The sequence below is a fragment of the Cuculus canorus genome, chromosome 1 (assembly GCF_017976375.1).
Source record: "Cuculus canorus isolate bCucCan1 chromosome 1, bCucCan1.pri, whole genome shotgun sequence".
Lineage (NCBI taxonomy): Eukaryota > Metazoa > Chordata > Aves > Cuculiformes > Cuculidae > Cuculus > Cuculus canorus.
Genome location: NC_071401.1, coordinates 89,364,600 through 89,508,778, shown reverse-complemented (window position 1 = coordinate 89,508,778; position 144,179 = coordinate 89,364,600). Strand labels below are relative to the sequence as shown.

The window sequence follows — 144,179 nt, the reverse complement described above, 5'->3', positions numbered from 1 at the left end:
GACCTTTTACAATCCTTCAACACACATTGCTAAAACATTGATCAAGTCTCCATACTCTTGCTTATGTCCTCTTTCTATCTTTTCTGGGCCGTCTGTGATGCTTCCATGCTAGAGAAGGGAAGCAGCTCATTTTATGGCTTCGGCCTCGCGGTATTGCAGCTTAACATGTTTAATCGGCTCCCGGTGCTGACTGTTAGTCCTCTCAGTTGCCAGAGGTGCCAGAAATGGCAGGATAATTGTAAATGATTGTGGTTGTGTGGCAAAAAAATGAGGTTCCTGGAGTCTTTCTTCCATGCACTTTTGAGAATCCCTGCATGGTTTTCTGACTAGCTACCTGCATGTTGGGGTACTTCCTTACAAGGACAGAGCACAAGTGAATTGTGGAGAAGAGCTACCAGGGTTAAAGAGTACATATGGTAAAATAAAGTATCACAGATCCCAAGAAGTGGAGGCTAAGGAGGAGTGTACAGGAGACACTGAAAATTGTCCCAAAGAGGGTTCAGCTGCATTTGAGTCTTTCTACTTGGGATGTTCTACTTTCACAGTATATAACAGATAAGCGGGAAGGGAGGTTACAGTGAATATCATTAAAGAAAGCTTGCAAGTTCAGCTTGTGTTCATCTCTAAACGAGGGAAGGCAGTAGTTTTTTTGATAGCTGGGGTCAACTGTCTCACACATCTCTATCTCACCCCTCCTCCCACTCCTGTGGGAGGTTGCAGCCGTGTACATCCAGAGGAAGCTGGGAAAGGAGAAATGTTGATCACTAGGCTTTCTAGATCCCTTATTCTGAGGCCCTCAAGAATCTGCCCTGACATTCCCCCCTGAGTGGCCTTTCTCCAAGATGACATAGGAAAGCTTTAGATATGGATGGCAAATGACTATGGGCATGCATATGAACACACCAGCTGATGCCTACCCTGCAAGCTGAGCTAAAGGATCCTTCAGGTTGAAAATTCAGATGTTGGAAATAGGAGAATCAGGGTTACCCTTTGTGATACGAGCCTGGAAAAGGATCATCAGTTTTGTATATACCCTCCCTGAGAGACTCAGTTCTTTGTGGCAAGTCCAGTGTGTACTTGTGTGCTGCTCCTTGTAGCTCTGAGCAAGTTCCTTGTACACATCAAAGACTTCTGAGTCTGTCAAGTTTGTGAATGGGCTTTCTTATAGAAAGCAAAAGATATTTTTGTCGAGAACTGATTCTCAAGGTTTTGGGGTTTTTTTAAATGTTTAAGCAAGATAAATTTAAAGAGGGAAATGGTTAATATTAGCTAGACTGCCTGTGTTTCAATATTTTGAAAAGACTGAGCTGTTTGTGGGTTTTTTGTTTGGTTGTGGGTTGGGGTTTTTTGCCTTGAAAATGGACCTATGCTTTTAATCTGATGTAAAAACTGAAAAATGCTTACCCAAGTCACAGGCAACTGAAAGTTAGTTAGGTTATAATGGATAGTTTTAGGCAATCATAATATAAATGTTTATACTAGTTGTCATGTATCTACAAATATATTTATTGAAATCATAAGCTAAATGAATCAAAGTGCCTACTGGAGAAAATCTTGTAAACATGCAAGTAGCCCATGAGATTTGCAGCAAGCTAGACCAGTGGAAAACCAGAAGGTTTTCTTAAACTTCTTGGCAATTGGCCCAGAAATAAGAAGCTACAATCAATAGATTTTAACAGTTTACACACCACAATAGAAAAATAAACAAAGCTTTGCAAGGCTATGTGCTCAATTTCCTTGTTTACTGCAAGGCTGTATCTTGAACAGTCACACTTCAGCTCTATTTTTAGGCAACATTTATGGGGAGGAACCGCAATACCCAGAGCTCTTGTGAGCTCTGTGTTTCCCAGGGAGAATTCAGGGAGCAGCTGGTGGCTTGTTTGCTCTTCTAAAGAGGGCAGCTCCAAGCCCCTGCTTTCATGCCATGTCCTTCTGAGACAGGCAAGAGAGGGAGTTTCTTCCTTGTACCCCTTGCGATGTGGCAGGGGCATCCTCATGGATAAGCAGGGATGCCAGCACAGACTCTGCACAACACAACCCCATAAACAAGCTGCTGAGAGTTGCTGGATGAAGCGGAAATTGTGTTTTGCCAAATAAGCCTGAAGTTTAATCATTCTGGAGTTAATGTTCATAAGAAAGAAATGAAACTCTGCTCTAGGAGAGTAAAATGCTTGCTTATCATCTGAGGAACTAAATACTGTGAAAAGTAAAACAGGATCTATATATTTGTTACACATATCAGAGGGTAAACTTGCCTTTCACTAACTACGGATATAGTGATAGAAACCATTCCTTGGTGCAAGACTTGAAATTAAAATAAAAGAGTTGATATGATTATAGCATAAAATTCAGTCATACTGAAAATGAAAGCAAAACCCATAAATCCTTCAAGTGACATTAACCTCATGAAAAATCCACTGCGGTATTGTCCGCAAGTGTTTCACGAGAGGGAAGATTCAGTGCTGAAGAAGCAAACAGCTTATTTAAACTTCCGCTCTAGCAGCTGTCAGTGGGTTTGAAACTTCCCTGCATCCCCTCAGGGGCTCCTGGGTGAAGGAGATGATGATGATTATTATCATCACTATTTACTGTTAAGATTATATTATAATTTTAATACATTCAATAAAATATGTAATAATACTATAGAGTATAATCAATATAGTTATAAAATATAATTTAGTATCATTATTATCAATATCTGAAAATGGAGCTGGAATAATTTCTAGTATGCTCATCAGCAGAGAACCTATGTTTCAATGCTGAATCTCTACAGTGAAGATAAATTGCTTTTAGATACAGTCATAGTTGCTTCAGCTTGGTCAAGGCTATTTGTTTGGTTCTATGTTTGAAATAGTAACCATTTCTGGGTTTACTTCTTACCTAGATACTGAATAAATGTAATACAGATGTCCATGAAATCTCAGGAATTACATAATAGTCAAAATTCAGTGTACAGCGTTGCAGCTCTTAAATTCTTTCCCCATTGTATTTAATCATTTAATGTGAATTCGTGGTCATCCTGAAATCTTTGACAGCTTTTTAGTGGCGTCAATGGGGCTAGGACATCAGCATGGATACATCCCAGATAGATGAAGCAAATCACCCCACAGTAAAATAAAACAATTACTTTGCAAGTATAAAAAATGCTATCAACTACAATTAGACTTAGTATGCTATACCTAATTTCTGCAAAAAAAAAAAAACAGGCAACCTGTAGGTATTTTTATACCTATTTGGTAATAGCAACATTTTATAACTGGTATAGAGGTACAGCCACAGTTTCCCTTTCTTGGTGGTGATGTAGCTCAAAAGCTCTCCAGTTTTGCTCCTGACAAGCCAAAGGCACATACATTCTAATATTGTCCAAAAAGAAGATTGTACCTGTTTACCTAAGTCTTTCTTAAATTGAAGTAGTTAAATTGGGGTGTGTGTGTGAGCGTATGTGTGTGTGCACACGCACGTGCAGCTGATGGTCTTCTGTTTCAATTAATGTCTCTGGCATTTGCAGCACATCCTGCCTACTGACCAGTCCTTGTGTGGGCTTGGGAGAAGTTCAAAGACTGTTACTAGAAAAGGACTGGGCTGCAAGCAAGATAAAGCAGAACTAAAACTAAAATCCCAATGTGCTTTGCTTATTGCTCAGATGTCCTTTGCAGTATGATGTCTCACCGTGTCCCAAGTTAGGAGGGTTGCCAACAGAGACTGTTTGAAGCCTGTTTGACAGACTTTTTTTTAAATACATTGCCCTTTCTAGAGCTGCAGTGCAGAAATAATTAACATTTGCCAAATTCTAGCAACGATTTGTCTTTATAGGACTCAAGATTAATAACTACCTTTAAACTTCTGCTGACAGTCAATCTCACCTTTCTCCTTAGGATTCAAATTTACCAACATTTAAGCAGAAATATGCTGCCACTCCCATCACACTAAGTGGTTCTGCTCCCCCACAGCGTCTTGTCCCTGTCCCTGGGCTCCCTGTTTTTTTCGTGCCATTGTAAATATTTGTGCAGTTGCTCAAAGAATTGATATAGCTGGGGAGGGGGAAAAGAAAAAAAAGGAAAGGAAAAAAGAGTTGCTTTCAACCATATCTGTCTCCTGATGCTATTTTGCCATGTGGATTTAGGACCAATTTTACCAGCACTTGGGAGAAGGTAGCATGGCTGAGTGTGACGGTTGGAGGCAAGGGGAGAGCTGGACAATATTTTTAAGTGGCTGTACTGACTTGGAGTATTTGTCAAACAATACACCAGTTTAACTTTTTATTTCACGTGATGCCTCCTCCTAAGTAATTGTTCACAATCACTGATATTTGTCATGTTAACTAAGTGCCTCTAGCAGCAACTCACGCAGGAGCTGAGTATGTCCGGCGCTGACTCTCACCGCCTGGGATATCGTGTAGGATTCCTGGTCGCTGGGGCTCAGCCCACAGTTGGCATCAAATATTCAGTGAAAACAAATGGGGACAAAGACTTTGCCGTGGCTTATCTGAAAGATGGGAGTAAACCAAAAGCTTATTTGTGCTTACGTGTTCCTGTAATTAAACCAATAACACACTGAAATCTTAATCCAATAGAAAGGTTTTTGATTACAGCATTTTAAAATGTGTCTTCATTATGAACTCAGTAGGCCCACTTAATTTGTAATTATAAACATTAACAAGTGGTATAGGAAAATCCTCAGCCTGGAGGATTTGAAGATGGTAACTGCTCCTGAGAAGGATACAGATGTTTCACCCAGGAGTGGAGTTGATCAGAAGCTGCTACCAGGCAACGTGGGACCTGAGGGGAACCTCCTGGGATGAGGGGCAGGATCTACCTCATCTCATCTTCTTCCAGAGGGAGAAGAGGCTGTGAGGGCCTTCCCACTACCATCTACTTTGAGCGCTGACAGAGCCCCATGGGAATTAGAGGTGGCCACATGCTCTTTTCCTCAGAGCTGCCAGAGAGCCAAGTGCTGGCAAATGACTTGCACAGTAAATTTGGGTAAAACTCTTTTGGACTGGTTTTATCACATGCATAGATAGAATAGGAATTGGATAATCTCATTTAACAAAAAAAAAGTACCCAGCCCTTGGCTTTGTGTTGGTGCTCTTTGGGTCAGGGCAGAGAAGTCGTGATGGTCACAAAAATGACTGTGATAACAGAAGCCTCTCTGATTCTGCATGGTCTTTGTTCCCATACCTGCCTGTGTGATGAAGCCTTATTTGAGGTCCCTGGGAAAGGACTTAGCCTTGACTGGACTAAAGTCTAGCTCTTGCATGTAGTTTTTGCAACAGCTAATTTGCTGGTCCTTTATTGGTTCCAGATACCAAAGTAACAGGATGGGAATAGGGACCACATACTGGCAACTATTTCAAATTACACAAAGTAATCAAACTAATCTCCTTTTTATAATGACAAGAATGAAAAAAATGGTGATAATGCAACAATTACTTGAAAAGATTATGGATTAATAATAAACTAATATTACAGGCACTCAGAAAACCACAACCTATTTTGGTAGAAGAAAGGGCTAGTGATCACTGCTGTTCCATGGCTCACTCGCTAGCTCTGCTAAACTGCCATTTTGAAGGCAGGTGGAATTTGAGAGAACAGCCTAGGCAGGGTTAGTAGGCACCCGTCTCCTGTCACTGCAAGCTCTAATGTAGAAAAGGCAGCAGAGAAGTATGTATAGTCTCATGGTTTTGAACTCGACCTGCTGTTTCTGTCTTAGAGAAGAAGGCTTCCTGTGCTTAGTGGGAGCACATCTAGCACATGAAAGGGCAGCATCGGCCTCCTTCAGAGGAAATGATCTAATGTTTTAGGAGGCTGGGAAGCAGAAGTTCAAGGTAAGCAATAAAGTTACTGTGGCTGAGCATGTTACTTCCTATCACCTGAAGTAGGGTAAATGTTCTGAGCATGCTTCAATTGAAATCTATTGTGCCTTGGTAGAAAATAACTCCCTGCAGGTTCATCGAGGGCAGTCCCTGCGCTTTCCCATCCCTTTGACCTCATCTGTGTCTCCCTGCCCTCCCCAGGGTGAGCCAGACCAGGGAGCCAAATGGCAGAAAGCAAATTTCTTCTGCCGAAGGGTGGGTTTCAGCTGACTCCCAGTAGTACTGGAAGAGCCCCAGTGCCAGTGAGTAACACAAGGAAGGGAGCTGGACACAGCAGAGGGGAAGCAGGACTACCTTTTCAGCTGCATCGAGTTGCTAGACAGGTTTCACTGTAATGTCAAACCACACCTTGAGTTACACCATGTCACCGTTAAATCTGTGGCTATGCGAGTGTGTGCGATCGGTTCCCAGCAGCTCCCTGACGGGCAGTAGCACAGCTCTCTGCCTTTGCTCCATTTTATTATCATACTGTTAATGCAACTGCCTTCTCATTCATGCTTTACTTGCAGCCCTAAAGGGCGTGTTCTCATTACGGAGTGAGTCCCAGTAGCTGCAGGCATAGACCTGAAAGAGCGTAGACCTCTGTGTGCAGGCCAGCCTGCAGCTGGGTTCTCGTCAAACGCAGAGTTGGGGTGCTAGACTACAATTACAGAAATATGAAGCAGACACTAAGCATGCATGCCTGTGCAACGGTGTTACTGAAGAGGTTAGAAGGACATTTTGGGACAACACTGCTCTGTTCTAATTTTAGACCCCTACAGCGTAGACAGCTCTGCTCATGTAGCTGACAGGGCTCCCTTTGGAGTCAACTGGAGAGAAACAAGCCCTTTTAGGACACAGTTCATCCCATCGTGGTGTAGATGCATACATCTAAAGGTGACACATATTGCACTGAAATTTTAAAGGGGATAAATTCTCCATAGGCAGCTATTTTAAAATGAGAATCATGACATACGAGGGCCTGTTTCTTTCCAGTGGACGATGCAGAGAGCCTTCAGTGGCCTGCTGGAGTACACACTTGGCCAGAGGAATCCCACTATTTCTCTCCCAGGACCTGAAGGATGAGGAAATGCAAGTAACGTATTTCTCTGTGTTTGCAGAATCATAAACACATTCTCATCACAAAGCAATCACTAAAAATTGCATCAGACTCGGAGGGAAAGGTAGCAATGAAAGAAGGAACTGCATTCCATTCTCCAAAGGACACAGAACAAAAAGCTTTTGAAAGAAGAAGAAAAATGCCACAAATTCAGCTTTGTTCTGGACTGACACAGATATTTCTGTGCACTGTGATGCTGACCACACAGCTGCTTCTTTACAGCTAAGCCTTGACACCTGTAATGAAGTTTGGTTTGGTTTGTTTTGCCATTAGCATCTTACAATCTATTTCTTGTTTAGAATAGTATCATTTGGCTCCCTTTAAAGAAAAAGGTAGATGCTACTTGATTTTTATTCTAAGCAGTAATCTACATTTAGAGCTGTATAAACAACCAGAACTATAATAGCTCAGAAAGAGCACTGTGCTGTTCACTGCAGAAGCCCAGGCCTCAGTCAGGGTGTTTTGCCAGCTATAAGAAATTGCCAACACACCTACATATAGCATTCTTTGCAGCCAGAAGCAACCCCTTGTGTAGACACGGTTACGCTACACTAGCGACATTATATTGACAGCACTGGTCTCCTCCAAAGGGTGGTGGTCCTGCTATAGCAGTGAGAAACGAAGGTTTGTCGATATAGCAGCATTCACAGAAGGGTTGTTTTGTCAACAGAGTGCACGGGCTAGACTTTTGTACAGCTGCGGTGCATAGTGCGCTTGACCTTGATGTCTGTACATTTTCTTTCTTTCAACAATGGCTTCGACTGCTGATTTCAACTCCCTCATTCTGAAGCTGCTGGTGATGGGCTACTTAGCATATTAATGGCAACAAACACTCGTCAGAGAGTTTTTTAAATGGTCACACTTCATCACAGATTGCTAAATTTCCCTTGCATTATTTTATGAAAGAGTATGCAGTCTATTCAAATTACATTTACTCTGAACATGTCTGAGATGATTACATAATTTTTAAATATATGTTTAAGAACAAGTTCTTCTCCCTCCTTAAATTTGGATTGCTGTTTAGTTTAAATGAGGGGGCACAACTGGCCATGGCATAATGACATTTATCTCATTTTATAAAAAAAGCCATGCACTCCTATAGCGTTTTTGAAAGAAGGTAGGCATACACACTGACAGATGCTTTCCCCTTGAGTACTTATCCCGTTGCCTCTACTTCTGCTTTGGATGAGAAAACACGTAAAACAACGCTGTCATTTAAGCTAGGCTGCTCATATTTGATCCTTCAAGGGTTAAATAGTGTCACTGCACAGTTTCACTTCCTCTCCGTCAGAGATGGAACTACACTGTATGAAATAATTTGTTTATATTCCTTTCCTATTCCAGACAGGCTTACAAGGCACTTTAATGACCACTGCACCAAACACTCTTGCATTTCTTTAGCACAGAGCAATTGAAAATTAATTTTTTCAGAGGGTTTTGGTTTGGTTTTTTTTTTGACCTCTTCTCTAAATGGAGGTGATCTTCAGAAAATTTTGCACTCCACAAGTAATTGGCCTGGATGTGAGCCTTTGCACTGTAGCAGCTTTTTCAAGCATTTGGAGTGATAAACTGTGTCTCTAGAAACCAGTAATCCAGCAGATCACCATGATTCTGTCTGTGGCAGGTGTGATAGATGCGGAAGTTCAGTTAGGCATTTCAGGTGAGGAAATTTAGTCTACTATTAAAAAATTGCTTTGGATAATGTAAAGAAAGACTTTTAAAGAAGTGGTTTTATGGAGTGTATATACATGCTGGATGATAAATAAATGACTGCTAGAAGAAGAGCTCATTGACAGCTCTCAGCAGCACTGTGTGTGAGCATGCTGTAGACATGTTCAGTTTGAAGCACCTGAATGGAGACAGAGTCAGGATAAGAGGGGAGATCAAGGATGGAAAAGGCTAATTCCAGACTGTGCTGCAAGATGCTCAGCGCTGATACTCAGGCTGTACTCTCTCCTCAGTGGCACAGGAAACAGTGACAAGATTGGTGACAAACTACAAGAAATTCTTTGAAGTTACAATAAGGAATGAAAACAGGACAGAAGAGTCAGGGGAAAGGTATGGGAAGGGAAAAGAGGTGCTGCGGGAAAGGAGGAGCAGATAGAAGGGTTTCTTCTACTAGACAAACTGTCCTCTCCTCTGTAGTCTTCTTTGGGCAGCCTGGTCTTGCTCTATAGACAGCTGTATAAGCTGTAATTTGAGGCAGGTCCTTTGCCTGACCCTCTTGTATTCCCTGCTACCTTATTTCCTCTAGCCAAAAAAAGGAGGAAACACACCTGCAAGGAATATATACATGTTTAAATGGTGCAGATGATGATCCTGTGGAGAGAACGGTCTTGCTTCTTGACTACTCTGCTCTACTCTGCCATGGTAGATTATTTCCATTTACCATTTCAATGCTGGTCCTCTCCCATACTGTGAATCGTCTTCCCTCTGCCTGCCTTGAAATGAAGTCAGGCACCATCCCAGCCCAGGATGGCAGGCTGCCACCCGGGTTTGGCAGCGGTGATTTAAAAGGAAGGTGGGTAATTCATTGTGTGGCAGAACTGGAAAAGGCTCTTCAGCTAGAACAGAGACACTGCAGTGGAAATTTCTTGCAATGAATAAATATTTGTATGTTTTTAATTTCAAGGAAACTGCTGGTAGCTTTTGTGGGGTGTTTGCCAAGGATTTATTCTGCATGTGTATTCAAATAAAGGCCGTGATATTTGCTTAGCAGCAGGAGAGCAGTAGTGTCTGACAATGCTCTCTTGCATCCATTCCTTAGTATCTGGCCAAAGCAACCTTTCCATGCAGTGTTTGAAAAAAGTCCCTTGAGCTAACTTCTCTTGAAGATGGCAACTCAAAACTTTCTTCTGACCTTCCACTGATGCTGTTACTTATCTTCATACTATTTTTCTCAACCAATTGGGCTACAATCTGCCTTTCACGAGCATCATCTCAGCCTCTGAGTGGTGCAGTGTTTAAAGATGCATAGAAATGGAGACACCATCATGTGGCATTTGCTCCATTCCTCCACCCCAGGCACATGCCTCCAATTCAAGCCATGCTCAATAGGCACAGAATAAAACTAAGGAAGGAAGGAAAAGTTTGCTTAATGCTGCATGAGGACTGAATAATAAAGTCCATACTGCATTATGATTCAGTGGATGAGAGAAACCCCGAGAGCTTATAGAGACCCCGTAGAGGAAAAAACAGAGACATGAAAGACTGATGATTGACACCTAGTATTTGAAAGATATATAAACAAATCCTAGTTAAGTCTCTCTTCTAGGTGAATCACTGCCACCAGTATTAAAATGTCAAAAGATACTAATATTCAAAATGATTGCTGAGATAGCAATTCTTTTCTAAATCCCTGTTATCGGTTGCTCCATATCTTACATTTGGAAGTGAAATTTCTCCATTAGCCTCGACTTGGAAATGAAAAATTGGGGCCTTTCAGAACTCAATTTTAAACAATGCTGCCTATCATAAAATAGACTCTGTTGTTCTGAAAAATGTGTGGCTGCCTGACATTTTCTAGCAAAGCTGCTGGCTTTATAATTTTCAGTCTTACGACTTTGACAGGCTGGAAAGAAGTGTAAAAGGAGACATAGATATTAGGGCTTAGTAAAAAATTGCTCTGTATTTGGAAAAAAGTTAAATTTCTTTTCTGTATATTCAGAAAAAAAAGGAATTACTGACGCTCTTAAAAAAGAGTTTTGAAACCATTCTTTCAGCTACAAATAATTATCCAATTCTAGTAAAAGGGTTATTTGGAAGCATCATACAGATCCTGTGTAGGCATGATAATAAAGGACATAGTCTGAGTGAGCGCTGCAAAGCCCAAAGCCCACCTTCCCTGCCAGCTGGTGACCTGCAGCTGGGTTTGTAGCACCAAAGCCAGTGGGAAAGCAAACACTTCGAGTGTCACGGAGACAGAACCACAGTCTGAGCAGAATTAATTGCAGGCATGGTGGTAATCAGGGCTTCAAAGAACATGCTCACCATGGCCTGCATGGAATGACTCCAAATGAATTTAAAAATATAAGTATTTTTAAGCTGTCTGAATGTTTGGATGGCGGAAAGGAAGCACGCTGTTTAGAAATGATGAGTCCATGAACTGACATTTCTGCCTTGAAATGTAGTTATAGACCAGCAGATGAACTGTTATTAACAGAAAAGCAGAACTTTCATTACAAAGCAGGTACCCCACTACTGGTTTTCTATCCATGACCCGCAGAGTCACTGACTCTGTAAGATCAGCCCTTGCTCTGCTGAACCTGATTAAAGTGTTTTCAATTTACGCCTTGAGGGGGCTGCAAAGTCTGTAGAGGCTGACAAAGGTCTGCTTTCTACAAGTTTTTATGCATGACTGCTCCCACAGCAGAGATAGTCTTTTAATTATGTTTTAAATTAATCGATTTTATAAATGGTTAAGGACATGCCATTGAGCAGCTGACTGGTTCTTCCCCTAGGCAGTAGCCTCTTGCTGGCATCGATTCATTTGGTTTCAGCTTAGTACTTAAGTATGTGCTTAACTTTAACCACCTGAACTGTCCTGCTGCAGCCACAGAGATGACTCATGAACTAAAGTTAGGTTCCTGCTTGCATATCTTGCTGACTGTGGGCTTCTGCAGCATCTACTGCCAGATGTTTGGGAGAGGAAATGAAAGAAACTCTGTAGTGGACAGTTAAGAGAACAATTTACTAACAGAGGAAACTTTGTATTTCTTCCAAATATCTGAAATGTGATCTAAAGTAGCTGTAGATATTTTGGTTGTCCAGATATAGGTTTAAACCATTTTTAGTCCAACTCAGGTCTTGATCTTTTTCGTTTGTTCTCCTGGTTTCTTCTTTAATGCTCCAGACTGTCTACATTGGGCTCTATCAACTTTGAGGTTTTGTCCTAATTTATGTATGCATTAATATTCTTCCTGCACTTACCATTAAGTACAAAATTGCTGGGTAAGAATGTATAATAGAAGAAAGAAAAATGCTGTAATGCACAGTGGATGTAACCCTGCATTGTAAAATGGCTACAGTAGTAGATGATGGGGCTTCTAGTAGACCTCTACTTTTGCAATGCAAATGTTGGTTTTCTTTTCTTTTTGTTTTTCCTTTCCAGCACGCTCATCGTTCATTCGGATTGTCTTCTGATAGCTCCTGAAAGGACCATGACACCAGCTATGCACAAATCCCATAATGTAGGGATAGTGATAACAGGAGACTTCAGCCTGAAAATCTCACAACGATTTTCTGTGCCATAAGCAGCACCCACTACAATGAGGTCTTTCATTCAGATTACACAACCCCGCACAATGCCCCACACTGGTCAGCTCATACAGTCAGAGCCCAGTTTTAAACACAACCCTTCACACAAATCAACACATAGGCAGGCGTTGATACCTCTGATGCACCCCGTACAGGATGAACGAGACAACTGTCACTTGGTAGGACCTTGTGAATTTTGTAGAAGTGCTCGTTGTTTGTCTAGCTCCAGGTTAGGTGGAGTTTTACACAAAAGCACTGCAGGCTTGTGGCAGGCTGACACAATCAAGAGAGAGCAAGTGAAAGTTTTATTAGGGATACCTCCTTCTGCTTGAACACAGCTTTCTCTGAGGGCTGACACTTCATTATTTCCTGGTGCCACCTCCAAGAGCTTTAATTCCCCACATGACAGGAACCGAATAAAACTCTCCATCTCCTGTCTTCATCACCGCCGTGGACTTAAACTAGTGCTTCTTGGACTGTTCATACAAGGGTAACCATCTCAGGGTTGCAGAGGTAACCTGGCCAAATGGTCCAGGTTGCTGTTCCATTTGCTGGCAATTCCTGCGGAGAGGTCAAGTACTGCCTGGATCTAACGTTTACTTTAAAAGCAGGCTGGTCCAGCACAGGCCTGAGACAGGCTAGAAAGGGACTCTGTAGGAAACCTTGTCTTGCTAATGCATGGCTGGGGGATTTTCCATGGGGAAATGTAGGCATGGTGCTGTTGGGCTGATGGTTGGCCTTGATGATCTTAGAGGTCTTTTCCAACCTTCATGATTCTATGATTCTATGATTCTATGAAATGAAGGCCTACAAGATATCCCTTTCTGTAAGAACCAGCTTCATTTTGAAAAGCACTGGAGAAATAGTACACAAGAGGCCACACTCAAAATGTAAATGACTACTTTAAATTCCTTCTGTATGAGTTCTGCCTTTCCTTAACGTCTGCAGGAACTCTGCCAGGAACTGCCCTTGCGCCACAGTTTCTCCCTTTACATTAGTGTCCAGCAAAGCCTGATCTCCACGTTAAGTCAAAAGACAGCATGGCACTTATTTCTAGTCTGAAACAGCAAACAAAGTTATTGTGAATATGTACCTTATTCTTGACCTCACTTCCACGCTCTATGACAGGTACCTTTAGTTACGTCATATCCTATATGGCAGACCTCTCTACCTTGCTAGCACTACACGGGGAAAAAAGGGCTTGTTGCTTCTCTGAAGTACTAGATTTACTCTTAGTTTCCAGCCAGAAAAGCCCTTCCCACGATTTATTCTGTCAAGAGAAAGATCATACACAGCGGTGGATGAAACATTGACTGGTATCTTAGAAAGTTCCTCCACTGCTGTTGGAGCAGAGGAGCCAGGAATAATAATAATAAATAGTTTCTGCTCTTCAGGCCAATGAGGTAGCCCTAATTGCCTAAAAAGTCCATAGACTGTACCTTTTTTTTAATTGTTACTCAGCTTGCAGTCTACTTACATGCCTATAAATATGCACAGCCACCGTCAGTGTGGCTTTGTATTGTGTCTAGATTATAACTCAGTACAAAAATGAAATACTCAGCTGTGCAAAGGTATTCAAAAAGTTCATATACTGTTTTCGTCTGGTGAGGAAGGAGGGTTTCTGTGGTAGGTGGTTCCTCTCTTTCATGGCTCTTTAGCAGGGTTTGAGCAGGGGGCCCTCCCTCTGGGGGATTCTTGCCTCACTCTGGGCAGCTGCCATCAGGGTTGGCAGCTCTTGCACAGCAGTTTCTCAGTATGGGCAAGTGGGGTGGGCACTGATTGCACTATGCTATCTATTTGCTCAGAGCTTTGCAACCTGGGCTCATGCTCCTAGGCAGGTGGGTCAATAACACCAGGAACTTAATGATAAAATAGACCTAGGCTTATATATACACTAGACACAAGGAGGAATTTCTTCATGATGAGAGTGGTGGGGCTCTGGCATAAGTGGCCCAGGAAAGTTGTGGCTGCCCTATTCCTGGAGGTGTTCAAGGCCAGGTTGGATGGGGCCTTGGGCAGCCTGATCTAGTGCGATGTCCCTGTCCATGGCAGGGGGGTTGGAACTCGGTGATCTTTAAAGTCTCTCCCAATCCAAACTATTCTATGATTCTATGATATATATCCACCAATATAAAATTGTTTCAGGGCACATGACCTGTTGAAATGTGTTAGCTTGCATTGAGGCTGCCTTAGCTTCCAATCCACTGAAATGCCGGCATAATGTGCACAGATACCATTTCTGTTGCTTTTACTGTGTTGGCAACCTCTCACCCTGCTATAAATGAGCAAGAAGGAAAGGGAAAGGACACAAAACCCTCTTGGCTCCTTCTGCAAAGACCAGCTGCGGTCTGACTCCTGACACTCAGGACTAGGTCTGTGAGCCTCCCCTGATGGAGCTCCTGTCCATCAGGGTTTGCTGTGTATTGCTGCAGGAGACCTCTTACTCTGACCTGTCTCACTGCTTGGTAAGAAGGAAGAACGCCTTCACATGGAAAATCTGCAGCTTTCTAAATAATGTTACAGCTCCTGTTCTGAGCTGCTCCCTAAACCTTGTTGGAGGATGGGGCAAGGAATCTATTCTCCTATACAGGGTCCTGATGCCACCTGGGTCCTTGGCAATGAGGTCTTGAGGGACTCCTCATCCCTGGGAAGTCCTATGCCAGGGGAGCAGATGGTATCATATCAGAGACTCTTCCCCTTGAACTCTGCTCAGCTGATGTGAAAAAAACACATTTGTCCGTCGAAGTAGTTTAACATTTGCCTACTGTGGTTTGACTGACAAACTGAAATGTTTCAAGTAGACCCTCACCTGTAAAGAGGGCTGGAAGAGTGACGCATAGCATCTGGGCTGCAGTCTGCTCCTTCAGCCCTGTTCAATGACTGCGGTACGTTTCTTTTAAAATAAAAGGTTATTCCGGATTTGGATGGCAAATACTTGATTTGCTGATAGGCTTAACCACAATAGCTCCCTAACTCCAGGTTCTTTCCTGTAGGCATATTGGATATGTGAATCTGCTACTCTTTTCAGGCTCACTCTGGGTTCTTGTTTTTTTTTAAATACTACCCGTGTACATTTGCGGGTGAATTATTTTATATATATTTCTGAGAAGAAAATTCATTTTTATAAATGCATAGATGCATATAACAAATCAAACTGGTACATTAAAAATAGCAACCTCAAAAGAGCTCTTATGCAAGTAAAGAGACTATGCTACAAAATGGCTTTATTGAAAAAGTGTCTCGTAATGCTTATTTCAGTCTTGTAAAAACAATGCGCCTTTTTAAACATGGGCTGCAAAAATTAGACACAATACTATGGTTCAGGAATCTGCTGGCTGATTTTCTGAATCACTGTTTTTAATATAGAGAGTGTGGGTGTCTAAAAAGGGTTCTATATATAATTCTGAAAAGCTACCTCATTCAGTTGCTGCAACTTACTTTACAGTTTCTCCTGATTAGTTTTTTTTTCTGAATGCTGAGCATTTTAAGAATACAGACTGAGCAAAAATGCTCTATACAGATCATTATGGTTTGCAGCTCCGTGACTTCCCAAGAGGCTATTATATCTCAAGCAGTGAGAAACAACTCTCACCGAGTAAGAAATTATTCCATTGTGCAGTATTATTCAAGCAATTAGAAATCATACTGTGTACGAAATACCAGATCTCTAGGTAGAAATTTCTGGTGCTGTATCATGCCTACTTAAGTGTGTAGCTGCAGCAAAAGAAGTACTATGTTAACAATATGACCATTTTTAAATGGATAGACTACAGATCAAGAAAAACAACAATATACTGTAATTGCAATGCACCTTTCCATTGGCTTTAGTCATCCCAGTTCCCCATTCCAGAATCCCATGTATTCTGAATTTCTCTGCCATTCATAAACTCTCCATCCAGTCAAGGAGAGTGGTGTATACTTCTTTGAAATCCATCACAACAATATTTTATAGCATGGAGAAGATATCCATGGGAAACAACAGGTAACAGGCACTTTCTTTCCACACTCCTGAATTTAACTGCTCTAAAGTGCCCAAAACCTGGTTTTGCATTTTTCTTGGGTAGTACAACAGATCACCATAAAATGAAGCAGAGCATTTCTAAATATTTCCTTTGGAAGGTCTGTAGCCAGCCTTTTTCTTTAGAAAATTAGGTTCTATCAGCATATTAACTTGAAGCATCATATTAAACCCAGCTTTGCAAATCATATGGGCAGGGGATAGAAACACCAAAGCTTAACAATTACACAGGTCTTAGGGTGGATCTCATTTATAGGCAGAAGCAGAAATAGACTAACTTACTTTTAAAGTCAGTTAGGATGCTTTTATTGGTATCAGCTTCATTCGGTAAGCTCCCCGGTACTTTAGAGTGATACTAATGAAAAAAAGTCTCACAATATGCCAGTGAGGTATGCAGGTATGAAACCATGATTAATTCCTATCTGAAATTCACACAGTCAGTGCCAGATATGAACACACAAAGAAGAGTTCCCATCTCGAATGATTTTGGAATAGGGCTTCTTAACTAGAAAGTGTTTTCTCTAAGGAAGTGGGAGATACATGGTATGTGTCCAGAGTTTGAAAACCACACTCAGCTGTGTGGAGGTGGGCACATCCATGCTCTGAACCATTTTAAGGCCCAGAGAGTGGTGTTACACCAGTGTTTCTTCACAGTATACCAGTGAGGACTTGACGCCTGTACCCATCCCTTCATGACTGCTCCACTCATCTGGTGGAGAGCTCATCACCAAAAGTCTGAGGTCAGTGCATCCTGCCCCATGGCTGCCATGTCTCACATCCCTGGGGAGGCAAGAATCATAGAATCACCAGGTTGGAAAAGACTTTTGAGATCATTGAGTCCAACCATTCCCATCTGCCACTAAACCATATCCTTAAGCACCTCATCTACTCATCTTTTAAACACCTCTAGGGATGGTGATTCAACCACCTCCCTGGACAACTTGTGCCAGTGCCTGATGACCCTTTTGGTGAAAAATTTTTTCCTAATGTCCAATGTGAACCTCCCCTGGCGCAGCTTGAGGCCATTAACTCTATGAGTTAAGTCTTGGTGGTCCTTCTCCACAGCTATGCCCTTCAAATATCACCGAGGGATTTCTTACCATACACTGAAATCACCAGGCACCCCTGAGGGGCTCAGGAGCACCTGGGATGGGCAGAGGGCTGGAGGACTCAGAGCTGCAGGGTGCAGTCCAGGGGGCACTGGACCCGTTTGGCTGGGAATACCACAGTTTTGGGAATTAGTACAAGTCACAACTTTGACACTGGGCTTCCTAACTGTAAAAGTATCCATAAAAGCCCCAGTGCAGGGCAGAAAGAAAGAATGAGTGTGAGAGAGGCAGGAAAGCAGAAACACTTCTGTATGTTATGTCTACATTTCATAAGGCTTTCTGTAACCATGGCGATGAGCATGGTATAAATACCCAGACAGATCTCCCTCGTGGCAGTGTGTTCTGCGGCTCCGATGCTGCAGGGCCAGCCTGTGTGCAGACATTTTGATGGGCTTTTTCAAACCTTCTCTGGTAAAACTCTCAATGATTTTGTTCAATATCAAGCCAATATTCTAGGAGGCAAAAGTGCTTCATCCACCACAACTTGCTTCCTGTCTCCTCCAAATAAATAATTTATTTTTTTTTTACATAAAGATGGAGGATTACACCCTTAATTATTTGTATTCAGGCTAAATAACCAATAGGAAGAGATACGTTCTGATTGCTTGTGTTATATTTGAAGTCAGACTCAGCACAAGCATTTCCAATGACAACTCAGTGTGATCAAAACTGCTAATGCTGCTGAATTCTGAGTTGTAAAGGAGTTTTAACAGATTGAGGTTAGGCAGTCACAGAGCAGTGTAGCCTTAAGCTAAGTGCAATAGTTTTTAAAAAGTGCCTATGTTTCATAACACAGAAATCCTTCAATTGATTTTTCCAGGACATGCGCAATTTTGCATGAGAGGCAGACAGAAATAGGTGGATTTTGTTTGAAAATATCAAGCACAATCCTATGTTTATAATCTAAACATTTTATTTTAAAAGCCTCACTGCCTCCTATGCCACATATGGTAATGGCAGGAACCAGATTTGCCAAGATGTCTCTTTTCCATTCAACCCCTGCTTTTTGAGTGTACAATTGAAATGAAGAAAATGAAACAGCAGAAAGAGATACATGTTTCCTTATACTACATCTGTGCAGAAAGATAAATTACATATTGTGTAATTTGGGAAAAATTGTGTCTTCATTTAGAAATGAGGTTTGCTTTTACACTAAGGTAGATAATTCAAACTTAAATCCAAGATAGTACAACGTAGTTGATATTTGCCACATAAATTAGCTGTGAATTATGTACAGGAATCCCACACAGGTTAGCACAACCTGTGGCGTGGAAAACACAATAAAAATGTCAAGCTGCCTGATTTTATCTTATGATATTTAACAGAACATCAAGACAAAATGGGAATGAGAAATGTGCCTTGAAATAAATCCATACTAGGATGAATGTGTTCTCATACTCTTCCAGTCCCTGGTAACAAGCATGTAATATGGAAATAGATGGGGCTGGGAGCAGGAAGGGAGTCATGGAAAAGCCAGGTAATGGGATGAAAGGGTACTTTCTTGGTACCAACACTGTGTCACTTCTGACAAGGTTACATTTTCCAGAGCAGCATTTATTCTCCCTTTAACTTCTGAATGATAGAATCATAGAATGAATCATAGAATGGTTTGGCTTAGAAAGGACCTTAAAGATCATGTAGTTCCAACCCCCTGCCATGGACAGGGACATGTCCCACTAGATCAGGCTGTTCAAAGTCTCATCCAACCTGGCCTTGAACAACTCCAGGAATGGGGCGTCCATGACTTCTCTGAGCAACTTGTGCCAGTGCCTCACCACCCTCACAGTAAAATATTTCTTCCTAGTATCTAATCTAAATCTCCCCTCTTTCACCTTGAAACTGTTATCTCTCATCCTTTCACTGCTCTCCCTGATAAAGTCCTTCTCCCCACCTTTCCTGTAGCCCCCTTTAAGTACTCGAGGCTGCTCTATGGTCTCCACAGAGCCTTCTCTTCTCCTGGCAGAACAAGCCAAACTCACTCAGCCTGTCCTCACAGGGGAGGTGCTTCAGCCCTCTGATCATCTTCGTGACCCTACTCTGGACTCACTCTAACAGATCCATGTCCTTCCTGTGCTGAGGACTCCAGGTCCTCATGATGCAGGGAAGAAGTCAGTACTGCCCAAATGTGAGGGAGAAGAAAAAAAAGCAAATGCCCTTCCTAGCCTAATTGAGGTGGGTGTGCAGCTGATATCATGAAGAGTAATATTTCAGTAATTCATAGAATCACAGAATCATAGCATCATAGAATCATAGAATAGTTTGGGTTGGAAGGGACCATAAGGATCATCTAGTTCCAACCCCCCTGCCGTGGGCAGGGACACCTCCAGACCAGGCTGCCCAAGGCCACATCCAACCTGGCCTTGAACACCTCCAGGAATGGGGCATCCACAACCTCCCTGGGCAACCTGTGCCAGTGCCTCACCACTCTTATGGTGAAGAAATTCTTCCTAATGTCTAGTCTAAATCTGTCCCTCTTCAGTTTATACCCATTCCCCCTGGTGCTGTCCCCACAAGCCTTTATGAATAGTCCCTCTCCAGCTTTCCTGTAGCCCCTTCAGGTACCGGAAAGTCGCTATGAGATCTCCTCTGAGCCTTCTCTTCTCCAGGCTGAACAAGCCCAACTCTTTCAGCCTGTCCTCGTAGGGACGGTGCTCCAGCCCTCCGATCATCTTTGTAGCCCTCCTCTGGACCTGTTCCAACAGCTCCATATCCTTCTTACGTTGAGGATTCCAGAACTGGACAAAGTATTCCAAATGAAGTCTCACAAGAGAGGAACAGAGGGGCAGAATCACTTCCCTTGACCTGCTGGCCATGCTTCTTTTGATGCAGCCCAGGATACGGTTGGACTTCTGGGCTGCGAGTGCACATTGGCGGCTCATGTAAAGCTTCTCATGGACCAGCACCCCCAAGTCCTTCTCTGCAGGGCTGCTCTCAAGCACATCATCCCCCATCGTGTACTGAAAATGGGGATTGCCCTGACCGAGGTGCAGGACCTTACACTTGGCCTTGTTGAACCTCATGAGGTTCTCACAGCCACACTTCTCCAGCCTGTCCAGGTCCCTCTGGATGACATCCCATCCTTCCGGTGTGGCAACTACACCACTCTGCTTGGTGTCATCTGCAAAAAACTTGCTGAGGGTGCACTCAATCTCGCTGTCAATATCACTGATAAAGATAGTAAACAGCATCGGTCCCAATATGGACCCCTGAGGGACACCACTCGTCACAGATCTCCATCTGGACTTTGAGCCATTGACCACTACTCTTCGAATACAACCATACAACCAGTTTCTTATCCACCATACCGTCCACCCATCAAATCCATATCTCTCCAATTTAGAGAGAAGGGTGTTGTTGGGGACTGAGTCAAAAGCTTTACAGAAGTCTAGATAAATCACATCCATCAATTTACCTATGGCCACTGCTGCGGTTACCCCATCACAGAAAGCCACTAAGTTGGTCAGACAGAACTTGCCCCTGGTGAAGCCATGCTGGCTGCCATTAATCACCTCCTTGTCCTCCACGTGCTTTAGCATAGCTTCTAGGAAGATCTGTTCCATGCTCTTCCCAGGCACAGAGGTGAGGCTGAGAGGTGGGTAGTTCTCAGGGTCGTCTTTTCTACCCTTTTTAAAAATGAGCACAATGTTACCCTTCTTCCAGTCACCAGGGACTTCTCCTGACTGCCATGACTTTTCAAATATCATGGAGAAATTCCAGTTTCTTGGCCCTCTTAAAATGAGCCTGAACTCCTTCCTCCAGCAAAAATTTTGTTTCCTTACTCTTCATTTCTAAGGCAAACAATTAAAAGTAGCAAGGCAGAGCAAGAGAGAACAACAAATGACTTTGGAAGAGGAAAACCTGAGTTGACGGCGAGTGAGAGCTACTCAAGATGTATGTTTATCACACTAAGTGTATTGAGTTCTACTAGAATTGTATTGTAGTCATACGCTGAAACTGAATAACAGCTTGTACACCTCTTCACACTAAATAATGTCCTGATCCTAGAATACTTTTAAATTGAACAATCATCAAAGAACTGAGAAACTAAATTGTCTTCTCCTTGGACATATATGAGGTGATTTATATAGTCACTGGAGACGGAAGGGGACATTGCATAAGTCACTTCTGTTTGTTACATGACAAGCACCTTTTCCTAATTGGTTGCTTGACCAACTTTCATCTGCATCTCCCACCCTCTGACCATGATAGATTACGTAATCCACAGTATGTGGCTTATACTTGCTTCTTAACAGTGAAATAGATTATGAAGGCTATTCAGCAGAGGTATAGAACTTGTAAAAAGAACAGAAAATACTTGCTTGTGCTGGCAAAACATTCCTTAGCTGTTGGCTTGACTATGATCTGAGACCTATCATCTTAGCTGAAGCCAATGGAGATGCAAAAATACATGAAGAAACAGTTTCCTGATCACCTGGTTCTTTCAGGCATTAAGCAGTTCTAATAACGAATATCCCAGTGAGTTACATCTTTAGCCTATCTAGCCCAACACCCCTTTCTCCAATAACAGCCAGACCTGGATGCCTAGATAAAGACAGCAAGCATATTCCCAGCATTTCCCTGTCTCTAGCAGCCTATAGTTCAAAAATTTGCCCGTTATTCTATTCCTGGGACCGATTTCCTTTACCATAAGGATATTCTTTTTACAGGGACAAATACCTGTCTGCAAACTACAAGGACTATGATTGCTCATTGCTTTTTCCCTGTACATACTGCACATGCTTGCCTGAAAATCAGAGACAGATTTGGCCAAAGAAGGTGAATGCTGCTCTGTAATTAGAAACGTTCAAGGAGTTCTCTCCTAAGAGACTTGCCTTGCACATGAACTTTTCCCTAGCCGTTTATTTAAGGAAGGAGAAAGAGCTGTCACCAAGTGCTTAGACTGCTGGTTTCATGAAGGAAGTACATACATGCAGACATACTGATGGTGACTTCATCATCCTATTAAATTTGGGCAGAGACCACCAGAACGAAAAAAGTTTGCAAATTGGGAAATACTAACCGGAGATGTGAGAGAAAAAAAAAACTTTAAAAACAATCTAAAAATCACACAACACTTAGGCAATTATTAAAATTTTAAAGTGTACATTTGGTGAATGATAAATAAAAAATACTAGGACTGAGTTAGAGGGTTTTTTTTTAATATTTCCCTTCCATGCAAGCAGAATGTTAATTGTGTCCCTGACATGCTAGTATCAGTTATACACCGAGAGAACTTTTCTAAGAAGCATTAAAGTCAGAACACATCCACCAAGGTGAACATGCTGTTGAGGTAGGAACATCCTCACTTCCCTAAGGGTGACAGTGCCACTGCTGCCTATCCATGACACACTCTGTAAAAAGACACATTCTTCCACAAAATTTCCCTGTAACTCTGGAAAGCTGTGGGTGGGATATCCTCTGATGTCACACAGTCTGATGTGTCAAATGTCAAGGGCATAAAAAACAGGATATCCCAGCTACAGCCTTGCGTTAGCTTGGAAGCTGGACAAAGTCACACTTTGCAGGCTTCTGCACATCTATCAGAGATGGAACATGGGGCCCTGGAATGCGCTGGAGATGGTTTCATAAATAGCAAGAAGGGGAATGAAATGCAAGACTTTCCTCCATTCGGTTTTGGGACTGTGGGTGAGTTGGGCACGCCTTGCCACAGTCTTACAGTGAGTAAGTGCATTTTTGCCTCTGCTGTTAACACCAAGAGGTGATATTCTTATGACTGCTCTGTATTCAGATGGCACCTTTGACAGCCTTGCCTGCACTCTCTCCACCAGCACTTGGAAGTGGCCTGTAACCTCATATGAAAGCGCCTGTGCGTGCTGCTGCCCGACAACTAGCTGCTCCACAGAGTCTTGCCCACAGGAAAGTTGTGGTAGCCCGGGAGAGTACTCTTACATGTAGACAAGCACATTCAGAGTAACAGTTTGTGACAATGTGGGGAAAAGCCAGGACAGCCAGCAGAGAATTTGCAGCGGACTGGGACTATACCTGTGGGGATTAGTAAGGGAAACCTTTTGCCTAATGTCAGAGGAGATTACAAAATGGACAGAGAAAGGAGAAGAAATATTCCTTGCAAGGTACAGGAAACAAGAACAATCATTCTGCAACAGGATTTATAAAAGTATTTTCAGTAGTCAGGGTAAATTTGGTATGGTACTCTCCGTACTGTGCTATTATATTCCTTGATATTATATACAAAGGCAGCACTATACGTGTCCGCATACGGGTGAACATCACAGCACTTAGGAGGATGAGCTTCTTTCTTCCTGACTGCCTTTTAATGAATGAAAAATGAAAATTCAAAACCTTGCTGTGTGACACTGATCTCCACATTTGGCATCTGGGATGGATTCTGCAGGCTTGCTGTGCAAGGATCTCCCTTGACATCTCTGTCAGAGCTGCAGGCACAGGAGTGCAGCATTCCGCCCCAGGTGCTGTTGTGTTCCTGCTTCCTGGGGATATTGGCTCTTGATAGCCATGAGGAAAAACAAAACAAAACAAAAAATTCAGCCAGGAAGCTGAGGAATTGGCTTATACAGTTAAAATTTGAAATAGATGACAACAATGCCTGACTACCAAACTATTGCATTTGCTAAATATTTAAGCAGGCAATGCAGATAATTGCAAATAAACCAAATTCTTTATGAGAAAAGAATACAGTGCAACAGGACGGGATACTGCTCGGCTTATGTTAGGCATATTAAATGAATCTTCGCTGGTGTTGATAAGTCTGTCAATCCACAAGAGGGGAAAAAATGCCTTAAAGGAAATAAGCATAGCAGGAAAAAGAAAATCTGTATTCAGGATGGTGCTCTGGGTACCGGATTGCAGCACTGACAGAGAAAGGGGAGGTGAAAGGGAGAAGCAATACTACTCCATATTGCTGTCCTCATTATCAGGCAAGGTGGCTGAGGCAGTATGAATTATTTAACTTCAAATAGGTGTGTAAGTAGCATGTTATCTCTGAGCCTTTTAAGCTTTTTTAATTGCTTTTTTTTTTTAGATTAGAATGCAGAAACTGACAAAGCAGCTTACAATTATATACCTGGAAAAGAGTGCAATGCGGTTGCCTCTGTTGTTTCTCATGGATGCTGTGACACAGTGACATGAAGATAATCCTTATCTAGAGAGGTGGAGAGTACTGGCGGGGTGGTGTTCTAACTCCACTTCTGTTGTTCTAGTTGAATAAGGTAGCATTTTTAAAAGCATGCAAGTGAAGTTCTGGTTGAGAAGTCACACGTCTGAGTTAGCTCTGTGTAGTGCCAGACTTCATAACCCCTGCTGAGAGGCAGTCCCACATTTACATGACTGTCCAGGCTCTGGACTGGAGCTGGATAGTGGGTCTTATTTTCAGAGTTACTATCTGCCATAATAAATATTTAGACATCTACACGTGCAAATGCACACTTGATAGATTTACAAAAGTGATTACATCACTAGGCACCTGCTCTTAAATTGATGTGAACCTCAAGTAATTGAATCCTCCTAGAAATCCCATTCAACATGGTGTTCGGTCTGCCCCCTAAATACTCTATAAGATCTGGCCCTCTGTCAGTGTGACCTCAGGTTCTTGTATGGCCCAGTCATCTCTGGAAATAGGATGCAGGGTTCTGTGTCATGTAGATAATTTTATTATTTCTATTGTTTTCAGACACCCGAAGAAGTAATCAAATTGAAGATAACACACTTACTCTCTAACAGACCCACATTTTTACTGCTGCCCATACCACCCTATGGCCAAGATTCACTTCCTCTTCCATTGTTTCAAGACACTGCGCCATGAGCATTAACAGAAGATGACCAAGGCCAGGAAAGATACAGAAAGGTGGTGGCACATCCAGGGCAGCAGGGACCACAGCTCCTGCAGCAGTACCAGCCAACAGTCCATGGTTTCAAGCTCAAAACCAGCTGGTAGGGCTGGCCATGCTGTTGCACAGCCCTTTTGGTTACCCTAGCACAGAGCAAGTCCCTGCGGTGTGTAAATCATAGAATGGTTTGGGTTGGAAGAGACCTTAAAGGTCATCCAGTTCCAACATCCCTGACATGGGAAGGGACATCCCACTAGATCAGGCTGCACAAGGCCCCATCCAACCTGGCCTTGAACACCTTCAGGGATGGGGCACCCACAGCTTCCGTGGGCAACCTGTGCCAGTGCCTCCCCACTCTCATGGTGAAGAAATTCCTCCTTATGTCTAGTCTAAACAATGTTGAGCAATTGGGTCCTGCAGGCAGCAGTATTTTCTGCAGGAGTGCAGGGTGATGTCCTTTAACCTGGCAGTGACGTTCACAAGGCATTCATTCTCGAGGCATCGGATTCACTTTTGTGAGGTTTCTGGTGCAACCAAATTAGGTAATCTTGGACTTAAACACACATCTGCAACAAACTCTAGACTCCACCTCTGGACTGGCTGTCAATAACAGTTAGATGACAATCTGGCCTATTTTATGTTAACAGCACCTCTCAGATGAATAAAGGGTTAATTAAGAGCAATCACTGTAGAGCAATCTGTAGAGACTGTTCTGTCTGTGAGTGATAGGCAGACCATGCCCCTTTCTTACCATCTGAGGGATTTGCCGTTGAGCAGAGTTATGTGTACTTATGATTTCTAGGTTTTATTATTGTTATTGCCTACTCCTGCAAAAAAATTGCTAAGTTTAAGGTAAAAATCGATCCAGAATATCACATCTTCTCAAAGGCGCAGCCTGCAACAACAATACTTCATGCTTTATATCCTGTTCTCTACTGCTACCCTGAATACTGCAAAAAAAATTGACAAATTCTGTTTTGCTTTCCAGAGCTTTGCAGGGGATTGGATAATCTACCTCAGGGCTGGCGGCAGCATGTCATTTGGACCTCCCACAACAGCCCCAGGGGACAACTGTAAAGACTGAGTTGTGTCAAGGCAACAACTGGATTTTTAGATGTGATCAGGAACAAGCTGCACTTGTTTTGGAGGAAATCTCCAGACTTCTTTAGCTCTAGCCCTATTAGTTACCATTTGAGAGGGATACGGAGACTCCCACAAAGAGTGCTATAGAGCCACATACTTAGAAAAGGCGAGAGGAAATCGTCTGCATGCAAAATGCACACATATGGATGTGCATCTCCAAGCATTCTTGAAAAAGATGCTCCATCTACCAGCAATAATACAAGCTTATCCTCTGGAAATATCATACTAGGATTTGAACTACCCTGGAAAAAAAAAAAAAAAAGAAAAAGAGAGGACTGCTGCTATGTCATGATTATGAAGTATTTACTGCAAACGCCACTGATAATTAAACTACTTTTTTTGCCCCCCTACATTTATCCATTTAATAATGTAAATGTCCTTCTGCAAGCAGTTGAATTCCAGCTGTATATGCCCCATCCTGAAGGGCAAAGCTGCTCGCGTGCATGGCTCTGCAACACAGTGCAACGGGCTCATTTCATCTCTGGACCCAGACGTAGGAAATCTTGAGAGAGCATTGCATCCCTTCTGAACTGCGGAGTTCGACCCATGCTCTCCTACAGAAAACATCTTAGGATTTGGTGGCATGGCAAAGGGACAGTGCCTCAGCTATTTGCTTAACATAATAGCCAGTGTCTTCTATGGAGAAGAGGTTATAACTGAGAGGATCCAACCGATATCCGATATCAACTCTGAAATTACACTTCCAACCCTGTTCTTGCAAGAGGGAAGTTTCTCCTGCATTGCATTATCCCAAAGCGAGCAATTCAGTTGCACAGGCCTCTGAGGGTCCATTGGTGATTTTAAAAGGCTCCACGAAAGGTAACTACGAAAAGAGTCACTGTATGGGGAGAAACCCTTAGGGATCTGCAAACCAAAAAAAAAAAAAAAAGGCTGAAAATCACAGGTATAGGCTGCTGTCCTCTTCTTCCTTCCTTGAAGCCTCTACTGGCAAGGTATAGAAATGCTATAATTTATCTCCAAAAAGGACAGAAGATGAAGGGACTCCACACCTTGCACAATCACATACTTCATGTCCTTATCCTCCTTGGGGCTCTGCCACTGACAGCAAATGAACTGAGAGTTCCTGCTGCTTCCACCAGCCTGGTTCTCCACGTCATCCACCTACACACACTCACACACTCATTCTCTCCCTCATAATTTATTCATTCAATTTATTTATTTATGTAGGTAATTTTCAGTAGTAGTTTTACAAATAATGGCAGTAGTGAAAAGAACAAGAGAGAAATAAAGTTAGGATAGAGCTGGTGGCACACAGGAGAAACTCTGCTGGAAACAAAGCGTATGCTGGAAGATCATTCCTGATTTTCTCCTCAGGCAGAGCCTGAGTAAACTCAAAGCTTCACCAACCTTTGCTCGACACTGACTTCACACAGCCAACTTACCTGGGCTCATGCTCTGCTCTCTGGACTTAGATGGTCTTTCTGCTTGTACATGAGGCCTTTTAGAGCTCTTGGAAGGCTACTGTTGCATTTAAAGACCATTGTTTTTGTTTCCCTGGCATTTAGTCATTAACTGTGTTTTAAAGCTTTAATCCACAGGTGTTTTTGCAGTAAAGAACAGGCATATTTACCTTGCCTAACGTATGCATTGAAATCGGATCACTTCCCTTTATTTCCTTTTTAATCACCCTCTAAAGAAACTCCCTTGTCTACATTAACTCCATAGGCACTCTAGTCCCTTGTCGACATTAACTCCACAGGACTCTGATCACATTCCTAAAGATATGATCAGACAAGGTAAGATTAGTGGATCTTAAGGCTTTCTGTCATTGAAAGAAGCAGTCTTGTTCCTTAACCTTGTATGCCTTTTCCTGTCTTTTTCCTCCTCCCCTAATTCCACCTCTATGTCACCCACACACGCTTCTTCACAGCACTTTGGACACTCACTTTGACCCCTTGCTGAGCAGATTCAGCTCACTGAACTGGCAGAAAATAAATTCAGAGAAGTAAAAAAGGGACATTTTGGACGATGGGTTAATGAGCTGGATCAGCTCAGTGAATATGAAAGTCAGCCTAAGGATGAGTCAGGATCATGTAGGAGGGAGTGTGAAGACCAAGGAGGATTGACCCTTTTCACAGCAGAAAGGGATCAAAAGAGCTCAGTTTGTCTCCACTAATGGTACCCCTAGTTGGGAATATACTATAGATGCCTGGAAATAGAGGGAATTTATTTTCACTGTTCTAGCTATGCAGTAATGAAATTGTAGTTCAATTTCTTTCTCTTCTTTGCTCAGCTGGCATGTTCTACCACAATTCATAGCGCGAGAGTGTTATAGAGACCCCCTTCAAGTACAGCACACTATTCCTAATCTGTCTCTTGGGATGTTATAGCAAATATATGAAACACTGAAAACCATAAGTATGAACTATGACCTGTGCTGTTATGGAGTCTAAAGGTGGAGCACGTAAGCAGAGCTAAGAGCAGCATGGCTGTCAAACTAGGAAAGTGATTCCTCTCTGAAATGAAACCTTGGGTGCTCCATCTTCTGATATCTTCTGACCAAGACTGGACACCCCTTCAAGATTTGCAATATCAAAGACAGGGTAAACATGACTGAACATGTTATGCTCAGTAACAGGGTTGGCTCAGTGCAACAGAAGGGTCTTGTGATATATAGGAGGGTCAAAGGAGATAATCTTATACTCCATAAATCTGTAAAGTACAGATTACATAAACGGAAAAGAAAAGCGACTAAAGCGAGACTTTTGGGGTAATTAGCACAAACAATTCCACTGTTCTTCCAAAACAAAGAGGACTTAACCCTATGCCCTTCATCTTGGATCAGTAGTTTGTCCCTTCCGATACCACCATCCTCCCTTACCTAATAAGTGGAGATTTCTTTTGATCTGTGGACACAAACACCAGCAATGACAGAAATTGCAGGTCCTCTCTCTGTTTGGAAGAGTAGTTTTTTAATGTACATGTGTACATGTATTAATGTACATGTGGCAGCTCAGCAATCTCCTAACCATGAATGGGCATTTGTCATTTTCTGCTTTTCCCAGGAGAGCTTTGCCCCAGCCCTTCTTGCTCAGGCTGTGACAGAAGCACGTGCAGAATGCACACTCCAAAGGGTGCAAAAATTACATAGTAAGTGGAGATCTTTGAATCCCTCAAAATGTAATCTCTGTTCCGATTACAAAAATGTGGAAGATGATAGATACTTTATTTCAGCAAGGCACTCAGACTCTTTTCATGGGCTAAGCAGAACTATATTCACTTTGTATCTTCATTATAACTTTTCACATTCAGAACGTATGCAGAAAAATATAGTCTGAACTACAGACATTTAAGCAATAGCTACCTGCCCTAGCAATCAGTTCAATAAAAAGCACGTTTTTTCTAAGACTCCTTAAACCAGAGTCCTCCAGTGGCCTAATCAGTATCCTAGTTAGCTCTCATTCCCATCAACCATGACAAGTTATGGATCACATTTCTCTTGCCTAACTTAAAAGCAATCCGGCTTCCTCTGGCTTCCTACAATTTCTTCATTTCTCTAACTTTCTCTCTTTTTCCTATGACTAATGCATTTTTTTCTGAGTCAAAGTTTGTCACGAGTTTCTACCCATGGTCCAGCACTACTGTAAATAGTGAATTTGGTTCTGTAGCAAGTTGGTTTCCTGTTGCAGCATCACACATCTTAATGCAAACCACATCTGTTCATAGATGGACCCAGTTTAAGAACAGTTATTTGTGGGTTGTAGAAGATTACCATGTGTTGAGAGAACAAGTCAGACAACTCTTTGAAAAATTAGACGACTAGGGAAGGCCTTCTGACATGCTGAGGTGCTGGAGTCAAATGGGAGAAATACCATTTGCAGGTTCCTCTGCTTAGGGGAGTTAATCACTACAAGATAGTTTGAATGTTTTGTGTTTGAAAATGAAACAGTGCTCTGAAGGAAAGGACTAAACAGACCACTAAAGGAAATTGTTCTGGGCTAGAAGATAGGTTTTCCTACTTAGGCAGAGAGGGGGGAGGATGACAGTCCCAATCTTCAGTGCTCTTTCCTACTTCTCCTGCACTTTCTGAATATTGTGATTTATGACTTATCATAGTGAGGATGATGGCCCTGGTCATGTTCTGCCCTCCCTGCTGCTACCTACTGTATACACAGACACACAGCTCTACTACCTGTGCATGTGCACAGGAGCTCTATTCACATCAGCTCCTTTGGGCATCAAGGTTAGGTGCAGTTCACAGCATGCGAAGGGTCCAAGTTCTCCCATACTCAGGCACTCACGTAAAATACTTAGAATTGATAAACACTTGCCACATCATTCACTCATCTTTTTGCCTCCCTCTCCAGGAGGCTGGTATACAATTTACCAGCACAGTGAAGTCCTAGAAACAATTTCCTCATGTAATGTGACAAACAAAGCAGTGATATAATACAAACACAAATTGTGAATCTCTTACACAGACAAACTTTGGAGTGAACTGAAGGGTAAGTTCCAGATGAGGGCTTAGAGGCAGCACTCTCTGGGCAAGTTTTCATTGTTTCCTTTTCACATTTTAGTCTGATAAATACTTCTTGGGCACACAGATTTGTTGCTCTTTTCTGACTAGATTAACTTTAGCTAAGCTAGAACTTCTTCACATAGAGAAATTGGTCTGATAAGTATTCTGCAGCAGATATTCTACATTAAAGGACCATGTGGTCTCTCCTCTTTCAACTTTTAGAAATAGATTAAGCTAAACTACAAAAGGACACTCTTCGTATGGAATGAAAAGATCTACACATGGAAAGTTGCAGAATCACCATGTTCTAAATACCTGTGTTCACTGATTTCCCAGCAGCTTTGCCACATACACAAACCCGTTCCTAGAAATGTTAGTTTTCTTTTTATCTACATTCTAGCCAGCTGAAGAAAGAAGAATTGGTTTTGGTTTGCATTCCTTGTTTCCCTCCAGAACATGTTCAGTGTCCCTTGTTCTAACTTCTTACCTCTTGTTGCACTGGTACATGTACTATACCTCTGACCAGCGCTCTGTGAGATGCTGGAGGGGTTTTTGTGTACGTCTCTGTAAGATAGCACATTATACATTTAGGAAAAAAAAATTAATCAAAAAGACCTCTGTGAGTTTCTCTGTGTTCCAGCACAGCCTTAACACAATCTACTTGATAAGTTTAATCTGTATGCTGGTACAGAGAACAGGTTTCCAAAGGCCTGTTCCAGAGTCCTGATTAGATATTCCATAACAAAGAGAAACCGTGGCTTAGAGGACTTTGTTTTCATTTGCAGCCCAAAGCTAACTTAAGCCTTCTGGCTGGGAGATACTGCACCAAGATAAAACCAGGCACAGACAAAATAGGACTGTTTACACTTGATACAGCCATACCTTGAGTTCCCACATGATCAGAAATAATAAAACACCAAAGGAAGAGGCACTGTCTTCAAAAGCCTCAAACCCTATCCATTCAAATTGCTATGATCCAGTACTTGCAGGGGTACTTGCTCTACAAAACTGGTCAAGGACACAGCCTTCTGGCAAAGAACCCCAAGTCTATGAAAGCGACTTTACCCTCCTACAGTTTCAGATTAAAAGACATTCAACTAAATCGAAATCTCATCATATAGCAGAGAATCAGACAGAGGCAAGCAGGCAAGGCACGCCTTCACCAGTTCGCCCCTATATTGTGACAAATGGCCCACTCTTTAGCCAAGTTAAAAAGGCCACATTAGGGAGAGGAGGAAGAAGAGCCCATATGTTTAATTCCCTTTAATTCTAAATTAATTTAGCTAAATCACTATTAACTTCTGTGTGTGAGCAAAGCTTATTGTCAGAAAGTGAATTGTAAATTAAAAATGAAAAATAGAGCAGTGTCATCCATGTTGTGGTTTAACCCAGCAGTTAGCTAAATCAACCACACAGCTGTTCACTCGCTCCCAGCTTCCACAGTGGGATGGGGGAGAGAATCAGAATAAAAAAAGTAAAACTCATGTTTTGTGATAAAAACAGTGCAATAGGACAGAAAAGGAAGAGAATAATAATGATGATAAAAGAATATGCAAAACAAGTGATGCACAGCACCATTGCTTACCACCCGCTGACCAATGCCCAACTCTGTTCCGATGCCACGGTTCCCCTGGCCAGCTTTCCTCGAGTTTATATACCGAGTATGACATCATATGGTATGGAATATCTCTTTGGCCAGTTGGGGTCAGCTGTCCTGGCTCTGCTCCCCTCCAACTTCTTGTGCTTCTCCTTGGCAGACCAGTACGAGATGGTGAAAAGTCCTTGACTCCTTAGCAACAATGAAAATATCAGTGTACTATCAACATTATTCTCATTCTTAATCCAAAACGCAGCACTATACCAGCTAGTAGGAAGAAAATTAACTCTGTCCCAGCTGAAACCAGGCCAATCGATTACAAAGGAAATATGGGCTGAAAGTACTGCTGAATTGCATGATGGCTTCTAAAAATACCAGAATGCAAGGATTAAGTACAAGTAAGTTAATAAGGTGTTATATTGCATTCTGAAGGCTGCTTAAAATTAGCTGTGAATGTGCTTTTGCTTGTCCTAAATACATTGCAGAAAGACGTCTTTTTTTTTTCATCTCTTTCAGTTTTACTTCGAGCTGTCACACTCTGAAAAGTCTGACTCTGTCGGCACTAGAGGAAGAGAGACAGCTTTTCTATCACTCTTCTTTCTAATCATGCTCTCAGGCCTGAAGTAACCAGTTTTAATAAGTGACGTATAGAGGTGAAGCTCAGTCATTTCGCCATGTGATTTATTCAGTGTGCATTAAGGCATCATCACACAGGGCCGTATTTTCTGTTGAGAAGGCACTTTCACAAGAAGTGCCCAGTTTCAGGATCAGATCGTTTCTTAAAAAAAACAACAAACAAAAGACAGAAGGAGCTACAGCTTTCCCAAATAAACCTCGACTGAAAATAAAATGTTACTAGGATTTACTGAGTTTCTACTGTGCCATCTGCAACCTTTGCAATCAGTGGGGCTGGGAACCTTCTTCTTTAAGCTATAATGTAAGTTGAATGAATTGTGAGCTATATGCAGTTCTCAGGATCAAGCCTGTGACCCAGAAAAGTCTCTAAACAACTGCTCAGTCAGGTACTGCCTGGCCCCACACAAGGTCCTGCACATCCCTCTGGCACAACAGCCAATATTTAGTTACGTATAAGAAGTTTGTGCTTCCAAGGGAACTAGGATCCTCACACAGAGTTGATTCCACTCTCAACCTGCATTGTCTGATCTTTCAAAACTAGCACTGACTGAAAACACTGCCCATGCACAGGCCCCTATGGCATCTGAGAGCAATCTGCTCCTCTTATTCGTGAGCAAAACATCCTATAATCCACTACAGAATCCATATTCTTGCATTGCTATGGATATGATATTCTGCCTTTTCACTGTACTTTTCTTTCAATTTTAATAGACAGCGAGGGGTTGCTGAAGTTCACTAACGGTCAAACAAGTTTGCAGTTTCACAACTAAACATGCAAGCAGCTCCTCAGTCCCTGAAGCCAAACTCATTTCAGTGTCCCCTTCTGCCAAAGCTGACACCTCAGAGCTTTGTGACACAGATGAAGTTGAGGTAAGTTTCTCCTAACTGCAAAAAAAATTGCTGGTTTATCCTTTCTGAAAAATAAAAGCTCGTTCTAGAAGCTGTGCAAGAAGGAAACTTCTTGGATAGCATCTTAACTGAGAAACTCAAGACAATTCCCCTCACATCCAAAGTCTGGGTGGATAATGGCAGCTCAGTTATAACTCTGTGCGTCTCTACTTCTGAAAGTAAGGGTCAGCATTTCATAGAATCATAGAATAGTTTGGGTTGGAAGACACCTTAAAGATCATCTAGTCCCAATCCCACTGCTATGAGCAGGGACACTTCCCACTAGATCAGGCTGTCTAAGGCCCCATCCAACCTGGCCCTGAACACTTCCAGGAAGGGGGCATCCACAACTTCCCTGGGCAACCTGTTCCATTTAAAGCATTTAAATGCTATCTGACCACAGCTGCCAATCTACAAAGCATTTGCAATTAAGCATGTTCTGGTAGCCACCCTTGTCTTTAGAAGAGCGTGAGTTTGCACTGCCTGAATGTATTAGCCAGCAGCAGTTAAATACAATCGAGCTGTCTACTTCTAAGTTTAGGGCAGAATATTTGACAGCTGCAGTCCTTCTCCCAGTGGGTATGACTAATCAGATCTACTCCCTGATATTCTTTCCACCTCTTTAGGTGTTTGCACAGATAAATCCTTTTGGCCAAAAGTCCTTTTCAGTTGAGTAAGTGCTCATTTCGTATTTTTCCAGCATACGTATATTTTTTCAAATTCTGTGAGTAACACCCAGGGACTGTTAGACAGGGAGAATCACAAGTTATGGATGGTATCGTCGAGTTGTTCGAGTCAATGATTGAACAGTGCAATTCATCACTTCACTGCCATGCACTAGATCAGGGGTTCTATCCCCTTTGTTAGCTTTTCAAAGATGTAGGGTCCAGAAGGAACGTTACTGCTTTGCTCCTATTTCAGAATTACTTGTGAACGAAGCTTTTTTCACCCACAGAAAAAATGCAGCTTGTATGGTTGAAATAGTAAACTGAGTTGCAATTAACTTGATTGTAATAATGAAAATAAACTCCTTTAAGAATAGCAAGGCCTTGAGCTAGCTTTAGTTCCAGTCTGACAGAGACAAATTGATTTAAAATTTACAGTGGCTATCAACATTGTTAGTAAATAGGCCTCCAAAGAAGCTCAGACTGATAGGGCTATGTCCAGCATTTAAAAAATAATCCATTTTCCATTATTATAAGACAGGAGACTTTTGTAAATTCAAATAAAATCAAGGATTCTATTAGAGAATGTTTCTTTTCTTAAGTTGTTCACAACGTATAATTAGAACCGTAGTGTACTTTACCACACGCTGCACAAGAGATCCTCTGTCTCATGGTAGCACACTGTCTCATAAACCATGAGTGACTCACTAAGGACTCTCAATCTGTTGCTATATGTTTTCTATGCTTCCAAAAAATAGTTGCCAAACTTAATCCTATGAACAAAGTAGAACAAAGAGATGCAACTTCTTTTAAAAAATTCCAGGTTTTTTAGTTTTTAACTAGTTGCGTTTGTAACCCTTTTAATAAACAGAAAAAAGCAGAGCACTTGCGCAGTAACTAGCTATAAACCCCTTCTCTCTAACACACACACACTTTTGCAAAGAAAGCTCTACTGTAGCTACAACAGCCCTGTACAATTCACAAACTGGTGATTTGTGTCACAAAGTACTGCACTGTCAACAAATAATGTAATCACATTACATGTAGGCCATAAAATAATTTGCTGTGAAAAGGTCATTGGTACTTTTCAACTGGACTTTCATCAACACATCATAGATAAAGTCTTATGTTCATGCAAGTGCTACAATGGAAAAGTCTAAATATTTTTTGTCTGTTGGTATGTGTTTGATGTACAGTGATGCACAATATCACATTAGAATTTAAATACATACCTTAACTTTTATTGAATACAAGGTTGAAACTTTGCAAGTTCACAATATGCAGCTCTGAACTAACTGATATTATGTGTGGGAACTCTCCCACACTATATCTGATTCTCTGATGTCTTCTGAAAAGGATGAAAGATATCAAACTCTTATTACTCATAATTCATATAGCTATTTGGATATAACATTGCTAAATGTCACAATACTTTACAAATTAAGTGATTAACAAGAAATCTTTGCATTATATTTGTGTACTATTGTTTTTTTATTATTAAAAAATATTTAAATATGAAGTCCAGGAGGTGCCTGTGTGATTAAATAGTTTTCTGATTAAAAAAACTGACAGAGAAACACAATGACCAAGCTCTAAAACACACAAACAGAGGACAGCTAGGAGGCTGTCTTGTAGAGTATGTCTACCTCCTTCCCACTGAACATCTGTCCCACAGCTCCAAAGAACAGCAAATGTTTAATTTCTCTGCAAATAAAAAGTCATCTGCCGTCGTTCCCATTAGCTTTACGACACTGCTCACACCACAGATAAATATCAACGAGTTTTGATTGACCAACAAATCCCTGTCTGAAGTTAGGCTTCTAGGCTCCCCATTACGGTAATAAAGAGGAGACAATTTAAAATATTTGGCTGCACGCTGGATAAATATTCGTGTACAGAGGCTGCAATCACTACTGCGGCTATTTCACAAGTGGGAAAGTTTAACCGTGGAGAAGAAATGGCTTGCTTTGAGTCACAAAGCATATTAATAACAACATTGGAAGAAGAAGCTGATGTTCTGATTTCTCAGCACTATCTGCACTGGAAAGATCTGGCAGTACTCCTGGGCTGGGAATGCCCAAGCCTTTCTTGAGCACAAATGTCCTTTCAGGCAGGCTAAGCAGTGCATTACAACAACAGTACAGTCCTAACGTAGCAGACTATCATGCTGCTCGTGCGACCTGCCAGATATCCATTACTCAGCAGAGGACACAATGCACCTAGCAGGAGCTGGCCAGGCTGACATTTGGAGACAGCTTATAGAGCTGGGACATCACTCCGATTCCCCTATGTGCTTACCAGATCCTCCTGCCAGGCACGCCCTGGGTTCTCCTGCAGCTTTAAGATCTTGCCCATGTTCTATGATGAGATGAAGCAGGTAGAGGCAGTCACCAAGCTAAACATATGTGCCAGCCATTCCTCATATACCAGGTCACTCAGCTGGACAGGCATCCAGATGCTGCACAGCATGAATGTGTGAGGTAGTGCCTGTCTGCAAGAAAGCCTGAAGTGAGAGCCAGCTCTATGCATGAGACTTCCCAGGCCTGTTCTCTTCCCATTACTACTAGGAAATGTCATTGGCTTAAAATGGCAGAAGATCAAAAACTGCTGAGTTGAGAGAATGAACACAAATGAAAATACAGTAGAAATCTGTATTTCAGTAGCCTGAAAAACCCACACAAACACAGCCATCCTTCTCTGCCCCACAAATGGGCACTGCTGACCTCTTGGCAAAGAGCCAACAGGAAAGCACAACAGTAATCTCAAGACTGTTAAAATGTCACTGCTTTTAAAAAGTGCTCAACAGCAGATTCAGAAGTTTTAATAAAATATCATAATCCCAGTAACCAGACAGTATAGAAACAGATCAACTACGGTTGATCAGCTATTAACCAAAAATATACCACACCTATCAAATAAAATCAGGTTTTATTTTATGCTGAATTATCCTTTTACCCTTGCAAACTGCAAAATTCTGTAACTCACAATGAATCTTCTGGGGTCTGTAATTTAGTAACACACACTGCTGAACAAAACACTATAATTTGGATTATGTTTCAGATGAGTCATTACTTCTGCTTCACTATTCTCCTGAAATGCACTGTTGTACCGTACCTGGAGTCCGGTTTTCCACTTGAAGAATTGCATTTAGAGAGCACTACTTACCTTGAAGAATTAATTTAGTTATCTATGTGCAACAAATTTGCCTATAAAATGACTGCAGGCCTGATATGCAGTCCACAATCAGATATATCACTTTTCATCCATGCACTTAAATGTTAAGAAATTGAGGATCTATAGGACTGGAGGAACCAAAAGCCCGAATCAGAACTGAAGCATCACCCTTTTTTATAGCCTGAAAAATCAAACTCTGTTCACCATCCTTAGGGAGAATGATACGTTATACAGGGGCTATCTCTAGTCTACTCAACAACTGTGCAATTAATCAGGTCCATGTGAAAGCACTGTGCAGGGAGCCTGCTCTCCCCCAGAAGCCCTCTTACTCTTTTCAGCAACCCCATTGCCCCAGTTTTCTCCCTTCAGTAGTTTTGCCTTTGCCATCCCAGTAAACTTCTGAAACCTATTTCCAACTCCTGCAAGCTGGGGTTTTGAATTTAGACACGATGCTCATACTTCTTAGAAGCGCTTGTATCAGAGTGGTAGTGCTGCCAGCCTCAGAAAGGTAACAAGAAGCAGCAAAGGTGTACATTACTTTCTACAGTCACATGATTTTTTAACTCCTAATACTCCCCTCCTGCTTAGTGCTGAAACAAGTGACCTTGCCAAGTCTCCCAGGAGCATGATTGTTGTGTCCACAGATGCGCAAGCCCTGAGCTTTTCGGATTTCTGTGTCTGCTCCTCCTTCCTTTGAAACCATCCAGAGCTTCTAAACTATGCAGCCATGTGAGAGGAGAGCTCAGCAGGATACCTGCCACAGCTCTCATTAATCTCTCCTCTCCAAGAAAAGTGGAGAAAGGCAACGGAGCTGAGGATATCCTCCCCCTCCCCAGCCAATGCTGACAAATTCACCAAGACCAGAGCTTCTCCAAGCAAGAACAGCTCTAAGAGGGCCAAAGTCAAAGTGTATCACAACAATTTCCCACCTGCCTTTTCATCAATAAAGCCTGAGTCTGTGCTGTTGAAATCAACTGGAATTTTATTATGGATTAAATGGGAAGAAGGGAAAAGAACAATAAAAAAGCCTGTACTTCCAAGTTAGAGCACTCATAGATAGCCTAATCACATTATAGCACATGTAAGTTGGTATTTTCTTCAACAGTGGAACTAGATGGCCATAAAGTGGGCAGATTGCATTTATTCATGCATATAAGGGAAATAAATTATTTTCATAAATTTGGAAAAATGCATCTTTGCCATGGGGAGGCAAGAACTTAAAATACACTAAGCGAATTAATAACTTGCTGGTGGCAAAACATGATCCAGAGAGTATTTGCTGTTCCATCCTCTATAGATTTAATTTTTTAAACTGTGCAAAGCAGTTTCCTTCACCTTCAGTGAAAAAAAAATTCATTAACCTAAAAAAAAAAGCCAAATAAACCCAAAAACAACTGCAAAACTTAAATCTCAATATGTTCTTGTGAATTTAGGAGTAAAAAATTCCCAGAGCACTATCAGCACCCATCCCTTCTCCAAGGCTCACAAGTTTGTCTCTCTGACACTGAAGCAGCTCACAAAGCTCTGGGTTGGCACAGCTCACAATTGTAGCAACCCAGCCCCTTCCCACCCAGAGGGGTGAGAGACAGCACTCGACTGCAGATGCCTTCTCTCCTTGGAACAGAGCCATCAGCTGGCATCCCGTACAGCGACGCAGGAGGTGGTGTGCCAGCATGGCCTGAACCGGCCATCTTGCTCAATAAACTGGTTTATGTTTCTCAGAACTTATGGGAGTTTCCCTGCCAGTGAAACTGCTGTCAGTTAGCAACCAGCTCTTAACCTGGAGCAAGAAACATGCTCCTTGTGGGAACATCACTGACTTTCCTTGTTGGTGGCATAGATACCTACTTTCTTCATTTTTTTTTTTTAATCAAACCATTATAATGCATTTCTCATGTTGAGAATAAAATGTTTCCTTTTCTTGCTTACTTTCCCCTTGGAAAGTGACAAGTAAGAGAAGTGGGTTTTAAGTCTACATTTAATACAAAACACGTTGGACTTTTTTTATTACACTTAAAGAAGTTTGGATATTTATTGCCTACAAAATGGGTATTTTGGGGATTTCTTTGTAAACATAAGGCAAGAATTTATGATTTAACACTTGAGTGAATCATGATGCAAAACACTTGAGATATATACCGTTCCTTTCCTTACACATTCCACTTTGGTAACTTGTACACAAAAAAAAATCCACGTTCAATCATTTACTGACCTTCCCTCTCCTCTCAGAAGTGCAGGTTCATCTGGTAGATGTAACAGTTCCCATAGCTTTATGTTTATTACAAGACCCCACTGACAATTCTGCTGCTCGCTGCCTCTTTCCCAAGCTTTAAGAGCAACTTTAAAGGAGAATGCATAGCCAGCTACCTCTAGTCTCCATTACCCAGCATCGCTTTGCACCCTGCACAGATGCTTCACATTTCCTAAGTCATTAGAAAGGGATTAGCCAACCCAGCGCCTAACACTGACTGTTGTTTCCTTGACAGCCTGAAGAACTGCATCAAAGGCTCTTTCAGATGCTAAGTCTGTAATCTGGTTCTCCTTCACCTCATGTTTCATTAACATGGGCAGATACAATGGGAGACCCATCCCTATTTTTCCCCTCCATTATCTTGTGCAGATGTTTCAAACTTGGCGCTGCTGGGAAGCACTTCAGGAATGGCAGCTGGCTCCATCCCCCTCTCCACGAGAATCACAGAATCACAGCATTGTTAAGGTTGGAAAAGACCTCTAAGATCATCCAGTCCAACCATCAGCCCAACAGCACCGTATCTGCTAAACCATGTCCCAAAGCACTGCATCATCACGCTTTTTCATAGAACCACAGAATAGTTTGGGCTGGGAGGGACCTTAAAGATGACTCAGTTCCAACCCACTGCCACAGGCAGGGATACCTCCCACTAGATCAGGCTGCCCAAGGCCCCATCCAACCTGGCCTTGAACACCTCTAGGGATGGGGCATCCACAACTTCCCTGGGCAACCTGTTCCAGTGCCTCACCACCCTCATTGTGAAGAAATTCCTCCTTATGTCTAGTCTAAGTCTGCCCCTCTCCAGTTTATACCAATTAACCCTTGTCCTTTGAGAACAATCCCTCTCCAGCTTTCCTGTAGCTCCTTCAGGTACTGGAAGACTGCTACATTATCTCCTCTGAGCCTTCTCTTCTCCAGGCTGAACAAGGCCAACTCCCTCAGCCTGTCCTCGTAGGGAGGGTGCTCCAGCCCTCCTATGATCTTTGTAGCCCCCCTCTGGACCTGTTCCAACAGCTCCATATCCTTCTTATGTTGAGGATTCCAGAACTGGACACAATACTCCACTTGGGGTCTCACAAGAGCAGCACAGAGGGGCAGAATCACCTCCCTCCACCTGCTGGCTATGCATCTTTTGATCCAACCTCCAGGGATTGCAACTCCACCACTTCCCTGGGCAGCCCATTCCAACGCTTCACCACTCTTTCGCTAAACAATTTTCTTAATATTCAACCTAAACCTCTCCTAGCACAACTTGAGGCCATCTCCTCTCATCCAGTCACTTGTTACTCGGGAGAAGAGACCAGCGCCCACCTCGCTACCACCTCCTTTCAGGTAGTTGTAAAGAGCGACAAGGTCTTCCCTCAACATCTTTTCTCCAACTTAAACATTCCCAGTCCCCTCCCGCCCTCCAGACCCCTCAGCAGCCTCGCCGCTCGCCCCTGGCTCCCTTCCCGCCCGGGCCCTCAGAGGGGCCAGCCCGCGGCCGCCGCTCTCGCTTCCCGCTTCCGGCTTCCGCCCGCGCGCGGCCCCTCACGCGGCGCCGGCTCCCGCGCAACTGCCGCCCGGCGCCGGCCCCGCCCACTCTGGCGAAACCACGCCCACTCGAGCGCGGCCCCGCCCTGCCCCCATCTCCTCCCCTCCTCCAACGGTCGCTCCGCTGCGCGCTCCCGCCGCCTGCCGGCCCCGCCCACTCGAGCATCGACCACGCCCGCTAGAGCGCGTGTTCCGGCCTCCCCGCTTCCCCTTTCAGGCGCAGACCTAGACCCGCCCACTCGGGCTTTGACCACGCCCCGCTGAGCTCGGCCACGCCCCCTCAGCAGCAATAGCGACCGCTCAGCATGACCACGCCTCCCGGGCTTCGACCACGCCCCTCGCGCGCCCCACAGCTTGCCAGCCCCGCCTACTCGGCCACGGCCACGCCCACTCGTGCGCAGTCCCGGCCCCCCCAGCTTTCGCCTTGGAACGCAGCCCTAGTCCCGCCCACTCGGTTAGCGGTCATGCCCACTCCGCATGGACACGCCCCTGCCGTGTGCCCCTATCACCTCCGCCCACTCGCGCGCGGCCCGGCTCCCTCGCTTCCTGCCGGCTCCCTCGCTTCCTGCCCCCTCCCCCGCCGAGGTCTTGCCCTCCCGGAAAGGTTCTCTTTCCGGTCCGCCGCAGCTGTTCGCTTCCGGTTTCGTGCCCCCATCATGGCGGCGGCCCCTGTGCCTAGCGGGCTCTGAGCGCCGCGGAGCCCCCCTCAGTGCCGCTCCCGCCGCCCGCCCCAGCGCTGGGGCCCGCGCCCGCCCCCGGCATCCCCGCCCTCTCCGCGCGGGGAGAGCCGGGCTCGGGCGCTGGTGCTGCCGGGCGCCTCGGGCTGCCGAGCGGTCCCCGCGCGGGGCTGAGGCGCCGCCGCCGCCATGGCGCCGGTGCAGCTGGAGAGCAACCAGCTGGTGCCGGCCGGCGGGGGCCCCGCGTCAGCTCCCGCCCCACCGGCCCCTGGCGCCGTGACGGCCGCCGCCAGCCCCGGGTACCGCCTCAGCACCCTCATCGACTTTCTCCTGCACCGGACCTACGCCGAGCTCACCGTGCTGGCCGACCTGTGAGTGCCCTCGGTCCCCCGTGGACCGCTCCCGTGCCTCTCCCGAGACCGGGCTGGTGATGCCGCCCCCCAGCATCCCCGGGGGGTGAGAAAGCGTGGCCAGGGATCTGCCCTGAACTGGTAGTGCCACCTCCCAGCATCCTGAGAGGATGAAGAAGCCTTGCCAAAGATCTGCCCCGGGCTGGCAATGCCACCTCCCACCATCCTTGGAGGATGAGGAAGCCTTGCTAGGGATCTGCTCCGAGCTAGTGATTCTATGTCCCAGCATCCCGGGAGCATGAAGAAGCTTTACCAGGGATCTCTCCCTGGGGAGGCTAGAGCAGGGGAAGGTGGTTGCTCCTTCCCCTTCCTTTAGCCCGGGGAAACGACCTCTTCCTGTGGGTTTGTCTTTACAAAGGGCTGTTTTGGGGAGCCTGGGGAAAACTGCTGAGCAGTCTGTCAGAAAGAGGATGTGATTGCAAGGAATGGCAGAGCAGCTGGATACACGTTGTCTGGTTGATTCGTAGAACCGTGGAGTGGTTTGGATTGGAAGGGACTTTTAAAGATCATCCAGTTCCAGCCCCGCTTCCATGGGCAGGCACACCTCCCACTGGATCAGGTTATTCAGGGCCTCATCCAACCTGGCCTTGAACACCTCTAGGGCAACCTTCCCTGGGCAACCTGTGTCAATACCTCACTACCCTCACACAGATTTCTTCCTAATATCTCATCTAAATCTCCCCTCTTTCAGCTTAAAACCATTACTCTTTGTCCTGTCATTGCACTCCCCTGATAAAGAGCCCCCCCCAACTTTGCTTTAAGTACTGGAAGGTTGCTGTAAGTCTGCTAAATATTTAAGTTTGTCCCCAAGTTACTGTCAAAAAGACCAATTGTAATGTTTGTGCTGACACCAAATTACATCAAACTGAAACATGTGAAACTGAGAGATAATCAGGTGCTGCAACTCCTTGAGTTACCTGGGTACTTTTAAAAATACCATTTGATTAAATAATAAGTTATTTTTAAATTTAAATAATAAGTAAGCTATTACGATTTACTTCATGAACTGCTGTACCAATGTTATGTTCTAAGTGGTAAAACAAAGGCATGGTTTTGGGCCATGAAAGCTTCCCTGAATGCATTCAAACTCTGAATAAACCAGTTTCCCCTTGACTTTGTTTAACTTTAGAAGTTTTTGTGGGGAAACTGTATATTTTAAGAAGTGACGTACAGACCAAAAGGGAAAATGTAGGTTTAGTTCTTTATAAAATACTATATCTGGTAAGTATGCAAACAGTTTTGCTTGAGTTGGGGTTAAGAGTGTTCAAAACTCTGGAAAGGACGAGGAGTTTTAGAATTCTGGTTTGCCTTGGGAGGACTTCCAAAATATCAGTCAAGGAGTCTTTCCTGTATCTTTATAGTGTGTGTAGACAGTAATTGATACTGTGAGCGTTCTTGTAGGAGCATGTGCCTGTGATGTCTCTTATTCTTGTTTTAAGGGGTAGGACAGGTCCATTTGCCTTAAGAACATAGTTAAGGTATGAAATAAAATGAGTGGTGGGAACAACACCTCTCTCTTGAATGAATGTTCTTGCTTTGATTCACCAAGTAGTTTATAAGCTATGTGATGTCTCCTCCAAAACCAGAGTGAGATAGATTTTTTTTTTTCCTGCTCTATTTCCCCATAAATTATGGTTTTGGCTCTTTAGAAAGCCCAGCTGGAAGGTATTCTCCTCCTTACCTCCAACAATATGATTTCTCGTTCTTCTACCAGCACCAGCCTAGTCCTAGAATTAAAAAAACACAGCTTTTTAAATACAATGCCTGTGATACCTATAGAACATGACAGAAATGCAGTCCCTTCTCTGCAGTGGTATATGTCACACAGGTTGTTGATGACATTCTAGAATATAGCCTTTCTTCACTTTCAAGCTGATGAAAAAGGGAAGAGAATCTCAGTTGGGGAAAGTTGGGAAACAACCAATTTAATGCCTGCAGATGTTCTAAGACTGCTGCTATGAATTAACTCTAGTCATCGATGCTTAGTGGGAGTTTTCAATTACAAAGCATAGGGAGTGGTACTATGTAGCTGACTAGATTAGCAGAAATCTTGGGATTTCACTGCTCTTCATCAAGCTTTTAAATTAACTTGGCTAGCTCCAGCTTACCTGGTTCAGAGTAGTGGCAGGTGGCCTGTGTTGCTGTTATATGCCTGACTTTATGTACTTTTCCCCCCTTAATTAGGCTGCTCTCTAGAGCTGTCAAGCTACTTCCTTTATCAAACATTATTTCATTGTATTTAGGAAACATTTACAACCGTAGAAATTTTGAAATGCTCTTTAGAGGTATGTAGAAGTTCTTGTACTTAGTTGAAGGTTACTAACAAAATTTCTAGGAGTCTGAAATGTAATATAGCGATATATAATGCAGTTTTTTTTTCCTTTTTGATATAGATTACCAAGAAAGACTGATATGGAAAGGTGAGTTGCAATAAGACAACCTGTAATGAATGTTAAAATATAGAACTTTGTTTAGGATGTTAAGAATAATGTAGAACTCGTTAAATAAAAGATTTCTCTCCTAATTTTAGATTTAATTTTAGGATTAATCCTAATTTTAGATTTTATGCTAGAAAACAAACCTTGTCTGTCTTGCTGTCCCTACATAGTTTCAAGATCTTTCTTAGCATCAATGGCCATATTAGTTTTTGTTGGGCTTTCGTTTTGTTGCTTGGGCTTTTTTTTTGGTTGCACTGCTCAGTAACCTACCATTGCTCATAGTAGGTGAACTCGGCTAAGGGCATTTTACTCGTCGTGGATCTTGAAGCAATGAAGTGACAGTAAAGCTGAAGTGGAAGAAAACTGAAGAACCTAAATAGATTCTAGTTAGTGTGATAAAGAAACCTTTCCTTCAGGAGAAGCAGTTAAACAGTGGAAACAATGTAAAAACTTTTCTGCTTTTTTTTTTCCGGTGTTACCTGATCTTTCTGATCATGAGCATTGTTTTCTGCTTCTGTTCTACGTGGTTTTGAACCACGGTAGAGAACAAACGTAAGAGACCAGAACAGGCCTTTCCTCCCCTACCCTGTTGAAAGCACTTGATTTACTTTTTTGTCTCCTTAAATAAATTTTTTGTCAGAAAATTGTTTCCTTTATTTGTGTTGACATGTTAATTGACCTATTTTTCTTTGGAGACATATAGTAGGTACGATATTCCTAAGAATGTTAGTAAATAATTCTGTGTACCAGGATGATCATTAATTCAGTTGTCTCAAATCTTCCGAAACTCTCATAACATGTTGTGGAATTAATCCCATTTTCAGGAAATTATGAGCTGGGATGATTACTTGTGCCCTTTTTCCTTATGCATAATATTTTATGAAGGGAAACGATCTGATTTTTTATTGTTTGGTTTGTGATTTGTTCTGTGGGTTTTTTTAATTATCACTCTATTTGCTAAGGAAATTACATTCAGTTTAGGTCTAGAGCTCTCCCATACTGAAATGGGGGTCTTCTCCCATCTAGATGTTTTGCATTTCTTGGTAAAGCTGGAATCTCCTTTATGGGGCACACAGGTCTGGAGCAACAACTTGTGTCCTAACTGATTACAGATAAAAGAAAATAATACGGCCTTCAGTGGTTAGAAAGAATGTCCTGCAATTGAAATTGTCTTGAAATCAAATGTTCTCATCTTTGTTAGCTTTGACTTACAACTCTTCCTGGCAAAATGGCTTTCCAGTTCTTGGAGGAAATCTGAGGAATGTAGTTTAATTATTTTCCACATTATTCTATTTTTTCTAACTTGGGGAGCTGTAATGGCAGCAGTAGCTGGGCTGCAAGGTCTTTTTCTTGAAGCTAGCCTGGTGACATGATATAGACACATTGGTGAAGATGTGATGGTATTCTCTAATAAAGTTCACATAAAATCTAAGTTCATTACTGCAATGCCCAGCTAAAAGATACTGCGATAAGAACAACTGACAGGAAATTACGCATTGTACTATAATGTGGCCTTTCTTTGTAAAGGGTCATTTATTGGTTATCAATGATAGGAATAAGTAAGTTTTGCAACAAGAAAGAAGTGGCTGAATTTAAAAAAAAAAAACACACCAAAAAATATTAGTGCTGTGCTGTAAAATTAATAACACTGAGCTCTGGGGAAAATCCAGGGGCTTGCTTCTTCATAATGGAGACTTTTTTTTGCTGAATATTGTTTCCCTTTTTATATTCCAATAAAGTGTAATGTGTCACAAAATCTTATATAAACATAGTAATGCCTGTACAAATTTAACTGGAACTTGGATTATAATGACTTTGCACAGCCCTGTCTTCTGTTGTAAGGAAATGGAAGGTAAAATCTTACACCTGCATTCCTGAATGAACATTCTTGCTGAGAAGTATTCAAAAGAGAATTATGGTTAAAATACTTCCAAGAACTATATAATCATACTGTTTTCCTAAAAACAGGCACTTTTCCTAGTGATTTTGCAGTAGTTAGTGAAGAAGACATAGTTTTCAAATTTGCAACAACGGCTCTATCATCTACATAAAGTTAAAAAGAAGGCATTAAGATCTGTTGTAAAAACAGAATGTTATTTATGACTTCAAGCACACTGCAATTACACACCTAATTTTTGTGAACCATTGAGTTCCATTATTTTCTAATGACAAAGTGAGTGTTATTTCACTCCTTTCATAGACATGGATGATAACTTTGGTTGAAAATGGTGCTTTGGAGATACCTAGTCCAACGCTCTGCTTGGAGTAAAACACAGTTTCAAAGTTGATTTCGGTTGCCCAGGATCATAGCCAGTTGAGTTTTAAATATCTTCAAAGATGGAAATGCTGCAACCTTTCTGGACAAGCTACTTCAATCTTTGACTGTCCCACTGTGTATTTCTTTGTTTTCTTGATGTCTAACTTATGTTTTGTGGCTGTTGCCCCTCAGCCTTTTAGACTTTTGAGAAGAGTCTGGTTCCACCTTCTCTGTAATGCCCCTTTAGATACTTGAAGATGGCAGTTGGATCTCACCATACCCTTCTCTTAAGCAGAAGCAAACACAGCTTCCTTAGCCCCTCTTTGTGTTCCAGCCTCTAACCCACTTCTGCGCAGCAGTATCTTTCTTAGCTTGGGAGTGTAAAACTGTATATTGTTTGTGCTTCAGATGCAGTCTCACGACTGCTGACTCAAGATTAATACCACCTTCCTTGACCTAGGCTGCACTGCTGCTAATACAGCTATGGCACATTGCTGATGCCTGTTCACCTGTCCACCAGGATCCCCAGGTCCACATCTGCAGAGCTGCTGCCCAGCTGTTGCTTTGTATCCAGCCTGTACTGTTACATGAGATTTGTTCTAGATGCAGGCCTTTGCCTGTGGTTTTTGCTAAACTTCATGAGGCTCCCATCAATCAGTTCCTTCAGTCAGCTGAGGTCCCTCTGTTTGTTCCCACATGTTTGGCATCGCCTGCAAACTTCCACAGAGTGCATTGCTTCACATCATGCAGGTTGTTGATGAATGTGCTAACTTGTATTGATCCTTAAGGAGCACCACTAGTAACCAGCATTAAAGAAATCCAGGTGGTAGCTGCTCACAGCCTTTTATTCCTGGCAGTCCAGCCAGTTGTTCACTGTCTTGTAGTCCACTTAGTAATTTCGTATCTTACCAGTTTGCCTACAAGGATACTATGGGAGAGCTTGTCAAAAGCTGTGCAAAAGTCAACATAAATCCATCTTCAGTTCTTCTGTTGATCACAGAGCTGTCCATCCTGAAGGCAATCACATTGGTCAGGGATGGTTTGCCATCCCCGTGCTGGCTACTTTTATGTTCATTATCATGTCATCTGGACATGGCTTCTGAAAAGATTTGTTCCATTCATTTTCTTCTTAAACGAGTTTAGATTGACTACCCTGTAGTTCCCTGTCTCTTTCTTGGCCTTCATAAAGAAAGAAGGCCTTTTTCCGGTCATCAAGACTTCTGATCAATATGGCCTTTTGAAAATGAGAGAGAGCAACTTTACAGTGGCACGGGTCACCTCCCTGACCACCCTTTGATGCATCCCGTGTACTCTGATGGACTTGCAAATGTCAAGCTTGCTTACGTGGTCCTTGACTTGATATTCTACTGTAGCTAATGCTTTACTCTCCTGGACTCAGCCACTAGGCTAAAGGGTCTAAACACACAAGTCAGAACTTGCCAGTAATGACTGAGGTAAAGAATGTGCTGAGTACTGTGGTCATTAGAAAGCTTTTTCATGTACTTTGCTTTGCTTTTATAGGCCTTGTAAATGTACTTTTCCTTAAAATTTCATCTTCCTCAAATATTTTTTTTATGCTGCCCAGCATGAGGTCCTAGAGCTAAAACGAAGGACAAAGGAACACAGCAAAACTGAAAAAAATTGGGTTCGTAGTAGAGAAGTAGTTGGATATGAATTCCCATCGCAGTTGTCATTCAAGAATGGTTCTGAAAGCAGGATTATGCGAAGTAGAAGTAACAAGTCTTCTGTACCTTCATATATGTGATATTGTTAGAACAGTTACTGGAATTATCAATCAGTTTTATAAAAAAATTTATTATATTGCTGTGCTTTTTTTCCTGGGTTTGGGGGTTATTTTGTTTTTATCTACCATTGATTTCTGGCCACAGAATATTAATTTGAACTTTTCTTGCTGTGGTGCCATTTTCATCACAGAAGTTTAATTGATATAACTACTTGTAGATTTTAGCAGCTTTTTTATGGAGTTTGAGAGATTACTGGCTTTCTGAAGTCTTTCAAATCCCATACAGTTTTTCTGAATCTTTCAAAATGCTCAACATCTTGTTTTCATAGTGTAGTTAATATTAGAGCAATATGTGTAATACATGTAGTGGCTTGTCCATCGCTTGAAATTTTAGTATCAGGCTGAATGTCATTCTAAAACATATGCTCTAGAAGGCAGAGAAGTTATTGGCTTGATGCCTAAGTCCTTGGATGAGGGTTGTAGCATGTAATGCAAGAAACTGGACCAGATGGTATTGTGCTTCTGGCCTAGATGTTCATCTGCTACAAGGAGATTAAGCTTTATGTATTGCACAAAAGAGTTAACCTCATTACACCAACACTTTCAGCAGAAACAGGCTCTGTCTATTTTCTGAGTATGTGTTTTACAGATCAGAATCAGAAGGAGGTACAACTTCTGTTTGGTAGAGGCCACTATCTGTTGCACATATTTGTGGTATTTTTTTGTCCAAATGCTTTTTTTTAATTCAGAAAACCATATCAGGAAAACATCTTGGGTTTGGTGTTTTTTCAAAATAAATAGAAAATAATGATGAAAATAGTGGATTGAAGATGCAGAAAGAGAGGAAATCATAAACAGTAAGTGAAACGATTTTTCAGACTGTTTGGTATTACAGATCTACATTGTTGATCTGCGCCTTGTCTAACATATCTACAATGTAGATCTGTAATGAAAGGGGAAAGTCTGGATGTGTCTCTATTGCATTCTCTTAAGACATGCAAACATACACTGCTTCATTTTGACTATTTCATACAAAGCACAGTGGGAGGAATATTGGCTCTCAGTTATTTTTCCTTATCTCAGTTTCTTTGCAAGGCAGAAATGGATAGAAATGTAAAAGGGTGGTGAATTTTTGTGGTCTTCCCCACTACCACACTGTTTCTTGGCAAAATGGTAGCACATTGTAACATGCTGTGTAAAGATGTCTTAAAATTACTAGAGTAATATTGTATTTATTATCTGATTTATTTGTTTTAGTGAATATCAGTCAGTGTTACTGCCAGGTCCAGAAACAGTGTTACTGCCAGGTGTATTGCCTTGTCTGCTTTAAACTTAATCATAAGTCCTGGGGAAATGCTGTAAAATGTATAAAAATAATTCAATTGAGTTCACTATGGAATGGTTTCTTGTAAAACTGCTGATTAATTCACGTGAATTTGGGTTTTTGTTTCCCCAGACAGTCTTGGTTGATTAGAATCCATGTACGTTGTTAACATTTCAGTATTAAAAACAGTGAGCTGTTTTGTTTTTCGATGGTTTAATCAAACAAGCCATATATTAGTGACAATTAACAAATTAGAAGTTATCATTCCAGCTTTTTAATTGGCAGAGAGTTGAATCGCAGTTTTGTTATATATCTGAGCATTGGCCTAATGTATATTTGTTTTTTTTCCAGAAAAATAGAAATAGTGCAGTTTGCAAGTCGCACTCGTCAATTGTTTGTTCGTTTATTAGCCTTAGTGAAATGGGCTAATAATGCTGGAAAGGTGGAAAAATGTGCGGTAAGTTGGCAACAGAGTTTGGTATGAAATAATCTCTAAGGTACATCTTTACTTCTCTTTTTTTTAAAAAAAAAGCTTATTTTGTACACAAATGACTATTAAATTGTAACCAATTTCTTTCTATTTAGGAACAGCATAATCTTCATCAGCAGCAAAAAGCAAATTATAGTTTCAAGAGTGCTTGAGGACTAGGTGATAGAACAGGGAAGATGGTGATCTCAGTGTGTTAGTTCTTATTATCACTTCCATCCTGCTATTGGTTCAATAGGAAGAAAGTCCAGAATGTTGCAAAAAAACAAGCCATGAGTGATTACAAACAAGTATGATTGCATTCCAGTAGCAATCATCAGATAAAGACCTGTGAGGCTTTACAGATCCTCCACAGTATCAGAAATGACACACAGATTTAAAGTATCCTTGCGTACGAATGTAAGAAATAGCCAGAACAAGTGTTCTTTCTTTGTTTTATAGGTGTGATTACTTGAATAGAAAGTGGCAGGTAAAATCATCTTGGTCGTGTGAAACAGATTAACTGAATATAAAGGGGCATTGATTTGTGCATTTGTTGGACACACATCGTTGTGTATTTTTTTTCTCCTTCTTATCCTCTACAGATGATATCAAGTTTTTTAGATCAGCAAGCTATTCTGTTTGTGGACACTGCTGATCGTCTGGCATCGCTAGCTAGAGATGCTTTAGTTCACGCTCGTCTACCTAGTTTTGCTATCCCATATGCTATTGATGTCCTGACAACTGGATCATACCCGCGTCTGCCTACCTGCATCAGGGTAAATCATGTTACCTTATGTTGAGCAGGAGAAGGGGGGAGGTGGGACAGGAAGAATCCCCACTACAGTATCAGATGCATGTTAGTGAAACTAATTGTGCAAATGGAACTATAGTAGGCCTAGTGCCAAGTCTCTGTAGTGTCAGTTTCTCATGCAGAGCAGTTTCTGTTAGAACAAGTTACACTTTTCCAGTAAAACATTCTCTCCATGTAAGCTAGTTCTGCTCTAGGATGTGTAGTGGCAACTCTTTTTCCTTTGTTCTTTTAAGTATTTGCACGTGTTAAGCCACCATCCGAGAAAAATGAAGTGTGGAAAGGAGATTCTGACATGTGTTGTTCTCAGAGATTTAGCCTGTGTTTGGAAATGTACTGAAATACTTGCAGCTCTCTTTTATACTGCTGCCTCTTCTTAGTGATAAAATGCAGAATAATGGGATTTGGTGAAGTAACAAACAGTAGTACCTGTGAGTTAGATCTGTAGCTACAGATAAGGATTGGCTTTCAAATTAAATGAGTTTAGGCTCATGTAAGGCCCTGAATTTATTTAATTGAACCAAGTTGAGCAATTTTATTCAGTGCTCAATCTCGGTTAAAATGTAATCAGCTAGAAAACAAAAGTGAATGTAAGGTATAAAACTTCGCTCATGTGTAATGAATAGCCTTTATTATTTATATTTTCAGAGTTCTAATCTGGTTAGTTTTCACCATTACTGCTGTCAGTGTGTTATATATGTTTGAGATATGTTGATTTTTTTGTGTTTATTTTAACAGGATAAAATAATCCCTCCTGACCCAATAACAAAGAGTGAGAAGCAAACCACGCTTCATCAGCTAAACCAGATTCTTCGACATCGACTAGTGACTACAGATCTTCCTCCACAGCTGGCAAATCTTACAGTTGGTAAGTAAGAACAGGAATTACTTTTTAAAGGATACGTCATTGCAGGCTGATTTAAAATTGTTGCTTTAGTGCCAAAGCAAAGCTAATAGATAGCTTAAGTGAGACTCTTAGGCATGCTTAATCTATTAAGACTAGGGTCCTGTATGGCATCAAAATATATCTTTTCCCCTTTTGTAAAATGACAGCACTGATAATATTGCTGAAAATGCAATATTGCTCTACTCTGCTCTTGTCAGACCCCACCTTGAGTATTGTGTCCAGTTCTGGAATCACCCAACATAAGAAGGATATGGAACTGCTGGAACGGGTCCAGAGGAGGACCATGAAGATGATCGGAGGGCTGGAGCACCCTCCCTACGAGGACAGGCTGAGAGAGTTGGGGTTGTTAAGCCTGGAGAAGAGAGGCTCTGAGGAGACCTTAAAGTGACCTTCCAATACCTGAAGGGGCTGCAAGAAAGCTGGGGAGGGACTGTTTACAAGGGCATGTAGCAATAGGACGTGTGGGGGAATGGCTTTAAATTGGAGAGGGGCAGATTTAGACTGGATATTAAGAAGAAATTCTTCACAATGAGGGTGGTGAGGCAATGGAACAAGTTACCCCGGGAAGTTGTGGCTGCCTCATCCCTGGAGGAATTCAAGGCCAGGTTGGATGGGGCCTTGGGCAGCCTGATTTAGTGGGAGGTGTCCCTGCCCATGGCAGGGGGGTTGGAACTGGATGATATTTAAGGTCCTTTCCAATCCAAACCATTCTATGATTCTATCAAATACTACTTTACAATTTCTATAGGTATATTTTTATATGTCTATAATTGTAGAGGTATATGGCATATTTTGTTAAGTGATTGAGAAGGTATACTTGCAGTTTATAGTAAGGACTTGTACTAAATTGCTCTGGCACTCATCCTCTTTTTGGTTTTGCTTATGTAGCTTAGGCAGTGTTCATAAAGGTCTGAGGATATATAAATCAATTAGATACTGTACGTAATCTTTGCTTGTGTGCATATATATGAATTATGCTAAAAGTTATCTTCCTCACATGAAAATGGAGTTATAGTATTTTAATGTTAAATAAATGTTTTGCAGTAAGATGAGTTTCTAGGACTAGGTTTCAGCCCGAGCTGAGAGTGCATTCTGAACCTCTTCTGAGGATTGGTTAAAGTATTCATCGTTGATATAGCAAAGAATTGGAAAAATTAAGATAGGTGTTTTGTTTGTGTAACTTGTCAGGCTGGTGGTCAGCTCTGTATTGTAGTAGCATAGGTGTTAACAAATTACTTTGTTAACTGTCCTGCTATTCAGGACAGTTTGGGACATCTGTCCATGCTGCTTATTGACACTGGTTCCATTGCAGAAGCAGCTGTGAAGTCTTCAGAGTTCCACAGAAACTTGTGCAGCAGAGCAGAAACTGTAGGGAAATAATCCATTGTGAGTGCCAGGAGCTACCACACTGATGCTTTGAGGCCTTTTAGGAGGCTGAGTGAAATAAACCACTTTTTTCTTCCTTAGCCAACGGCCGTGTGAAGTTCCGAGTTGAGGGTGAGTTTGAAGCCACCTTGACAGTAATGGGTGATGACCCTGACATCCCCTGGCGCCTTCTCAAACTGGAAATTTTAGTTGAAGACAAGGAAACTGGTGGTAAAAAAAATCAAACCTTTACACTTTCTTTTTAACATGATGTTCATCTTTGTTGCTGTATGGGTCGTGCTTATACATGGTCTTTTGCATATCATAGCTTAAGATAATGCTGCTGTATATACTTGTGCTGTTTTCTCCTTGCTCTGTATGCTTTTCGTTCCTTAACAGTGGTAGACTATGTAGTAAACTGCCTGAAATTTCTAGAATAAACCAAGAATGTTGTTACCTGGTTAGAAATTCTGGTGTGGATACTGCTTAGTACAGTTGTGTGGTTTTTCTTTTTGATTTATTATTTTATTTAATTATTTTAAATACCTGTTTTCCTGATGTCTAATGTGAATTATTTTTAATTCACAAAAGATGGTCGAGCCTTGGTTCACAGCATGCAGATCAGCTTCATCCATCAGTTGGTCCAGTCACGACTGTTTGCTGATGAAAAGCCGCTTCAGGACATGTACAACTGTCTACGTATCCTTCTGAAAGTTGCTTCTGAATAAGCTGCGTGACATAGCCTTGCTCTTTTCCTAATAGCTGGAGGTCAAGAAAGATGGATTTTGTGTTAAGCCACAGGGAAATATTAGGATGTGGAGTAAAAACAATGGCCGTGGAAACACTTTTTCTCCTGTGCCAGCATGTAAAGTTTTATTTTACACACTTAATTGGCAAAAGTAAAGGAGAGGTACCCGGGTGAGCAAGTTGTGTGGTTAGTCAGAACAGGAGCAGCTGGCTTCATGCGCTAATTTTGGAGACACAATACGGTGCTGACTTGGAAGTTATGAGAGCTGGCAGTTCTTACTACCGAGAACTGCAGCGAGGTGATGATGATGTATTAACTGTATTGCACCTATACAAATAATAAAATGGGATATAGCACTTGCAGGAAGTAATGCAGCGACATTCTATGTGCAAAGGACAAATGGCTTGACAATGTGAAACAATTTTCAGTTGAGTTATTTCTGCAGAGAAAAATACAGTCATGTTGTTTTAGGGTGACCATGGAAGATGCGGTTAGTGGAAACTATATGGTGAATTGGATTTCTTTGTTAGTAAACTTATTTTCCCTAAAAGGTGATCAGAGTTAAAAACCTACAAAACAAAGCTATCATGACACTCTTGCCTAACAGTCTGCCCTAAACAAGAGTTTTTAGAAAAACAGAAAAAAAGTATTTGAGAAATATTTGATGCTGTTTATGTCTTTATCTCTGGATTAGTACGTTAGTATGTTTACAGACAACATTTTATCTAACTTCTGTGATAAATGGATTTATGTAGTATACAGACTCTTTGGAGTTCTTATGTTTTCTTAACTCCATTTGTTAGACTCCTTCTGTTTAGCACTTCAGTTGGAAGTCTTGCATTCACAAACACTAATGCTGATTCGAGAGCGTTGGGGTGACCTTGTGCAAGTGGAGCGATATCACGCAGGGAAATGTCTCTCACTCTCTGTTTGGAAGTAAGTTAATTTTAAAAGGGCTATTAACAGGCAATAAATGAAATAATAGAAGAGTTTTCTCTTTTACTAAGCTTGATCCAGAATTTTCAGAATTGTACTTTCTTTTTGATCTGAGACTCCTAAATTCTTTTATTTATGTACCTAAACATGTTGCTTGACTTGCAAAGAAGTGAGGGATGTACATCAGTGTACAGGACAACAATGAATATATTAAAAAATCAGCACATATTTATGTGGATAGCTAACTCAAGAAATGAAATAGACAATTCTTTGTAGTCTTTCACTGTATTTATCGCTTAATTTGTACTAGACAAAATTTGCAAAAGCATTCCAAATGCTTTTCTGATTATGTTGAACTTTCAGCCATCTAAATTTTATGTAGTTAGAGTTTACCATCAGTTCTGTATTGTAGTATAAACTAAAACAAATGCTTTTTTTTCACTTCAGCAGACAATCCTATTTTTATGCCGAACTCTCAGAAGCAAGGATTAGCTACTGACAAGCATATTTTATGCTATTCCACTTACATGGTTTAATTATTCTTTTTATTTTAAGTCAACAGGTGCTTGGCAGAAAAACGGGGACAGCATCTGTTCATAAGGTCACCATTAAGATTGATGAGACTGATGTCTCAAAACCCTTACAAATATCTCATGAGCCTCCACTGCCAGCCTGTGATTCCAAACTGATGGAAAGAGCCATGAAGGTAAAGGTTTGCTTGGCAAGAGGCATCGAGTTTTATAAATCAAAAAATTAAAAATGCTTTGCATTGTCAGTTTATTTCACTTGGATTCTATTTAAGGAGACATTTCTAGGATATCTAGTCAGCAGTTACTTTAGGTTGTGTTTATGTTGGGACTTAAAACTGTTGTTACAAGTTACTGGCCTTGACTTGGTCTTAAAAATTACAGCTACTTGACAGTGCATTTTATACCCCTTATGAGATAGAATGCTGAGGCTCGGGGGGGAAACAGCAGCAAAGTTTCAGTTTTGTTTAATGTTTGGCTTGAAATTCTTTTTACACAGCTAGTTCTTCCCTTTCGTGTCTTGGAGATGCTGTGTAAACTTCCTCTGAATATAAGCTTCCCCAAATCGCTCGAGTTTGCTACCTGGCACTGCTATTCACTTTAGAAAATCTTACATTATGATTTGGAAGTCTTGTGCAAAAGAGCTAATGTGGTTTACCTGTTACCAGTGCTAGGTGAAGCTTGTTTATACATTATCGCTAATCATGTGCCCTATCTGAATGTGCCTTTGTATTGTTCACATTGCCATATGTTAAGGGTGGCATTGTTGAAATCATCCAAAATGAGTAGCTGCAGTAAACTTCCTACTTGTTTAAGGTTTCACTGGTGATAATTTTACATCTTGATTAATGATATCTAAGAGAAACTGCCTTCTTATTGTAAGTCTTCTAAGTTCCTCAGCAAGTCTGGCTGTGATATATCAGAATGTGTATTTGTCATTATTTCTTACAGTGTTTGGATTTCTTAAGAGTTATTTAACTGGAGGGAATGGAGTGGTTTTCAAACTTTGAGTACAGTTTTTCCACCTGGAAAAAACTCTCCAGTTTGAATTCTTCGGCTGTCTTACAGAACTTTTGACTGACAATAGCTTTCGCCTACTGCATATACTTTGTATTTGACCCTCTTGCCTGCATCTCATTCACCATGTCTGACAGACAGGTCTCTATATGGTGAATGTCAAGAACTTTTTATGTTTGGGCAACAGAGGAATGTGCAAAACTCAGTGGAACATAGTGGCCTTCTGCTGTGTTTCTAGAGTAGAATTTCTACTATATAATGAATATATTAATTTAACAGCCCAAATTAGCATATTTAGGCTGCTAAATATACAGTTAATTTAGTGATGATGCTGTATTTATGCGTAAGCACAGGAAAATGTGCTTTATGTAGAACATCTGCTGAAGTTCCACAGGAGCTGACACAATCTAAGCTCATTGAACCAGGTGTGCAGACTGCAGATTAAGATATGAGGCTGCTATAAATTTGAGATTTAGCAAAGTTAATGACAATTCCCTTTCTAACTACTTGCTCTGAGCTTAAAAAAATCATCAGCTATGGTATATACACTGCTGTTGTAATGTTTGAATAATGATCTCAGCTGTACTGACGTAGATAGGACACTGAGCTTCTGTTTATTTAAGATACTATATAAAACAGTGGCACGAACAAATATGTTTGTCTGAGCATGTTATTATACATTAACCTACTGGATGTAGTCACAGAACTTGTCGTTTGTGAGGAAGATTTAACTCGTAGCAGCTGCTGAGTTGAAATGCTCTTGTGGATGGATAAACATTTGATTTTTAAGGCATTGTCTTGGAAACCCAGTCTTTAGGGAAAGGTCATCTGGTATATATGAAGGCAGGTACTGAAATTCTGTGTAACTTTGTTCTGGTATTAAACTATTCTGCTTTTATCCCTTATGCTAGAATAAAACTTGAGTTTACTTCACCTTGAACAGTTTTTAAAGCAGTGTGAGGTTAACTAGAAATAAGTTTGGCAGGAATCTGTAGCTTTGCCTATGCAAAATATGTAATAATATGACTGTAATGTGAATGGATATAAATGCAAATGCTTTAATTTAGGTTTCACAAGTAAACTGCAGTTAATATAAGCGGTGGCATAAGCTTCAGCACTGGCAGCACAACAGGCCTTTAGATACTTCTGGGTTCAGTAAGGTTGCTCATATTCACTGCATCTTCACTGCCTGCACTGTTACCCCATTAGCTGGACTCAAACTAGTGTGTACACTAGTTCATGGTACAGCTATATATATGTTTGTGTGGAGGCAACCATGTTCTAATGTTGGGTATTTTATTCTGGGGGGTTGTGGGGAGTGATGTTGTAGTTTGATTTGGGGTTTTTTTTTGCTGAGCTTAAGATAGTCATAAATGGGTGCATGCTAAGCTGGAAAGTACTCCGGCCTTTATCCAGAACAAGCAGGTCTGCACAGGGAGTGGTAACAGATTAGTTTGTGAAACTTCTTTTCTTTTACATTTTCTTATCATCTCTAAAAAACCCTCCCACTGTGTGATTCGCAGACAGAATCTTATGTTAATTTCCTGTATTTTGTAGTGATCCAAATACTGAAGTTAATAGTTCATTTGATTCACTACAGTTCTGAGCAAATCTTTCTTAGGTAGTTGTTTTATTAAGTTAAGTAGCTTTGTTTGAGGGTGCTAATGCATGAAGTCTACCTATGAAATTTGAACTTGCTTAAGTACATTCTTTTTTTACAGATTGACCATCTATCGATAGAAAAACTCCTAATAGATAGTGTCCATGCAAGATCTCATCAAAAACTCCAAGAGCTGAAAGCCATTCTTAAGAGCTACAATGCTAATGACAATTGTAGGTGTTGTCTTCAGAAGTTTGTTTCAAGTTAATTTCCGTTTGTGCCAGGAATGATTTATTTTTTTCTTAATGTTTCTTGTGTTTTCATTAATTTAAATAAAAAATGTGAAAAAATAAATGGAGATGTGTTCAGAATTAACAAGACAACTTTACACTATTCTGCATTGATGACTGTAAAACACTCATAACTCTAAATGTAGTATAATGGATGAAGCTGGTAGAACGTTATAGACGGAGTTGATGGCTTAAAAATTGTCTGTTGTTAAACTTGTATGTTTTGAGAAATGAAAGCAAATCCTTTACTTTTTTGAGCTAGCTTTGGCTGAGACTTTGGTTAAACTTGAAACTATTTAGATTCAAATTGAGCCTGTAATTGTGAAGCAGTTGAGTTAAAAGATGTTCAAGGATTAATAATCTTCCAGTTTGGTCTGACTTTTCTCATTGGTTTGTTACTAGAGCTATTTACACAGAGACATTCTTGTATTCAATTCCCTAGTTTTGTTAACTGTATAATAATGTACAAGTGCTTTTCTATAAAAACAAACAAGTTTTGTGATTATAATGGGCTAAGTTTTAGTATGATTAACTTGATTTTTGTGTGAGATTATTAACATCAATTTTTGTTTTAGCGTTCATTGAGACGGCTCTTCCAACACTTGTAATTCCAATTTTGGAGCCATGTGGTCGATCAGAGTGCCTACATGTATTTGTTGATCTTCACTCTGGGATGTTTCAACTAATGCTGTATGGTGTCGGTAAGTAGGTGCAAAACCAGGCTGTATTTAATATCTTGCAAGAATACTGCATTTTGAGGTGATTTTGTACGGATAATTTTGTCAAATCTGCAAAGTTCTGTAAGTAAATGAACACTGCATTTGTGTCATCATCCAGGTATCTGAGTTTGAGGAACAGAGAAGTAGATCTTTGTGCTTAAGAGCACAGTTCAGCTAGGTATATTTTTAGAGGACAACAGATTAAATATTGTTAGACTTCATTGCAATACATGTTCATTATGACTCATGATTGCTGGGTAGTTGTGTTAATGGATGCAGTCAATTTATATGAACCTGATTGAGAAGTGTATTATGTGACCATATGCATCTTGAGTTACTGTTCAAGACTTAGCTTCAAGTTTCAGATCACTTAAGAAATGAAGTGAGTTCTTTCAGTTTATTTGCCTACAAACATATTGCTGTGGCTTTAGAAGCATTATGGATCGTCTGTTGTGTATCTTAATCTTAATCTCTCTTTTCAAAATGAGCCGCATGGAGAAGACGAGGGGCAACAATTACAAGTTTTACCAGGAGAGTTTTCATTTCAATATAAAAAAAAAATGTACAGTGAAAGCAGTCAATGGAACAACCTCCCTAGCAATGCTGTACAGTTCTCATCACCGGAGATTTTCAAGATCCAGTTGGCCAGAGTGTTAGATAATATCATCTAGGCTCCCTTTCGCATAAAAAGTTGGACCAGACGATCTTTTGAGGTCCCTTCCAACCCGGGCTGTTATATGGTTCTGTGATTGTTTGTTAAAATCTATAAGACTCTTTCTTAAATGGTTAACGTTTTGTTTGAAGAGCCGGTCTCAAGACCATTCACTCACTTCTTGTTCTTGTAGATCAACTGACACTCGATGACATAGAGAAGTCTGTTAATGATGATATGAAGCGTATCATTCCTTGGCTCCAACAACTCAAGTAAGACACTAGAATGATTCACTTAGTTTGCATAGAATAAATGACCATATTTGTATTTTGGATGATCACGCTTGCATGGCTGTGTGTCTTATTACAGAGGGGAATATACTTTCCTCCTGTTTGTCATGGTTTTAACTCCAGCTGACAACTAAGAACACACAGTCACTCTCTCTCTCTCCTCTTCCCTGGTGGGATGGAGGGAATTGAGAAGAAAGGAGAACTTGTGGATTGAGATGAAGACAGTTTAATAGGACAACAAAGGAAGCAATAATAATAATAATATAGAATATACGAAAGAAGTGATGCGCAATGAATTGCTGACCAACCGATTGCTGATACCCAGCCTATCCCCAGGCAGTGAACCTCAGATGACTTTCTGTTTATATATTTGAGCATCACCTCATGTACTATCAAACAGCAATTTGGCCAGCTTGGGTCAGCTGTCTGCCTGTGATCCCTCTCAGCTTCGTGTACATCTGCTCACTAGCAGAGCATGGGAAACTGAAAAAGTCCTTGATTTCTTAGCAGCAACTAAAAACATCGGTGTATTATCAACAGTCTTCTCTGTTGAAGAAAATTAGCTCTGTCGCAGCTGAGTATAAGCATTACCTGGCAACAACTAAAACCCAAAACACGCAGCAGCTACTGGGCAGAAAATTAACTCTATCCCAGCCGAAACCAGGGCACTGTTTTAAGCTATTTTGAGTATTTGCCGTGTTCTGTAAATGGGTGGAGGAAATTCTGCATTTGCTTGGAGTTGATTCCATAGTCCTCCTTCAGTCTACCTCCTCACGCATAGCCTCATGCATTGCTGTGCACATGCTCTGCATGAAGTTTTTTCACTTTAAGTCAGTAGCAGATCACATGCTTCCAGAAGATCTCTGTTTGTGTTCATGTTCATTTTCTACCTCCTTTTTTCCACTCTGTTTGTACAGCTGAACTCTGCTTGTTCCTCATCAAGAATGATCTCCCTGTTCACAATAGAGGGAAAAGCATGAAGTGGCTTAAAATGATTTAAATAATATCTGTGTATCGTCTAATAGTTCAGTGCCTGCTGGTTTAAACCTGTAATCTTTGTTCCATAAAGCCTTGAGATTTAGGCTCCCTTAAGAGTTTGTAGCAAATAATACAAATAAGAGTTTGCATTTGCATGAACACCAAGTTCCACTGGCTCTATTGCTTTGGAAATTCCCAGTGCTCTGAGCTAATTGCAGGGTGAAACCTCTGTTTAAGAAGTGTTGCTTCTAAAAGAAGCATGATGACACATCAAGCACTGGCACCCTGGAGAAACTAATCAACCTCCCTTTGTTATATAAATGCTGTACTCAAGATAATGGCTTGGGCAGTGCTGCAGTTTTTGAGGAAGCTAGGCATTTCCATGAAACATCTTTTAGGACAGCTATGTCAAATGTGTATCTATAAGAATAAATGTGGTGTGTTGTGGTGGAGAGATGCTGAGCACCCACATCTTCCACTGCTGTTTTCAGTGGAAGTTTGGCTGAAAAAAACAAGCCATGCATTTCTGAGCCACTTTCAAGCATAGCTAGACTTTCTGGCCTTGCCACTATAGCCAAAGTGGGTTGGAACGGAACAAGTTTAATTTTGAACGTGAAATTAAATTTGGTGTCTTGCATGTGGTTCTTCATGTCCAAACCTATTCAGGGGAATTATTTTGTTTATGACATAATCCAAAGTGACATTAATCCAACTTTGGTGGCTTTTTTTTTTTACTGTATTGCTTACCAGCATATGGAAGCAAAGATTTTCTGTTCTATACCAAAAAGTAATCAAAGATTACATAGTGCAAAATAACTGTAATCTGCCTGTTTTTTAATTTGTCCCTTCTTTTTTATATTGTAATTATGTGTTGTGATGTATAAAAATAGATTTATGTATTCCTTCAGCTGATAATTTTAGGGCTTTTCTTCTTAATTTAACACCTGTCTGTTACTCCAGCTTAAGACAATGTGTAAAGATAACAATAAGAAAATGTAAAATTATTAATTTTTTCGTGTGATTTTCTGTGTATAACTTGTGCAGCAATGATAGATGTTGACTTAGAATATGACTGACTCTTCATTTGACACTAACACTCTAAACAGCAGTATACTGTAATAATTTAAAACAGTCTCAGGGCACTAATACCTTTATTTTAATGCAAGGTTCTGGCTTGGACAGCAGCGTTGCAAGCAGTCTATAAAGCATCTGCCTACAGTGAGCAGTGAAACTCTTCAACTAGCTAATTATGCTAGCCATCCAGTGGGAAACCTTTCAAAACATAAATTGTTTATCAAACTCACTCGCCTTCCACAGTACTACATTGTAAGTAACTGAATGCTTCTGTCTTTTGCTCCCAGGCATGGATATTCCAGTCAGCTTGTACTGTTAACTATAAGGTTAGGAACAAAGTTGATGTAATCCTCAACTCTCCTCTTCCTCCCTTCTCTCAGTCAGTGCATTTGTTAAGCATAGAGAGGAGGAGACCTAAAAGTTTATTACTCGTCAGCCTTTCACTTCTCTTTGTTTCCTGGAAGTTCCTAGTCTTCCTTCCCTTCTTGGATCCCTTTCCTAGCCACAGTATTAATATCTTAAAAAATATTAATGCCTTTTCTTTTGGGGGCAGAGGGAGAGATAGGAACTGATATTCTTAGCTTGAGGGTTTTCTCAATTGTTGTTTTGTTTAAATATAGGTTGTAGAGATGTTTGATGTTCCTGGCAACCCCACAGAACTAGAGTATAAGTACCATTTTCTCTCTGTGAGTTACGCTGAAGGAGATGACAGCCCTGCTACTGCACTTTTACTACAGCAGTTCAAACCAAACATTGAAGAATTGGTTCTAGACACAAAAAGTGGGAAACAAATGAAAAGTGGTGTCAAGCGTAAGGTATGTGCTTCAGAAGCCATTGGGCTAGTTATAGGGTGTGAAATCTAACACTTGTTTTGCACAGCAATACCAGCTTTAGTACAATTGTTTCAAAAGTTTGTTTAGCTGACCTTTTACTGCTGTTGCAGCTTGGTTCTCTGGACTGCTTCCCTAGGGAGATGTTGGCAAACTATTTTGTAACAGTTATCTTTTAATTTATGGCAGGCCTTCTCAGCTGTTCTAAAGAGCACTGTGCTGAGACAGCTAGAGTGGATTGTATACGCGGAGCAGTGGTATCTGTGTGATATTCTTTGTGCTGTGTTAGGTGTAGTCTTTGAAAGACTTGCAGGGACTGATAGAGTTACTTCTCAGGGTCAGGCTGACATGGCTTAGTGATATGTAATGCCGTTTTAGAGATGAAAATGAGTATAAAACTGAATTGCTTCAGTGCTGAAGTGGACCAGATCGTTTTGGAGGTCTGTACTCGGGGTTAGATTAATTTAAAATGTGAATAAGTTAGATTATTCTCCAACATCTTTTCAAAATGTTTGTTTGAAATACGTAAGTAAATTTGCCTTTATTTTAATTCTAGTTATCTGATGATCCATGTTCTGTGGAACCTAAGAAACCAAAACGGTCAGGAGAAATGTGTGCCTTCAACAAAGTGCTAGCTCATGTTGTAGCCATGTGTGATACGAATATGCCATTTATAGGGCTTCGTATGGAGGTATGTATTAAGAAATAGTTTGTTTTCTTCTTCTGTACTACTCCTAATTCTCTTGTCCAGATGCGACTGTGCAGCAAACTTGTGGTTATGTGTTCACTGTCCTTCCTCTGCCAGCTGAGGAATGAGTGACGGATGTTCTACCCTGGGTTGCTTTTGTCTTGTAGCTGGTTCTCTGACACTAAGCACTGCAAAAGCTTTAAAAGTTGAGGGAAAAGGGAAAATGAGAGCATGAAAGACACACTTGTGGGAGAGGGTGGGAAACAACTTTATACGAGATTTGCATAGACGGTTTTTTGGCTTTGCAGTGCTTGATGATGTGAAACATCTGTCACCCTAGGGGAAAAAAAAATAATTGAAAAAGTTACAGTTATTTTGCCTGACTTTTTGCTTGGGATAACATTTTTCTTTTTCATTCCTAGTTATCCAATATGGACATTCCTCACCAAGGAGTACAAGTAGAAGGAGATGGCTTCAGCCATGCAATACGTTTATTAAAGTAAGAGGATATACTCTTGTGCTTCAGTTTATTACTGTACATACATTTAAGAGGAAAAAAAGGATTGTTTGGAAAGTAACACTAAATATATCGTAATGGAGAGGATTTTGGGGTTTGGGTTTTTTGATTGTGGGTTTTTTTTTTTAGTTCTGGATCTTTTTAGTTTTCTGCATCTTGCACTCTCATGTGAGGCAGTGCTGGAAAAGGAGGACAATGAAAGTAGACAGAGCCAACTATAATATGTTTCGTTCATTAGCCTGAAGTGGGAAGCTCGGAAACAATTTGACAGTCCTCAGTCCTAAAATCCAGGCAGTGCTAAGGAAGATGTGGTAATGATTCATGAGCTTATAATCACAATTTTAGATCAGATCAGAGGCCTACGTACTCCATATGGTATTTGACTATTACCAGTATGTGATACTGCAGAGGAAGATGCAAGGAGTCAAGAAAAGACAATGGCATGATAGAAAAATTTGTAGAAGAAGCATACGAGAATCATACAATAGTTTAAGAGTGGAGGTCATCTGGTCCAACCTTTCTCTCAAAGCATGGCTGATCTACTGTGTTCTCCAATCTCTAGGACTTTTTGTGCCTGCCCTGGGCACAGCGATCTCAAAAGCTGACTAGCAGTCGCTTGATTGCCTGGCTAATAGAACCCAGGGTCAACATCTGTCATTGCTGCAAAGGCACGCTGCTGACTCCTTTTCAGTCTATCTGCTGGGCCCCCAAGTTCAGTCAGTCCCCACCTTGTGCTGTTGCTTGAGATTATTTAGGTCGAAGTGCAGAACTTTGCATTTGTTTTCTTTGAACTTCATGAGGTTCCTGTTAACTCATTGCTCCAGCTAGCTGAAGTATGTCTGAACCTTGAGGAATGCCACAATTATCCAGCCTCTAACTGGACATGGAACTGTTGACCACAGTACTTTCTACCTGGCAATCCATCCAGTTTTTCACACTTCTTGGACCTTCTTCAAGCCTCACCAGTTAAACTTTGAATTGTGTTACGAAGTAAAACATCTTCTACCAGTTTAAGAGATTTTAAACAAACCCAAACCCAGGACACCTTCTAGAGTAAAACCTTCTTAACTTCTTCTATGCTGCAGAAATATGCAGTGATAAAAGGCATCAGTCTCTAAATGCTTCAGGACCTACATGTTTAACGTTGCTAATGAGCAGAGAAGTACTGAGAACTTATGACCTGAAAGGTGGTACATGAAATGTCTGGATAGACTGTCAAGGGATTTGAAAAAGTTTGGCATGTTTTTACTTAAGCTTGATTTAGCCTGTCCCCTGAGCTCAATTCTCACATTGGGATATGAATAAATTAGTGCATACTGAGGTAACTGCCAGGTTGTTCATTGCATTTAGAGTGAGCTTGTTCTAGAAGGCAAGCTGATTTAGGAATTCAGGTTGCCACAGAACTTACTGGTTTTACCTTTTTTGGCTTGTTTCACTGTATAAAAGCTTTAGATCAGTGTGCTTTTATTTTCACCAGGAGATTAGGGCATTCAACAGATCCCTGAAAGGTTTTTGATTTGCAAGTGTTGAATCCATATAAAAATTGGTCTGAACTCTTGATAACACACTTATTACAGTCCTTGAAGAGGAACAGGATGTATCACTGTGCAGTCCAGCTGTCTTTGCTGCTGATTTGTTCATTCCTTCATGTCCAGAGTGGGCAGTCCTTCAAGAAATGTTAAAAGGTAGTACTTTTAGTCTTAGTACTGTACTGTGTATAATTGAGATCCTTTTTTCTTCATGAATAGAATTCCTCCCTGTAAAGGTGTAAACGAGGAAACACAGAAGGCTCTGGACCGATCTCTTCTTGATTGCACTTTCCGATTACAAGGTAGAAATAATCGCACGTGGGTGGCTGAGCTGGTGTTTGCAAACTGTCCACTTAATAGCACTTCATCTAGGGAGCAAGGTGAGTTTTATTTAGGAAGACTGATAAATTTTGTTTCTTTGTGTTTTACATTGTCTGTTCCAGTAGTTCTAATGTTTTGGTGCTACTGGACAACTCTTAAGATTGCTAATAAACCACAGTGCACATGAATCAAATTTTTGACTGTTGACTTGATGCAATTTTATTATTTAAATATGCTTCCTGGTCACTTGCCATGGTTCACTCAGTCTGTAAACCGCAGTTTAAGAAACACTAGTTTAATCAGTATTTACCACGTCCTAACACTGCAGGACCAACCCGTCATGTTTACCTGACATATGAAAACCAGTTATCTGAACCAGTTGGAGGTCGCAAAGTTGTTGAGATGTTCCTTAATGACTGGAGCAGTATTGCTCGGCTGTATGAATGTGTCCTGGAGTTTGCACGAACCTTACCAGGTACAGAAATAATCTCGTTTTCATTAAAATGATGAATTTACAGATGAGTATGGTTTTCTCACTCTCTTTTACTTCCTCTCTTCAAAGACATACCCAATCACTTAAACGTTTTTTCAGAAGTTCGTATCTACAATTACCGAAAACTTATCCTTTGCTATGGAACTACCAAGGGAAGCTCAGTAAGTAATTCCTTAGCACACTTAAAATGTATGTTTGAAAACAGAATGGGTAGACTTAAAGTTCTCAGAATTTTGCTACAAAATATTTGCTTGTATTGCATTATTGTGGTGTTAATATTGATGAGTGTAGAAAAGACAGAGATAGAGGATGTCAGATTACTAATTTACTAAGCTACTAGATGTTCAGAATTTGTGTAAGATGCTTCAAATTATGGGAAGGATAGTTTAGTGTTTCTGCTTGATGAAAGCTGGTATGGCAGCCTTTTGGTAAGTGTTGCTACTGGTCGCTGTTGTATACTGGGATATACGCATATCCGTAAGCAGTGTGCTTAATGCTGCCTTAGAAGAAAGAACTCTAACAAAGATTTAAGTGTAGTACCAGGCCTTTAAATGAGGTAATGCTGAATTATTTTGTAGCAGTGCTGTTCCCTCGTTCAGAACTCTAGCTTACTCTTTAGTATTTGAATTTACAGCTTATTAATTACTTTGGTAACTGTGTACTTGTTCACACCCTTGCATTTAATGCAAGGTAGAAGAGGAAGTAAGTGCACATTTATTACAGAGTAAGGATGCATTTTTCTGTGCAACCTGTGCAAAGCAGCTGATGCACTTGAAATTTCCTTCTGGAAGGTTTTTGTGTTCATGTTCTATGCTGAATTTTTAAAGAGTATTTCTGTCTGCATTTTAGTGGGACAAGCAATAAGTAGCAGGATTAGCAGTGTGGATTTTGGATGTCACTTCCTTTCATATTAGCATGTCCGGTTCTCAGTTTTGCGTGATGTGACTGAGAAAACCAGTCCACCTCCAGTAACTCATTAATCAGTTCTCTGTAGCTTGAATGCCCAAAGCTTAGTTTTTTCTAGCTCACCTTTGGCAGAAGTGGCTTTTGTTCTTTCTGATTGACTTGCTAAAGTAATACCCCAGTTTTGCGGTTGCCAGCAATCCCACTAGCTAAATGGATTGCTAAAGCTAAGAGCACGCAACAACTTTTGAGGGAGGTGAGTTAGGAATCTATTTAGGTTTGATGAAAAATGGCAGCAGACCAGCTTTCTTGTTATAACCTTATAGTTGCTCTAGTTTTCAAGATCATTTTATGTTCTTGACATTGCAGATCAGCATTCAATGGAACTCCTTACTCCAGAAGTTCCACATTTCACTGGGAACTGTTGGCCCAAACTCCGGTTGCAGTAATTGTCACAACACAATTCTGCATCAGCTCCAGGAGATGTTTAATAAAACACCAAATGTGGTGCAGTTGTTACAGGTAATGTTTTAAAATCTCTCAAGAAAAGTGCAGGCTAATTAAAAGCTGAATTCTGATTAAACTGTTCTCTTCAAAATTACATGGGTATGTTGTGATTGTTTATGGATCTCATTGGCAGAAGGTGGCTTGGGGAAGATTGTACCCACCCTGTGCCCAATTTTCCCTGACCTTTAGTTAAAGGTAGGCCACTTCATCTCTCAGTATCTGTTCTCTTTCAGGTTTTGTTTGATACTCAGGCTCCATTAAATGCCATCAACAAACTTCCAACTGTGCCCATGCTGGGTCTGACTCAACGCACCAACACTGCCTATCAGTGCTTCTCAATTCTACCGCAGTCACCCACGCATATCAGGCTGGCTTTTAGGAATATGTACTGCATTGACATCTACTGCCGGAGTCGTGGTGTTGTAGCCATACGTGATGGAGCGTACAGTCTCTTTGACAACAGCAAAATAGTTGAAGGTTTTTACCCTGCGCCTGGATTAAAGGTGACCATTTCTGTGTTTTCTGGCATGTTGTAAATAAGGGAGCTTCTAACTTTAAGCATGGGTCTGATGTGAAGAGTTTTGTGAAACTTTGTGAAAAGCTACAATCCTTCCAAAATTCTGAGCACAGAAGGAATTTTTTAAGTACATTTGTTAATTATTTTGAATTAAAACACTTCCTTTAAGAAAAGTAGTATCAGGTGTTGGGGGAGGGTTCTTGTCTATGCAATAAAGTAACATAAAGGCTACTTCAGGTATCCATTTGTTAAAACTTGGTGAAGCTTTGTGGCCAGGCTAGTTGTTATTCTCTTGGATTAACAGCAACTGCTCCTCACAAACTGTGTTGTGTGGCCGGACAGCGCTCATACATTGCAGGTGAGGAAATGCTCTACATCAGATGATTGTAGAGAGAAAGTTGTCTTTTAAAACAGTTTCCATCAGTGTGTGGCAAGAGCCTTCTGAATAGGGTGCTGAAAAAAAATCTGCTCATAATCTGACAGAATACCTTAGCTGGGGGCAGCTTGTACCAGTGCTGGTTATACTTAGCTATTGGAAAGAGGCCCCCATTGTGAAACAACAGTTTGCTAATTTTGTCTTCTGACAGTTGCAACTGAACACTGATTGTCTAGCACTGCATTTAGCTGATCCTAAATATGTACCACTTTACAAATTCGAAATGAAAAGCTAATGGGAAGAGATAGGGAACTGTACATACAAGTGGAAAAGTATAAGAGAATGAAGTTGTGAAGGTAGAGAAGGAACTAATTCAAGAGGGTTGGCAGATTCCTCTGGGTACAAAGAAATACTATGGAGGAGGTGATCTGGGCAGTTGTAGTTGTGATACAATGGCCCAGTAGGTTCTGTATACTGATGACTTGTTCTGAAACAGGTATTTCCAGGTGTAGGCTTTTCCTTATTTTTAAGGAAAAAAAAAATATGGTATTTTAATTAACTAGAGATAGTTCATGTTAATGAAGAAAGTTTCCTGCTTGTGATGATGCAAGACCCCTTTTTTTAGAATAAAAAGGAGATTAAGCTCAGTTTATGAATTGATGCATTTTGCAAACTATTCATAGTGTGTGTAATGAATGTCACTAGTAGTTAGGTCTAAAGATCTGCCTGTTTCTTACGTGCTGTAGCCAATAGAGATAGTATTAGAAATGAATTAGAATTAGAATGAGCACAGCAAATACTGTGCTCATTCATGTAATAACATCTAAATGAGGAAACTGCTAACGAAACTGATTTTTCCACAGACGTTCCTGAACATGTTTGTTGACAGCAATCAGGATGCACGAAGACGATCTGTAAATGAAGATGATAACCCACCTTCTCCTATTGGAGGAGACATGATGGATTCTTTAATATCACAGCTTCAACCCCAGCAGCCACCACAGCAACCACAACAACAGGTACCCTCCAGGCAAAATAAGAAATGTTTATTGTCTTCCGTGTCTGTAGGTTTTTAAAAACTTAGGTTCTAAAATGTTCAGCAGTAAAAAATAGAAAGGGAGACTCTAAGACTGTTCTGTTGTGGAATTCCCCATGGGGAAAAACGTATTAATTTATTTTGCCATTTCTCATTCCAGTGTAAATAGCCCATAGCATACAAACAGCAGCTTTGGAAGGTCACGTGAGACTGGCTGCCTTAGAAGCAAAGGGCTGAGAGAGGAAAAGCACCTGTTTAAGATAAAAGATGGGAGGGGGAGCTCAGGAGGTCAGGAGGCAGATAAAAAGGAGTGAGGTGCAGAGGTATTATGTCTTGAGGAAAAAACATAAAAAGTCTCTGAAAAAAGACAGTGGTAACTCACTGAACAGGGTATTACAAGGAATCAAATAACTATGTTGATAGACCTATCAGACTTCATAGGTGGGAACTAAACTCATTAGTGTTCTCCTGCACATAGTTATGTTTTTTCACAAAATGATCAAAGGTTTTTATTGTCCCTTGTTCACAATTTCAGCCATTTGCAAAACAGACAGGAGCATCGGGAGCGTATCCTCTTACTTCACCACCCACCTCCTATCACAATACAGTCACGCCATCTCCGTCTATGATGCACACGCAGTCACCAGGTAAGATGGCTGAGTTTGTGTGCTAATCATGTGCTGGAAATAGGCACACAGCTCTTCTTGTGTGTGCATGCTTTTTGAGCTGTGTTTCGCTCCAAGGTAACCAAGAGAGTGCACCTTATACTGTGGAAAAGTAGCAAAGCAAAGTCCTACCACACGTGCTTTGGAAAGTACATTTTTAAGATAAAAAAAAAAAGCATTTGATGAAACTGTCATCTTTAGCTGTGTAGTATTTGGGACCATTTCATTTTTATGGCTTACAACTTGCTCAGATCAAAACCTGTTAATTTTAAATACCTGCTTTTTCAGAAAAGCTTTTCATCACCAAAGCTCTGCTTCCTTCCAGCTATTACAGTGCAATAGCTGAAAATACTTAAATTGGGGAAGGCCTGGGTGGAGAGAAATGCCATTGTTCAAGTCAAATATCTTCGAAAGTTTCTTTTGTGCGGTGAATCAATCTGGAAAACATAATGCTCAAAGGTACAAAATGCAGCTCTTTGAGTGCAAAAACAAACTCTCATTAATCTTGTTTGCTGTGTCCCTAAAGAGGAGATAGAGCTGTAGAAATTGATAGAAAAAAATAACAGGAAAATGGGAACTGTGTATGTTGAGTCATATGATGTCTTTGATTAGGAGCTTTACATGCTGCAAGCTCACCTAGCGGAGCTTTAAGGGCGCCATCACCAGCATCCTTTGGTCCAACTCCTTCACCTTCCTCTCTTGGAATCACAATGGGACAAACAGCTAACTTTGCCAGCCCACATGGTGAGTTCTTTACCGGCAGGCGTGTGTATGTAGTGATAGGGAGAGTGCATTTGCTTCTTAAAATTAAGTCTTCTGGAGCTTCTTCAGCTACTTAAGCCAATTACAAAACATGAATTTTTCTCAATTAACTGTTTTCATACACATGGTGTAACTTTTAACAGTTGTCAAAAGTAGCTGCATGGCACATTGAGGTGTTCCTAACATTTTAAAAATGGACTATCAATCACTCTTTCCTGTTTACTAATGTGGGGAAATTCCATGTGGTCTTGTAGCAGAACAATGGCTGCAGCTTTTAATGAGCATTGTCTCTTGTTAGATTGGTTAATGTGTTTCCACTGCTTACGTTTCCTGGAAAAATACCTGGAGCGGGTTAGGAATTCAAATATTTGCAATTTGAAAACATTGTCAGAATCTTGCTGGTTTGACATATATATATACACACAAGCAACATGCCTTTTGGTTGTTTCCTTTAGTAAATTTTTTCCTTTATTAAGTTTTTTCTTTGGAAAGCTGCCAAAACAATAGTATTTTTGTAATTGCAGGGCATTGGAAACTGTTCCGTAGATCACAATAAACAGTTCAGATTATCATTTTAGCACACCAATTTAACTGTCAAGATGAACAAAGTGAGGTAGATATACAACAGGCTGTTTAAGAAGCTTGTTCTGATCAGTCTTTGTAGCAGAGTACAAAAAAAAAAGATACTTTGCAGAGGTGACTGCAAGTGCTGAATAGATAAGGAATGGTCTAACTGAGGCTTTCATTTGCTAAGGAGCAGTAGAAGTGCAAGTCTGTAGGCAACAGCTCTCTTTAGTTTTGATGCTGTTATGTGTTAAACGTGCTGATTTGTTTTCACTTTTGTTTTTATTTTACTTTTTAAAAAATACAACCAGAAAACTCTCAAATCTGTGTCTCGATTTCCCCCTGCCTTATGTTTTTATATGGTAGTAAAATATAGTCTAAAAGCTTGCAGACCCTGTCATGCTTTACAGATTTTTATAAGCCTTTTTTAGATCTCTAGATTAGAAAACCTCGCACTTTTAAAAAAAAATAACAACCATCTTGTAACATCTGTAGGTACTGTAGACCCAAGCTCACCATACACCATGATGTCACCCAGTCAGCGTGCAGGGAACTGGCCAGGATCTCCCCAGGTCTCTGGTCCATCACCAGCAGCACGAATGCCTGGAATGTCACCAGCCAACCCTTCCCTTCACTCACCTATCCCAGATGCCTCTCATTCCCCACGAGCTGGAACAAGTAGGTTTCTTTATCAGTGTTATGACTGTGAAACACTCATTTTTAACATTTCTAGTTCTGTTCTTTTTGGGAGTTTGGTGTGTCAGCCTACCAGTCCTCACTGTGCTTGTGCAATAAAGGATCTCAGAAAATGAAGACTTTATTCTGTCTTTATTCAAGTCTTCTGTAACAAATTGCAAAACAAGTTAAATCAGACAGCGTAAACTTCAGCAGGCCAGATCCCTCTTATTGCACTACAGGTATTAGTCTTAAACTGTAGAACTCTGTGGCTGAGAGAAAATTCTTCAAGTGAAGGCAATGATAGGCATATTTGCCTACCCAAATACTAACTTTTCACATCATGGGGTTGTAATGCTGCTCTTGCATGGCTGATTTAACCATCTTTACATTTCATTGAGTTTGTTGTACAAACCTGATATCTGCTGGCATGCTGCAGAAAGAGGAAAAAGGAGTAGGATTTTAGTGCTACTGAGACACTTTGCATGGGTGGAGGGTGAATATTCTAATTATTTTTTGTTGTCTATCACTACGCAGCCAAATTTTTAAATAAGAACAGTTAAGCTTTGGTCAAGAGAACTTGTTGCTTGTGTAGCAACAACAAATAAAGTGAACACATATGTTTCAGTTTAGATCCTTCCTTACTGCAAGTACTTTTTCCATATCAATAGGTTCCCAAGCAATGCCGACTAGCATGCCTCCACCTCGTAAACTACCTCAGCGGTCTTGGGCTGCATCTATACCTACAATCCTTACCCACAGTGCCTTGAATATTTTGCTGTTGCCCTCTCCTACCCCTGGGCTTGTGCCGGGACTCGCTGGCAGCTATCTGTGCTCCCCACTTGAGCGATTCCTTGGATCGGTTATTATGAGGAGGCATCTTCAGAGGATTATACAGCAGGAGACGGTATGGTTTAGGTTGTTTTAATATTGACCTGCAAGTATGACTTTACAACTTTTCTTTTTCATGCTTCTGTACTTCATGTCTTTCAAATCAGGCACAAACTGAAATGCTTTAAATGTAATAAGTGTTTGCTGTTGGACTCGTGATACACTTCTGAACGTTGCCATCTGAAATGTCAAAATTTTGAGAAAATTTAGAGAAAGTGTATAATTCCCCTTTGTTTTGCACACAAATTATGAATGGAAAAACAGTTTGATCAGGTAGAATATAATAACTGATCTGATAGCAAGACTATGACCAAATTTTCTGATGCCATGACTTCTGTGAGTTTAGCATGTTTGTTGGGAGTTTACTGGAACAGCCACAGAGTCCCTGTGGATGCCACTGCTTGGCAGGGGTGACCAAGAAATTAGTTACCAGTTCACAATAACTGAACTATTCAGTCATTAATGTTGCTTTAAGGTTTGGGACAGACAGTGTCCACCTCTTCACTTTTTTGGCATTGATTCAGTGACAGAGAAAGAAGACAAATCTTGCATAAGCTTAATTCTCAAGGCAATGTTACCTGTATGTAAGTGTCACTGTGTTTCTTTCTGGAAAGAGGTCAGATTGATCACTAGAGTCTTGGGAGTGAATGCATGTGTGCTCATGCTATTTAATGAATAACTGATTGAATGTGATACTTCTTTTTATGCAGCTACAGTTAATAAACTCCAATGAACCAGGTGTAATTATGTTTAAGACGGAGGCACTGAAGTGCAGAGTTGCTCTCAATCCCAAAACCAACCAGACCTTGCAACTGAAAGTAACACCTGAAAATACAGGACAGTGGAAATCGGAGGAGTTACAAGTTTTGGAGAAGTTCTTTGAAACAAGAGTATGTACTCGAATCATTAATGTTTAAATTTATATGCATTGCTTTTAATCTCTGTTGGTGTTTTAAGTTGTTGCACTGACTTTGCTTGGCACACGTAAGGGCTACAAAACATAAGAAGCTGTCCGTGTTGGGATACTTTATTAAATGATATAGCTGTTTTGTAAATTGGCAGCACTAAATAGTGTCTGTCTTTAGGTTGCAGGACCACCTTTTAAAGCGAACACCCTAATAGCCTTCACAAAATTACTAGGGGCTCCGACGCACATCCTCAGGGACTGCGTACACATCATGAAACTTGAGTTGGTAAGTAAACCATTCTGTTGAGTTCACCCAACTTCAGTTACAATTTTTTTTTTTTAAATGTGTGTCACTAACATGAGACGTTTGCTGTTTTTTCTCTGTGATGCTCTTTCTAAACAGTTCCCTGATCAGGCAAGTCAGCTGAAATGGAATGTGCAGTTTTGTTTAACAATTCCTCCTAGTGCACCACCAATTGCACCTCCAGGAACACCTGCTGTTGTGCTGAAATCCAAAATGTTGTTTTTTGTAAGTAAAGCTATCTGTTTTAAAATGTTGTGGGCTGCATGTCTTTGAAATCATCACCAGTTAGTAGCAAAACATAAGCATGCTGTATCTGGCAGCCATAATAACTAAAAATGTTCTGCCATTTGGAAGCCTAGATTTGCATGCATCTCTTCTGTAGTAGACTCAGATAGTATTCGTGTTCTCACTCCTGTAAAAATATATTTGTGTTCTGTGTCCTTGGAGACATGTAGACAATGTATCCTAAAGCTCAGTTCCCTCTGAGCTGTGTGTATCCTCAAATGCTCAGCTTCTGGGGCCTTTGTTCTTCTTTGAGGCACTAACCACCTAGATTAAGCGATACACACATTAGTGGTGCTGGGAGAGGATAGCAGGAATGAGATGTTTAGGACAAATCTGTATTGGTCTTGTCTCTGAAGCAATGCTCACTGTAGGGTGCTTTTGACAATAAAATCGTCTACACCTGACAGATAACTTCTGCTTTACAGAATTGATGTCTGAAAACTGATGGGGTGGGAGTGCATGCTGTCTGTAGGTCTAGAATGTTTAACAGTATTGAAAGTTGCACTGAAGGTAGATGGTCATTCAGTTTAACACACTTTTTTGTTCTTCCTGCAGCTTCAGCTAACACAGAAAACGACAGTCCCACAGGAAGCTGTTAGTATTATTGTTCCAATTATTTATGATATGGCTTCGGGTACAACGCAACAGGCTGACATTCCCAGGCAGCAGAACTCTTCTGTTGCTGCTCCAATGATGGTTAGCAATATTCTAAAGAGGTTTGCTGAACTGAATTCACCACGACCAGGTACTGTACATGTCCAATAGATATATTCTCTTCACCCAGACTTCTGTGACAAATCTCCAGTGTAAAACTAAATATCTCTTAATTCTGGTTTCTGTCATACTTCTCTAGTGATTATAAACTCCTGGTGCGACTGCCAGTGCATAAATTAATAGCAAGTACTGGCAGCACAGCAGACATTTACGCCAGAAAGTTACACTGATGATTCAGGCTGGATTTTGCTCTTCTTCCAGAGTGATAGAACACACCTCTTGTTGGCCCAACTGTTGCTGCACAAAACCAAAGTAGGAGTCATACTTTTTCAGAAATGGGCCCAGAATGAGTCACAAAAAATAAGCTATGGTCAAGTGTCAGTTTACATGGATATTTATGAAGTTATGGAGATTAACGGTAGAACATAAAGGGATGTTAAAATAGTTATCAGAACTTGTCCATGTGCTGTGAATGTTTAAGAAGTAATTGGAGTGATTGTATGCTCCTTTGTCAGTGTGCATACTAACAAAGGTGCATACGATTCTGCCTACCAAACGTGCTGTGAAGTGCTTGAGCTAGATAGGTTGTTCTGAATGTTCATCGACCTGTAGGTAGTGCACTGTGAGCAACGTCGTGCTTTGCTTTCTCTCTTGTTTGTCATGCTTTTTATTTATTTTTTTTAATATCTGAAACATGGAACAACAGTCGCAGGTTCTTTGGGCAGCATGTTGTCTGTAAGCAGTGGTTTGGGGTTCTAGTGACACAGATGGCTCATAAGGACAATAACTTTTAGTTCTGCTGTAGTTATTACATACTGAAGAACAAAGCCTTTTTGCAGTAACCCAGTGAATAGATTGAAGTTGTGAATCCAGAGATTGAATTCTACTTCTCTAATGTATAATTATTCATCTCGTTGTGATACGGTAATTTGAACTGTGCTCAATGGTTTATTTTGATTGCTAGAACATGAGCAATGTTTATTTAAATTGATGTGGGTATGCGTACATTTCTGAAAATTGTGATGAGATTAAATTAACATGCACATTCTGTTTAACATATAGTAATAGTGTAGGTAAATAGGAGAGAGGATAGCCTTGAGGTCATGTGGGATTACCTCTTAAGAGTTCTGTATGAGGAACAGAACTGTTGTTTGTAGAGCACTTTTTATTTAAGATACGTTAACTTAACTTCAGATGTTTCTTTCGGAAGGTGCTTCCGCACTGAGTTCCCCTAGTGTGGGGAAGGGGAGATACTTGTTTTGCTGTTTGTTACTGTGCTAAATTGTGTTTTCAAGTAAACCCTCCACAAAATACCGCCACATAGGGAGTAATTGTCAAAGCTGCTCTTGAGTATCCGAGGTGAGAAGTCTGATGATCATTAGATAAATCAGGATAGACAATTTTTGTTCATCACACAAGTTTTGAAGTAGTTTGGGAGAAAGGTACAGGAAGCAGAGTATAAACAGGGAAAAAAACACATATAATAAGAGCTGGTGACCCTAAGCAGGACCTTATCCAGGCAAAGAAGAATGCAGCTAACTGAGCAGAGGACATTTCTAATAGTCCTTCCTCTGACTTCTGAAAGAAAGAATGAGACTGTATGGATTTAGGTAGATTTCCACCACCACCCAGCCAAAGTCAAATCTTCCCTGAGTACACTTAAAACTGTGATTTCCTGTGTTCTTATTGTCAAAACTTTTTATATCTGATAAAAGAGAACAAGATACCTTCATTTCTTTGCTATTGAAAGGTGATATGAGAGCCAACAGATCAAAGTAGACTAGTAGTTGGGAGACTTCTTTTAGTATGGCAGTACATGGGAGATCCCAGATGCGTATCCTTTTTCTTATGGTGCTATTGTGCTGTTCCTAGGGTTTTCCTACCTTACTGACTCTTCTCCTGCACTAGTTGCAATTTGCTTGGTTAAGTGAATTTTTCACTGTTTCAGTCAGAACCAGGGCTTCCCTTCATGCACGTTTGATACTACTGGCACTTTCATTGTAACCCGTAATCAGTGTTGCCTCATTTTGGCTGTATCTTTTTTACCTTTCTCTCCTTGTGAGAAAGTATTTTGTATTCAGCTTAATTTTCCTCTTAATAAAATGTTAGTGCCTGAAAAGTAAGTTCTTTTGGAAGAGTTTTCTTTTCAGATCTGGGGGCAAACACATCCTGTTGTGTTTAACAGTAAAACATTGACTCATTGTGAGAACACTGGCTTTCTGAGGTCACTTTACCTATGCCTCCATGGGAAAAAAAAAGATTTCATTTTTGGGAAGTAATTACATGAACTGAGGTGGAATCAATGCCCTGGAATAATAGGGTTGAACTTGAGCTGTAAGTCTAAAACCTGCATTATGTAGAGGACATCAGTCTGCTAAGGAAAAAAAAGTCCCTACAGATGCTAGAGGTGACCCTTAGAGGGGGAGCTCAAGGGACTCGTGATACTTCTTAAAGAACTTCACGACTGAGCATTCAAAAAATGTCTTGTTTTCAGTGGTGCAGGGGATGATATTCAGCCCAGATTTGGAGCTTTGATATGATAATGCCCAGTGGTGCAGGGGATGATATTCAGCCCAGATTTGGAGCTTTGATATGATAATGCCTTACCCAAAATAATCTTGGGAATCCTTAGTTTGGCAGTTAGGATTAATGCAACCAAACAGGCTCTGCTCTTATCTCTCTGCTCATGCTATTGCTCCTTCAGCAACAAAATTCGATGTCTTCTAATTGATGTTTCTCGAAATATGCAGGAAAAATTCAGCCTGCAGTGATTGGGGTACAATAGTGGCTGATAATTATATTCTCTTATCAGGAAACAGTAGATGAAAGTCACAGCTGCCTAATATTTCACCTTTTCTTGTTCTAATTACACTGTCTTGGTTGTATTTGTTTTAGCTTTCTTAAGCTGTTTCAGAATGTGTGTGTATATTTTGTCAAAAAATGCCAGTATTCAAAACTTGAGACAGCTGTGGCTGATTTTTCCTCTCTATCTTAGATCTCAACTGTTTGAAACAGAAGTCCATTTGCTCTGTATTTTATTTTGCAGTTGGGATATCAAGGGTGAAGCCAGAGCAATTCAGTTGAAAGAAACAGATTTCTGACTTTTGCCCAGTCAAAAATAAAAATTTCCAAATTTTGGAAACAATTAAAAATGTTTCCAAAACTGGGCTTATGACAAAAAACATATCCTGGCTGTTTCAGACTTGAATCTTTTAAAATGTTTCATTTCTGCTCTTAATCAATACAAATAGAACTTGACAAATGTTTTTTCTTTTGTAAGATGTAGTGCTTTTAATTAATAACATACAGAAAAATTCCTATTGCCATGCCGCTTATGTTAAATTCTAGTATAGATTCAATCTGACGTTGAAAAGCAATTAAAAGTTAAGAGCTTCTTGCAATTTCATGCCCAACAAGAGTGGTCCTGCTGGGAAAGCCGGAGCTATTTCAGTTAAAATCATTACAAATCCTGACGTTCTTGGAGGTCACTGGGATTTGTGAGTCGTGCTCACGTGTATCATCAGCCCCGTACAGAGCAGTAGCTATGCCAGCGTGGTGGGAGTTGGCATAGCGCGCTGCCTCGCGAGGTTGTTAGATGAAGGCCTGTCTGTGGCGTGATGCTAACCTGTCTCTTTTCCCTGTTCCAGGTGAATGCACAATATTTGCAGCCGTTCGTGATTTGATGGTTAATCTTACGCTGCCCCCTGGTGGGCGTCCGTAGACACTTTTAAAAGAAGGCTGAAAGTGAGACAAAACAGCAAAAAAAAAAGATATATATATATAAAATAAAGCCTTCGGTTAAAAGAGGACATTTTAATTTTACCCTTTTTTAAGAGCTAACTATAATAAACTGGCAAACTTTCAGGGATGCACTTTCATCAAATGAGTATCACCACGACTTTTGTATAGTGCTGTTGTATAGTGTGTTTTAATGGGAGACACTTCAGACTAGGTAATAGATTGAAGTATCAGCTTGCTGGTAATAGATTTAATATTCTGTTTTATACTATAAAGATTATGAAAATGCCAAACTTGTTTGTTTTTCTGTTTTTCTTATGTTTTGGTGTAATAGTCTTTTTTTAAGGCAGGTCTGTCATTTTTGAATACTGTAAAACTGTGACAAACTTTATATTGAAGCTGTATTTTAATATGACTGCTTTGAATCCTTAAACAATTTATTTGGGCTTGTTGTAAACATGTCCCCAAAAAGCAATATTTAATAAACTGGATTAAAAAATCTTAAACTCTATGTTGTATAATCTTAAACTTTATTCCTCTCCACTAGAGCCACTGGCCGGATCACAGAATAGTTTAGGTTGGAAAAGACCTTTAATATCATCAAGCCCAACTGCAAACCTAACACAGCCAAGCCCACCATTACACCATGTCCTAAGCACCACATCTACAGGTCTTTTAAACACCTCCAGGGATGGTGACTCAACTACTTCGTTGGGCAGCCTGTTCCAACGTTTGTCCTTGTGTATTTACACTTACTTGGCTACTTCTGTATGTGGGTTTGTTTACAAACACACGCTGCTAACTTTAGAAAAAAACCAAAGCCTTATTTATTTATTCTGTGGGTTTGATTTGTCCTTAGTCATAGGAAAACAAAGTTTGTTTATTTTCTTGGCTGTATAAATAACCCGTAATTGCTTAAAACAATGCTTCATTTCTTATAGTCATGAAGAACTACATGAAGAACTACATCTTTCCTGTCCCAAAAGCAAAGTTCAGTGGGAGAAAGGACCTTTTTTTTCATCTTTCACATAGTTTGTAGTTACAGGTACCTCTGTAGTTAATAGACTCGTCTTCATCTTCTTGCAAAGGCAGGTGAGGAAGAAGCTTGAACTGTGTACCATGACACTGGAGAGGCTGATCCAAAAAAGCTGATTCAGAACAGAAGCAGCCTCACATTTCTTGAATTAGATGGATATAGATAACTTTGTCAGTGATGAGTGAAGGTTCTTGTAATTGAATAAAATTTCCATCCTTAGGAATTACTCTGCCATTTAACCATTTGTCCTCATGGATAAGTAGTCTCAATTTTTTTATTGAGCTCAAGTTGGTGTCCTGACTTCCTACAAGAGCAGCTTTGTGCTGCTCTGCCTTGCTGCCTTTGCAGAGCTCTGTTACTTTATGTGGTAATACTTTGTTCCATCAGAATATTTTTGTCTATTTGTGCTATTCCAGTGCTTCCAGGAGATGCAGATTATAAAGAACTTTTTGAAGGACAAAGTGCAGAGGCTACAATGCTTGGAAAAATAGAAATGTGATAAACCCCATGTTTTAACAGACTGGGGAGGAAGAGTTTAAGGAATTAAAAAATGATGCTAAGAATGTAAGTGTACTTGTTTTCTAGCTAAGGTTATGTCGCATGTTACAGGGAAATTCATAAAGGAATTTGGCAGGTGATAGGATTTAAGGACTTCTGCTTTCTAGACTTGTTTTTGTTCTCTGCCAAGTAGTTAATTTAGGCTATAGTAACCAATGACTCTTACACAGTGCTGGAATTGATAGCAGCTGGGACTTGTTTTACCACTGCCAACAATCTTAACAGTTCAGCAGCTGTGGAATTTGCTAAGAATCAGGTCTGTAGTGTGGATATGGCCAAACATGGGGATGGAAGGAAGAAATTAAGGTGATTCCTGTGTGGATGATCTAGGAACCTCTGGGATTAAGAGAAAAAAAAAAAAAGGAGGGGAAAAAAAGCGAGAGCAGAGTAGGAACTAAAATGCAGAATGGTTGGTTGTGATGTTTAAGTCTAGGCTGTTCATTCAGACAAGGAAGTCGGTCTCATGATAATGATCACGACTCCTTTGCAACATGTCAGAAGCTGCTTTCCCAAGCAAGGTTTCTAGGATAGAGCGGTTTGCTTGACAGCTCCTTGCTAGGAGCACAGGAGGCTCTGGCTCTGCACTGATATGGCAGGGAAGAGTCTTTGAGGGAGTGCTGCCCAGAAACAAATTCTAAAGTTTTGCACTTTCCGCAGCTGTTTGGCCAAGTTGCTTCTTGGAAGAGTGGTGGGGAAGTATGAGGAAGCAGCAGTGGGCTGGGCTGCCTGTGCCCAGCAGCGTGGAACCCTGCAAGGGCCACAGGCAGTCTGTGTCCCTGCGTTCCCCGAAAGCCAGGAAAGAAGATGGAGGGGGCTGGTGACCACAGGCTTGGCACGTGTCCTGCAGTGTCAGCAGCTGCCTGCAGGAGATAGAATTTCTTTTAGTTTTGTGCATGACTCCTTCTGTATTTGCTTTAGTACTGACTCTCCCATTCCCCTGGATAAAAACGAGTAGTTCGGGGACAGAGGCAAAATTCAAGTGGCCTCTGTGCTGCAGGTTGCCACTGAGGCCGTTATGCTTTGATGCTACTATTTGTGTCCCAGTATGTTTATTTTTCTGATTCACTTGTGCTTTTTTTTTGGTATATTTATTTTGTTTATCTCCAAAAGTAACACACATCAAAGCCACTTTCTGGTCATCAGCATCACCTTTGGGATGTTAGTGGTACAGGCACAATTTTCCTGCAGGTGTTTTTACAGGACATCTTTTTAGGTGGATTTATTCCTTATAAATCCTCATCTTTGCAAAATATTGAGCATTTTTTTTAAAAAAAAAATCTCCTTTAAAGGATGGAAAGAATGTAAAAATATTTCTACTGTTTAATACAAGTAATGTTTTTAGTAGGGAAGGAAACGTCTTCCAACAATGTTTTATTTGTAAAGACCAATATATCTGTGTCTGCATGTGTGCACACGTGTGCTCATGCACAAAAGAGCTCATGACCAATTCATATGTGGAGAGTGCTTATCTTAGTTTTTGCTTTTCCAGTTACACCTTCTCACCCCATCCATTCCTCTGCATGACTGACAGTTGATTGCCCTTCCTTTTTCTAGCACAACCTTTCAGGGTACCCAGAACTACTCTGACTTATTTCCCTTGGAAATGAGACCACATTCAGGCGTGAAACAGAGCCTCGCTGCTCCCGAATAGAGGCTCCAGCCTCTCTGCTGCAGCACCTCCCATATGAGGACAGGCTGAGAGAGTTGGGGTTGTTCAGACTGGAGAAGAGAAGGCTCCAAGGAGATTTTACAAGAAAGCTGGGGAGGGACTGTGCATAAAGGCTTGTGGTGATAGGATGAGGAATAATGGGCATAAACAGGAGAGGGGCAGATTTAGACTAGGCATAAGGAGGAATTTCTTCACGATGAGAGCAGTGAGGCACTGGCACAGGTTGCCCAGGGAAGCTGTGGATGCCCCATCCCTGGAGGTGTTCAAGGCCAGGTTGGATGGGACCTGATCTAGTGGGAGATGTCCCTGCCTATGGCAGGGGAGTTGAAACTGGATGATCGTTAAGGTCTCTTCCAACCCAAATCATTCTATGAATGTATGTGTATAACTACTTAATGATTTCCAGAGAGCAGAGCTGCACGTTCATCACTGTGGCTTAGGTTCTACTAACTCACCCATTTGCAGAGCTGCTGACTTTCAGGGGGTTGGCTGCTCCGGTCAGAAGTGCTCCAGCAGCTGTGGAGGTGGCAGCTCAGCTATGGTGAGCACTGGCAGTGGAGTCTCGCTGCCTCCTCTTGGCTCTATCAGCTAGCTGAAACATTTGAGGTAGGTCAATTGAAACTAATTGGTTCCACTAGTTTTATGTTGGGGTGGTTTTTCCCCCTCTTTTCTTGCTGCAGCAGAGACTAAGAGTGACAGAAATAGATTCTTAGGAGTTCAGAGCTGTCTGATCACTTAAACATCTTTTTCTTTCTGAGCTGATGCTGTACATTAGTCAAGACTTTGATTGATGACCTACTGTAGGATGTAGTTAGAGCTCCCGTTTAGCTCTGCTGTGTTCCAAATGCTGTAATTGATTACAGGGGCATTGCGACAGACTTCCTTGGGCCATGGCATTTTAAGGAAGTACATAAAATAAGGGGGCTGAGCAGGTCCGTAGGTAGGCAGCACTGAAGTCTTTCAAGTTAGTGACCTTTCAGTGCTGGCATAAGATACAACCTAAATTACTTAGAATTTATCCTAGCCACACTGCTTCTATCGCCGTTGCCTAATGAAAAGCATATGCTCACTGGATTAAGGGCATGTAAATTAGTCATCATAAATTCATGCACTGGAGCATAATTAAAGTGGAATCTGACTGCCTTTATAAAAACATTTAGTGCAATCATGAATTTTGTTTCCCTTATGAAGCATTCTACATGTTTTATGATGTGTATTCACGCCAAGAACTTAGCTATTTATTTTTGATGATATTGGGTGACATCAATGGCATTAGTAGAATTGATTGCCAGTCCTTTAATATGAAGCTGTTCTTCAGCAACAGAAGAATCTCTTTAATCTCTGACAGCACACTGGCAAAGTAAGTCCCTAGTTAAGGATGGGATTTATATTCTAAAACCTGTCCTCAACCACTCTTGCGTACAGACAGTTTAACATGCCTTTTCGACCTATTGTAGAAAAGAACTCCTGATAATTTTCTTGTAGACATCTATCAGAATCTCTGCAGTTTCAGGGCACTTCCTGGTGTTAGACAGCCTTTCAGCAGCCCCATCTCCTGCCTGTCATAAACACCATCTGTAGGAGTTGATTTTCCAGCAGTTCAGGCAGGAGAGTGCACTGGAGCAGGCTGTTTGGATGCATGGCTTCATGCCATCCATCAGTTTCTGCTCTGTTTATTTGAAAAGAATGTGTTCACCTGGGCTTTCTGTACCCTGTACCTCATCATTGGTCAGGCAGGACACACGTAACACAAGCCTGAGTAGAAAGAACAGCAGTGATTTCACAGCAGCTGCATTGTGCCAGGGCACAAGTCTCTGAGAAGTATGGAAATGTTTTATCTGCTAGTGCTCCAGTGACTACAGGAGATGTGTCCTTCCCAAAAAAAGAACTCAAGTTGAGTGACCCGAATTTGTCACTAGACCAAGAGCTTGCAGTCATTTACACTAAGACCAAAGACTTGTCTGGGAGTGGTCCCAGCTCAGAGACCTGCGGTGGTCGCCAGCAGCTGGAGAGGGTTTAGGAGCAGTGGTGGTGCTGGTGTCTGTACTAACCCTATAGGAAAGGAGTTGTTGGGAGTCTTTGCTCTCTGATCCAGTGACACACCACATACCAGCCCTGCTCCTCCAGGAATAACAGCTTCTCTGTACACCGGCTAACTTTCACTCATTTCTCTTCCATCCATCGCATTGGCAGCTGCAGAAGCCTTTTGTGTTAGGTTGGTGCAAAAATAATTGCTGGTTTTGTCATTGTAAACTACATTTATTATTTTTTTTTTATTAAATCTTTATTTAACTGTGTTCATGTTGTGTATACCATTTTAAAGCCCAAAATTCGCTCTACTTATTTACACTAGTGGTTTTCTCACTTTTCATTCTTTTTTATATTCTGCTGTCAAATTAAAGATGGGGAAAAAGCAAATTGAAGCAATTTTGTTGTATGAATTCAAAAGGGGACATAAAGCAGTAAAACTGCTAGCAATATCAACACAGCATTTGGCCAGGGCTGGTAAATGAACATACAGCTTGGCATTGGCTCCAAAAACTGAATACAGAAATGACAGCGTTGAAGGGTCACGGACGTCCTTCTGCATTAGATGACAACCAGTTGAAGGCCATCATTGAAGCAGTCCCACACAAAACAACTCAAGAGGCTGCAGAAGAACTAAATGTTGACCACTCAACAGTTGTCTGATGTTTGCACCAAACTGGAAAAAGGTTGACAAACAGGGTCTGCATGAGCTGAATGAAAATAAAAACCAGTTGTCATTATGAAGTCTGTTCTGCACTTTCTTGTGCAACAAAACCAGTCCATTTCTTGATTGCTTTGTGACATGGGATGGAAAATGGATTCTATATGACAACCAACGGTGTTCTCCACAGTGGCTGGGCTGAGGTGAAGCACCAAAACAATTCCCTGAACCCAAGCTGCATCAAAGAAGGTTATGGTCACTGGTGGCCAGCAAGTGGAATTATCCACTACAACTTCCTGAATCCTGGTGAAACTGTCACAGCAGAGAAGTATTGCCAGGAAAGCAACAAAATGAACCAAGAACTGCAATGTTTACATCCAATGTTGGTCAATCAGAAAGGACCAGTTCTTCTCTCTGACAGTGCCTGGCTGCATGTCTCACAAATGACTTTGCAGAAGCTGCATGAACTGGGCTATGAAGCTCCACCTCCCCCAGCTTCCTCCCCAGACTTCTCTCTCACCAATTACCACATTTTCAAGCATCTCAACAACTTTCTTCAAGAGGTTTTCCACAACCAACCAGCAGCTCAAAATGCCTTTGAAGAATTAATCAGTTCCAGGACTCCAGAATTATGTGCTACTAGAATAAATAGACTTGTTTCTTGTTGGCAAAAATACATAGATTCAAATGGTTGTTGTTTTGATTAATAAGTTTCATTCTAAGCCGAGATATACCACTTTAAACTTGACAGTCGAAAAGGGCAATAAATTTTGCAAGAGCCTAGTATTTTTCTTTAGAGAACATTTGTGAATTTTAGCTCAAAGCTAAAACTCACTTCATCATATCAAAAAAAAAAAAAAACAACAGCGATAGTAATACGATTCCAAAGGTCATTGCAATTGTGGGGGAGTTTGAGACATATGCTTATCACCTTACACTAAAGTCAAGCAGTGTTCTTGCTCCCTCCATTAAGGCTGATCTGTAAATCTCAGCAATCACTTGCAAGGTTACTCCACATTTGCATTTAAACACAATTCCTGTGTGATCTGGACAGGCTGGAGAAGCAGGGCTGTGAGAACCTCATGAGGTTCAACAAGGCCAAGTGTAAGGTCCTACACCTCAGTCAGGGCAATCCCCGTTTTCAGTACACGATGGGGGATGATGTGCTTGAGAGCAGCCCTGCAGAGAAGGACTTGGAGATGCTGGTCAATGAGAAGCTCAACATGAGCCGCCAATGTGCGTTCGCAGCCCAGAAGGCCAACCGTATCCTGGGCTGCATCAAAAGCAGCATGGCCAGCAGGTCAAGGGAAGTGATTCTGCCCCTCTATTCCTCTCTTGTGAGACCCCACCTGGAGTACTGTGTGCAGTTCTGGAATCCTCAACGTAAGAAGGATATGGAGCTGCTGGAACAGGTCCGGAGGAGGGCTACAAAGATGATTGGAGCACGTTCCCTATGAGAGTTGGGATTGTTCACCCTGGGGAAGAGAAGGCTCCAAGGAGATTTTAGAAGACAGCTGAGGGACTGTTCATAAAGGAAAACATGTGGTGATAGGACGAGGGGGAACAGGTACAAACTGAAGAGAGGCAGATTTAGACTGGACATTAGGAAGAATTTCTTCACAATGAGAGTGGTGAGGCACTGGCACCGGTTGCCCAGGGAAGCAGTGGATGCCCCATCCCTGGAGATGTTCCAGGCCAGGTTGGATGGGGCCTTGGGCAGCCTGATCTAGTGGGAGGTGTCCCTGCCCATGGCAGGGGGGTTGGAACTGGATGAGCTTTAAAGTCCCTTCCACTCTAAACCACTCTTATGATTCTATCACGTGCAACACATTTTATACCTTTTCTATTGGTGTTTTGTCAAACCTCCTTCAAAGGCCTGCCGAAACACTCTTTACAACACTGCAATTTGATTTACTTATTGCTGATAAAAGCAGGTGAGAGATTGAATTTTCTGTTACAACAGTGCCTGGCCTATCAGAATCACAACGTAGGATATTTTGACCCCAGAGATACTGATCTTCTGTATGTGAGAACCTCTCGGAGAGGTTCTTCAGAAAAGGTCTGTCACAGTAATGCTCACCATTTACTTTAAATGAATTACAGCAGCTTCACCCTTGTGGTAGAACCAAGCTCCTCATTTCTAACATTGTTAAGGTGACCCTACGTACATTCCGTGATCACTGTACCTTAACTTTTCACTGCAAACTGACAGTAACCTGACGGTGGTCATTCTTCCTGTCATAGAGGTAGGTATTTTACAGCATAGTTTGGTTGGAAAAGTTCTAGTATTAATATACTACTCCCTTTTTTACCCTAGACTGTGCTCTTTGAAGTTCTGGGGTATTGTCTTCCATATTAAGTGATCTCAAAACAGTCAAAGAAATGTAGAACAACAACTAGACTATCACATAATAGTCTACTTAAAACATTAGGGTTCATGCCCATCAAACAGGATGACAGAGCTGTGTTTTAATTGTTTTCATAATAAAGTTGGAGAGCTTCATCAGGTTTGATTCTCATCAAAACACTGTGTTAGAGTGCTCAACAATTAGACTACACATTCTTCTAAAAAAGCAGGCAGTGCAACTCTTCCTTTCTATCTATTAATCTTAATCACACAGATTAAGTTGTAATGTCATTAAAAGTAATTTCAAATGATGGTAAAATATAAACTTTGTGTATATTTTGTGCAAAGCTGCAGCACATTACTCAATTCAACACAAGACATTGTCCAGGGTCTCCAAAACAGGAAAACTTCAACCTCTTCAATCTGACATTGCCAGTAAATAAGACAAGAATTCAACACACTGTTTTTTTCTGGAAGTGGAACAAATCTCTCCTAACAACAGGGAACACTAGGAACACAACAAGATGAAAAGAGTATTTCCATCCACATTGCTGTAGTCTGGAAGAATTCCTTTTACCACAAGAGCAAACTGGTTTCCAAAAACTAGGTAGTTTATATTAAAAAGTTTTTTATAAAAAAAGATTCAAGCCAGATATTAACCTCGTTTTAACTATTCGCTATTTGGTTTAGGAAAATTAATCCATACGAGGTGATCTTCCAACATTTGCTCTTGAAAGACAGTTAAAACTAAACTGCTATAGACTTAGGCCCACTGCCACATACAGGAGGCTGCCAGCACGGACTCTCTTCTGCTGAGCTAATACTAAATAGAAGTAGCCACACCTATGAAGCCACAAAGAATATACGCATTCCAGAACAACTTTTCTTTGTTTTATTGCATGATTGAAGCAGGACTATAAACCAGGTATATTTAAATCAAGTGTTGGTCCACTCTTAGAATCAAAAAGAACTGATTTAGGCGTTTGTATAACAACATCAACACAATGGAAGGAATATATGAAGCATAGTAGGAACTTTCAACTGCAGGTGACCTTAGACCATGATCAGACTGGTGCTACTTCAGTATTTATAGTCTCTCCATGGTACAGACCAGCCACACTTGTGTTATTACCTCCAAATCACTGAAGTTGTAGGTAAAGAATCCTTCTGCCTACAGTTTCCATCTGAGCCATCAATGTGAGACCAAAATGCCATTTGTGCCACTAGAATCATAGTCTTTTAGAAATGTTTCTATATTTAGTATTTGAGTGAAGAAGAAGAATTACTATCCTCTCAGAAGATACATACAGGCATTATAAATATTTACATCAAACATTTACAACTGGTTCATAATACACAACACAACAATTTAGTTATAATTTCTAATCTTCCGGTGTAAAAGTTTCAAACAACATGTTTCTATCATAATTTCAATTGATCTGTTTTGCACACAGTCACAAGCAGCACAGGGCATTTCAAAAACTCATGTTACATGACAAAAAAGATGGAATGATGTTACTTTAATAACAAGTAGGTTGGGGATTGTTGGTTGGGGTTTTTTTTTTTTCAAACAAGCAGATTTAAATTTCTAAATCCCATCTGTTGCTACTACTAACATTTAACATAAGCCTGAAAGGGGAAAAAACCCTTAGAAATAAATACACCTTTAAAAAAATTTCCACAATTAACCATGTCAGAATACTTGTTTTCCACACAGTTTAAATAAGACCTTACTCTTCATCAACTCCTTGCGCTGAAATACAATGTAGTTCAATCCATTCTTATCTTCTGATTCGTCATCCTATAAATAATGCTATCGTACCCAGGATCCATGTTCCACAGGTTGTAGGAGATAACTATCACAGCCAAAGCAAGACCTATCATCATCCACAGAATAATGTTGAAGATCACAGAGTAATCGTAGTTATACGGATAGGCAAGGTTATACGGAGTTTCTGTTTCACTCTGTAGTAAAGAAAATAGGTGAATTATTTTCAAGTCAGCTTGCATGCAAAATGCATTCCAACTACACTGAAAATTTGAACTATCTGAACAGGAGAATGCATTTTTGTCCAGAGAATTTTGATGCTAGGGCACAAAATGCAAAAGCGATTATGTGACTGACATCAAAGAAATCCAAAGGAACAGGCTGACAGGAGCCTCACTGAATTCAAAGAGGGCAACCACGAAGCCCTGCACTTGGGACAGAACAACCCCAGGAGACAGCAAGCGCTGGGGACTGACCAGCAGGGCAGCAGCTCTGCAGAGGGGGCCTGGAGGTCCTGGTAGAGAAGGTGAACAGGAGTCAGCAGTGCCCCTGCAGTGACAAAGGGCAACTGCACCCTGAGCTGCATCAGGAGCGTAGGCAGCAAGTCAAGGAAAACAACTTTTTTCCTCACAGTGAGGCAGGACTTGCACGCACTACTGTACTGGGTAGAAATGGCAGAAATGCAAATTCTAACAAGACATAAGGGAAAAGGTTTTCACAGTGAAAGTGATTAAGGCACTGAAACAAGCTGTTCAGAGAGGCTCTGGGATCTCCAGCAGTACACTTACCAGGAACTTGGCTGGACAAGGACTGACCAGCCTCATCTAGCTCTTAAATTAATCATGCTGTGATCAGTAGGTTGGAGTAGATGACCTCCAGAAGCCCTCTTCAATCTAAATTGCTATACAAGTGAAGATCAAGACAGATAACCCGACCTCTTCACACTCGTGCCTAAATCAGTCAGCATTCTAGTCCTTAAAAAAGTTATGCTCAAGTGAGGGAGTAATGCAGTTTGGATCTATATTGCTTCTAATAGTGAAATATAGAAAAATGCACATCTACTACCTGTGAAGACTGGAGAATGGAGCGAGACTTCCTTGTGAGGGGAGAATTAAAGGCTTTTACAGCCACCACTTCTACTACCGCATTCCCTCCATACAGATTAAACATTTCATCTGCAAACTGGAAAAGCAAAAGTGACATGAATTAAAAGCTACACTGTAGTCAGGAATCAAGGAGAGTTTTGTTAGCAAAATGTACTAAACCATAAGATGTCAGCTCCAGCAATAAGAAGCTTACAGAAGTTGTAAACATTTATAGTATTTTAGAATTCCACTAAGAAAGTGCCAACTTTCACCTGGTGTGCAACATCTCTTTAAAATCCCTCAATCACTGTTCGTCAGATGCTGTAGCCTATGACTGCCTTCTGGGCAGAAACTGGTTCTTTCATTCCTTTTGTGAAAGGCCCATCACCATACAGTTTCCCAATTATACGTCTGTTTCAACAAAATACTTAGGTTCTCAGCTTTCCACTGGGGAAATGATGAACTTGAATATTTCAATCTGATCTAAAGACTAGTATGTCTAGTACTTCAATACATTTGCTTAACTACAAAGAGGCCAAAGAGTAATGTTGAGAGGAAACAGTTATGTGGCTTAGAAAATTCATGCTTCTACACTTGTCCACCATGCTTTTGAAGCTCTCAAAAGTCACTGGTCTTAATACAGATCTTATCCAATGATTATATAAAACCTGCTAAAGAATTACTTTCTTAAGCACACCAATAGATGAAAAGCAGTCATTTCAGCGGCCTGGAAATTTAGATTTACAAGGCTTTGTTGGCAAGGAGGAACAAACCTCTGTACCTTGGGATGAATCTATATTTCTGAGAGCCAGTTTTTGTGAGGCATACTGGTGGTTTTAAATGCAAGATATTTGTTGAACAAAAAACAAATTTATTGAGTCACGTTGATATATGGTTTCAATATACTCCTACTCCTTTAGGCAAAATATCTTACACATTGTAGAATCACATCAACACTCCACAGAGTAACGAAGTGGAACATTGGATTTTATAACAGAACAACTGCATTTTAAAAACTCAATAACAAAAACAAGCATCACTCAAGCCATCACTAACAAAGTGACTATTTTAAGTGCAAGATGATAGTCAAGAAACTACCTCCCTTGCAGTTTACAAAAAAAAATTTCCTTAGTATTCCTGTTCATTAGGTAGAAACTATACCTTTTGCAAAGAGTCTACAAGAATTTGAGAAGCATCCTTGAACTGCTGAGAGTCTTCCCCATATCGTTTTCCAATCTCTTCCAAACCAGCCAGTTCCAGAGAATACAGGTCTGGAGAGCGATCCTTGGCTAAATGCTTGTGTCGAGACAGCTTGAGCACGTCATTGAGGGCAGAAAGAAGTTAAATTCATACACATATTACTTTAAAAACGCATTTCACAAAATCAGTTTGCTGGGACTAATCTAGCCTTGTTTTCCAGTCATATTCCGTATTGATTAGGAAGTTGAATTTCTTGCCAACTTAACTAGATGATGTTCACAATTCTTCCTTTTCTAATTCTACAGAAGAAAGCAGATGATCATCATGTAACACCTACTCCTAACATGAGGTTATGTACATGTAACATAGAGCTCTACTAAAAAGAAATATACTTATTCACATCAGAATCCTTGTCCTGCAATTGCTGTAAAAATAGACCTTGGAGAAAAAAAAAAAGCTATGTAACTACAATAGTTGGACACTACTCTTCCCTTTGCCGAAGCTGGCCCTTGCAGCACTGAGTAGGCTACAACTTACATGCTGCTGTTGCCTACGTACAAAAGTAATTTACCTAAGGAATACCATCCCATTGTCATAAAATCCAATCAATATAATCCAAATTATCTCATAGGAGAGTAGTGCTATTCTTGCACTGTGTGAAGCTGCAGCACTGACATTGGCCTGCACAACAGAACAGTCTCCAAAAGCAATTAATTTAATCTGTTCCTAATCTCCCTTCCACTTTAACTACAGCACTGCCAGTCTACAAGACAAAAACAAGTTGTTCTACCTCATTTTCTCAAGAGCCCCATTTCTCTCCAGCAGCCTTTCACCTAATGTGAACTTTTAAGTTTTTCATGACTCTTTCGCCTCAAGTAGCCGATGGCTGCAGCTTAAAGGGGAAAAAAAAAAAACCAAAAAAAACCAATCCCCACCCAGGAACCCCTTCCAAAAGAAACCCTAAACCTCAGCAACAAGGAAGTAGCTTTATCGTCACCATAGTCTTTTCAGATAGAATGTTACTGTGATATTTTGAAGTTAAATGGTGGACAGGGCAAAGAACGCATCCTTAACTACCATTATACTTCTCAAGTAAGAAAAGAAGGAAAGCACTGACAGTGTCTTCATTGAGTACTTCCTGTGTCTTTGGGTATGGAGGAACAGCAGCTCAGAATTCCCCGTTCTCACCAAATACAATGCAAAATAAACTACAGGTGATTAAGATTTTCTTTTTCTTCTGCCAGTGACAGGGCTGATAAAAATAGCTTGAGAATGCATTATTTAAACTTATGGAAGCAACTGACGATATACTCGAATAGATACCACCGGTTTCAAGTATCCTGGCTACAGCTTCTCCACCTTTAAATGAGATCTGAAGTTTGTGACATAAGATGGGGAAAGTGTTTCAAAATATCTTACCAGACTTGCGATATCATGTAGGACTTGTAGTTCTGACAGAAAAAGCAAGTCAGCCTGGGGGAAGAGGGAGAGAGACAGGCATTTCCTTTGATGAAACCAAAGTTAGAGAAGTCTCATTTTGTTGCAAGTTTCAGTATTTTATAACAGGTTTTATTGGTTACAGCATCAGAATGTAGGATAGATAGAAGGAAATTACTCTTTCAATAAAGTTACTTACAAAAGAAATTAAAACTTAGTTCTTCGAATTCAACTACAAAAAGATAGTGGGCTCTGCTAGATAAAGCAAGGAGAAAAAAAAAAAGAGAAAAAAAAAGGAAAAGCACAACCTAACTAAGAATATTAGAAAAAAATTTTTAAAAAATCATAGGATTTCACACTAATTACATTTTTTTACCTCACTGTTTCTGCTGAGGGAGTTGAGAGGAAGGGAGCTGAGAATGGAGTTGTCCTGGAATAAGCGGTTTCGCAGTTGGCGCAGTGTGACAGAAAGATCTTCAAATACGGAGTTTGCCTTGCCCACCATGTATACTCTCTGTAGGAACAGCCGTCGTTTAATAACAACCAAGCTTATATTTATTTTTTCCAGTCACATATTAATAATCAATCATACTTGCAATTTCTCTCCAATGCAAAGTTTTTCGTATAAGCAATTGGTTCTGCTCAAGCCACACAAGTGGAAAGAGGTTTACCGTTTAGAACATCTGGAACCCAAAGTGAAGCAATACTCACTTCCTCACTGGGGGCCAGCTGCAAGACCACAGGAGTTTCCTCAGAGAACAAAGTATGAATAGCATTTGCAACACTGTCGAGACTGAAAGGAACAGCCTGGAAGACAAAGTTCATGTTGGGTCAAAACAGAGCCTAACGATATAAAAGGAGATCATTTGCTTAACTACAGAAGTCTGGAAAAATTAAGACAACATCTTTTTAAGCAAAGAGTATGAATATTTCCAAAGTGACAATAACAAATAATAGGAGCCAATGTGCAAAACAAAACATCGACTGTGTATCTATGAACAATTTATTTCTATATATGACAAAGACAATATGTTGTAAGAACACCAAAGGGCCAGGACTGTGTAATGAAGAGGTTTACTTAAGCTAAGAGCACAGCCTTGTTTATCACTAAAACAAGACCAACAAATATAGAAGCAATACAAAATGGGAAACCAATCTTAGTACAAACAAAGTTACAAACCACAGAAAACTGATGAATGAAAATATACCAGCAGAAAGACCAACTGCTGAAACACCAAAGAAAAGAGCCATATAAAAATTACTGACAATAAAAGAAACGCTAGAACAGTACAGTGCCATTACTGCCAAGCTAACAAAACTGTTAGTTTTTCTAAAAACTCACTTCTGGGTTTCATCTAAAAATACCAGCAGAATGGTACATTTCCATTCAATAGTTAAAAAGCATAAAAATTAGTTTTCCTAATACATTTTAGTATGTCTGTAAGCTAGCATAATTTGTACCCAGCAGTCCTGAACACAGAACTCTGTGACAATCATTTGAAACTATTCTTGAACATCAGAGAACCAATACTTTGACAGTACACATTTGGGACAGCTCATCTGAAGCCATGGTAGCAGTTAACTGAAACAATTAAAGCTCAGGAATATTAATTGCTATTAATGGGAAATCAAGAAAATATGCATTATGTACACACGTGAACTTTGATAAAGTCAAAAGGACAAATATGACTGCAGACTTTAAGCATATCTACAGTTTCTGCAAGTTAATAACGTCTACGCAATTAGGTACAAGGCAATCCTAACTCAGTTTTGGTCCAGATACCATTTCAGCAATACCAATATACAATTGTAGCTGAATAAATGAGCTGTGCTTGAAAGCTGATGTCAAAATAGATCTGTGCCAAACTGAATTTGACCAGAGTTCAATGTAAAGCCACATAACATCCCAATTAATTGCCAATTTTTTTAAATAGATTAAAAGACTGCTTGATATAAAATTAATTTCCAAGGCAAATCATTATCGCATCTTGAAGTGTGCAATAAGGTGTTGATAGCAAACAAAACCGTATTCACCATTGCCACATCTTGAGGTGTGCGATAAGGTGCTGATAGAAATCAAAACCCTATTCACCATTGCCACTGATCAGTCTGCAGTTTGATGAAATAATAAAACGATAAATGATTCTTTACAAGAGTGCAACAGTCACAGAGCGAAAATGCATGGTAAACTGGAGCAAAACGCTTTTTCAAGACAGGCAGAAGCATGATTAACTAACTAGAAATAACCTGAAAAACAACTTAATTGAAAAAGGTCCACAGGTTCACACTGGACCAACAACAGCTCAACCTGAAAAAAACTGTTTAACATTGCAGCAAAACCGATTAAAGCAGACGATGTATTTATTAAGGAGAACAGAGCAGACACTGTACTGTTACCAATATTTTCTAAGTTACTGTGTTCCTGTTAAGATGTGTGTGGACAAAAATCACATAGAATCGTAGAATTGTTAGGGTTGGAAGGGACCATAAAGATCATCTAGTTCCAACCCCCCTGCCATGGGCAGGGACATGTCCCACTAGACCAGGCTGCCCAAGGCCCCATCCAGCCTGGCCTTGAACACCTCCAGGAATGGGGCATCCACAACCTCCCTGGGCAACCTGTGCCAGTGCCTCACCACTCTCACGATGAAGAAATTCTTCCTAATGCCCAGTCTAAATCTGTCACTCTCCAGTTTACACCCGTTCTCTCTCGTCCTATCACCACAAGCCTTTATGAATAGCCCCACTCCAGCCTTCATGTAGGTCCCCCTTCAGGTACTGGAAGGTCACTAGAAGATCTCCTCTGAGCCTTCTCTTCTCCAGGCTGAACAAGCCCAACTCTCTCAGCCTTTCCTCATAGGGAAGGTGCTCCAGCCCTCCAATCATCTTCGTAGCCCTCCTCTGGACCCATTCCAAACTCTTCATATCCTTCTTACGTTGAGGATTCCAGAACTGGACATAGTATTCCAGATGAAGTCTCACAAGAGAGGAGCAGAGGGGCAAAATCACCTCCCTCAACCTGCTGGCCGCACTTCTTTTCATGCAGCCCAGGATACAGTTGGCCTTCCGGGCTGCGAGCACACACTGCCAGCTCATGTCTAGCTTTTCATCAGCACCCCCAAGTTCTCCTCTGCACGGCTGCTCTCAATCACATCACCCCCACATCGTGTACTGAAAATGGGGATTGCTCCGATCCAGGTGCAGGACCTTACACGTGGCCTTGTTGAACCTCATGAGGTTCTCACAGCCACGCTTCTCTAGCCTGTCCAGGTCCCTCTGGATGACATCCCATCTTTCTGGTGTGGCAACTACACCACTCAACTTGGTATCATCCGCAAACTTGCTGAGGGTGCACTCAATCTTGCTGTCAATATCACTGATAAAGATAGTAAACAGCACCAGTCCCAGTACGGACCCCTGAGGGACACCACTCATCACGGATCTCCATCTGGACTTTGAGCCATTGACCACTACTCTTTGAATACGACCATACAACCAGTTTCTAATCCACTGTACCATCCACCCATCAAATCCGTATCTCTCCAATGTAGAGAGAAGGGTGTTGCAGGGGGACTGAGTCAAAGGCTTCACAGAAGTCTAGGTAGATCACATCCGTCGGTTTACCCGTGTCCACTGCTGCGGTTACCCCATCATAGAAAGCCACTAGGTTGGTCAGACAGGACTTGCCCCTTGTGAAGCCGTGCTGGCTGCCAATAATCACCTCCCTGTCCTCCATGTGCTTTAGCATAGCTTCTAGTAGGATCTGTTCCATGCCCTTCCCAGGCACAGAGGTGAGGCTGACAGGTCGGTACTTCTCAGGGTCATCTTTTCTGCTCTTTTTAAAAATGGGCACAATGTTACCCTTCTTCCAATCATCAGGGATGACTTCTGACTGCCAGGACTTTTCAAATATCACACAACCACAGAAGAGGCAACGGACATAAATTTAAAAACAGGAAATTCTATCTGAACATAAAAACCCATTTTTTTTACTGTAAGGGTGGTCAAATACCAGCATAACTTGCCCAGAGAGGTTGTGGGGTCTGTGGAGATATTAAAAATCCAACTGGACACAGCTCTTGACAACCTGCTCTAGCTATCCCTACTCGATCACAGGGTTGGACAAGATTTTAAAAGGATCCTTCCAATCTAAACAGTTCTGTGATGCTGTGACAAGTGTGACAAAGAGTCTCAGCAAAGACGTACAATGACAGGTAAACGTGATGCTGTCTATCGTTTTCTTTTTGATACAGTATAATCAAATTTTGTCTCAAAGTGCAATATTTTAGTCAAGTAGATGATCTTTAAGGTCCCTTCCAACCCAAACCATTCTATGATTCTAAGGATGGGGCCTTAAGCAGCCTGGTCTAGTGGGACACGGTGAGGGAGTGTGAACTGGATGATCTCTTAAGGTCCCTTCCAATCCAAACCATTCTATGATTCTATTCTATGATTCCAAGTACTTGAGGAAAACTCAGACTGCTTAGAGGGCGATACAGGACATGCAGGAATCAACATAATATAAAACACTATTGCTAACACTCAGCTGAAGCAAAAAAAAGTATAAGTTAACATTGGAAGCATTGGATTCTCTGCCTCTTGGTGCAAATACATTAAAACTACATGCCTTTCAAGGAGAACATGCTTTGGTCAAATAAGTTACTCGACTCAACACAGGAGGCCCTAGGTGATCTTAAAGGCCTCTCACCTTGTACAGGATTCACACTGAATTATTATCTTCAAGTGAAGTAAGAAACCAGTAAACATCAAGAACTACACGAGAGAGTCATGTGCTGCTCGTTAGATCACAAGACTCAGAAATTACACAACAGTTCCAAAGGTGGATACTCACATTCTCAATTGGGTAAGAAATCCCTTTAGCAGGTAACGCCAGCTTGTCTACACCTTTCACCGTTACCAGCACAGTAGCTCGTGGTCGGTGAAACAGATCACCCACTCCAAGCCCAGGCCAGGGAAGGTCCTATTATAAAAACAGTAAAAGACTTGTATTTCACAGGGAGAAAGAAAAGAGCCCTCATCCATCATTACAGCAAAATAACATACTACCTTGCTAATATCTCTGTGCAGGACAGCCTACTGGAAATTTCATGGAGAAAGTTAATACTAGAATTCTTTCATCTTAAACAATTCTGTCTGAAGTTAACCATGAGGAAACAGTTTAAAAGCTGCCAGCAACTTCATAGCAAAGTCTACACTGAGAAAGCACTATACATCCTGGATATATCAAGATATAATTAAATAAATCATAGTCTGTATTTAGTAAGTGAAGGTTGAATTAAAATAAAAAACACACCCAAAATCCAAACACAAACTCTTCTACAAAACACCATAAAACCAGGCTTAGTCACATTAACACACTAACATCTTGATATTTTCAGTACCAGAAAGAAAAAGTGGGGTGAGGGTGCGGAGAATGGCATCAATCATACCAACAGTCTACTCACCCAAAACTTACAAGTTTGCATCAAAACACAAAAAGCTCCTTTAGTAGCTTACTACAGTTACATAATGTATCGGTAAGAGCACCGGCAAGACTACCTGGCTGGTTCATTCAGGCACAAAATACAAATGCATTTATTTACAATGAATTCAAAACGGGTTTCTCCATTTGTGCAAAAGATATAACTACTTGTTTAAGTTGCATTAAACTTATTTACTTGGATTTGAGAATTAAATGCCATTTATGTTAAATTTATATCACCTTAAAGAAACAAACAAAAAAAACTTTTAATGTATCACAAATTACAAAAAAAGGGGTTTAGTTTTATCTTGCCTTAACAGGGAAGGAACACTGAATGACTGTTTCTGAGAATCCCCAGCATAAAGTATTAAGAATTCTAAATTCTCTACAGTGCACCTTATTGCACTGTCAGTTTATGTTCCTAGACTACAGCCTTGATGGAAACCTCAAATGAGTGTCTGGGCCCTGCAGTATTCTCTATATCAGGATTGGAAGCTGCCTACACTGCAGACCTGCCTTAGTGACAATGGTGGTAACTTTCAGTTTCAGGGCTTAACTGAATAGAGAAATCATGTCCTTCTCTGCCTGCTTCTAGGATTTGAAGTAATACTCACAGAGAACTATTTCTAAAGGATGCTACAGACCCATCACAGCAAATAAGTCCATATCTCCAGATGACCAGTATGCCAGAAGTGTTGAAAATGGCTCTCCCTGTTTTGCTGGGTGTTTTTACATGCAATGCACACGATAGTCATCTGATCTATTGTCTTTTCTTGATAAAATAATCAAAATATACTTCTTAGGGATACTACCCATAAGAGTTTGTTACTAGTTTAATGACAAAAAAAAAGCATAATTAATTGACAGCAAGATATTTTCACACAAATTTGAAACACAGGCTAAACAGACCTATGTTCAAACCAGACTTATCCGACCTCATGCCTAGCTGCAGTATGAGAGAAACAGGAACTGGCCTCCTTCATCAGCATTGTGATAATATCCCAGCTTGTAGCTTTGGGTATCTGCCCACACATAGACCCTGATAAAGTTGCCTGGCTATTTCACTTTTAGGTGCTGCTTCAACAGCCACAACAGCTACTGAAGCCCAGCAAAACACTCAGCAGGCAAAACTGAATCAATCCAAGGCCTCCTAAACACAGGAGGCCTGTGTTTAGGCCCCTAACTTTAAGCATCACTAAAGTTACAGTCAAAAACCTAATTTGGGAAAACACCACAACAAATTAGGGTTTCAGGACTTTGGATTACTTCCTGAGTATCCAGTCTACTCGTTCATATTAACTGCACTCATCAGACAAACTTGCTACCCTGACAAAGTGCCTTCCTAGCCGAGCTATTTCTCACAATCTACAGAGTACCCAAGAGCAGAGCCCCAGAGAGCTCAAAATTGACAGTGGTTTCCAGGGATTCTCAACACGTGACCACAGATGGTGGAATACAGCATGTAGACGGTCTCAAGAGGAACTGAAGAACAGCACCATAATGACTCTGCAGGCTTGCTTCCCTATATAGGAGATGATTCAAATTAGCCAGCTAGCAGAGCCTGTTGCAGCTCACATGACCAATAGAGCTCTGTGTTCGGAAACTACCCTGTACAAGTCATACATGCCTCAAGCCAAAACAGGATGATTATCTACTAGCACATGACGGAAGGTCTGCATGCTAAGTGAGCAGGTCTGTAGTTTTAGAGTTTTTAGTTTCAAAATCAAGACCTGAAACTTACATCTTCAACAGAAAAGCCCATGGTTAATGCAGCCACATCTGGGATCCGCTCGCCGGGAATGGGCCAACTTCCATCTCGAAAAACAACCGATTGAGGTGATCGTAAGACACTAAATTCATCAGCACATACACCTAAAAGTAAAACAGGAAAAAAAAGGCTGTCAGTTCTTACAATCTTTCCCTTACATAACACAGAAAAAAAAAAATTAGAGCTTTCATTTCTTCTTCCTCTCTTCTCATGCCTATCAGTTTATGTAATGCAAGTAGTAAGAACTGATCACCTTAATGCTCTGCAATACAACATAAGGTTTCTATACAGCAACGATTAAAGATGGACAAATCTACATTAACAAAAGCAGGACAATTAATCAACAGCAAAGTGCACTTTTGGTGATTCACAGCAGGATGCAAGTGGTGTTACAGTGCAGAGTTAGTAAAGCTAACTCAGAAGAGCCAGACGGACTCCAAAATCCTGTTAGTTCACCAGCAGCTATGCACCAACACAGCTCCGTTTGCTTCCAGGACTGCTTGCTTAACGCCTCTTTCCATGCAGACAACAGCCTGAGCCACTGAACTCAGAGCCAGGAGGATCAGCAGAGTCAGTACTGGCCTAGACAGAGCACTGCCAGGAATAATCTGGCTTCTGCAGACCAGCTCTGGTGTCTCAGCTCTGCTTTCTCAAGCACATAATATTATGAGACACTTTTCTTCCTCTCATGCAGTACTAGGACTAAGCTTATTGTCTGAAGCCACAATGCGCAACACCCCTCATGCTGGGTTTTCACTTAGTTGGGATCCAACTTCACTCTCTTCCCCATTACCATGATTAGCAAAGTTGACTAAAGCATTATTTCTGATCTGTACTATGATGACAGTAATTTATTGTGTCAGAGAGGGCTCCACGAAATAACAGATGGGTTTATTTTAGTGCAGCTTCCCATTTTCAAGTCACTTAAGCGTAGCTACAACACTGTGTACACAAACATTCATCTAAATAAATTTAAAACAGATTTGGTATATATAAGCAGCAACATGCACAAAGCAAAACTTGAGATATATCCCCCCAATGAACAATCTGTGTATGTTACTACCAGAAAACTAAATCTGATATAAGACTCCAGAAAATCAAGTAAGAGAACAAGAAATATTTGCAGGCAATCTAAGTTTAAGTTCCAATTATACAATCGGTCTGACTACATACTCCAAAATTACATGAGCAAGATAAACTTCTGAAAAAAAGAAAATAGAAGCATTTACTCATATGATCACTGAAAATTAGTTATCAATCCAAACACCTATACAAACATTTTCCAGAGCATCTGCAAATCTAAAGGCTACTTACAAAAACAATGCAATAATAAACCGATGTGTTGCACAGTTATAATCTTCCCTAACATCATTTATACAATCTGACCTTGAAGATGCTGTTTTAAAGCCTGGATCGTGATGACGCATACAAATGTTGACAGTAAATCTGAACCGTATTATGATAAACACACTAAAGGAACGAAGTACTGCGATGCAGGTCAGGGAAGGGTGGCAAAAAGAACAGGCCAACCCAACAGATGTATCAATTTAAAACAAAAAATGCTCGCATTTGCTCCATACACATATTCCTTTGGGATAGCCTGCTATCAATTTCAATAGTGTATCAACCCCGACTTGGAATAAGATTAATGCTTCCAGACCTATTTGTTTAGAAAAGAATTTAGAAAATTGCTATAAACATTTTTTGCTCACTCTGTAGGCTTTCACAAATTGCTTTAATTTTCCACAAAGCTATAAGACAGTCACACACATTATTTAGGACAAGTTGGCTTACTTGGGACAAGGTTGCTTAGGTGAATAAAGTTAGAGCATTACCTTATTTAACCAAATTTGCCCTGCTAAGGCTGTTCAAGACCTCAATGAGTAAAACTGGATCTGAACTTGGGAATACAAGGCTTTTCCTTGGCACACTACAACTGCTTGACCATGATATCCCACTGGCCCAGTGAGTTCTAGTGAGTAAATTCTGAGATGCAATTCATCTGGTATATTGTTATCCACCCACAGAAAACTTAATCAAACTGTATGGAAGTTGTACATCAGGAGAACTTTGGCTCTCAAAAGTCTCTGAGAACCTGGAGTGAAAAGCTAAGGTATACTGAGTGAAAATTATTTATGAGGCCTAGAAAATCTTAACTGCCAATCACAAACCTGACTCCCAACAAATGACAGAAAGCCTCCAGTGACCAGAAAAGCAGCTCCCCAAACTATGAAAATTCATACAAAGTAACAGAATGATGCACGTATAAATTAATGCTCCACACCACCCTTAGCTAGAAAGGGAGATCAAAGTCTCCTAGCACAGCCTTTGGAGAAGATGGGCTAGATGGGGAGAAGGCAGGCAGGGAGCTGTAGCAAGAGGGCAGGCCGCCACAGGCCACACGCTCGCCTCATACTCCCCTCACACACACACACACACACTCACCCCACACACCCCTAAACATACCCACCCCATACACACACATATACACAGACCGTACCCCCACCGATACCCCATATCCATCTCACACACCCCCCACCCCGTAACTCCACCACCACCCCATAACTCCCCATGCCACCCTCCCACCCCATAACTTACTCTGCCACCCCTCACCCCATAGCTACCCCTGCCAACTCCCCTGCCCCATAGCTCCCAGACCCCCCCCCACACCCCACAATCTCCGTGCCACCCCATATACACCCATACACCCCATAACCCCCATGCCACCCACACACCCCCCTTAACTCCCCCTGCCACCCCCCATAGCTTCCCCCGCCACTCTCTCAACCCGTAACTCCCCGACACCCCTCCTCACCTCATAACTCCCCCTGCTTCCCCCCCCACCCTCTGCCATCCTCCCCCATCCCATAACCTCCACACACCATACGCCCCCCCTTCTTCCAAGCGCTGCCCCCTCCCCTTGAGGCCCCCCCAGGCCCGCGCCCCCCTCCCCCGGTCCCGCGCGTCCCTTTCCCAGAGCCGCAGCCGGGTTCTCCCGCCCTCCCCGCTCGCTCACCGACGAGAAGAGTTGATGCCAGCAGCAGAGCTGCTGCCGCCGTCCCCGGGGCGCGGGGAGCCCCACCGCGCCACCCCATACCCACCGCACCGCCGCCGCCACCGCCGCGAGACTGATGGGGGGTCCTGGGCGCCCCGCCCACGCGCGCGGACGGGCATGCGCCGCAGCCAACCAGCAGGCGGGGAGGGGGGCGGGGGGCGGGGCTATGCGGGAGGGACAGGCGGAACTGACCAATCGCCGGCGAAGCCCGCCCCCGCCCTGTCACGTGGCTGATCGGTCAGCTGCGGCACAGTCAGGGAAGGGCGGGGAAGGAAAGGAGGCGTGTCCTGGGTTTGAGTGACGTGTCCGTTCGCCCAATCAGATCGAGAGAGCTCGCGGCACCGCAGCGCCGAGGGGGCGGGGCCAAGCGCGACGCAGGGGAGTGGGCTGTGCCCCAACCGCGTGCGTGGGGGGCGTGGGGTGCTGCACTTGTGAGCTGTGCTGCAGCTGAGGGAGCGTGGCCGGCAGGGCGAGGGAGGGGGTTCGGCCCCTCTGCTCTGCTCTGGTCAGACCTCGCTTGGAGTACCGGATCCAGCTCTGGATCCCCCAGCACTGTGATACTGAAAATGCCAGCAAATAAACTCTCTGAGATTCGTTTTGGAGTTTTAGGAAGCCAGCATCCTCTGTCGGGGCTGGGCGGGAGCGACCTCCGTCAGTGCTGTGCAGAGAGACAAGTGCTGGGACAGGATGGATTTGCGTCTTAGAAGCACATGGATAAATTTTCCTTGAAATCTTTCCATTACTTTAAAAGGGCTGGACCACCTCCCATCCGAGGACGGGAAGTGATTAGAGGTTTTTCAGGGTGGAGAAGAGAAGATTTCAAGGAGATCTTATAGCGACCTTCCAGTACCTGAAGGGGCTACAAGAAAGCTGGAGAGGGACTGTTTACAAAGGCTTGTAGTGGTAGGGCTAGGGACAGTGGGTATAAATTGGAGAGGGGCAGATAGGCTAGACGTGAGGAATTTCTTCACCGTGAGGGTGGTGAGGCACTGGCACAGGTTGCCCAGGGAAGCTGTAGCTGCCCCATCCCTGGAGGTGTTCAAGGCCAGGTTGGATGGGGCCTTGGGCAGCCTGGTCTAGTGGGAGGTGTCCCTGCCCATGGCAGGGGGGTTGGAACTGGATGATCTTTAAGGTCCCTTCCAATTCAAACTATTTTATGATTCTGCAATTCTATGATTCTGTGACTAATTTTGGTGTTGTTATGAATGTCACAGCAGTGAAAACTGTTAATTTGGAGCTGGCTCCAGCTCTGTCTGACCTTGCATTTGAGACAGGGTAAGACTGCAAACAGGGGTGATTACAGAAGAAGAGACATCTCTTCAGCACAGATCACACTGAACAGAAGACGTTTCCATCTTCAAAGAATGAGCAATGTCTGGAAAAAACATGGCTTGAAAGGAAACATGCCGTCAGAAGGACATTGTGTCGAACTTTAAAAAAAATACAATTACTTAGATGAAACTTAGCTCTACTTTAGCTTAAATAAAAAATATTCCATTTTTTGTAAGAGTAACTATTTCTTGTATCAACAGGAAAGACTTGGACCTGTCAGAGCAGGTCCAGAGGAGGACCACCAAAATGACCATAGGCTTGGAACATCTGCCCTATGAAGAGAGGCTGAGAGAGCTGGGATTGTTCAGCTTGGAGAAGACTCCAAGGACACCTTATTGTGGCCTTTCAGTACTTAAAGGGGGCTTATAAGAAAGATGAAGAAAAACTTTTTAGCAAGACCTGTAGCAATAGGACAAGGGGTAATGGTTTTAAGCTGAAAGTTGGTAAGATTAGCGTAGATACTGGGAAGAAATTTTTATTGCCAAGAGTGTTGAAATGCTGGAACCGATTGCCCAGAGAGATGCCCCATCCCTGGAAACATTTGAGTTCAGGTTGGATGATGCTCTGAGCAACCACAGATTAGGTTCAATTAGATTATTGAAGATGTCCCTCCTCACTGCAGGGGAGTTGGACTAGGTGACCTTCATGGTTCCTTCACATCCAACCCATTCTATGATTCTATAATGTCGTGAGTTGGAAGGGACACACAAAGATCATTGAGTCCAATGTCCCTGCATAAGACAACCCTGACATTCATATTATATGTCTGAGGTTGTTGTTCAAATGCTTCTTGAATATTGCCAGGCTTGGTGCCATGACTGCTTCCCTGGGGAGCTGTTCCAGTGCTGCATCACCAAAGGGTGAAGAACCCTTTCCTAATATCCAGCCTAAACCTCCCCTGGCACATCTTCCTGCCATTCTCGGGTCCCATCATTGGTTGCCAGAGAGAAGAGATCAGCGCCTGCTTCTCCTCCTTCCTTTGTGGGGAAGCAGTAAAGTACAATGAGTTCTCCCCTCTGCCTCCTTTTCTCTGGGCTGAACAGACCAAGTGACTTCAGCCACTCCTCACACGGCTTCCCCTCTGAACCCTTCACCAACTTCGTGGCCTCCTCTGGACACTCTCTAGTACTTTTACATTCTTTTTATACTGTGGCATCCAAAACTGCACACAGTACTCCAGGTGGGGCCACAGCAGTGTGGAGCAAAGCGGGACAATCACTTCCCTCAGCTGGCTAGCAAAGCCATACTTGATGCACCCCAGGACACGGTTGGCCCTCTTGGCTGCCAGGGCACAGTGCTGGCTCATGTTCAACTTGCCGTCAACCAGAACTTCCAGATACCTTTCTGCAGGGCTGCTCTCCAGCCTCTTGCTCCCTAGTCTGTATGTATATCCCCAGTTGCCCTGTCCCAGGTGCAAAATCCAGCAGTTGCCTTTGTTAAACTTCATGCGATTGGTGATTGCCCAGCTCTGTAATTTGCCCAGATCTGTCTGCTCTCAAGAGTGCCAGCAGCTCCCCCCAATTTTATGTTGTCTGCAGACTTATTTATTAAACCTTCAGGTCCTGCATCCAAGTCATTTATGAAGATTATTACAGAGGACTGGCCCTGTATGGGCAGCCTCAGCGTGGGGAGGAGGAAAGAGGTCTGATTGACAGTTAAATGCACTGTTCAGTGAGCAAGGACTCCTGCTCCACTGTCTTTGCACCTGTGTAGTGTGGGATTCTGTGGGTGTGAAACCTTGGCCATGATGGTAGGCCAGGACCCTCGCCTTAGTCCTTGCGCTCACCTTCATCCTCGGCAGCTTGGGCAGCGGCTGTGCTAGTCTTGTTTTTCCTACGTCCCTCTGGGAGTGCACCTGGTGTATCCGAGGAAGCACAGAGGGCTGGACAAGCATCCACGCTCAGGGGGAGCTAGTCCCTCCAGTGAGAAGACTTGTTTCAAGGGGGAAGAGTGGCTGTTCGGGTTTGAAAGAATAGAAAAATAATTCTTTTTTTTTTATTGTATGCCTGTCACCTACTTCAGCACATCACCCCTGAAAAGAAAGCAAAGGGGCTGAATCAGTGAGTTGGGCTCTACCTCTATATAGTTTGTGGTTTGAATATTTATGGGGGAAGTAGCCTTCAAGGTCTTGATTGGGTTCATTAAGCTGGCAAGGGTTTATTAAGATGGTAAAGGAGAGGGGCCAAGATGAAGTGTTTATCTGGAAAACCCCTGCCCACTTCCCTGAAGGTTTGCTGTTGAGAACAGTTATGGTGACATATACACTCGCTGTCCCAGCTGTGCTCATTTCAGCTGTTTCTGCTTGTAATAGAAACAGAAAGCTGGGTGCATCATGTTCCATGTATGTGTAGCATTACAGTAATACACTATGACCAAAGAAGTTGTATTTGTTGGGGTCTTTGTACACTATTGGGCTCAGAGGACTTGATGAGACTCTCTGCAAGCTGAGGCAGAGAAAACTGGGCTTTGAGGGGCAATTGTCATGTAGTATATGAGGTTAAGACCTCCATTTCATTATGGAGAACATCCTATAGGTAAGACTGTCTTATTTCTGTCCTGGTTTCCTCAGAACACAATACATGTAAGTTCACAGCAAGTCCAGCAGTGCTAGGGAGTATTTTATCTGCTTTGCTGGAACACAGCAACTATGTCGCATCCACATGGTAGGACTGTTCTTATGTGTTGAATATGCCAGAGATTACTGTCCACGCAGCTGTCTGGCCAGGGCTATTCTGCTATGCGTTTAGAAATACCAGCCAGCTTTCAAAATAATTGGAAAATCTAACTGAGTAATGTTTCTGTACCAAAAAATGGGCTCTCTAGGAAACTCAGTGAATGAATTGGGGAACTGCAAGTAGTAAAATGAAAGTGTAGAACAATGAAGTGGTATTTAAGAGAGTAAATTTATAGCCCTGCATTTACCACATGGTAGTGTGTGATGATGAGCAAATCACTTAAACCCAGCTATTCACAGGTTTTCCTTGTCTGTGAGATGATACGCATAAATGAAGAGGAGGTACTGCTCCCACTGTTGTCAGGCGGAAACTATACTTTGAATATGTAAACCATGCCAAATGCATAAAGTATACTAAAATTCAGCATCCAGGGAAGTCACAGGCACTTCAAATTAATACTCACTTATTCTTTGCTCTGTATTGTGCATCACAAAACCAGCTCTGCATTAGCAGCTTTTGTAAAAGAAATACAAATAAATGTTTGTGAGATTACATGTATACTGTAGCAAAGAGTATGATCGAAATAGTTGTTTCCTTATGGGCTTTTCTGCCTCAGAACAGGATTAGAAGAGCATACTAGAGGCAAGGCCTGGATCGCTGAACGACAAGGGTATTGAATAATTGCTTTTTCAATGAGCCCAGCCTATATTGTGCCTTGAGCAGGGAAGGACAATATTAAATAAAGTATTATCTTATCTTGTAAGCTGACAATTGTACCACAACATGGATGCCCATGGGTTCTGGGTTAAGGTTATATGGGTTAACTTATTTTTGGCATTTTCTGGCTCTTGGGTGCTTGATCTTGCGAGTGTAGTGTGCTATTTACAGTGTATGTTTTAATGTAATTTCACAGACTTTTACCTGTCTTGGAAAATGTGGTTCCTGCACCAAGATGCTTGTAGTCTGAAGTGGGTGATCAAATATGGGTGTACGCTGGGTTGTCTTGTCACAGTAGCAGCTGCAGAGCTGCATTGTCCCCCTTGCCTTCCCCGTACCCTTCACAGTGGGACTACACCCAAAGTGGCTATAGAAATAATGCAAGAAGGGTGGCTCAAAGCAGTAGGTTTGTGAAGCTCCTAGAGGGCACTAGATGAATGTGGTGGTGTTTTAGATGGGAATGTTGTACAAAGTATAGAGCAGGGAAACAAGCGTGTGAGGGAAGAAGTTTCTCCCTTCAGGTGCTGGCAGTACTGTAATATAGTTTAATTTAAAAAATAGAAGAGATATGAGAGTTCTGCATTCTTATATTCCTTCTCTGCTACTTGAATTACATTTCTTCTTGAAATCACAATACAAGCATGGTTTGTGAAGAAATCTCTGTTCTGTCTTATGTTTTCCAGTTTCCATCTTGGTTTCTTCTTTGGCAAATACCAAAAAGAAGCGATACATTTTACTATTAAACAGTCAAGTCTCACTGACTCTGTACACTGGGTTTCAGTGCCCGCTTGGTCCATCTGTATGTCAATGAAGGCCAGTATAAGAGCATAATGGCATCACTTTACAGGCTGGCAGAGTTCTGGCTTTTTTCTCTATGCTTAATTTAGATCCCAGCTGTGCTTTGAAGTGAGTTTTATAATTCTGTAAGCAGTACTTGTGACAAAGTCTACTTGCAGTAAAATTATTCTATTAAACTGATTCCATTCTGAGCTTCTGCTCAGGGCAAGTAAAACAATGAGACAACATGCATATTAGGTCAGAAATAATTTTTATAAAGCTATATACTGTTAGTAGGAGTCACAAAATCAAAGCGTCCGCTGTAGGCAGAATACCAATATCCACTAGCCCTTTCTGGTATTGTGCTGTGCAAAAATGTCTTCAGCAGGAATTCCTCATATGGTGTTTGGATACTGCATTTGGCTGGAACCCTCTGTGTTTTCTGTGATGCTTTCTGAACTTGACACACTAAAGGCCCATGTGCTTAATGTACTACAGTTAGTTGGACACCTGGTGTAGTGGGCAGAATGGAGCAACTTTGAAAGACTCTGCTGGGCAGTTAGATTTGGGGTTGCTGACATACTGGGAGGTAAGAGACAGTTGTGCCTGATTTGGTGATTTATACTGGTTGCAACTGATGGGCAAGTTTCACTTGAAAAGTTGTTAGTCCTTGCTGCTGAATTTCATTGTGGTCTCAACTCTCCTGTCCCAACTTGTAGACTCCAGCTCTGTAAGCAGAAACAGTTGTTGTTCCTGTAAATGCGGACATCAAGTCTAAGTAAATCAAAGGCAGCTCAAATAATTTGAAGCCCCCACCCCTGAAAACATTAAAAAAAAACCCAACAGATCTTTGTTACTGAGCCAAATCTTAGGCTGTGTCAGAACTGATTCTATGAAGACTCAGATCGTATCCAAAATATAAGTGCTGCTATCTCTAAAAGGTAACGTCTTCTGTACTTCTTTGTGAAAGGAAGAAAAGTGCCTTTCTCTTTTACTTCTGTCAGTCAGTAGCTGAATTTGTGGTCTTAAAGACGATTGCTAGTTTTCTCACCTGTGGGACTGAGCTAAAGGTAAAGCCTCCGAAAATGCTTGAGAAACGCATTTTGGGGTTATTTTTGCTTGTTCTACATAAGCGTTGTATAAAGAGAACCATACACCTTTTTTGCATATCAGTACAAATGTCACAATGTCAGAATTGTGATCTTGTGATGCAGCTCCTGTAGACTCTTGACATTTTCTAGACTCTTTACAGCCTTGTTTATGACTTTGCTAGCAGCCACGGTCTCACTGGACATGAGAGTGCCACCATACACTTGTTTTGTTGAAGGCAGTCCCCATCCTGCAGAGTTTGCAGCCTGAGTAGTGATAGTGGCTGGAACAGAGTGTTGTTGAAGTGACTGACTCGCCTGAGTGCCTACAGCAGATCAGTGGAAAGACAAAGACCTTGTCTTTCTTGTCTTCACTTCAACCTGTGCTGCCCTCACAGCCCCTGCGAGATGTCTCTGCCTTCAGTGATCATAGCTGAATATTAGAAATACATTTTACGAACATTTTGACCCTGTACGCAGCATTGCAATCCTGTAAGAATATAAATCTGATGTAACAGTTCTGAAGAACACAGTCATCTGTCATCCACTTAATTTTAGTAGTTTTAAAGTCACGTTAATCACTATCTTGTAATTAAGTGAGCTTAATAAAAACACATTTTTAATTTGCTGCTTTAATGGCATTGAAGGTAGGAGAAAGTATGGTTTTAAGGATATTTGATATAATTAAAGGTGCGTGGCTTCTCTGCATTGAGATTGTAGCATTTAATGAGGAAGGAAACCCAGGAGGAAGAAACTCAGTCTTTTCCTGAAATTGTGGAGAGAAAATAAGATATGTGTGTCTGTGACACATACGAATTAGAGTTTATTTGTTCATTACATTTTAATACACTTATTCTTAAGAATTTTAGCAGTAAGGTCTTAAGGAAAGCAGGGATTTGTCAGCTGCCTTTGGTAGGTAAGTTGTATTAGCATCCCTAGACCATGAGCACTTTTGGCACCATCTAGTGGTCGGATGCACGGCTGCAGCCTCTCGAGGTTTGTATTTTCATAAGCAAACCAAAAGTTAAATGAACCGCAGCCTCTCGGGGGCACTTGGTTTGGTCCCCCCTCTATAGGTTCCTGTTGTGTCCCACTACGCAGCCTTTCTAGTGAACAGTGGCTAAGAGCATCACTGAAGTGGATGACAGAAATTGGCTCAGAACAAGGAAACACGAGCATTTGGAAGGAGCTGGGGTGAAATGGGCACTCACTGTTTCCTTCCAGTTCAGTAGAGAATTTAGGTTATTGTCTCCCACTTGTTTGAGCTTACATGGTTTCATAAGAGGTAAGAAGGTCATTCACAACTATTTATTAGCTTATTAGAGGGGACTTGCCTTCAGTAGTGCCTGGCTGAATTGTACAGACAATCTGCAAAATCTCATAAGCTGCACTGTAGGTAGCTTAGCACATTTTAGCTGACAGCACTTAAAACATCTAATTCTTGTTAAAAACTGAAGCTGGTACCTTAGTCATCCAAAGGCTAAAAGAATACATTAGACTGTGTTTTCATTTGACACACATCCATTCCTAGAGATTCTGAGCTCCTTCTTGAGAGGTCTTAAAATCCGTCCTGCGTCCTCTCATTCACAGCTTTGAGCTCTGGAAAGGAAAAGCTGTAAAACAGGAGAGAGGCCTTGGTCATATGCAATAGGGAAACAGTGCTAATCCTCCTTTCCCAAAAAGCCTCTCTTGTACTCCAGTTCTGTCTCTAGCTGGCCTCCCACCTGCAACTTTAATGTTCAGTTTTGTTTCTGCAGTTTCCCTCAGTTTCCAAGAAATCCTAGAGGCTAATCAGCTAGAGAGGAGGCATCAGGGTGTTGGTCAACTGGTTTAGATACTGTGAAACGGCATTCCTCCGTCGTGTCCTAAATGCAGAATATACACAGTGTACCGAGAGAATTATCCCTTCTCTGGCACAGCTGCCTAATATTGACATCAAATCGCAACCTGAGTTTGTATGTGTAAACATGTCAGCCAGTTGTCACACAGTAAGTTGGGGAGTGACTCTCCAGCAGGTCATCAGCTTGGCAGTAACTGCCTGTGTGCGTACTCATACACAGCTGTGATGGCAGGGCAGGGTGCTTTGGCTCCCTTTCAGTGAAGGATAAATCTAATTTACGCTTTCTCCATAGCTAGCAGGTTTAAAAGCTGGCTTCTGAAATCTGCCTTTATCGCTTCTCCAACTGAGAAGGGCAAATGTGGTCTTTTATACTTTCAGTTAATGAGGCCACTCTGCTTTTGACCTCGTGTGTTTTGCAGCCTCGCAAACTAATATCCTGTTGTGACTACTCAACCTTTCTGGAAATGCACCTCTTCTTCCACTTTGAGAAGATTTAGGATGTGGTGAGAGAGAAAGTTAAATTTGACATTCTTCCCCCTATACTTGAAGAGATTTAATTGCACCTCACCCAGGGGAGAAGTCACTAGCAGCAGATAAACATCTTAGCTTGCTGTTTCTGCCAAAATGGTTAACAATGGAGTAGTTAAGATTTAAAATATAAATTGTTGTCATTAAACTTTTATGTTATCTCCATCCTGAGCTCAATAGAAGCTCCTGTTGAAGAGTCCAGGTGGTTTAGATAAGTCCTATCTTTTGAAGGTAATCATTGCAACCATTAGTGTGAAGATTGCTGAGTTAAGCTTATAGCTTCTTGCTTTTGAAAGAGGTGATAATGCTTCTTTTCTCCCCCAGGACTGGTTATGCCCCCTTCTGTATTCCACTGGCTGTGGGTCTCCTCTCAGTTTACTGTGTGGTTATTCTGAGCTAGCTCTGTTGTGGAGCTGGTTTTCTTAAACAGCAGGAAGCTGAACTGACTTGTTGAGAGGCAAGATGAGTATCAAAGCTAGAGCAAGGGAAGGGGCAAGAGTGTGTGGATGGGAGTGCAGAAAGTGGGCTTCTCCCTGTTTCAGTGCCTTGATAGCATTTTGTTAGTGCAGGTTGCATCGTGACTCTTGGCCTTACCTCTAAGGTCAAGGGTCACGATTAAACAGTCATTTTAATCCAGTTGCTGCTGTTACCAGAAGAATTCCCAGCTAGCACCCCTTGCTTGTGCTGTCTTCCCCGTGCCAAGGCTCAAGTTGAGGGAGCTTTTCTTCCTTTGGGGTGGGTCACTCCTTGCCGAGATTTCCATGAGCTAGGTCGCATGTGGCCATATGAATATCAGCATTGCTGCAAGTAGTGAGGTGGGAGCCACTGAATGGATATGGGACTGTCTAAGCACCACCATGGATTCATACCTAAATTAAGTGACTATGTATGTGTGGCTTTAAGACAGATTTTTCTTTTCTGTGCCCTTCAAATCAGGCTTGCAAATGAGATAACTAAATACAAACATGCTGACCATTCTTGTGTTACTAATGCTTTCTTTAGTAGTGCCTTAGTATTTGGGAAAATCAGGCCAGTTCCAGTCATACATAGTTGCGCTGCATCCTGAGTCTCATTTGTTACCGATACTTGTTGTGGAAGGAGACAGCATGCCTGCGAGCTGAAAGGGTGGCAGTATAATAGTTAGGCCAAAGAGTGAACTTTAGGGAGATATGAGAATGGTTTTGGTAATATACTGTATGAGAAAATGACTCTTCTCCCATTGCATGTTGCCTCATGGAATTTGAAACCACAGTGTAGCTACATACACTTTTCGGATGGTAAAGAAGGAATCAACATTTGAACTGCAAGCCACAGAAAGGCTTTTCAGGTTTGCAATATCTTTGTCTCATTTAACAGCTTCTATAAGTAAGTTTTGGTGCTTGCTTTAAATATTTCCCTAGTGGTCTCTCAACCTGATTATAGACCTGTTCAGCTAATTTCCATCCCATGATTTTCTGTCTGTCATTGGGTTATTGGAGAGCAGTTGTCAGATTTCAAATAAGTGTTTTGGGGGTCCCATGTTTAAAAAAAAACCTGTTCATAAAGTGAAAGACAGAAAGTGGTCAAAAGGGCTCTGAGCTGTGGGTGAGCAAGCAGCCTTAGCACTGCAAAATGAAGGGCTTTGCCTGAGCAGTTGTGTGAAAGAACTCTCCTAGCCGGTATGGGCTTGGGATATGACAGATAACCTCAAGGGAGTTGAATGGAGTTTAGCTTTTAGTGGCCTGAAACGGAATACAAAGGTGATGCATGAGGTATATTATTCTGATAAGCCTCTATGAAATACCGAACAAAAATGTCTTTTATATAATGGAAAGTGCAACAGAAGCTGAGAATTGTGTGGGAAGAAATAGAGCCTTGAAGTAAACAATTCAGTTACCGGAACTATTGGAACAGAAAAGAAAAAGGTGTAACCTGGAATAGTAGGAGAAGGGATTTTAAAAAACCAAAAGTAAACAAAAATATCCTATCAAACCCTCATAAAACCTGCTTTGGAGGTCAGTAAAAGGTGCTTTAGCCTGGCTTCTATAATTACATTTTGTTTATTCTAGTTCTTAAAAAAACAAATCATACAGAAACACCTATAAAAACAAACACCTTACTTATATAAAGTAACTTTTGGTGGACCCTACTACACAGGCACAGGGTACTATTCTTATGTATACTACTCTAGTAACAGAGAATGTCTACTGCATATTTGCAGAATTCAGTGGGTTTTCTTCTTGAATCTCTGTACTATCTGTTGTTGCAGCGCATTAAAAATATTTACCTCCTTATAAACCATTCAAAACATAAATGAAACCCCAAGAACTGCTACATCCATTCAGAGCAGGATAGAAATGTCAGCAGCGATGTTAAGCCAGGGCTGACAGTCTGTGATGCCATAGGCACCTTCCTGAAAGGAATAAGTGAGGTCAGAGCAACAGGTCTGAACAACTTCACAGGTGCCAAAGAGGTTTTATGATTGCCTGCTGAAGTTGAAGAAGTACTGAAGTAACAAGAAATTCCAAGTTGAAGTTAATGTGTAGTTAGTGGTGGTGTAATGAGGGGTGTCTGAGGGACTGCAGCTTGAGCGTATAAGGCAAAACAAAGTACCTCTACTATCTTTCTATGCCACCATGCAAGAACTCTGAATTTTGAACCTATTCCCATTTCTTTCTCCCATGTAATGTTGCAAGGACTTGGTCTTACCTCTAGTAACAAAGAGGGCTGCATTCTTTGGTGATTCTGTTGCAGAGATCTCAGTGTAATCCCATTGATGCCTTGCCAGCAGGTTGGTGCTAGTCAACAAAGATCTTTGCAGTATTTCCCTGAAGCAGCTCAGCTTGCCACTGCTGTTCACCTCACCCCATGGTTTTTACTGTCAACAGTCTCTTAAGAATCAGAAAAGTCACTTTCTCTTGGCAAAGAATCTTTAAGTAAAGATTGCTCCCAAAGTTACTCTGTCTCTTTCGTTAGAAAACTTATGCCTAGAATATGCTCGTGTCAATAAACACAGCATTCTAGCCTAGTGATGCATTGCACTATACTGCGTTTGACTGTTAAAAAAGGGACATGGTAGTATGGATAAATCACAGTATTTGTCCCACACACAAGAGCTCATAAAATTCTTGCTATAATGTCTTAGGCCAATGCTCCGGAACACTACAGTGATTTTTAAAAGCTATTGTGGTATTAGTTAATCGATAAATTACTTGTTCTGAGATGATATTTTTGTAAAACTTATGCAATAAAAATTAAATAATGATAATGTTTTTTTAAAGAGGTATTAAAAGTGCCCTGTTTTGCAGACCAAAGCAGTAACATGTTGGGCAGCTTCAAAGCATTAAACAAGATGGTTTGCATCATTAACGGTAAAGGAAATGGCTTAACAAGCCAATAAATTATGAGAAAAAAAAGTTATCACACAATACAGTTTTTGAAAGTGCCTAAAACAAATTTTCTGAAGGAAATAATTTTCTAATAAAACTAGATGGAATTTAAAGGTACATGTTTTTCTGATTACTGAATGTGAGATCAAATATCACAGTTAAATACTATTTTGCATATTCAGTTTGCTGTGTGTATGGTTTTATAGCATCCTAGTGAAGTAGAAAGGAAAAGTGAGCATTATTTTTCTTATTTTGTAAAGCAGGAAAATAGACGAATTACATCAGGAAGACTGAAAAAATTCTTGCCTCATTCTGAAATCTGTATGGTATTATAGTTACGTCTTTAAGTCATGCTTTTTCTTTTTTTTCTAAGTCTACAGAAAGTCTTTACACATTACATTCCATAAACAAGGCTATGAACAGAACACGACTTACGAAAGTGTGGGCCATTTCAGAACCTTTAGTTTTCCACTACGGAAACTGCAATTTTTACAGTGTGATATTCATGTGCATTAGGCTTTACAGTTACAGACAACAAGATAAGATTCATGCTCAACAAAGCTTCATCTAGGGCAAGGATGGGAAATATTGGCTGTTGGCTGTCTGTGACCCATGACTTAATTTCATGTTGTGGGATTCTTTTCCTTTTTTAGATAAGGTGAGTGGTAATGTGGCTAGACTGGTCTCTTTCACCTTCAAAAAACAAAAGATGTCCCACCCTTGGCCTAGCATGAAGTTGATCAGATTAACGTGCTTCTCAGTTCTGCCTCATATCTGCATGCACAGCTACTGTCCTGGGAACTAAATATTTTTCAGACCCAAAATTTGTTACTCTTGCTTTGGAAGATATTTTTCTCTGTGCCTCTAAGGAGTGCAGGATGACACTGATGTACTTGAGAGGTTTTATCAAGCTCATTACTGCAGAACCTGCTCACAGTCTTCTAAGATGAGAATATATCTAAGTATAATCATTCTGTACTTTTGACATTTTGTAATCTTGTGCTTTTAAAACAAACCTATGTGCATGCTCAAGGAAATTCAGCCATGGTAGTGCCAGGCATTCCTCAGTGTCTTCAGCAGGTAATAATTGGCATTCTACTGTTATATACCATCTTCTCTTCCAAACTCTGATTCAGGAAAACTCTTGTGTAATTATGAACAGCTGTTGAAGTCCATGGTATAACCCCATGTTCTCCATAAGCAGGAGGGTGGGAAATATTTCCTTTTTTTTTCTGAAGTAATTTTCTGGCAAAGAAAAAGAGATATTTTGGCCCATACCTGGAAGAGAAAAATGAGAATAGATTTGCTATCATGGTATCTTGGGTCAAGCAAGCAATAAATGCATGCAAAAAAAGTAGCTGAAAAGACCCATGGGAGGTTTGTGGACTATGTTGGCCTTCAGTTAATTTTTATTTGATATTTAACTTTACATTAAGTACCTGTTTAACGTTTTGCTGAGCTGGTGTTTCCATCAGATATTACTTGTCTCTCAACACATTGCTTTGAAATGAATTTTGAGACAGACCCTTCATAATTCCCCAAACTCCTCCAAACACTGCTTTTAATGTGATTTGACTGATTTTGATTACCCATCACTTCCTTCTCATGGAAATCCCTCCTTCCTTTACTGATGGCCCAGAGGACACTCCAGAGCCTTGTCCCCTGACAGAAGCAGAACTTAAAAAATAAGACTGAAAATTCTTCTCTCCCTCTAGCTGATGTTGAGTGGAGCAATGGTCTGCTCCATTCCTCCACTGGAAGATGACTTTAAGAGAAGTACAGTCTCAACAGGGAGAGTTAGAGGGTTATTTCTCTTGCTGCAGGGGAAATCCCTGTGATGACCGTAACTTTCCTCACAGAGAAGCACCAGTAGAAACTGACTGTTCCCCACGGATAGGTTCAGGCAACATTTTCTTTTCTTTCTTGTGTCTTGCCCTGACCTGTCATCATGATGGCAAGAACTTTTTTCCTCTTTACTTGTGAGCATGAGGCTGCGGTTTTGATCTGAGGACCCTAAGTAACATAGAGTTGGATTTGAGCAAGAGCAGGGGCTTGTCTGTGATGGATGTTCCTTGCAACTGAGCGTAATGAAGCTCCGTTCTGTTTGGTCTAGGATGTGGATACAATCAGCAGAATTTTAAACAAATAGAAGGGGCAAATATAAAACTAATATTAAACAATAAAGCTTTAGAAAACAGTTTTCCATGTGAAATTGGGCAATTTGTCATGGTTTATAATCTTTTAGTTGATTGTAGAATCATAGAATCTTTTAGGTTGGAAAGCACCTTTAAGATGATCAATTTTCAGTTTTCTGAAGTACATATCACAGACCTACCACACCAACCCCTACAGCAATGGCATTTTCTTTCTGATTACCACGGGGCTTTGAGTCAGACCCTAAATGCTTTGAACCTGTTCTCGCCTGTTTTTAAAATCAACTGATGGATTGGTTGTCAAAATGAAGAACAAAACAACTGGGCCTTTTGGACGTCCCTTTCTACCCTTTCTCCCTAGTTGTCCAGAGGTGCTGAGCTTACTCTGGTGCCTGCCCGTTTTGGTCATTTCTTCCATTGCGATGTCCTCACTCTCATCATATTTTAGTATGATTTCTCTGTTGGAAAGTGCAGTTGATCTTGATTTTGTAAATGCTTTTAAGATCTTGGAGTATTGTTGGACAGCCTTCAATGATATGTATGTGACAGCATGAGCATCTGGAGGGTTTGTGTGCAGATAAAGCATCTGTGATGTTGGGAAATCACGGTACTGTTTTTGCCAGACTGAAGTTGAAATGTCCCTATCTAATTGAATGGCAGCTTTTGAATCACAAACTGGAACTTTCCATGCTACAAACACACACATGGATCTTATGGCAGAAAGAGTAATTTCTAAATCAACACAGGAAATTTATGCATCTAACTCCCTAACTCAATTAGAAAGTATTAAAGGCATGTGAAAACAAAAGTAATTTTTAAAGTTAACAAAATAACCACAGGATGAGTTTTTCAACAGCTTTATAAAATGAAGCCAAGAATCATTTCAGTGACAGGTAAAAGCTTCAGTCTATGAAGAGCAGCTGTGCTGTGCTACTTTACACAGAACAGGTAAGCCACTGAAGATTTATAGGACATGGATATACTAGACTCAACGTGCCTAACAAAGAAGCCATACTAAATTTTTTAAAAAATATTTTGTTATCTAATGAACTTGTGTGTTTTCATGCTTTAAAGAAGATGATTTAAGGGCTGATGTCTTCTTAGTTATGCTGGAAGTTCAATGCTCTGAGAGACATTCTAATTGGAGAGACGGCGTGTCAGCTGATGGATGAAGCTGATGTAATTAAATTCAGGTCATCATGGTGTGGAAAGAGTTTTATAGAGATAAATAGTGTCTGCATACGTCAGCCTTGTTGATTGTTGATTATATATCCCCAAAGTGCTAATCCTAGCCTTTGTTCTATCTGGAACTGCGTGGAGTGACTGAAAAGGCAATCATAATTAAAAATTGGACAACCTTTGTGAATTAGCAATGGTTTACCCATCAATCATACATAAGAGCTTTCTACAAAGTTCCTGGCCCTTTCCAGCTTCTGTCCATAAAATACTTAAGTAGTTTTTTGAACAAGTTTTGTAGAAATGGGGTATGTTGGGGAAGAATTGCAGGGGCTGCTGTTAAAATGAGTTTACCTTAACTTCAGTATTTGCAGTACTCCTGCATTCAGGGTGGAAAAAGTGGGAAGCCTCAAGGTTCTATCTAGCTGTTGAGAGTGCTAAACAATAATCAAGGCTCATTCTCAAGCCCCTCGTTGCTTTTGGTCTGGTCAGTCTGGCAATGGGAAATTCTCAACACACCAAGGGAAATGAAGCTGCAGAAGAGGAGAAACTCCACTGTCTTGTTGCTTATTTGTCTCCAGCCCTGCAGGAACCCTGTCCAGTTCTCACAAGTTCAAGCATCCCATGATGATTGAGCCTGGGCGAGGGCCAGCATTGTCTGAGATCAGCATGGGCTCACTAGTATCCCATCCCTTCTCCTAAGCGCAACATATCTTGGCAATATGGACCCTCCTCAGAAATATCATGTCGCTGCTTCCATGTCCTGGGTTGGCTGAGTCCCTCCCAAGTGAGCAGGCGGGTCAGCTTCGCACAGTGCAAGCCATATTCACGTGGTGTCTCAGAGCAAGACTGTGTTTCAGCTGAATTCAAAGCAGCTGGAGAGTCAGGAAAAAACATTTCTTGTCCCTTGTGACTGTCTAGCTCTGGCAGTCAGTTTTTTAGCACATTATTATCTTTTGATTCTCATAGTTATTGGGCACTGTCCAATTTATAAAATGCAGGCCTGTTTGTATCTGGGGTAAGAATGAAGAAAAGATGAAGAAAGACAGCAGAGGGGAAAGGTTCTCATTTTTGCTAAACTATAGGGTTATTTCAGTTTATTATTTTGTTATCCAAGTGTCATGAACAAAAAAGCAGTCTTGAGTTGGAGAATTTCACAGAATTTACTTCATTGCAATTAACATAAAATTTTAATTCTTGATTCCAGAATTGAGAAATATAGAAGGGAAATAAATACTTAGGGAAAATACCACTTCCCTCTGCAAAACCCTTTCCACATTCCCAGCCCCCTCACTGCACATCATGCTTTGTCCCTTTGATGACACAGTGAGCATCGCAGGAAAAGATGGTCAGTGCATGTTTTTTTCTTTTCTTTCACTGCTCCTTGTTTCTTACTCAAATGTTCTGATAGGGTGGACCTTTGCCAAAAGAGTGGTTAGGCATTGGAACAGACTGCCCAAGGAGGTTGTGAAGTCTCCATCACTGTGTGTAGACATGGCACTTTGGGACATGGTGTAGTAGGCATGGTAGTGTTGCGATGATGGTTGGCCCGGATGGTTTTAGAGGTCTTTTCCAACCTTAATGATTCCATGATCCTATGGTTCCTTCAGAGGCCACAGTCCCCCCAGAGGCATACCTGCTCAGGAGACTCCTTACCCCTCCTTGAACTTTCTCTCTTGCTCTGCTCTTGTTTTGCCCTGGGTCAGGCTTCTCTTCTCCTTTCTTTACGCCAGTGTTTCCCCTGCTCTATCTCTCTTGTCTGTGCTTGGCATCTTTTCTTGTTTTGTGCCTGCTCTGACATCCCTCCTTCTCTGGCAGCTCTTCTTGTTTAATGGTTACTGCCTTCCTTAAATATGTTTTTTGCAGGGGCACCATATGTTCCTCTCATTGGTTCAGTCTTGGTGCACGAGTGGGTCGGTGTTGTCCGTTGTGAAACCAGCTGGAAATGGCTCTGACCAGCACAGTACAGCCCCGCATCTCTTCCTACACAGGTCACCTCTGCAATGCCTTCTCCTACAAAAACCTTGCAGTTATGGGCAGTATAGCAAGTCATTCCAATTATCTCATTTTAATGTATATTGCACTGCTCTCTGTGAGCATATTCATTGCCTTGACTTCAAGTGCATCTGGCTATGGTGCTCAGCACCTTTTGGAGATGAGCCCTGAGTAAAAATTATGATGATTGTATCAATTTGGTCTAATAATTTATTTTGCATGTTCACATACCTATGCACTTTATTTACTGGCAAAGAAGCCTGGAACTACACTTAAATAAAGGCAAATAAATTAAAATATATTAAGAAATTTAACACAACTGTGAGTATTTTTGAGATCTGGGGAAATGTGGATGATTTTTAACTATTTTTCACAATCCTCTAGTTTTTGCCTCTGTTCACAAATTTAAAAGGCAGTGACCATCACTGTGACATTTCTAATTTAAACAACAATGAGAAATGTATCATGGTATGATACATTATCTATCATATTTATGTTAACACAAGTACATAAATGACCAGTTTATAAGGTGAAGCTATCGGATATTTGATCAAATTTGACCTGAATCTCTATGTTGAACACAAACCAGATTTCTAGGTCCATGTCTAAAGAAATACCTAAACTGTTTTTCTGGGTGATAAGGTACCTGGGTGCCAGACATACAATGAGCAACCCTTGTGACCTGCTCTCATCTCCAGTTGCTGGAGGTCTGTTTACAAGTTCAAGTGATCCTGCATGGTGTCCTCTTTTCTCCCTCGTACTTGGATTATGGAATAACCTGGGGCATGGCTCTTCCTGACAAGGAAAAGTGAGTTTGTGCAGATCTTAATTGTGACAAACAACCATAGGCCATATATGTGCCCCACATGTTCTTTATTTTATAGCATTATATTTCAAAGCTTTTATCTTTTATTGTTTAAAGGTAGGTATAAACAGTTAGACCTGGTGGAGGATATAAGCCACCACTGGGCACATTAGGTTGATAAGTCTGATATTTAGAACCTCAGCCAGAAACTTACTGAAATGAGACAACGTTATGACCATTGCTGCTTCTTCACAACACCGCTCTGCTCTTCCACATGGCACTTTTGTTCACCTCATTCTCTCTGCCTGTGTAGGCAGCCAACATACACTGGGCACCTCAGGGAGTCACTAAACCACTGTCCCCCTCCATGGGCATCACCCTTAACACTACCAACCAGTAACGCTGTAAATTTCGAGCTACCTGACACTAGCTCACAGCATTGTCTATGCCACTTAAAAGTGGAGTTCAGTAGCTGCCAGTATTTCTGAATGTAATCACTTGAGCAGTCTAAAACCCAAAATCATTTACCTTAGAAACGTGCTTGTATGGAGCGTGTATGTCTTTATACATGTTTTTTAAAACTCCTATAGATTTCATTTCTGCTGTGTTGGAGGCATGCAAAGCTAGCACAGATCTATTGTCCCAAAATAGACCTATCCAGGCTGATACTTATTTTAGGAACACATATGGCCCCTCTTTCTTTAGCATCTGAATATCTCACCGTCCCCATGAGACTTCTTTGCTATTGTCTCCCATTTTACACATGGGGGACTGAGACACAGAGATGGGGTGACTTAAAATAGCTCAAGGCACTTCGCACATGAGGAGTTCTGCAGAAAATACAAGTACTGCTCTTGTGCTTCTGATTGGATAAGGAATGGACCTTGGGCTTTCTGAGTTTGAACTTGCTGCTTAACCCCCGGCCATGCTTTTTCCATGACAAGTTCCATGCTTCATTTTAAAGAAACATCGTGGTTAGCCAGAAGATGCCTTCTGGTTAGTGTTCTCCATAATGTGTAGGAGTCAACCAACTTTAACAGAGGTATTGTGGGGAAAGCAACCCATTTGCCCTGGTTACTTTCAGTTTAGAGAGTAATAGACCCTTCCTGACTAAAGAAATAATAGGCCAATAATTTCTGTTCTTTCCCTACCCCACACACATTTGTAACTGAATATAAACAAACACTAACTCTAGTTGAAAAACCTTGGTCCCATCTTGGGCTTTGCAGCCTTGCAGTGTAGCGTCAGCTCCAAAATTCATGTTTTTTAAGCAATCTAATTTGCAGGGCTTTGGTCCTAATGAAGTACGAGACTGTCTGGAGTGTTTGACCTCTGCTTCCCTTCCTCCAAGGTACAAGGGGCCCCTGAGCTCTTGTACAATTCGCTGCTCCCGTGTCATGTTCTTTTCCTAGCAGGACAGCTGCAAAGCTCTCAGATGAGCAAGACCCGTTGGCGTGCACATGCATTTTCCCATTAGCTTTCTATGAGAAAATTGCAGCTTTGGTTGGCAAGTGCTGGCCAGAGGCCTTGTGCTCCTATTCCCTCCCTCTGTGCATGTGAGTCCTGGCCTGCAGCCACGTTCTCACATTCCCCAGGCAAGGGAGGGCTACTGACCTGGGAGAAAACGCTGGCTGCAGACCTGGCTTCCAATGCTTTTTCCATGAGAGAAGATCGCTTGAGGCCAGGTCATTCCTGTTTTAAAAATATGATCTAGAAAGCACAGCTTTATTTATTTGCAAATGGTCTAAAGTAGAATCCTTTGGATATGTGTAGTGCTCCCATTTCTGGATCAGAAAACACTTCATAAAGCATTGAATTAATTAAGCTTAAGAAACACTCAAGGGATACAGAAGTATTATTACCCACATTTTAAAGATGAGGAGATGGATACAGAAAGAGGACAAGGGACTGATGTGAGAATGCAGGCTAAGTCACTTATAAAGTCAGAAATTAAACTTATATTCAAGATTTTATATCCTTTCCCGCTTGCAACTAAGATTGGCTAGAAAATTACAGTTTTCATCTGTGGAAACATGTGCCCCTTTCTACTGTAAATAAATAATAAATGTTTTTAATCAGAACATTTTCTAGGCTGGATTATATCTAAAATTTTCTGTGATGGTTCTCATAAACATGATTTGGTTCTTTGCTATCCATAAATCTGAAGTTCATGTTCTTGGCTAGGTTCTGAGAAGAGAGTTGGAGGTACAACTTCCCCTAGTTCTAAATAACAGAACCAAATTCCTGGTAATGAAGCCAAAGCATATTAAAGTTTATGTAGGTCCAGAAAACTCAATTGAGACCTGTCTGTGGTGATTATGAGAACAGCGGATGCTTATTTTCTCTTATACCTTTGAATTCTAACTTGCTGGCTTTCCAAGAGGTACTTTCTCCTAATGACTTTCGTTCTTTGCTCATGCTGGTTCAAGAATTAAACTAAGCTCATTTTGGCTTGCTTGTCATTTCTCATAGTAAAAATCCCCAGGGGTATATAAATTAAAGCTAGAAAGTAGAAGTAGGTTTCCAGTCATCCCAATAGTAAGGTTCTGGAAAATTGTCTCAGGAAGAGTGGAAGTGACAAACAATTTGGCTTATTATTAGACTGTGCTTGGTAATTTTATGAAAGCGATATTGTGATGTAGTTTCTATGATAAAGGACCTCAAATTCAATGACCCATGAGATCTTTTCTGCTCCAATGTTATTAACAGAAAATGTTATTGTTAAAGCAGGACTCAGGATAGAAGTCAGCTCATTTTCTCAGATTGGAGTTTTCTCAAGTGGGTTGGGGGTGCTAGCAGTGAGCAGCTGTTCCATGTAAAGGGTGTAGATACAGGCTACATTTAAACCATGGGATCCAGGGTGGAGTCCTAAGTTCTGACTCTGAACGAGCATCCCAGAGATACTTGCCTACACATGGAGGGGAGATATGGATGCTCACCTCCCTCCCCCAGCTCTCTGTGAGCCCTGGTTTCTGTGGGCAGTGGGGCAGGGACAGATTCATGGTGCTCTCCAAGAGCTCCCTTGGGAGCAGCTGGGCAATCACAGTGTGCACTTCAGCCACGGAGCTCCCTTGTCCTGCTGTTTTGGTGCATGTGGAATGACAAAGCACCATTTTTGCGTAGTCTTTTTTCTGTATTTCTTTTATAGTTGAAGTGTTCTCACTTTTTGGAGACCCACATAGAACAACAGTAAGATTAGCTTCGGGAACCCTGAGCAATACATGCATTGGACAAGTTACGTTTTGTTTCCAAGAGTAAAAATTAAGATTAAAGAGAACAGTTTAAGGAACAATGATGTTGGAATTTTTAGATATTAATAATGCCTTAGAGATCTTTCTTTTCATTTTACTTATTAACTGATGTCCTACCACTAATGTTTATATGGAAATAAAGCACATATCAAAGTAAACATTAGGAGATCATTACCTGTTTTAACATACAGGGATGGAGGTATTAATTTCAGCTAGAAACACTGCTACTCTTCTCACCTTCATTAGTTTTGTTTGTTTGACTTAGCCTAGTGTTAAAGTGAAGCTAGTCCATGCAAATGACATCATTCTGTAATCAGACTTTTACTACTTAAAAATTAATTTCAATTAACTGTTTGAAAAAGGCTCTTTAGTGTTTTCTTTAAATGTGGAAGTATTTCATCCATGCTGAAATATAGATCTCAGTTAGAAGAAAAAGTGTTGCCGGGTGAATTGGATTGTGCACTAAACCCAACCTGTGAAATATGAATTCGAATACAGATTTTGAATGCTAGAAACTGTCACATTTCTTCCTCCCTTCATACAAATTCCATTAGTGAGAGGCTCCTGAGGGTAGAAAATGCTACCCATTGTGAATGGTATCAGAATCTGGCCCGAGTGGTCAGACTTCAGAATTTGATCCAATGCACTAGATACCACGCAAAAATGCAGTGCTAGGTTTAAACATGCCAAAGGTCTGAGAGTTTTAGGGCGATGTTTGGGATTTTAACCTAATCCAATGGGTCTGTTAGTAAATGGTTTTACCTTTCAGTTTCAGAACCATCTGTGTTGTGGTGAAGGGCAAAAATAACTTGTATTAATCTAAATTTCGAAGCCCAAAATCCACAAGTAGGGGAGAGCAGAGATGTAGGTTTCTCCATGGTAATGTGGATGTGTACACACCTTTTCATCTGTGAAAAAAAGAATGGCTTTAAATGCTTTGGAGAATCCTCTATACTTTGGGAACATTTGGGCTTTCTTTTTTGGGGCAGTGGATGCAGATGAGTTGATTGAAACAATCTTCCACCGTTTCTCATTGTTAACCCTTTGTAACTTCAATTCATGCTGAGAGTGTAGAAGCATCTCACTCTGAGTTACTCAACACTTTGTTCCCAGCTGGTGGATTATGTAGCTGAATGCTCCAAAAGTAAATATAATTTCTCTAGCAAGCTGCCCTTTCCCTGAGCAAGATCGCAGGAGGGACCATGCTGTTACCCTGCATCCTGAAGGCCAGAGAAATATCCTTTTATTGTATGATCAGCACATGATCATCAACACTTATTTTGCAAGTAATTCTACATCTTATGTGCAACTGTCCCTGAAACTAGTGCAATTGTTGATGTGCAACTTGACAGTTTGGATGACAGAAAGCAATAAAGACTTATTGCTAAATTTGGATGCAAAGTTTGTGTTATATATACTGCATAGTGAAACAAACATACAGTACTTTAAGTGCTCTGCTTTCTTTTGTTCTGTAAGGTCTTGAGCCACAGCATGGTGTGCTAAAGAATCCCAACAGTTTGTGTGCAAGATGTGTTCATTACAAGTTTATTTATACTGAGTAAATGTGGTGATGCTTTTGGAGTTACTTGTAGTTACTTTGTTTTTCTGCAAACTAAGGCATCTGTAAATATAGTGGCTCACCTACATCAGGCAAGAGCAAAGTAATCTTCCATTCAGGATAGTCAATGGCTTTTTTGTTCAAATACCTCTGCAGTCTGATGGAATGTAAGCTTGGCTGGTATTCATGCTCATTCCCAGCAGAGGAGATTCTATCACAAGAGCTTTGTTTCTAGCATCGTAAGTTGGCAATGCTGCCTTGCAGTCTCTTCCCTGAGGCTCATATTCCCTTTCACTAAGCCCTACCATGTACCTTCTTGAAAATCCTGGTTCTGTTACTGTGGATTCCTTATTCTGAATGAGACCTAGTAAAGCTGCTGGCCAGGAGGAAGCTTGTGTTCCTGGAGTCAGGGGTCCTGAGACTAGAAGTCTGGGAGCAAGCCACTTCTTGGAGAGCCATTTCAATAACACTACCATCATCTCTTTCAAGGGCAATATTCCAGCTCATTGTCCTTTTGATTCGAGAATTCACCTATTACTTCTGGATTCTCTGCCTTCAAAGAGCTGTGGGAAACACAGGCTGGTACATCAAGGATAGAGACAAAAAGGAGACATTCATATTCTTCAGCTCTACATCTTTTAATAAACTGCCATCACATGCTCTCATCTCACTTTGGTGTTTTCGTCCTATTTTCTGCTTCTTATGTATGTAGACAAGTGCCAAAGCATCAGAAAAATATAGTTCATCTATATCAAATCTGAACCTCCCATGTGCTGAGCACTTATTAGCTTACAGGCATTTTTCCAATATCACCAAAAGAGATTAATGTAAGGATTAGTCTGAGGTGATTTAGTAGCCGTTATCACCATAATATCCAACACCTCAGTAATGAAGACATTACAGGTGAAGCAGGTAGTAACTCTTTCCACTTAAGCTCACCTGACACTTCCCATGGTAACTCTTTTTTCAGACCTTTTCCAAAACTTGAACTGTTGGGGTTGCAGCTTCCCATTCTTCGTACACTCAGTTGATTATTATTTTTTGTGTGAGGGAGACAGGGATGATGAGGTTGCATATAAAATAATCTAGCCATTTTTCAAAATGAAACTGGCTATAAAACTTCATTTTTTCCATGTCAAACAGCTTACGTTCAGTTAATATAAAAATTCGGCATTCATGCATCCATAACAGGGACACTGTTTTAAATAGACGAGATTCTCCCTGTGGTAAGGTGCACTTGTTTTTTTATTTTGCTGTAACAGTCATATTTGGCCAACTTATGAACACCTACATATTTTGTATTTCTGACCTGTTGTGCTCTGGAGTTTGAAAGGAGATGCAAAGTTGGGGTTTTTTTCCAAGTAATCTGTTCTGTAAAATTGCTTTCCTTTTTCTGTGGTTGTGGAAAGTGACTTTTTTTTTTTCCTGCTGAAGACTCTGGGCCTCCTGTGTCCAGAAGATATGGCAGATGAAAATTAGAAATTAATGTAGAATGTGGAGATGTCAGATTTTTAACTTACATCAAGATCAATACTTGAAATCAGTGTTCTACCATGTAATTGATGTAATATTTGAAAGTAAGTTGTCAGTTAATATTTATTGATCAAAAATACAAAGGATTTTACTGCGCTTCGTGGATGAGATATACCCTGATTCAAAGAACAGAGTTTCCAAATCCCCTTGCTTTCTAACACTCCTCACCGAAGTGGGAGGCTAAGTGCGGCTGGGCAAGGATTCCAAGATAATAACTCAATAACAACTACATAGTCGTTATTAAGCAGGTATTCCCTTATTTGCAGCACTGGGTGCGTGGAGGGATTCATCCTGCAAAACCACACACACTGAGTGAGAAAACCATGTGTGTTTTATGTTACAGATCTATGCACATTCATTGCATTTCCTGAAAATGTCCTACATACTAATTTTTTCCAAGACATTGTTAACATACTTCCATGCCTTGTTCTCATGTGCAGTCGATCCTTTGAGTGGTCGTGAGGACCTCTCCTGGGGTCCAAAGATGAAGGCTCAAAGTCTTCCTCGCTGTTAAGCTTTCGACCTCAAGGGGAGTGCAGCCCAAACTTTGAAAAAAAAAGATCCTTTTCTGCTGACGCAGCAGAGTGGATTCCCTGCTTCTTTATCTTATCTTACTGGATGCCAGTTCCTTGCACAATGGTTCCCCCTCTAGAAAAACATTTCTCAAGGCACATACAGCTATAAGATACACCAGCTTAGATGATTGCTATTGATCAATACACAAGCGTAAACATTTGCCATTTATCACCCCACTGAATTAGCTGTAGATCTGAAAAAAATAAAATCAAAGATAGTATTATGATGAATTACAGTTTATCAAATACCTGAGAAGAAATTAGTTGGAAGACCCAGCACTGACCAGTCAACTAGAAAGATGACTGCAGCTGGATGTATTTAGGGCTATCTGGGAAGAAAGGAAAAAGGAAGAGCAGAGACCATTAGAAGTCCTCCTTACACTATAATTGCTTCACTGGCAAATATGAGTAAAACCCTAGGTTGTGTCAGGCTTGCCTTTGTCTCATCTGCCCCCTTACCAAAGAGGAATTCATTGCATTGCATGGAGGCGGTCCTCTTGGGCACTGTAGCCAAAAAGAGATTTCTGTCTGAATATGTCACCTCTTCTACCACTTTCTGTCTCCATTGGCAATCACATTTCCAAAAGAAAGCTCAGTGCCTTTTAGCCTCCACAGGCAGTACAGCTTCTTCCTTGTGAGATGGGCTCCTGTCAAAGGCCGGGAGCTGCTTCTTCAGTTGTTGCCTGACATCATCCTTGTGCAAAATATCTATGTTCATGCACGGCCATCCAGCTGAAATCTGCTTAATGACTCAAAGTGTGTGTCAACATTTCTGGTATGGTTGTAAAAGCCCTCTTTGCAAATGTGCTGTATGTGTTTGTTTACTTGGCGCAATGCAAGGTCATGCAGAGACAACCGAAGTGCATTCCTGTGGGGTTAATTGGGCCAGGTGGACCTTTTCCGTAATGTAGCTGTGCTGCTCCTCCTACCATACCACCTCTCTTAAAACTAGCTAGTTAGCTCTGTGGGGCATCCTGTTGTGCAGCATGCTTAGGCCCCCAGTGTTCACAGAGTGCCTGGATTAACAAGGAAAGACCTTGAAAAGCCTCATGACCTCCTTGTCTCCTTCTGTCAGAAAAGTTCTGTTCTCTCCTGACAGGCTTGACTTAGGGAGGGAAGAGCGAAACTGTAGCCTGCCAAATTCCTGTGCAGTGAGAAGCAGCTTTTGTTTCTGCTGAGCACTCAAGAGGTGGTTTGGTAAAAGTCATTGAGGCAGGGAGAGCAGGAGGTTCCCTGGGGAGTTGTGTAGGCTGTCGGTATCTACTGGCCACCTTTGGCATGCCCTCCTCCTCCTTGACTAGCAAGGCTTTGCAGGTTGAGTAATAGTTTATCTAAATAAAACAAATGCTGCTATAAGTTTGAAAACAGAAACTTATTTGGATGCATGCTTCCTCATGCTCTTTGAAAGGAGGTTGTGGAGAGGAGGGAGCTGGCCTCTTCTCCCAAGTGACAGAGGACAGGACAAGGGGGAATGGCCTGAAGCTCCGCCCAGGGAGGTTCAGGCTGGATATCAGAAAAAAATTCTTCACAGAAGGAGTCATCGGGCATTGGAACAGGCTGCCCAGGGAGGTTGTCGAGTCACCTTCTCTGGAGGTGTTTAAGGAACGGGTTGATGAAGTGTGTAGGGACATAGTTTATGGGAGTGTTAGGAATGGTTGAACTCGATGATCCAGTGGGTCCTTTCCAACCTGGTGATCTTATGATTCTATGATTCTGTAGATGTCTGTCTTTGGTACCTGAAGCTAGGACTCTCAAAAATCATGTGCATTGGAAACTTGATGCGGTAAAAGTGATGCTTGTCCTAGACTCTGTATTCACAAATGGTCTTTTCAGTACATTGTAGCTTTGTTATTTCGGTGATTTTAAAACTGATTTGTTCACAATATTTTGTGTGCCCCTCTTCCTTTTAATTCCACATGCATTGCTCCCCTGAAAAATGTGAAAAGAAATAAATAAGAAAATGTGAAAGTCAATGCTGTTCTATATACAGAAGCATTAACTGAGTGTTAATGAGCTGCCACATCAGCTCCAAGCCATCTCTCTAAACCAGCACAGGGAGACAGAATTTAAAGGCTATCAAGTACATTTCATGGCTGCAAGTTCTGACCATGTTTCACAGCGAAATATATGTCCTTATTATCTAAATGCCAGTTAAATGCTGCCAGCTTAATGTGTGCATGGGACAAATTGCTTTTCTGTGTCTGGAGTGGTTGTTTTACTGTATACACCTCAGCTAGGCACTGGTCCTTATCTGGACCACATCTGCAAACTGAAGAATAGTAAAAGCTTTTGGGTCCAGAGGAGATAACAGCAAGTGCAGAGACCACAGGGTGTTTGAAGTGAAGAAGCTACACAACACAAGGAGAGGATGGCTGAAGTGATAGTGGCTAACAACCTCCAAACACATCTAAAAAGCTCTTTTAGCTCAGTGTGGCACAAACGTCCCTTCAACTAAAAACGAGCCATGGAAATTCTGGAGATTAAGGTAATGAATTTAGAAAGAAGGCCCATTTACATTATGCTACTGACTGCCATGTTCACAACACAGCCATTCTGCAAAGCTCTATTGAAGGCAGTCATGTCTACATTCTTGTGAATATCTTTTGTCTTCACTTTAATTAGAAAAATGGGAAAGGCGGTAGTAGTAACTTCACCAGACAGTGGAAAAATAATCTGAGGAAAGGAAGCAAAAGAAAGGAGAGCCAAACAAGCTATTCCTGGCAGCAGAAATTAGGTAGTCATTGAGCAGGATGGTAGTAAGAGTCCTTGGATCTCTTTGCAATACCTCCTCTTCCTCTTTCTGGGCAGTGCTCAGCTAAGATAGTGATAAGTGGTTGAAGAAGTTGAAGAACCCACAAAGAATAAAATTCTCTCTCTTTCACTGCATGAGTTAGAAAAAGATGAAGTCATGTCTTTACACTCTTCTCTTTGCAGAAGACTAACTAAAATACAGACACTTGGTCAATTTGATATACAGACCTGTCAAATCTCAGTTTTGTTGTGACCATGAGGTGGGCATCACTCATAACTGCATCACTGCATTGAATGGACTGTGGGTACATAATGTTGCAGATGTACTCAACCTACTTCCAGATATACTCATCCTAGTAGAGGAAGATCAGGTGAAGGTACGTGAATCGGCCATATCTGTGCCAGCCTGTGTCCAGAAGCTGTACTATCTTGCTGAGAGGTGAAGAATATTTGCTTGGACTCTGTGCCATGAAAATACGAATGTACTGGTTCACTGTGTTAGGATACATCACATCATATATACATCATAACATCCCAGGTTTTCAGCATCTTGGAAACTGCTGTCCCGTGCTCTGTTGCACTGTGTGAATATGACTATTCAAATACCAGGGGAGCTGAAGGAATTCATATTTGGATTGTTCACGGGGGATGGATCAGGAGCAGAGCTGTTTCACGTGTGAGCTGACTTCTCTGACTTACTCTGAGTAAGCAGATGTGGGATATCTGCCTAGGCTACATAACTTACATAGATTTTCTGGCTCCATGCCTGCTTTAGTTGGCAATTTTTATGCTGGAGGTAGTGTTTTTTTCTTAGTTCATTTTAGGTAGCCAGACCGGACAACTTGCTACTTAATAAGCCTTTGATGCTACTTTGCTAGGGGTAATACTGTTGTACAGTTGTACCTCTCTTCACTGAAGTAGTTAAGCACATATGTAGCTAACATTGAATATTTAAACTTAGATATGAGGTGGGATACTTATTCAGACTTTGTTATAAAGCTTGTTTTCCGTTCAGCTTCCTGCTGCCTATCTGGCAAGGAAATAATCTAGATTCAGTCACTTCAAGTACACTTCCATGGAAGGGAGCTTCAAAAAAAGAGTTGCAAGATCTGAGATGTAAAATTCTAGATAAATAGAGTTGCTGAAATTCATCTCCATTGGGAAGGGGTAGGGTGCTTTACGAGTCTAGGTTGAGAAAACAACACTCCATTATAAAGTCTTCCCAGAAAATGAAGGGTTCATTTATTTTCCCCTTCTAAGGAAAAAATAATTCCACCTTGAAGAACCAGTTTTTAATTCCGTATCAATCAGAGATTTCCTATGGAACACAATGACTGAAGATTTCTTATACATACACTGGAGAAACTGGTATCATCTGAAGGACAGTAAATTAAATATATTTATCAGCCTTTCAGCCCTTTGGGCAGTGATTTTTCCTTACCATCAAACTATAATTCTCAAATAGTTCAATAATATAAAATAGTTAAGAGTGTCATCAGGAAAATATTTAACTACCTGTACATGTCTTATTGAAAACAGCTAATTTTAAGGATATGCTTTTCTGCATAGGGATAGGTTTATACCTGTACTTGGACACAGTTCTGAATTAGAGTCTCAGACTCATTTACATAGGACATTCAACTTAATTAGTCCAAATTCACTTAAAGTATAAATTGAAAATGGATTAAGCTTTATACAAAGCTGAATTAAGTCTACTTTAGTTTCGAAAAGTCTTTACAGGGTTAAATGCACTTTAACTAATCTGCTTTAAATTAAGCCTGTAGCTAATTTGGATTAATTTTCCTGAATATCTTTGTGAAGACCAGTTCAGAGTTAGGATCCAATCCTGCAAATATTCACAGAAATACTTCACATTAAAGGAATTATTCCCGTGCTTAAAGTTAAGAATGTGTGTAATGCTAGGTATGCGGTAAGGTCAACACATGCTTTAAGAGCCATGCACATTTCTGCTGCATGCAGTGACTTAAAGCCAACTCAAATGTCTGATTATGAATGAGTTTTCACCATGGTGGATCAGTTTGTCTGGTATTAACAAAGAAGATATAGCCAGATCACTTGCTTTCTTTACCATTTGAGCACATGTACAAATACTTGGAGAACAGTCTGTTTGGTATTGTGACCAGCCTCGTTCAAATCGTATCTGGAAAGCTATACTAGAATATTTCCTGAACATTAATATTATATTTCCTTCTGATGTTCTGATATTTGTGATAATGGAATATTTTGTTTCCAGATCTTTACTAGTGATGGTTTTAATTTAAATAATGCTTAAAAACCTAGCCTTGTGCCCATGCTGCTGACATGATTGATGTATTCTTGGCCTGTTTAATTATTTGGCTGGAAAGGATGAGGTCTGCTTCCATTCAAATCAAACAGTCAAATACTAAGTGTTTCTATTGAAAATGTCCCAACAGAAGAAATTCTGTAAATAATTCTTGTTCCACAGTTAGTCAGTGAGCAGCTGACATCAAAAATTTGCTGCTGGTTAGTTTTGCTTTGAACATTTACACAACATTATCATGCTTAGGCTTAAAAGGGGTATAAGTTCTGCAGTCAAATGTCCTAGACTTTTCCTAATACCAACAGAAAACATATGAGTCCAGTAAATTAATTTGTTTACTGGAGAGGGGTAACATCCCTTTCCCTCCTTCAGGAACAGTGGAGAGGATGAGGACTCATGCTCTGCATCCATCTGAAGAGCCCAATGCCTTGAAAAGGAAGAATGTGTACCTGTCTCAGCAGTGTGTCTCACAGGCTTTCAGGGTTGGCCTTTTCGATGTCCTTCACATGTTCTTCACATATGCTGGGAAAGTGGGAAGCTCATAGCCATCTTTAGGAAATCATCTCCCCTGTTCTCCAGGTGACAGAGAGCTGCTGCACTAACCTCAAGCCAAGAAAGTTTGCCATCCCATGCTTTTGTCTGCTCTTGATCTTTGTGGCAAAGTGGAGTCCGATTCTCTTGCTTGAGGCCACACAGCCTTGCGGTGTACATGCTGCAAAGGAGGTAATGCCTGCAAACAGAGACGCAGAGGGAGCTAGGGGAAGGACCTAGCAGGGCAAGGAAAGAGAACACCCCAGTGCCTCCCAGCGGGGACCTCTGGCAGGGTGACAAGCTCTGTGCTGAATTGGGAAAGGTGGACACTGCATGGCTCTGGACTCACTGGGTATATAATTTCTTGAAAGGGAGCCTGTGCAGGTGCATGAGGTCAGATTTACCTGTTAGCACCAGTGTGAAGCTGGAAGCATAGCCTCTGGTGGGATGGGAGGGTGCCCTGGAGTGCCTTATCTCCGGGCATTGGAGGTCTTGTACCCTGGTGCACACACCCAAACAGGCTATGCTTATGCTGGGAGAGCATGCCGTCCTCCCAGTTGCACTCGAGGGCAGCCACCAATAGCTACAGTCCTACAGTCCCCAGCGAGGGGAGCAGGGCAGGGCAGGCCTTGCAGGCTGATGGCTGTGGGTTTCTGCAGTTTCTGGCAGTGATCCTGTCTCAGTTTGCATTCAGCTTATGGGCTTTATGTTGTCCTCACAATTGAAAGTCTAGAAGCGCAATTAAAAGCTAGATGGAGATGCCAGAGCACAGTTGCTCTGGCAGAACAATTTTCACGACTATAGATTGAAGAATATATATGTATAACACTCATTAGAGTGAAATTGTAGGTAGCTGTAGTCTGAGTTAAGCTGTCTGCAGTATTTAAAGTCCTGTGCTGGCTAACGAACACAGTGCATCATTGGCTCTCCAGCACATGATGCACTTGATGTGCTGCATGGGAGGGACTCTCACAGGAGGCTGCCGTCCATTTCGCTTGTTTGGGTAGATCTTTGCTTTTCCGTCTGCAGTTCTAGTGAGCTCAACACAGCGTGGGTAGTGCAGAGGTCTTATGCAGAGAAACACATGAAGGGCAGCTAGGAACAAAGAGGAACAGGGCAAAAGACAAGTCATTACTATCTCTCTGAGATAAAAGAGAGGAGGATCTGTGGTATCTCACTGTCTAGTGAGAAACAAAATTTGGCTCTGGTTGATCTTTGTTGTGTCTGCCAATGCTGACGTAACGGCAAAGATCTTGCCTTCACTCCTGCAACAAAGAGGCTCACTTCTGAGTCACTTCTGATTCAGTGAAGCTCAGTATTTTCTTTCTGGAGTGAAGGGGGAATGAGGAGAGCAAAAGGCTGTATGCAGCATATCTTATATATGGCCTTACTATTGAGAACCAGAATCACCAGCACCTCCTTCTGCACCTGCTTACAGCTGCAGAGGCAAATGACCCCGACTATTACTTCTAATACCTGACAGATCAGAGCCCTACCCAAATTTGCACTAGGTTCATAATAATTTTATAGGTAGATATTGGCAGGGAAGGTATTATGGGATGTTTCCATTTATGCTTTCTTGCAAAAACATGTATTTATTTGTGTATATAGTTATGGTGCTGATTGATAAACAGCATGCATTGTTTCAAAGTGAAGGTTTTCAGGGTATGTAACAAAATCTGAAGCACTTCTTTGAGAGTCTGTGTTAATAAGCCACTTGGTGCTGAAAAAATATGGAGTGAAATCCCACTTACAGGTGGTAGTAAGGAGATTATGAAGTTTCTGAATCTTTAGAGCCTACCAAATCCCCACCCCACAACCTTGTAGGCCTTATATATTTAACGTGGCTTACTTAAATGGAATTACACAAGGCTATAATTTGCTACATTACTTCCTTTAAAAGGCCCCAAATGCTGGAACGCTTTTTTTACTTTTTTTCACTCTAAGTGAAAAACAGTTTTACTCTTCTGGATTTTGCGGGCCTTTTATGAGATTGATGATACAGGAGGAAAGATTATTTTTATAAAGCCAGGGTCCCTTGTGTTGCTCTGGTTTTGATTACTCTGTGTGCTTTGAGACAGACTTCACTCGTTTAAATGCTACTTAGTTTTTAATATTTCATTTGTTGCCCTTAGAGAAAGTGAGATGTCCATAGGAACCACTATTAACATCCTTTACTGTGTTCCCAGAGGTTGGCTTCTATAAGACAGATTATTGATTGTGACTCTTTGTAGGCGAATTGGCAAAAAGTAATACTTCTTGACAGGATTTCTTCTTGGGATAGGACCTGAGAGGGAGCAGTTTAACAAAAATAGCAGACACGGTTACAAACAAAACAGAATTTATTTCAATCTCATGAAGAAATTTTGTGGATTTCACTGGTTATAATCATACATCACCTCGCTGTGTGAAGTCTGCTTCCCACCACAGGCGGTAAAGGAAAACCTGCTTTTTTTGTACTGGGAGCCTTTTACATCCGTGAACAGACAACATTACGTTCTGTACAAATTAGTGGTTTGGCGGGTTGATGCAGGAAAGGAGGGAATTAGAGTTGTGTGTAAAAGGATAAGGTAAACTTTTGCGAATCACAAACTGTGGTAGATTTGCAACATTATCCTATGAAGCAGAGGCACAACATTCAGAGCACAGTGCTCATTTTCATGTCACTAAGCGCCTGGACTGGAGACTGTCTTCACTGGGTTGTTCAATGTAGACAGATTTCTTCCTTCAAAAACACACACTATAAATAGCGACAGGTATGACAGGGTTTTTTTATTCCGAAAGACATAGAGGACTGACAGAATGGTGAATGAAGCCAAATTCTTTGAGACAAAAGGAGACACAGCTTCCTGTCTTAAAAGCAGTGCACATTTCTGAAACAACAAAGTCAGGAGATGCTGTGGAATTAAAAATGACCTCTCAGTCCACAAGATGGCTAGTGTTGACAAAGGTTAGGATCGGTATAGTGATTTCACTAGGCTTATAAATACTACCTCAGATCTTAACCTCCCTCTCTACTCTTTTCAGAGATCTGCAATAGATAGTACAGGAAAAGTGCCACAAGTCACAAACTATTTTAAGCCTTTTCTGACACCTACAGGGAGGAAGAGAGGAGGAAATCCAGGCAAATGTGGTGGTATAATTTTCTCAAATCCAATTTATTGAGTAGCTTCTATGAGAATTAAACACTGCTGTGAAGAGAAGAACAGACGATTCAAAATATCAGTCCTGAGCCCTGTCCAAGGCTTGGTCTCTGTGTTTGGCTCCATGGTACTGTAAATAGGTGAACTTGGGGACCACTGGAGCTGTGCTGCAGGAACCACTGTTTTAATCACAGCAGATCACAAAAAGGTGTGAAATAACTGTGGCAAGACATTGATTTTAGGCTCTGAATGTCAGACTTTACAAGGTTTATCCTCTCAATGCAAAAGACTCCGAATGAAAAATCTGTGCTGTGTGGGTTCCTCACATTGTCCTTCCCATGCAAGGATTCGTTTCCAGGAATTCTCTGAGCAGTCTAGAGAAACCCATAATTCAGAGAGCTTGAGACATAAGCCATGCAGCGTCTTCTTCATAAGCCAGCATTTATTAATAAGACAGTATACCATTAACTTAGTTTATTGCAGTCCTACCTATTGTAGGCTCAGCTAAAGCAGGGTTTTTTTTATTAAAAAGCTTTTTGTTTTTTAAGCATATGCTTAAGGACATGGTTTAATGGTGAACTTAATGTTAGGTTTATGATTAGACTCAATGATCTTAAAGATCTTTTCCAACCTAAACAATTCTATGATCCTGTGATTCTGTGTTTTATAGGTAATAATCTGTCCAGTGAACATCACTGAGTTGTTATCATAAAAATTAGTCATTCCCACAGATCTAGAAAGTGCAGAGATTTCCAAATCCAGGCCTGCAGAAAAAGGTTTTTAAGGTAAATATTTGCCCCTCATTTGCATTGAGTTTGGTTAATGTTTACATTCCCTTTGCACCTGAGCACAATGTGGGAAAGCAGAGGCTGTGCATATATCCTAGATCTTTTTATTCTAGGCACACCAAAAAAGAAGAACAGTCCTTAATGTTATAAAGGACATCACCCCTCCAGCAAAGGCTTCAGCTTGCCACCGTGTCTCTGTTCTTGCTCAGGAAGTATTTGCTTCACTTGCCCTCACATATTCCATTTTTAAGTTGTTTTATGAAATCTTGGATCTTGTTTCTTTCTGACTCTTCGCTGTTTCTTCCATTCGCTCCTTCAGTAACGCACAGTGCTTTTCCTCCAAGGTCAGTTGGTTATTTTGGATAAATAACATTCAGCTATTCTGTGCCCAAAGCTCTGTCTCATTTAAACTTTTTTCTCCTCATGATAACTTCCTTCTTTCCAGCCTTAAATGACTCCCTGAATCCTGTGGAAAAGTCTGTTGCAAAGAGGAAAAAGAATAAGCTTGTTCGCCAGATTTGAGCTGGGTTGGGCAGGCTGTAAGGGTTTTTAATTGTAGCACCAGACTTCCTCCCAGCCTGGTGATAAGAGGTCAGAACAGCATGCGTTACAGTAGCTTTCCTAGGAAGAAAGATCTTAAAGAGAGAATAAGGAAACATGGATGAGCAACCAGATGCAGTGAAAAGCATTCCTGCCCATGGCAGGGGGGGATTGGGACTGGACAACCTTTGAGGTCCCTTCCAACACTAACCATTCTATGATTCTATGACTCTATGGTTCTATGATTCTATGTTATGTCATAAATGTTTGTAATTTTGCCTCCTGATCAAACTATAAATCTCTTGTGGTCTTTTCCTCAGCCCTATTTTTTGTAAATCCATAATTTGTACAGAAGTTCTTCACAGCTTCTTCTCGCTTGCTGTAACTGCTTTTTTCCAAGCTTTTTTCTATTATCTTCTTGACTATTCAGTGTATGTTTGTGGCATAGTGATTGTATATAGGTAGTCATAGGTATTTATTATTAGAAATCTTTGCATCACACTAATGCTTGCAACACAAAGCATTTATATCTGTGAGCAGTAGATCTTTGATTGATCAAGATATGTTACAGAAAGTAGAAAGTCTTTCTTTTGGTGGATATATTTTTCTTTTTTTTTATGCAATATTTGAGACTTTCCATCACAGGCAATAAATTCTAATCTGCTTGTCTGTTAAAAAAGCATTTTTAAAAGACCAAATCAATAAAATCCTTTTTTACCTTTCACTGATAGAACCAGTCCCTTTACATACACTTTTCTTGAAATTTCTTCAACAATTCCCATATTCTGGAATCCCTAGAGCTACTTCAGAGTGTTTATGATTAAAATAATACTGGAACTGTACTGAAGTATCGGAGAAGCAAGAAGTGAATACCTTATATGCATATGTGCAATTTTTAAATTGTTATTTTGTGACTATGGTGTGACAATGTATTATATTGAATAGCAATTGTTAAATGTATTATATCTAGCTGTGTTATTTTATTACATTTACAGAAGATTTGTGTCAATATAATACCTATTTGATCCTTGGATTTTCATCCTCTTTGTGCATTATATGTTATGCAAACCCTACTTGTTCCTGTTGTCATTTATGCTTACTATAAATATAATCCTTACTTCACTGAAAATAAAGAATTTTTCTCAATTTTAGTCAAATGCTTAAAATCTGTTTTCACTCGGACTCAGGATGAAAACTGAACTGAAAAGAATTTCTCAGTGGGAAAGAATGTCCTAAAATATTTCAGTTTGAAGTGTTTAATTTCAAAATGTCTTCTCAAAAAGTTCGGATACTCCTGGTCTGCAATGCTTGATTTGCACTAGGTAAAGTAAGAGGACCTGTTGCTGCTTAGCTCACTATGACATTAACCTCCTCAGTCTGGCAAGCTGTGGCACCCCATGGGACATGTAACAAATATCAGATGCTCAAATTCTCTGTTAAGAGCTTGGCTCTTGACAGGACAGTCTGTATGTATCTCCTTGCAGTGCCTCAGTCTCTGATGTAGTGCGGAATCAAAGTTACATCTCATGTTACTATGTAGAAGATGTGGCCTGGCCAACATGGATCAGCTTGACATGTGGTGGCCCAGCTGGATCAGAGAACCATTCTAGGTTAAAAAATACATTTTTTTATTGTTGTTTCATTGGTTATTTTTAACTCATATCCATTCTTCAGTCTGATTCACATCATGGTCTCATGTTCTAGCACAACCATATAATCATGGAATCATGGAACGTTTTGGGTTGGAAAGGACCTTAAAGATCATCCAGTTCCAATCCCCCTGCCATGGGCAGGGACACCTCCCACTAGACCAGGCTGCTCAAAGCCTCATCCAGCCTGGCCTTGAACACATCCAGGGATAGAGCTTCCATGACTTCTTTGGGCAACCTGTTCCAGTGAGAATCAATCAAGGAGTAACGTGGCATAGGAACAAGGAACAAGGTGTGGTTGCTACCCTTGTTGACACTGAGGCTGAAGGAAATGGTCATCAAACTACGCTAAGGGTTTCCTTTTCTCCCTGACTTTGCTGCCAGCCATGAGGGAACTGGGTCAAATTGTGAGTTCGTGAGTAGTATGCTTCTAAGTTTATGCCTAAAACCATGCCCAGGTGCCAACGTGCAATAACAGGTTAAATTCCCAGCAAGTTGTTTGTATAATATTTAGGGAGATGGAGGAAGGTTAAGTTGAACTTATGACCATGCTGACACTTCAGAAAGGCTCTAAAAGATGACGACAACTAAATAAATAGATGACACCTTCTCTGTTGTACCTAATCCCAACTGATATCTTGACTGGACCTTGGAGCCAAGAGAAGTGGTGGTGGTGATGGTCTTTGTTTAGTCATTCTTGGCATTTTGCAAGACACATCCTCTCTCACCAAGCGAGAGAGTGTGCTGTGCCAGGCACAGAAAAGCTTACACATAGTACCAGCAAACTTCCTAATCCTGTGATAGATGTGATGAGGTCAGTTCTTCCTTGAGGTATGTGTAGTGAACTGAGTGCCTGAGATTAAAGTAACCTTCAAACCATCTGCAGAGGATGATATTTCTCTCATCTTCCTTTCCTTTTGCTTCTCAGTGTTGGCTGATGTGAGGACCTGCAGTGATCATCCCACAGGAGCACGGGAAACTGGAGACAGAGGCCGTGTGCTGGAGACAGAGGCCGTGTGCCTAGCCCTTGCCTGTGCTCTTCCTGAAAGCTTGGATGCAGAGAAAGAGAAAAACCTCCCAGAGAAGAAGCAATATGAAATTGCCTTAGAAAAGCCAGCTCTCTGAAGCCTGGAATTTTAGAAAGTATTTGGGTTTGTACCTTGAGGCCAGAAATGCTTAAAATGCTTTTCTTACCCTGAGGCCAAAGAAGTTTGTGCTTTGATTTAAGCATTCATCCTGGTCTGTATTTAAGCCACTACAGAGTAAACTATCACACAAGTTGGGCTCTCAAAAATGCTCACATATCCATTATCACAAGTGATGAAGGATTGAAATTTAATAACGGATAAGCTGTAGAACTGGCCTAGAGGATTAGCACTGTCACCTGGGCTCTGAGAGTTTGGTAAAGGACTTCTGCCTTGTATGTTCCTCTAAGGCTTGGAAAGCCTACTTCACTATGCAGCAGCCAAGAAGCAGCATAAATAAGATCCATCGGGAGCCTCCTCCAGACCTTCACAGCTGAGAGAGATAGCTGTAAAAAGAAGCCATTGGGAGAAGAAAGTCTTTTCCAGCCAAATGGATCCCATCAAATACTAACATGTTTGGTCATTCCACTGAGTCGTGCTGCAAACGTGAAAAGTGAGAAGGCTCGTTTCTCATTCACACAGTCCATCTGCCTTTCTGAAGAGCTCTGAACCAATGAACACAGGCTTCAGCCTACAAGATGCTCTGGGGTTTATTGACCTTAAGGAAATCCCAATGACTTCAGCTTTGAAGTCAAGTGAGTGCTGTTATTTTCAAAACTCTTTGCGAGTGAATCTGTGCATTCCTAAGATGGTAGCCTTGTCAAATAGGTACAATAGTTCCCAAGTGTCAAAACTGAAGTGTTTTATAGGTCATCTAGTACCAGCAACTCTGTGACTGATTCTCCTGCTATATCACAGCATGCCCATTTGTAAAATGGATAATATTTGGTTACATCAGAGAATGGTTTTGTGAGACTGATAAAATGTCTGTAAGCAGTGCAGAATCTTTAAAAAGAAAGAATGCTTTTTTCTTGATTAAGCTGTGTATCAACAACTATTCCAGTTCTTTACACAAAAAAAAAAAAGCTTTCACTTTTGTACCGTAGCTGTCAAGGCTTCAATACAAAGGCAAGCCTGAAAGAGCTTATCTCTCCTTCTATGGTGAATGGAGTAATGTGAATGCTACTACGGTGCCTAGCGTTCAGTCTAGCCATGGTCAGATTGCCATCTAATTTTGAGAAAAGTAGATTTAGTTGTGTAATTGGGAGTGCCCTCTGATAGATACCATAGCTGTTATTGACTGCTTGTTCACAAACTGCGCTTTAAGCATCACGCTTGTATAGCATTTGACTAGATGTGGTCATTCTTTGCCCATGACAGAACCGAAAAGTTGCACACAAGTAATTATATCAGTTGTGAGGGTGACCAGTGCTGTCCTATCTGTAAAAAATACCATTGTAGATGTAGTTATGTGTAAATAGTAAGTGGCAAAGTTGTTCCTCATCCCCCAAGGAAACATTTCTACCAGAACAAACCACATCTGGGTACCAAAAAAACTGTATCCCCAGTAAGGAGAATGTACTGCTTCATACATCTCTTATATCAACTGGGGGAAACTGGGAAGTAAGGGGAAGCATTGTGCAGTGTTGAAGTCTTTTGCCATCACAAGTCTGAGATTAAGCACTGCACCAGGTAGTATTGATATTGTACCCAGTTTAAAACCATGCAACTGGTAAATCACAGCTGGTCTTACATCACTTGAAAGTAAGTGCAGATGAACCCTTAAATTAGTTTTAAAACGATTCATAGTAATACATCATTTTAATCTAAGTAGTTGCTGTCTTAAGTTAAATGGATACGAGCTATTCCTGAGTTGGATCTGAATGTCCCTGTGTTGGATATAAAAGCCAACATCTGAATTTTTAAGACCACTGACTCAGATTTGTTTGGGAACCACAGTAAGACATAATACTTTCTAAAAAACCA

At 41.2% G+C, this 144,179-nt stretch overlaps 2 protein-coding genes and 1 long non-coding RNA gene across 4 annotated transcripts; 1 reads left to right on the top strand and 2 right to left on the bottom strand.

The window, feature by feature from the left end:
- Positions 1 to 31,804: 31,804 nt before the first annotated feature.
- Positions 31,805 to 41,379, bottom strand: LOC128850664 (uncharacterized). Its single transcript, XR_008448036.1, has 3 exons — positions 39,976 to 41,379; positions 36,888 to 37,080; positions 31,805 to 32,592 (listed from the first exon to the last, which is right to left on the bottom strand). It is a non-coding gene; the product is annotated as an uncharacterized LOC128850664 (long non-coding RNA).
- A 793-nt stretch (positions 41,380 to 42,172) lies between these two features.
- Positions 42,173 to 80,787, top strand: MED14 (mediator complex subunit 14). 2 transcript variants are annotated; one of them, XM_009558837.2, is made up of 31 exons: positions 42,174 to 42,595; positions 45,028 to 45,054; positions 50,749 to 50,854; positions 51,469 to 51,642; positions 52,413 to 52,542; positions 54,049 to 54,177; positions 54,538 to 54,645; positions 55,498 to 55,630; positions 56,186 to 56,336; positions 58,896 to 59,007; positions 59,640 to 59,765; positions 60,629 to 60,707; positions 62,870 to 63,029; positions 63,398 to 63,592; positions 64,164 to 64,298; positions 64,718 to 64,794; positions 66,561 to 66,721; positions 66,991 to 67,137; positions 67,225 to 67,316; positions 68,428 to 68,580; positions 68,799 to 69,068; positions 70,322 to 70,477; positions 71,030 to 71,141; positions 71,772 to 71,903; positions 72,981 to 73,163; positions 73,832 to 74,067; positions 74,762 to 74,941; positions 75,137 to 75,244; positions 75,362 to 75,487; positions 76,103 to 76,292; positions 79,909 to 80,781. In XM_009558837.2, the coding sequence occupies exons 1-31, from the start codon at positions 42,414 to 42,416 to the stop codon at positions 79,980 to 79,982; spliced, it is 4,344 nt and encodes a 1,447-aa protein (XP_009557132.2). In that variant the 5' UTR covers positions 42,174 to 42,413; the 3' UTR covers positions 79,983 to 80,781. The 2 variants fall into 2 exon arrangements, with proteins under 2 accessions (XP_053914709.1, XP_009557132.2); XM_054058734.1 differs by lacking the exon at positions 72,981 to 73,163 and having other exon boundaries at positions 42,173 to 42,595; positions 79,909 to 80,787.
- An 8,380-nt stretch (positions 80,788 to 89,167) lies between these two features.
- Positions 89,168 to 104,209, bottom strand: ATP6AP2 (ATPase H+ transporting accessory protein 2). The gene is made up of 9 exons (XM_054058745.1): positions 104,055 to 104,209; positions 101,012 to 101,142; positions 98,641 to 98,769; positions 94,500 to 94,595; positions 94,165 to 94,302; positions 93,771 to 93,824; positions 92,313 to 92,462; positions 91,132 to 91,248; positions 89,168 to 90,263 (listed from the first exon to the last, which is right to left on the bottom strand). The coding sequence occupies exons 1-9, from the start codon at positions 104,131 to 104,133 to the stop codon at positions 90,069 to 90,071; spliced, it is 1,089 nt and encodes a 362-aa protein (XP_053914720.1). The 5' UTR covers positions 104,134 to 104,209; the 3' UTR covers positions 89,168 to 90,068.
- Positions 104,210 to 144,179: the final 39,970 nt, after the last annotated feature.

Excerpts from the sequence above, each read along its gene's own strand:
- MED14 (XM_009558837.2), top strand. The coding sequence starts at position 42,414 with ATGGCGCCGGTGCAGCTGGAGAGCAACCAGCTGGTGCCGGCCGGCGGG. Across the intron at positions 63,030-63,397 it reads GCCTTCCACAGTACTACATT|GTTGTAGAGATGTTTGATGT; the intron begins GTAAGTAACTGA and ends GTTTAAATATAG. Across the intron at positions 73,164-73,831 it reads TTCCCCACGAGCTGGAACAA|GTTCCCAAGCAATGCCGACT; the intron begins GTAGGTTTCTTT and ends CCATATCAATAG.
- ATP6AP2 (XM_054058745.1), bottom strand. The coding sequence starts at position 104,133 with ATGGGGTGGCGCGGTGGGGCTCCCCGCGCCCCGGGGACGGCGGCAGCA. Across the intron at positions 98,770-101,011 it reads TGGGCTTTTCTGTTGAAGAT|GACCTTCCCTGGCCTGGGCT; the intron begins GTAAGTTTCAGG and ends TTTTTATAATAG. Across the intron at positions 91,249-92,312 it reads TTGTAGACTCTTTGCAAAAG|TTTGCAGATGAAATGTTTAA; the intron begins GTATAGTTTCTA and ends TTGCTTTTCCAG.